The sequence below is a fragment of the Crotalus tigris genome, unplaced genomic scaffold, assembly GCF_016545835.1.
Source record: "Crotalus tigris isolate CLP2741 ecotype Arizona unplaced genomic scaffold, ASM1654583v1 scf7180000017940.1788314, whole genome shotgun sequence".
Lineage (NCBI taxonomy): Eukaryota > Metazoa > Chordata > Lepidosauria > Squamata > Viperidae > Crotalus > Crotalus tigris.
In genome coordinates, this window is record NW_024096732.1 from 1622630 (window position 1) to 1733613 (window position 110984).

At 45.6% G+C, this 110984-nt stretch overlaps 6 protein-coding genes across 7 annotated transcripts; 5 read left to right on the plus strand and 1 right to left on the minus strand.

Moving 5' to 3' along the window:
- Positions 1–2490: 2490 nt before the first annotated feature.
- On the plus strand, positions 2491–29630 carry LAMC3 (laminin subunit gamma 3). 2 transcript variants are annotated; one of them, XM_039345168.1, is made up of 28 exons: positions 2491–2963; positions 7772–8076; positions 8794–8924; positions 11724–11890; positions 12872–13060; positions 13569–13686; positions 13779–13877; positions 15289–15425; positions 16196–16312; positions 16626–16827; positions 17314–17426; positions 17620–17838; positions 18413–18601; positions 18797–19042; positions 19727–19880; positions 20363–20505; positions 21074–21252; positions 21639–21783; positions 21866–22071; positions 23490–23566; positions 24088–24222; positions 24509–24626; positions 24957–25124; positions 25541–25643; positions 25854–26053; positions 26763–26909; positions 27244–27343; positions 28061–29630. In XM_039345168.1, the coding sequence occupies exons 1-28, from the start codon at positions 2591–2593 to the stop codon at positions 28288–28290; spliced, it is 4710 nt and encodes a 1569-aa protein (XP_039201102.1). In that variant the 5' UTR covers positions 2491–2590; the 3' UTR covers positions 28291–29630. The 2 variants fall into 2 exon arrangements, with proteins under 2 accessions (XP_039201102.1, XP_039201103.1); XM_039345169.1 differs by having other exon boundaries at positions 24972–25124; positions 28061–29628.
- A 1962-nt stretch (positions 29631–31592) lies between these two features.
- On the plus strand, positions 31593–40422 carry AIF1L (allograft inflammatory factor 1 like). Its single transcript, XM_039345170.1, has 6 exons — positions 31593–31872; positions 32333–32394; positions 35297–35363; positions 38149–38190; positions 38385–38547; positions 39800–40422. Exons 1-6 carry the CDS (start codon positions 31842–31844, stop codon positions 39885–39887), a joined length of 453 nt encoding a protein of 150 aa, XP_039201104.1. The 5' UTR covers positions 31593–31841; the 3' UTR covers positions 39888–40422.
- Positions 40423–43072: 2650 nt separating this feature from the next.
- NUP214 (nucleoporin 214) lies at positions 43073–73514 on the plus strand. Its single transcript, XM_039345171.1, has 36 exons — positions 43073–43365; positions 44469–44664; positions 45056–45207; positions 45428–45617; positions 46262–46332; positions 46458–46521; positions 46922–47025; positions 47124–47230; positions 47654–47720; positions 48016–48142; positions 48846–49007; positions 49203–49614; positions 50360–50520; positions 50968–51059; positions 51766–51855; positions 52091–52240; positions 53080–53238; positions 53677–53780; positions 54612–54794; positions 55361–55446; positions 55680–55763; positions 56119–56367; positions 57799–57954; positions 58068–58176; positions 59361–59436; positions 59910–60009; positions 62388–62487; positions 62905–62969; positions 63079–64800; positions 66639–66709; positions 67777–67930; positions 68587–68736; positions 71344–71515; positions 71919–72058; positions 72903–72927; positions 73341–73514. The coding sequence occupies exons 1-36, from the start codon at positions 43324–43326 to the stop codon at positions 73372–73374; spliced, it is 6126 nt and encodes a 2041-aa protein (XP_039201105.1). The 5' UTR covers positions 43073–43323; the 3' UTR covers positions 73375–73514.
- Positions 73515–81085: 7571 nt separating this feature from the next.
- Positions 81086–89865, minus strand: FAM78A (family with sequence similarity 78 member A). The gene is made up of 3 exons (XM_039345172.1): positions 89426–89865; positions 87266–88068; positions 81086–81992 (listed from the first exon to the last, which is right to left on the minus strand). The coding sequence occupies exons 2-3, from the start codon at positions 87601–87603 to the stop codon at positions 81464–81466; spliced, it is 867 nt and encodes a 288-aa protein (XP_039201106.1). The 5' UTR covers positions 87604–88068; positions 89426–89865; the 3' UTR covers positions 81086–81463.
- LOC120308593 (basic proline-rich protein-like) lies at positions 89738–91037 on the plus strand (the record flags this gene model as incomplete). Its single annotated transcript, XM_039344848.1, has 2 exons — positions 89738–90535; positions 90873–91037. Coding segments are annotated over 2 exons (963 nt in total), but the record flags the coding sequence as incomplete, so codon positions are not given.
- Positions 91038–94198: 3161 nt separating this feature from the next.
- PLPP7 (phospholipid phosphatase 7 (inactive)) lies at positions 94199–100470 on the plus strand. Its single transcript, XM_039345173.1, has 2 exons — positions 94199–94911; positions 99312–100470. Exons 1-2 carry the CDS (start codon positions 94461–94463, stop codon positions 99674–99676), a joined length of 816 nt encoding a protein of 271 aa, XP_039201107.1. The 5' UTR covers positions 94199–94460; the 3' UTR covers positions 99677–100470.
- The last annotated feature ends 10514 nt before the right edge of the window (positions 100471–110984 follow it).

Below are 110984 nucleotides of genomic sequence, written 5' to 3' on the forward strand. Positions count from 1 at the left end.
GGAGAAACAATAGACAATATTTACTGAATGAAGACTACAACTTGTTCACAAAGATTCTAGCTGATCGACTGAAAATGATTTTGTAGGAATTTGTTCATGAGGATCGATGTAGTTTTCCCCCTAAAAGATGGTTAAAGGGTAATGTTAGACATATGTTAGATTATTTGAACCGACGTCATTGATTTTCTTAGAAGTGGAGAAGACCGTTGACAATTTAAATTGGGATTTCACGTCCACGGCTTTGGAAGATATGAATTTTGGAGAGAGAGAGACCTTTATAAAATGGATAAGATCAATTTAGACTTGACAGAAAGCGCACACAAAAAAAGCCCACATCATTAATGGAGATTTAACCACCAACCCTTGTAAGATTCAGAAAGAAACAAGACAGGGATGTTCTCATTTCTTGTTTATTTTAGTTCTTGAAATACTAAATGGACATATGAGACAAGATGAGAAGATTGTGCAAGTAAAGATTTTTTTAAAAAGAACCCTATGTTTTGCAGATGATTTGTTGATTCTGGAAGATCCTTTAAAGGGAATTGAAACATTAATGGGAAAACTCAAACAATTTGGTCTGCTAGCAGGTTTTAAAATTAACAAACAGAAGAGGAAGATGTTAACAGAAAAACATGAAATTAGATGCTCGAACAGAACTGATGGATAAAATGGGTCTTGAAGTTCAGAAGGAAATAAAATATTTAGGTATCACTAGGAATTGGGATTAGTGTGTTAATATTTCAGTCCTTCGGATCAATTCATCCAACATCTTGAAGCAAGGTGCAAAATGCTGTTAATTATATTTGTTAGCTTGCTGATTAGCCTTCTATCCTGCCTTTCTTTTGGGAGATGAAGGTGCGATTGATAATATTCAATCCTCTTGTTGTTGTTTTTCCATAACAACAACCTGGTAGAGTAGATTGAAACAGCTAATCATTCCTGTTAGATGTGCTGTTTGGCAAAAATAGTTTGTTTCTGACTGAACGACACCCCCCTCAAAAAAACAAGACTTGTGAGAGGTGAGTCGGAAGACTACCTGTAAATTCAGATGGCCAATTTTAATTTGGCTGCCAAAATACAGGTGGCCATTTGGTGGCAGTAGTGAGACAAAGAATACTACAAAGCTTTGGTGCCACCTAAAGGTTCCCTAGATTTTCACCATCTGGTTCTGGCACAGTGCGAAAGAAAGACAGGAACAGCAACAAAAAAAGAGTTCAACAAATAAACTCACAAATGTTATTTTTCCACTTTGTGTAAACTCTCCTGGGAATTTATTCTAGTCCCTCAGCTTTTCCTTGTAGGAAACAAACTCAGTTTACAAAGGGGGAAAAAAAGACTTTGCTCGGAGCTACAGACATATTCTCTTCCTGCTATCTACAATAGGGAGTGATTCTTGCAAGTTTTTAAAGACAGCCCTTGCACCACCCAAACAAGAGTTGGAAATGTCAAGGATTATTTTGATTCTGACATCAGAAAAGTGCCTCCCTGGGACTAACTACTGTGCATTACTCTGGAGTATTTTATTATTGTTGTTGTTATAAAAGTATGTGTGTACCTCTGCAGATTTGCCCAATATTAATGGGTAAGAAACCAGTTTAGTCTAATGGTTAAGGCACTGGGCTAGAAAACATGAGACGGTGAGTTCAAGTCCTACCTTAGGCAGCATGAAATCTGGCTGGGTGACTTTGGGAGACTCACCAGAAGATGGTAAGTTCTAATCCTGCTTTAGGCATGAAAGGTGTCTGGACTTTGAGCTGGTCTGTCTCAGCCCACCTTACAGGATTGTTATTGTGAAAAATTAGGAGAAGGAAGGTGGGGTGGATATGTTTGTCACCTTGGGTTATTTGTAAAAATAAAGGCAGGAATAGGAATAGGAATAGGAATAGGAATAGGAATAGAATAGAATAGAATAGAATAGAATAGAATAGAATAGAATAGAATAGAATAGAATAGAATAGAATAGAATAGAATAGAATAGAATAGAATGTTAGATGCAAGATTAGACCACATGGAAAAATTCTGGAGCATTCCTTCCCCTTCACAAGAATCCTGTGAAGAAGTTTGGGCTGGGAGAACCCCCTCAACTTGACAATTTGCAGCTGTGCAATTCCAGGAAACACTAAACTTGATATTTGCACCCAGAATCAATCCTCAGCCACCCCAATCCCACAAATGCACATTTGGTCTTTTTCTCTTGCTGTTGCATATAAAACTATCCCTCGGGCGCCAACTTTCCCAAGTCTTCTGGCGGGCTTAATTTGTGCATCCCTCTTGCCTGTGTTCCCCCATTCCCCCTCCCCCCATCTGTGCAAAGAAGGTGGAAAAAGTGTGTGTCTTTCTGCTTTTCCACCCAGCTAGAACAAATCCTTCTTTTTGAAGGAGCTTATTTGTTCCCAAGAAAGAGAGATTCTGATCAAACAAGGCCATTCCCGATTCCATCCACAAGATGGAGGTGAATGGGAGAGAGAGAGAAGGATCCCGCCACTGGGAAATTGTTTTTCCCCATCCTCTGTGAAGGAGGAGGAGGAGAGAGCTTCAGAGGCTGGGACTGTGCAAACAAGACATCACAAAGATTCTTCCCAGACCCATCATGACACAGCGGCTGCTTTGTTCTCTGGCTTTTGTCGTCTTCTTTCGCCCGACCACAGGAGCCATGGACGCCTGCTACAACGCCCAAGGCCGTGCCCAGCGTTGCATGCCCATTTTTGAGAATGCAGCGTTTGGGCGGCAGGCGCCAGCCTCCAACACGTGTGGCTGGCCCCCCGAAACCTACTGCTTGCAGATGGGCACGCGTGAATCCAGCACTCTGTGCCACCGCTGTGACGCGGCGGATCCTTTGCTCCACCACAATGCCTCCTACCTGACCGACTTCCACAGCCAGGAAGAGCCCACTTGGTGGCAAAGTCAGTCCATGGCATTTGGGGTTCAGCACCCCACCTCTGTCAACATCACTCTGCACTTGGGTGAGTCGGGGAAGGGGGGGGTTCATCTTCTCCGAGCGCACAGCTGCGCACAGCTGCAAAAGGGTTTGTTTCTTTTTGATCTGTGACTTCCTTTGCAAGGAAGATCAGAAGGAACCAGATGGCAGGTTTCAAATGATTGTGTTTTATTAAAAGCATTGGGTTTCTCCGATTGGCAGGGGATGAAGGGAGCCGGTGCTTTTTAATAAAATGGTGAAAAGGTGCTTTCAGATTCCTTCTGCTTTCTGGCTCCTCCAAAGCACTGTTTTTTCAACTTGGCAACTTTAAGATGGGTGGGCTTTAAGTCCCAGGATTCCCCAGCCAGCATCTTTAAGATGGGTGGATTTCAACTCCCAGAATTCCTGTGCTAGCACACATTAAGGTGGGTGAACTTCAACTCTCAGAATTCCCCAGCCAGCATGCTTTCAATGAATGGACAGTGGTGATGTTTCTTAACTGGGTAAAAAACGGCCTGAAAGATGAATGGATGATAATGAATGAGTGATGAACACTGATGATGTTATCTAGTTGGGTCGTGAAACGTCTCCAAGCCAACAACCATGCTCAGAGCGGTAAATAACAAGCCACACGCAGCAGCCCTCTGGTGCTTCGGAAAATAGATGGACCCCCTCTTTTCTGGAACACTTCCTTAAATATTAGAAGTCTGCTATCATGTCACCCCTAGTCCTTCCTTTTGTTAGACTAGACATACCTAGTTCCCACAACCGTTCACCATACTGTTTATCCTCCAGATTCCTAATTATCTTTGTTACTCTTCTCTGCACTCTTTCTAGGAGATCAGCAGCAACTCTCTCTCTCTCTCTCCCTCTCACTCCCTCTCTCTCTCTCTCTCTCTCTCTCTGAAAAGAAAGTCTCTCTGTTGTTTTCTCAGCCTCCTGTGATTTTGCCAACATCTGTTCCAAATTGAGAGAACTTCCTGCTTGGGATGAAAAACCAGAGGGAGGTTGCTGAGTTTGGGGTCCAGACTCTTACACTTCTACGCTCTTGGCCTTTTCTTGGATCTCCTGGGAGGACGCTAAGTCTCTTAGCGGTGACCTGGTGGGACCTTGAAGATTTTCTGGAACAGCCAAAATGAAAACCGTCAGGCTGAAGCAACGTGGGAGTCGCGAAGGCTGCTGCTTGTTCTCTGGCAGCTTGACCAAGGCGAGGAGAGAGGGGTGGCTTCCTACAAGCTGAGCCAAAAGGTCCTTAAAGGTTTCTTCACGTGTTTTAGTGGCTCCTATTGCTGGCTCCATCGCCGAGTCCCTTCCTGAAGGGGAACTAAGTTTTAGAAAGATGCTTCTGTAGATCTGTGGTTCATTAAGGAGTAAAAATAGTTGGAGATTCCTCAGATCCTCATTTCAGAAGCTCACTGCAGGAGATCAGTCTGGGGATTCAGACAAGATCCATTTGCTCACCTTGACAACCCACTGCTTAGGTCTGTACCAGAATAGGTGGAGGGAGGGAAGGGAGGAAGGAAGGAAGGAAGGAAGGAAGGAAGGAAGGAAGGAAGGAAGGAAGGAAGGAAGGAAGGAAGGAAGGAAGGAAGGAAGGAGGGGGAGTATAAGGGAATTAATGCAACCCCCAGCTACTTTTTTTTCCTGGATTTGGGCTTCTAACTTCTCTTCTTCTCCTTCTCCTTCATTTTCATATTCTTCTCCTTCTCCTCCTCCTTTTCTCCTTCTCCTTTCTTCTCTTCTCCTCCTTCTCCTTTTCATATTCTTCTCCTCCTCTCCTCTTCCTTCTCCTCCTCCTTTTCTCCTTCTCCTCCTCTTCTCCTTTCTCTTCCTTTTCATCTCTTCCTCCTCCTCTCCAAAAATATTTGCAAACCACTGTCTTTTCTCTTCATCCCCTCTTCCCTGCATCCCACTATAATGGTTGAAAAAATAGCTGTTGGGTGTCTTCTTGGTGGAAACAAGAAACATCTTCCTTCTCTTCTCCTGATCCATGGCAGATGTTGACATTTCTCCTTGACGGAGTTGTTGAATAACTCCATACACTTAACCCTGCAGCCCTTTTGCGTCAGCCCAGCTCCTCCTCCACAGACAATATTCATATGGGTGTAATTAAAGTTTGTTTTAATTTTGCTTGAGTGGGTGTCCCAGAATAACTGCCATTTTTCCATAATAGTTTAGACTCCTTAGCGCCTTGCCTATTCGTTAATTGTTCTGCTTTGGACATCATGTGTGATGTTGTGCCTTGAACCATCAGCTCTTCATGGAAAAAGTCTTTCCTAAAAAATAATAAATTGCTTTGAGACTAGTTTTTTAAAAAAGCAAACCAAACCCCAGATTAAATGCTCTCTTTCCAGAAAAAGAACTGATCTGCTTCTGATTAATGTTATTGAAGCAAACATGGCTGGGCATAACACTGCAGCAAATAATGGTTTCTTTTAACCATGGTTTGTTGAATTAGCCTCCATGGCTTTCATGTAGTCCATTAAGCCATGAACAGTGGCTTGCTAATCACAATAGCTGCATTTGCAGAACACGCTAAAATTAACTTAAAAGCACTAGGAACATGAGATGACCTAAAGTAACTTGTGAACATAATTCTAAAGAAAGCAGATTAGAAAAATCTTGTTGTGTCTTGTGTTCGGCTGTCCAATATTGTTAACACTGGTTTACTTCATATGAACCCAGTTAACCTGTTTGTTGGTTTAATTTGTTTTCCTGTTGATAGAATATATTAAATCCTAAATCAACCAGACATTAAATTTACAAAACACACTTAGTCATGAAATTGCTTAACACTAGCACTAGATATTTTTCAGTTCAATACCTCTAGTTTTGCAGACATGAAAATAAAATTTAGCTGATCTGATTTGTTTATAGAACTTACAACATAGAATAATTGAGTTGGAAGGGGCCTTGGAGGTCTTCTAGTCCAACCCCCTCTCAATTAGGAGACCCTATGCCATTCTGGACAAATGGCTGTCCAGTCTCTTCTTGAAAACTTCCAGTGATGGAGGACCCACAAATTTTGGAAGCAAGTCGTTCCACTGATTAATTGTTCTCATTGTCGGGAAATTCCTCCTTAGTTCTAGGTTGCTTCTCTCCTTGATTAGTTTCCCTCCATTGCTTCTTGTTCTGCCTTCAGGTGCTTTGAACCCCCCTCTTTTCTGTGACAACCCCTCAAATACTAGAAGACTGCTATCATGTCCACCCTAGTCCTTCTCTTCACTGGACATGCCCAATTCCTGCAACCATTCATTTGATGCTTTAGCCTCCAGCCCCCTAATCATCTTTGTTGCTCTGCTCTGCACTCTTTCTAGAGCCTTGACATTCTCAACTTCTTCTTCTCCCCCCCCCCCTTTGCAGGCTGCCCAAACACACACATACACACTTTGCCCTTTGACAACCAAGTCAGCTCCTGGATCCATCAAAATCACACATATATGGGCAGGATCCAAATGAGAATTCTAACTCTCTCTCTCCAATTGTCTCTCTCTTTCTCTTTTTCATATTCTCTCTCTCTCTCTCTCTCTCTCTCTCACACACACACACACACACACACACACACACCAGTACCAACAGCCACTTTTCGTGCAAAATGGCCTTAGGAAGCTTTAATCTGTTCTGGGTTTCCTTTTCTTGCCACTCTTCTCTAGCAAGCCATGGCTGCGACTGGTTGCAACAACAGATCCTTTCTTTGGACAGGATTCCTTTGTTTGTTGATCCGGAGAAGAAGAAGCCAGGGCAAAGAAATAAACATTACAGTTCAGATGGAAAAGATAGCGGTGGGAAAACTAGATCTGCAGCTTGTTTTTATAGCAAGGTCTTGAGCCCAGCTCACTGAGAAACGGTCCAAGCAAGGCATGGAGGAGCTGCCTGTAAAAATGGAAGGAGGAAGTTGCAGTAAAATTTGCCGGAGGCTTTGCTGATCACATCTCCCAGTTCTCTGACATCTGAACTCCTGATTTCCCAGAATTCTTTGGCAAAGCCTTGCTAGGCATTCTGGGACCTGACATTCCAGCACCTCATAAAGGTGTCAAATTGAAAACAAAGCTGTTTGTTGCTTCTGCTGCTGCTGTAAACATTGCTGAGTGCTGTTTCTCTAACGGAAGGAAGTGATGGTTTGCAACAGTTCCCAAATTAAAAATCCATCAGCAAAACATTTATACAGAATTGCCACCACTTTGAGAAAACATCTCAGAGGACAGAATCAAACATTAGCATAACAAATCCCCCGCGCATCTGCAATACTATCAATATTTATGAGTCTCCCCTCCTGGGGACGGTGCTTACTTCTGAGTAGACATCTGTGGAGTGCACTCAACAGAGGAAAACACTGAATAAAGAAAGCAAAGGCGGAGTAATTTAATAGGGGTGGAAAACTCAGAGGAGAGGAACTCTTCCTAATACAGGTATCCTGTGTAACAAAGAGAAGGACCAGGGGTGACATGATAGCAGTCTTCCAATATCTGAGGGGCTGCCACAAAGAAGAGGGGGGTCAACCTATCCTACAAAGCACCTGGAGGCAGGACAAGAAATAACGGATGGAAACTTATCAAAGAGAGATCCAACCTAGAATTAAATAGAAATATCAATCGGTGGAACGGCTTGCCACCTGAAGTTGTGGGCACTCCTCCATCACTGGAGGTTTTTAAGAAGAGATTGGACAGCCATTTGGTATAGGGTCTCCTGCTTGAGCAGAGGGTTGGACAAGAAGACCTCCAAGGTCCCTTCCAACTCCTATTATTCAATGTCCTATAACAACCTTGAAGGGAGGAAGTTGAAAAGACATTCATCCTATCCTGAATAGTTTCCTTCCTGGAATTTAATTTAATTTTTTTTCCCTCTCCTCTTTAGGGAAGTCTTATGAAATCACCTACGTGAGGTTGAAATTCCACACCAGCCGTCCAGAGAGCTTTGCCATTTACAAAAGGAGTCAGGCTGATGGACCCTGGATCCCATATCAGTTCTACAGTGCCTCTTGCAAGAAGACCTATGGAAAGCCAGAACGGCAGTTTTTGAGATCTGGAGAACATGAGCAAGTGGCCTTGTGCACGGATGAATTCAGTGACATCTCCCCTCTGAGTGGTGGGAACGTGGCTTTCTCCACATTAGAAGGCCGGCCCAGTGCCTACAGTTTTGACCAAAGTCCTCTCCTCCAGGTATTAAAAAATCAGACAGGTAGAAGAATCCTAATGCAATTCTCCCTGCCTTTTGCTTACATAAATAAATGTAACCTCCCCAGATTAAAACAGTTGGTTGAAGCAGTCAACCAAATACTCCCTCGAAAGGTTGAACAGTTTCCAAAGCTAAACAGCAATAAAATTAGCAATTGAGTAGTGGCAGGATCAAAGCAGTGTTCAAATTGAAGACGATCCAACACGAATGCATTGACATGTTTTTGTCATATTAGAAAATCTGGAAAAATTAAAATGGTCTTGCCCGGGGTCCTAAAGGCAATATAGATAGTGGAACCTGCGTGAAACTTCTCATTCCAAATTCAGAGGGCTAAAAGAACCTGGTGAGGTTCTTGGTGTATAGGAAGGAACAGGATGAGGAGTAAGTCTCCTTTTTTAACTTTAGAGCCAGTTCTCCAGATCTTCACAGCTCCCGTAGTTCCCCAACCTCCATTAAGCCCCAAAGGAAGAAGTAAGATGTAAGGCGGCTGTCTCTAGAGGCCTCCAAAACTCTTCTTCCCAAGTTGGTTTGGGAAAGACCCCAAAAGACACGAAGAATTCATAATTCAAACATGGCTATCTCCAGTTTAAAGGATCTTGGATAGCAGACTTGGAAAAGGTTCTTCTTGATGTTCCTCAACTCTTTTGCAAATGTCCATGCCAGACCAGTGTGTTGCCTCCAATATTTTTATTATTCTGCAGGAATGGGTGACCTGTACTGATTTGTTGATTTCTTTGGATCGCCTTAACACCTTCGGGGATGACATCTTCAAAGACCCTAAAGTGCTTCAATCTTACTACTACGCCATTTCAGACTTCTCGGTCGGGGGGAGGTAAGGTGAAACTTTATAAGAGGAAGTCTCTGAGTAATTTTGGGGGTGGCATGAGACAACGTTTATCAATAGAAGGAAATATTTATAACTCGGGGTGGGTTGAACTGTGGGGTCCTTGGTGCTCTCTGAACTTGGTGGTTTTCTTGCAGGTGTTTCATGACCCAACAAGGCAACGTCATCAATGTTAGAAGGGAGTGGGGACTTTGTCTCTGCTTACGGTCAGAAGCTCTGAGCTTAGTGGAAAAAAGCCACTGAAAAAGTGACCGTTTTTCACACTTATGATGGCTCAGCATCCCTATGGTCACAATCTAGAATTACTATCTTTTTCTTTTAATGTTAGGTGGATCGTCTTTTGATAAACTGGTTTTCTTGGAAAGGCTTCTGTGGTGAGGTCACATGGCAGGGAGGGAATTCTCTACCTTATCTTTTTCTCATTTACATTGAGGAAGTTTCTTTCTTGTTGTTAGCCTCCCGTCTCCTGTATTAAATCTGCCGTGGCGTTTTTGTCTTCCACTTCAAACCTGAAATTCAGTAGATTCTACGCTGGTTTTAAGAAAAAATAAATAACGCCCCTCTGCCCACAGATTACATCTCTCTCATTTGAGATATTGAAATTTCATGCGGCACGCCTGTCGAAGTAATCCACCAGGGCCTGGTTAAATCATATTTAAGCAGAAACGTTCAGTAAAACATGTCTGCAAAGATGCCCATAAGCTGACAGTGAGGCAGACATTCTATCCCTAGGCTTGATTCGGGAGTAAAGCATTAAAATGTGATTAAAGTGTTATAACGCACAATTAAATCTACCTGAAATAACGTTAAAAAAATCAGCCAGACGAAGAAAGATTAGTCAGAAGAGACATCCAGCCATTTAAAATGTAGATATTCCTCAAGTTACAACTATTTGTTTGGTGACTGAAGTTACAAAAAGAGACTTATGGCCATTTTTCACACCTAACGACCGGGTGCAGGTGATCAGGTGATCAAAATCCAGAGCAACTGGCATGTCTTTGTGACAGTTGCAGCGTCCTGGCTTTGTGTGAACTTTCCCAGCTGGCCTCCGACAAGTCAAGTAAATGGGGAAGCATGCTTTCCTTAACGGCTCCAGCGATTCTCTTAACAACTGTGGCAAGAAAAGGTCGTAAAGCAGAGCAAAGCTGGCTGAACAACTGTCTTGCTTAGCAAGGGCTCAATTGTAGATGAAAGTCACGGAATCTCTGGAGCAGAAATTGCAATTATTTCTTTTTTTCCCCCAAGTTCATTATTTTCCCACTAAACCGCGGTCACAGCCCATCCCTCATCCAAGTTGAACGAATTGCGGCATCTATGAGCCCCGTCACTTTTCCCATTCATAAAATTGATTAAACGGTGGCCATTTTTCATTAAAAAGGCTCCTTTCCTTTCCCTGCCAGAGCCTCGTTGAATATATTTCGTGTTTGCTCCGCTTGGGAAGAGAGGACATATATTTTCTTTGGGCTCTTAGGTGGCCTTGATGCTTCGGCACGCTGTGGGGTTTTTAAATGAGGTGTGTTACCCCTTGCAAATTAAATATGATGGACACTTTCCCTTGGGTTAGAGAGAAGAAAAGGTGATATCCCCCAGCAGTCTGCTCAGAATGTCTTTCTTTCTTTCTTTCTTTCTTTCTTTCTTTCTTTCTTTCTTTCTTTCTTTCTTTCTTTCTTTCTCTTTCTTTCCTTCCTTCTTTCTTTCTTTCTTTCTTTCTGTCAGAGCAAGAACATCCAATGTTAGCTTTCCGATGTTAGTTTCATCTGTTGGAACCATGACACTTTCTTTCTTTCTTTCTCTCTCTCTCTCTCTCTCTCTTTCTTTCTTTCTTCTTTCTTTCTTTCTTTCTCCTTTCTTTTTTTCTTTCTCTCTCTCTCTCTCTCTCTCTCTCTCTCTCTCTCTCTCTCTCTCTCTCTTTCTTTCTTTCTTTTTTAAGTTTCTTCCTTGCTAATTTTCACTGCCCGGAGTCCTGAATAGTGTCCTGCAGGAAATAGATGTCTCATAAAATCCTAACCAGGACCACCCTGCTTTTATTACTCAATCATCTCAGAAAGCTGGAATTTTTTAATCAGCTAAAAAAGGCTATTGACCCCTAGCCCAAAGTACGGGTCAGAGTGATGCTCTGCAAGGATACCACACAACTTGATTTGCCTCCAACTTTGCTGAGTGTGTGTTCCTCCTGACCAAGGGAGGACATTTGGAAAGAGGAAGCAAATGGGGGCATGGTAGACACTGGGTGTGTGACCATTTCACCCACAATTTCTGAAGGTAATTAAACCCAGGGCCGTATTAAATTACACCCAGTGATATAAGAAGGAAATTACAAACCAGCTGGAGGAGAACAATAATTAAAGTATTAGAGTAAATTGGTGGAGTAGGCTAAGTTGGGTTAGTGCTGGAGCAGAATGCTAGAATAGATCAGAGTAGGCTGGAATAGGGATAGCTTGGTGTGCGTTGGAACAAGAGTAGGTTGTCATAGAAAGAAATGTTGGGAATAGAGTTGGAGTAGAACTGTTGGAGTAGGGGCTGAAATAGGTTGGAGTAGGAATTGGAGTTGGAAAAGGTTAGAGTAATGATGGAGTAGCACTGCTAGAGTAAGTTGGAGTAATGCTAGAGAAGAAATAGGATGGAGTAGTGTTTCAGTAAGTAGGAGCATTCAAGAAGAGTAACCCATTGGACGAGGATGGCAAGACCTAATCCATGGGTGGGGTCCAGCCATTGTGACTGTAGCTTCCTTCTCTATGAAGAAGTGGGGCCACCCTTCTCCAACAGCTGCCTCTTGTGCCTTTGCAGATGCAAGTGTAATGGGCATGCCAGCGAATGCATCCCTAATGAAGAGGACCGGCTGGTTTGTCTCTGTCAACACAATACCACCGGGGTGGACTGCGAGATGTGCCAGCCGTTCTATCAAGACCGCCCCTGGGCAAGGGGAACAGCGGAGTCACCCAACGAATGCCTTCGTAAGTTCCCTCTGGCTGGTTTTCTTTTGGGGGGGGGGGTGTTATCCGTTCAACTCTTACGAGCAGCTCATTCCCACCAGCTTGTATCAGCTGACACACAAAACATAGCAAAATTGTGTATCGCTATTGAGTCACAACGGGGCTTGAGTGGCAAAGATTCTGCAGGCAGAAAATACATCAAGGCAGCCTAATTTCGTTTCTTAACATTTGCATAGCTTTTAAAAACTCTTTAAAGCTTTCCCGGTATCTATACACTACTGAGGCTCTTCTGTCTGTAATCTTCAGTTAGCTGAAACAGTACACCAGACAACAATTTTTGTACCCAGGTACCTCAAATCACCAACTTAAAGAGAGAGAAAAACCTTTAAAAAATCCAAGACCCATTGCTCCTGTGGGAATTGAACTTTCCAGGATGTTCAGATCAGTCTTATTCACAACATTGTACCCATGGCAGCATCCTCACAGTTATGTGATTGTGATTTCCAACATTTCCTGCTAGCTTCCTACATGAAATGTCAATGGGGAAGCCAGCAGGAAATCAAAAGTCATTCCCTCATCTATTGCTTTTTTGCTGACCTGTGGTGATCATCTCTTTAGGCAGAGAAATATTGACACAGGATGACCCCAATGCTCATAGATTCTCTAATAATATCTGCAAATACAGTGGTACCTTGGTACTCATCATTAATTCATTCTGGGAGACACAACGAGTACCAAAAATAATGAGCACCAAACAAATTTCTCCCATAGTGTAGTGAGTCACAAGGCAGCCAACACTGACAAGTTCTAGCTTGTGCATTGAGTAACAAATGAACAATGAGTATCAGGACAAAATTTTCATATCAAAATGCATTGAGACCCAAATTCAATGAGTTTCAAAACAGCTGAATACCAAGAGGATTCAATCTAAAGTTAGGCAACAAGGCTTAGCTTCAGGAGAGTGAAAACTATCCATGATGCTTTTCTCCTGTCTTTATCCAGCATGCAACTGTAGCGGTAGATCAGAGGAATGCTATTATGACTGGGAACTGTACCGGCGCACCGGGCATGGTGGTCATTGCGTGAACTGCCGGGACAACACGGGTGGACCTCACTGTGAATACTGTCGGCCCAATTTTTATCGTTGGGATGATCAGATGGCATGCCAACCCTGCAACTGCAACCAAGCAGGTAGGGTGGTGGGAAGATGGGACAATAATTTGTATTACTGGGAAGGGTGAAGCAGGCAAGGGAAATATAACATCATTAATCTTCCACAAGAATTCCATTCCATAGGAATGGAAAACAAATTATTTTTATTTGCATGTCATAGAATCCTAAGCTTGGAAGGGATCATGAGGGTCTTCCAATTCTGAGCAGAACACAGAGTAATGCTATCCAGACATTGCTTGAAATCCTCTAGTGATGGAGCCTCCATACTTCAAGAGGCAGGCAAATCCCTTTGACTTTTTTTCTCCTTGTCCTCCTTTTCTTTATTTAATGGGTTTCCAGATTTAATCAAGGCCGGATGAACATGGAAGCCTAAGATTGGATAATCTTGTTATTGCTACTGTCTTCTGATTATTGCTTCTGTCTTCTTATTCCCTCTGTCTTCTTCTTATTCCTTCTGTCTTCTCCTTATTGCTTCTGTCTTCTTCTTATTCCTTCCATTATCTTCTTATTCCTTCTGTCTTCCTAGGTTCTTTGAATCCTCAGTGCGATGCTGCAGGGAAGTGTGAGTGCAAAGCGACAGTGACAGGCTGGAAGTGCGAGCGATGCCAAGAAGGATTTCATTCCCTGAGTGAAGGAGGGTGCAGGTAAGAACCAAGGAAGTCAGAATGGAAAAGTCATCTGCTCTGTTGTGTAATGTGTAGATGCTGATATGAAATGTCCACCTTTGTTTTTGCAGACTTTGTGCTTGTAACTTTGCTGGAAGTTTGGGGATGTGTGACCCCAATTCAGGGCACTGTAAGTGCAAGACTAAAGTGGAAGGCTATCTGTGCAACAAGTAAGTGAAATGTTTGTAAGCTGAAACCTCTTCTCTTCTTCTTTTTCATCTGCCTCTCTTTTCCTTTTCATAAGTAACTTGACAGAATCTGCTGCTTTCTTTGTGTGGTTTCCACTGATGCTATTGAGGACAACAATTTTTAAATTTGTAAGTAAATAGATGAAGAGGCAGCCGTAACTGAAACAGCCCTCATTGCATTGCCAAATTTTGATGGAAAAGGGTGAAATGTGGGGAGCGCAATTTAGAGTTTAAAAAACTTGACACTTGGAAGGGACCAAACCAATTGGCCTCAAACTATTATCCATCCATCCCTGGTTAGAACAACATGTTCTAACTGTGTGGAGCTGTCCAAGGTCCTGAAACACAGCACCATTTCTCCAGCTTAAACCATTCTCTGATCCTTCTTGAGGTTCTTCTTTAATCTGTAGAGGTTCTTGTTAAAATTTGGGGGCCAGGATTTTCCCCCATCAAAAGCTCCCCACGCACACACTGTAGAATGAAGGAGGGTTAGAGAGTGAGCATAGCCCCTCTCTACTGTCAGTAAAAGTTGTATGTCGGGAGAATGATTGCACAGATTTGTGAGACCCTTCACAAGTCGTGATAAGGACTCAGTGCAGGGAAGGGAAGAGAGAAGACGAGATGTGGATCACCATCATGGACTCCCATCAGAGAGGCCATCAATAGAGGGGGTCAAAGTAGAAGAAATAGAAAATTGGGTTGAATAGCTAAGAAAATTGTTGGACAGTATTCACCATTTAATAGTTGAACTAACTGTTGACATCCAGATTACTTCTGGAACATCATGAACTATTTAATGTTCCACATAGTTCCTCTTAGAAAATTTACGTCACTCTCTCTCACACACAAATAGTTGGAATATCTGGTCATGGAAAAACAAAAACCTCTGGATTTCTTTAACATTTCATCCTTAGAACAGAACAGAATATTGTTTTCCATTTTGTTTTTATGGGCAAGTCGGTTCTCTTCTCAACAAGCAAAGTTTCATCTATTTACCTCATTTATTTGGGGGGGGGGGAATTGTCTTTTGCACCAGCAGGAGGTATTTTGATTCTAGAGACTGAAGCTTTACTTAGCAAATAGTTCCCTGTTTATTTATTTTTTATTTAAAGGAATCTAATTAAAATGCAATTGGAAGAGAAACCCAAGGAACTAAATCATAATAAATAAAATAAAACCAGGTGGGTGGTAGAGCATCTGGCAGGCCTCAGAAGAGGAACACCAAGCAAAATTGAACATCCGGTGTTTAAAGATTGTTGTTATTGTTAAAAAGTCTTCTTCTTTTAACTAGCTTGGGGCAGGCGACTTTTCATTTTACAAAGGGATGGGGCTGTTTTCCATAAATGTGATCCTCTTCCCTAAAGAAGCCTCATTCATGGTTTTGTTCACACAGATGTCAGCCTGGCAGTTTTAACCTACAACCTCACAACCCAGAGGGATGTACAAGTTGTTTCTGCTATGGACATTCAACCGTCTGCACAACAGCTCCAGGATACGAACCCCGTGACATTGTCTCTGACTTCAGACAAGGTGGGCTGCAAGGTTTTGGATTTCATTTTCTGGTCTGTCTTGAAGGACTGACATTTATCTACTCTGTCTGTCTGTCATCTATCAAGGAACAGGAGGAAAAACTGGTATCAGATCAGCAATTAGATAAAAGAAATCTGAGTTTGAGACACAACTGTCGCAGATGTTCTCTGTGGAGAATTTTGGGGCACACCACACCATCCCTGGGAATTGGGACACCCTTTCATTCAGCTGAAGGTCCCCAAAAGATCTCAACTATTAAATCCGTACGCTGCTGTGAAAAACATTTGGGCCAATTACTCTTTGCAGAATTCTTAAAACGTCTGGATCATTCATGTCCTAGCTTAGTATAAGTGGGGCCATGTAGCTTTGCCTTTAAAAACAAACAGACAACCCCTGTGTGTGTGGGGGGGGGGGTGTACAGATGGAGTGTGAAACACCATCCTATTAAAATCCATCCTGATTATATTTAAAATGGAATGTGAATTGCCACATTAATTTTAATGCGTTCTTGGGTTTGTAGCAGAATTAACCTTTGTCTCTGCTTAGCATGGGAAATTCAACTTATTTTTGCTTGGCCACTTAAGGGCAACGTTTTTAAAGCGCGGGATAATTGTATTTTTTTTTAAAATAAAAGTGTTGCAGTCTTTCAATGACATGTAATTAAAGATGCAATCTTTTCTGCTCTCCATGAGTAAGGATGCTAAGGATCGGTTTAGACCAGATGAATGTGGTCATGCTGGCTGCTGTTTTTTTCCCATTTTTTAATCCAGGACTTGATAGCTGGAAAGCAGAACACTCAGATGGGCAAGATGTTTTTCTACGCTGGGATGGAGACGTTATCTTCGTAGACCAAAATGAACAGGAGGTTACTGGATTTAAGGCACCAGGTAGGACAGCTCCTTGCTAAACTAGGCACGGTTGGATCTGATTAATAGTTGGATAGGGCACCACTAGGAGATGCAGAATGCAGAATAACAGAGTGGGAAGGGCCCTTCCAGATCTTCTAGTTGAACCCCTTGCTCAAGCAGAAGTTCCTATAATATTCCGGAGAAATGGCTGTCCAATCTCTTCTCGACAAACTCATTCACAAGATGGATCAAAGCTCACTTAACAATTTAGCAACTGAAATTTTGAGGACTACCCGTAATTCCTTGCATTATATAATTCTTTCCTCTCTGTTCTTGCCTCTCCACTGCTTAGAGAAATTTCTAGGCGATCAGCGTTTTAGCTATGGCCGACTGCTCTCAGTGGTCCTTCACTTCGAAGACAACACAACGGATGCTTCTTCTCCTTCTGTCCAGTTAATTTTGGAAGGGAATGGCGTCTCTTTGTCAGCAAGACACAAGAACCTGGAAGAAAGAAGGAATGACATCCCGTGCGAAGAACGGATTGTGTCCTTCAGGTATCAGTCTGCTTTTCTCTCAGCTTGATCGGGGTCCTTGATCAGGATAAATCGGGGTCTTGCTTATGAGCACCCTGGAGGCATCTAGTCAACCCCTCTGAGCACCAAAACGCTGGACTGTGAAGGACCTCACCTTAACAGGCCTGTAAATGTGTAACACACCACAGACATCTTCATAAAAGCATCCCACTTGATTTTTTTTAACAAAGCAATAATCATGCTGAGCACTGCAATACCCTTTGATGCTGTTCAATTAACTCTAAACCGCTGTTGGCAAACAGCAGGATGAGCTGATCAATGCTACATTCCTTTCTTTGTGGAAAGTTATAAATATCCAGAGAACAGCAAGGGTCAGGATTTCTGCAGAAGGAAATTAAAGGTTTTTATTTAAAAAAAGAAACCTTGATTGAGTAAGGACCTGTTAATCCCTCAGGTGACTTTTCTGCAAGTTTTGTCTGATTACAATCCAGGGTTGCTTGGTTGCAGGTTGCATGAGGCGGAAGAGGCCATGAGTTTGGGTCTGTCGCCTTTCCAGTTTCAACGTATGCTTTCCAATCTGACGATGCTTCGGATCCAAGTTAAAAGTAAACCCAGATCAGGTGAGCTGAACAACAGAAGAAAGTAAACCACGATGTGGTCACCTTGATCACGAGCTACCAGAAATTCAAATCCAGGTTGTAAATATCTTTTAGGATCCATTGCAACTTTGAACAGTTGCTAAGAGACTACCTTTGGACTGAAGGCAGCTGAATTTTTATTCTCACTGTATAACTTGGGTTTCTTCTTCTACAGGCAGAATTGCGCTAAAGGAGGTTCGACTCGCCTCTGCTCATCAGGGTTTCTCCAAGTGGGCTCCGTGGGTTGAAGAATGCCTCTGTCCCCAGGGGTACCAAGGCCGATTTTGCGAGTTTTGTGCTCCAGGTTACCAACGGGAGATTGCTTGGGGTGGGCCCTTCGCAAGTTGCGTGCCTTGTAGCTGCAACCAACACGGGAGCTGTGATGCTAATTCAGGTGAGAGTAAAGTTTTGCTTAAGATTCCTTTCTGGGTTTCTTTCTCTGCCTATTATGCAGCTCTGGGCTATGTTGTCTCTTATCTGACAGTTCTCTAAAGCTGCCTTAACAGACTCTTGCCGATCTGAAGGTACAAATCTCCCACCGTCTCTTTTACATCCTGAGAAACTAGGGAGGGTCCCTTCTGAGATGTTTCCTACGTCCCTTTCCTTCTCTCAGCTCATCTCTCTCTTGTCTGACCCTCGCCTAGTCTGCAGCAATTCCTCCTACCTCCCAGGGTCAATAAATCCGTAAGTGAGGCAGATTTATCAAGACTACAGGTGTATCGCTCCCTACAAGGATCTGAACTACTGACGATCAAAGCAAATTGGCAGCAAATAAGAGTCAACAGAGTTCAAGGAGGGCTGGATTCACGTCTCTTGTGGGCACGAAGGGACTCAAGATTGATGACACGTTTGACCCCTCCCTCAGGTCATCTCCTACAATTATACTTCCTAAGAGCTTTTCTTTCTGAGAAATCTTTCTAAGATGTCTGTGTCTCTGCCCTTCCCTCCTCTCCTTCCTCCTTCCATAGGTATCTGCCAATGTCTGCACAACACCGAAGGGCCAGGTTGTGAGCGATGCGCTGTGGGCTTCTACGGCAACCCTTTTCTTGGGCAACCGGATGACTGCCAAGCCTGCCCGTGTCCGGGGCAAGGGCCTTGCACAACCATGGTAGACAACGGAGAAGTGGTCTGCACACACTGTCCCCTGGGACAGAGAGGTGGGTGACCCCACAGCAGGGGGGGTCTATTCTGATTATTATTATTATTATTATTACTCTGTTGCTTTGCATGTGCACTGAGAATTTCTGCACCGGAGGCCAATTCCTTGTGGGTCTAATCACCCTTGGCCAAATAAAGTATTCTAATTCATCATCATTATCATCATCATCATCAATTCTCTTTGCCTTTTTCAGGGCGCCTCTGTGAATTATGCGATGATGGTTTCTTTGGGGATCCCCTGGGACGAAATGGATCGGAGCGCCCTTGCAGCAGCTGCGATTGCAGTGGCAACATGGACCCCAATGCAGTGGGCAACTGTGACACTCTCACTGGCCGTTGTCTACGTTGCTTGTACAACACTTCAGGGGAGCATTGCGAGAGGTGCCAAGAGGGCTTCTACGGAAACCCTCTGGATGCCAGCCCAGCCACCAAGTGTGCCCGTGAGTCTTCCAGCAGAACCAAAGAACCGCCCCAAAGGTTACTAAGATATGACAGGAGGTGCACAGTGTGAGCGATCCAATCAAGACCACCTTTGATCTCTTGAATGTAGCAGAATGACAGAGTTGGAAGAGCCCTGGGGGTCTTCTAGTCCAGCCCCCTACTCAAGCAGGAGACTCCATACAATTCCAGACAAACCCAATCTTTTTTTTTTTTTTAAATCTCCAGTGTTGGAACACCCACAACTTCTGGAGGGAAGCCGTTCCACTGATTAAAACTCACTTAACAACTGCCTGGCTTAGCAATGTGAATTTTGGGCTCAGTTGTGGACGTAAGTCGAGGACTGCCTGTATAACAAGACAAGAAGCAACGGATGGAAACTCATCAAGGAGAGAAGCAACCTAGAAGTAAGGAGAAACTTCCTGACAGTGAGGACAATTAATCAGAGGAATGACTTGCCTCCAGAGGTTTTGGCTGCTCCAACACTGGAAGTTTTCAAGAAGAGATTGGACAAATATTTGGGTCTCCTGCCTGAGCAGGGGGTTGGACTAGAAGACCTCCAGGGTCCCTTCCAGCTCTATTCTGACTGAACTCTGCAGGGTTTTTTTAGCCATTTGATTGCATTTCAGCCTCAGGCTGCTTCTCCTTCTCTTTCACACTCCTTCTCTCTCTCTTTTTCTTCCTAGCCTGCAACTGTCACCCTGATGGCTCTGCCCATGGACCAGAAGCTTGTGACCCAGTTTCGGGTCAGTGTCACTGCCTCCCCAATGTAGCCGGACGAGAGTGCACCCAGTGCCTGGAAGGCTATTTTGACCTACAGCCAGGGGTGGGGTGCAGAAGGTAATGGACGTGGCATTGAGGGAAGGGGAGAAGGGGGGTTACATAACCCAGCTTCCTTCAAATGGGTGGTTTTTTGATGTATTGGGATTACGGATTACCACGTGCTGTTTGAGCCTCTGGAGTGTTCAACCTTGGCAACTTTAAGATGGATGGACTTCAACTTCTGGGAGTTGAAGTTCAAACATGTTGGACTTCAGAGTTGGTCCAAGCATGTTGGCTGTAGAATTCTGGGTGTGGAAGTCCACCCATGCTGAATGGAGAATTCTGGGAGTTGAAGTCCTTGCATGCTAGATGGGGAATTCTGAGTGTCGAATACAAACATGCTGGCTGGGGAAATCTGGTGTTGAAGTCCACACCTCTTAAACTTGGCCAGGTTAAAGAACACTGCTCCAGATGACACTCGGCTGCTGGTGACCTTCCCATCCAAGGAGAATCACGTTGCATTAAAAAGAACATGTCCTCTTCTCTCTCTTCCCCCCAAGCTGTCAGTGCCACCTGATGGGAGCCCAGAGCAACATCTGTCATCCCATCACAGGGCAATGTGTCTGCCATCCCGGCGTGGCGGGGCTATCATGCAATCGGTGCCAGGCTGGATTCTTTGGATTCTCTTCCCAAGGCTGCCAAGGTAGGCACCTCTACCCTTCACAAAGGGCTTCATTGACCCATCGTGGGAGAGGTGGAGGGGAGGGTTAGGGAGCTCTGAACCCCAAATAAACTTCAAAAAATGAGGCTCTTCTTTCCAAGATCATTTGAACTAGGGGTGACATGATAGCAGTGTTCCAATATTTGAGGGGCTGCCAGAAAGAATAAGGGGGGGGGTCAATCTATTCTCCAAAGCACTCGAAGCAGGACAAAAAGTAACAGATGGAAACTAATCGAGGAGAGAAGCAACCTGGAACTAAGGAGGAATTTCTTGACGGTGAGAACAATTAATCAGTGGAATGACTTGCCTCCAGAAGTTGTGGGTGTTCCATCACTGGGGGTTTTTAAGAAGTTATTGGACAATTATTTGTCTGAAATGATATAGGGTTTCCTGTTTGAATAGGGGTTGAGCTAGAAGACCTCCAAGGTTCCTGCTAATTCTTTTATTTCTGCTTTATTTTGTACCCACTGAAGGTAACCATTTGGGCAAGTTGCTGGCATCGTGATGGCCCCACCTCCAAATACACTTACTATTTTTCATTCTCTTCCAGCCTGCAACTGTTCCCAGATTGGCTCGGTCTCCCTCCAGTGCCACGACAACAGCACTTGTGTGTGTAAAAAGGGCTTTGTGGGTAGCAAGTGCGACCACTGTGATGTGAACTACTTCTTTGACCTGGAAAGTAAACAGTGCCAAGAATGTCCTCTCTGCTACAGCCTTGTGAAAGAGGAGGTAAGATCCATTGGCCAAAGTTTTTCTGCTTTGATCTGCCTTTCAGGCAGATTAATTGAACGTTCTCACTCAATCTGCCTTTTGTTTCATTGCAAGATTAACTTTCCTAATCAGCCTTCCAGTCCCCTCAACAGAAAGTCTATCAGCCTTAAATATACACCCGTTTGCATGGCTTCTTCTCCATTCTTCTTCTTCTTGTGCTCCATCACTGGAGTTTTTTAAGAAGAGACTGGACAGCCATTTGTCTGGAATGGCATAGGGTCTCCTGCTTGAGCAGGGGGCTGGACTAGAAGACCTCCAAGGCCCCTTCCTATTCTGTTGTTATGTTTAGAGAGACGTGAGATCTTTCTCCAAGACAGACTCATGTGGACTTCTTTCCTGTGCAGACAGACAGACTGAAGGACAAGCTGACTGAAATGGAAGCCTGGTTCCAGAAGCCCAGCTGTGACCAATCAAAAGCCAAATATTATCATGCGGTGCTTGACGAGAGCCCACGTGGAGACAACCTTGAGCATCCCTACCTGTGGGAAGGTAAAAATAACGGGAGGAGGATCATCTGAGGACAAACGTGGATCAGGAGAGTCCACCCAAATGATGGTGTCTTGGTTTACAGGTGCTCAAGCCGTTTTCTTGGAGAAGATGACGGATCTGAAGGACTTGGTGGAAGACGCCCTCCATCGGCTGAGCAACACCAGCAGAACCATCGCTTGTGATGGTCATCGGGCTACCAAAATGTGTGGGCTCCTTTCTGATGTATCTTCCACCCTGTGGTCCACCCATGAGGAGATCCAGATGGCCACTGAAATCCTTGAGAGCATGGTACCCAATATCTGTCCATCTCTCCTTCTTTCATAAGTCTTTCTATTTCTCTATTTATCTATCTATCCATCCATCTATCCATCTGGCATATCTCTATCTCTCTATTTCTCTGTCTCTATTTATCCATCCCTCCTCTGCAAGGGGCTTTCCAATGCCAATTGCAAAATGTTTGTTTGTTATTTGTAATTGACTTGCAGAGCCAATTGTCAATCATTTGCATGTGTTTACTCCTGTGAAATTGGCTCCTGCTGCTTGCTGTAAATTACGGGTCCACACTTGTTTATTTATGCGCCGTTGCCACCCAGTGCCAAATGAAGGCGATTAACATGTAAGTTGCTCATTTGTCTTCTGATGGCGGTTGCAAACGAGCAAAACCGACTTATTTTTCTGTAGTTGGCTTACCACGCCAATTACACGTTATTTTTAATTTTTTTTTTATGGACAATCCCTTGAATCAACGGCTGTTCACGTCCTTATTTTTGGCCAGAATAAAGAAGCGGTTTATTAAGTTTTATTTCGGGGGAGCTTCATGTATCTTCAAGTCCTAATTTATAATCAACAAGCCCTGGTTAGTTTTTCTACGGGATCAAAGTTTGCCAACTGGCGCCACCTCGTGGGGAAAAATTGCTGGCCAATACAGGTAGCCCTTGACTTACAACCTTTCGTTTAGTGACTGAAGTTACAACAGCACTGAAAAAAGAGACTTACAACTGATCCTCAGAGTTATGACCATTGTAGCATGCTCACAGTTATGTGATCAAAATCTGGGCAGTTGGCAACCAACGGACATTTAGGATGGGTGCAAGATCTTTGGGTCATTTGCAAGCTTCCCAGTCAACTTCCAAGACAATGAAGGAATTCAGTTAACAACCACTTATTTCACTTAACAGTGGCAGAAAACCTAAAAGGGTCTCTTATCCACCCCATCAAATGTATGACAAATAAAATCTTATAATAGCAAAAAAAAAAAAAGAGAGAGAGAGAGAGAGAGAGGTTTTTTGGCAGAGAAAGGGGCTCACAAAATCCCTCAAATAACCATTATATTAAACAGAACTTAGCATACTTTTAAAAACAAGTAGATTTAAAAAAAAATACTTAGCCTCTTACTGCTGCAGCTTAGAGTTTCGAAGCTTACTTATTTGATAATAAATAAGCAATGAATAAACCATCATAGATCAGAGAGTTTGTAGGATAAGTATGCTTTAGGCTTTCCTGGCTGAAATTTGAACTAAAATCCCGTAGAAAATGCACAAATGTTGACCCATTGCTCCCTCCCTGGTCTCTGTTTGAGGATTTTCCTAACCTTTTCAGAGGGCGAAAGGTTTATTTCCACTATCCTCAATTTTCCCAAGCTTCAGTCGGAAACAATAGAACACTTTTTTCTTCTTCTTCTTCTTCTTTTTTTCTCCCCCTGCTAGGAACTTTCTTCTGAGATTCTTTATCTGTCTACAAACTGGAGCCACCACGCGATCAGATCTGGCAAATTGGCCCGCAGGTAAGTTTAGAGGCTAAACCCATCCTTGTTCAGGCTGTTTAGTGACCGTTCACACTTGCCCTTTCAAGACGGGGGGGGGGCAGCCAGGGAGGCTGCAAAGAGATGGGGATGGACAATCCTCTCTCCAGCTTTTTCCAGACTCCTCACCTTCTCACCTTCCCATTCAATCCTGGGGGCTGTTCTTCCTGTGGGGGGTGGCTTTTCCAAATGGGAAAGGGGGGGCAGCCACGCTGGCCATAGAAGAGAGAAAGAGAGGAGAGAAGACCCTCCTCTCTCCAGACCTTCAGCCTAGGACAGAGGTCCCCAACCTTTTGGGCACCAGGGATCACCGGTTCCGTGGAGAGAGGTTTCCCCGCAGACCGGAGGGTGCGTGGTTTTGTGTGCTGCCTGCAACCCACAGATGGGGCTTTGCTTGTTTGTGTGGACCAGTTGCTGGCATGCAACTGGACTGAGGGTTGGGGACCCCTGGCCTAGGAGATGTGCATCACCAAAGTCACCAGGTGGGTGTTTCCTCTCTGCAGCCATGTCGAAATGGCATCCTTGGTGGAAGACCTGGCCCAACGAGCCATCATGGCATCCAATTCGAGTTACCGGCTTCTGAAAAACGTTGCGAACGCTAGCAGGTTGCAGGACTTCAGGCGAGAGATGGAAGAGAGGTGAGCTGGCACAGGCCAGGATGGCAACATGCTTGAGGCTGTGCCCCATGGGTCTTCTGTGTTGGTAGTCCAAGAGTCTAGAACGACCCCAACTTTTGGCTTCAGCTGGCCGATGTCTCCAGAGAAATTCCTTGGAGGTTTTTTTTTGGGAAAGTCCTAAACAGGATAACGAACATTAGATGAGGGTGACGTTGCCGCCCCTGAAACAAACCATCATATATTTCTCAAGCCCACTGTTTGAATGAATTGGCAGATTGCCAATAATTTGAGAATGTTTGCCTTGCAGTGGTGAGAAAATTGAAAGGACCCAGAAAGACCTTGTTTTGCAAATGCAAGATGCTGAGATCCTGGTTTCGGGGCATCAGAGCAACGCAACCCTGGTGCAGACGGATACTTTGCCATTGGTAAGCATGAATAACAGGATGGTTTTCTACATTTGTTCATGAAATCAATTTTCTCTCATGTTTTGTATATTTCTTATCCAGTTGATGCTTTTTCTAGTTTGATTCCGGGTCTTCTAAATCCGTGTTTCTCATCTTCAGCAACTTTAAGATGTCTGGATTTCAGTTCCCAGAATTTCCCAGAATGTTGGTGGTAGAAGCTATTCTGGGGGGCTCAGATGGTGTTCCCCCCCCCTCAAAAATACCCTAGCAACCTACAAATGTCATAATTCTAGTAATAAAGTAATATTTCCGATTCTGAGTAGTTTTTATTTTGATTGGGTAAATCCCCAGCTTCTGATCTTGCAGCGTCCTCTGGTGGAGAAAGCTGGAAATCTGGTTCAAAAAGCAGAGGGAATTCAACAACTGGTGGAAACGAAACATGGGTTGGCAATCAACAAATCCTTAGCTATACAAACTGGGTTAAAGGAAGAGCTACAAAGGACTCGGCCCTTGGAAGAGGTGAGTGCTTTGCGACTTGATCTGCCCTTATTTGGTAGCAAAATTTGGCACAACAAACTCGGATGCAAAGAAACAATCAACTGAAGGAGTATCTGACACCAAAAAGCAGGCATTCCTGATTTGATCTTGGCTATATTTTCATGTCCCATCTCAAATATTTCAAGAAGCGTGGTAAGTGCCACAAACTGCTTTCTTTCTAATTTGCGTAGTCCTGACAGTTGGGGAAGTGGAATGTCTATTTTTCATACTGAGGACTAGCTACTTGATTCTTGTATTAGCTGAGGCATTTGGAGAATGCCTAGAGATGGTTTTGTGCTTTCAGGCATTGACAGAGCAGCTCTGAGCTGGTCATCTGTAGGAAATGTTTGCAGTTACGACTTTTTTTAAGCCCAATTTTGCTTTTCTCTTTTTCACAGCTATGGCAGAGAACAAACAATGCACGAACAGCGGCCGAGTCCTCCCTGGACAACGGAGAGGCAGTGATTTCCGAAGCGAAGGCTTTGGTGACCACACTGGACGGTAAACCGAGACTAATCTGTATGATTCACTTTACAACTGCGGTAAATTTGTTTAACAACCATGGCGAAACAGGTCGTAGAAGGGGTGTGAAACAAATGCCTTGCTCAGCCACGGAAATTCCAGTCCCAACTGTGGTCTCAATCTTTCCTTGTGTGGGACTTATTTTATCCAGTTTGAAACAGGATGACCAGTTTCTCCTTTCGCCAACAGGAATAAAGACCCTGGTTGTGGATCCTAAAGGCCGGGCCGCGGTCAAGAGGAAGAGGGTTGCAGTGCAGGGCAGGGGGATTGCAGAGACCCACAGGAAGATCAAACAGGCCCAGAGAGTTCTGGGTAATTCTGGACCCGTTTCTGCCAAGGCCTCTGAAGTTGCCAGGGATGGGGAATCAGTCTCCAAGAAGAACGCTAAGGTGGGAGCGTGTTGTGCTTTCTAGACTCCCAATCTTAGCAACCTTAAGAGATGTGGACTTCAACTCCCAGAATTCCTCAATCAGCATCCTTTAAAATATCCAGACTTCAACACACAGAATTCCGCAGCCAGCATGCTTTAAGATGTCTGGACTTCTGACAGTTGAATTCCCCAACCAGCATCTTTGAAAATATCTGAATTTTGTCTCCCAGAATTCCTTGACCAGCAGGCATTAAAATATCTGGACTTCAATTTCCAAAATTCCTCAATCAGCATCCTTTAAAAATATTTGGACTTCAACTCCCAGAATTGAAGTATGTTGCATTCTGGCTCAGGAATTCTTCTAATCCAACACCACACATCTTAAAATTCCTGAGGTTTGAGGATGATTTAGACCTTGAATTATCCTAAGAAACAGCATACACACAAACAAATGTTGTATCGGTTGGGGTTTTTTTTCTCCGGTGGTCCATCTTTTATTTCTTTGTTTCATAAAAATCTTTTCATTTAAGGAAAAAAGCTAAGCAGAATTAGACTTTGTAAGTTCTTGGATGGGAGACCACTAAGAAATCCCGGCTAGAAAGGGGGAATGGAAAAACAGCTAAGAAAAGGGCTATTCTGGGATCAAGGAAAATAACGTGGCTGTCTCTCTGAAACCCCCCCAAAGTGGCACTCATTTTCCTCTCGTTTTTAACTTTTCTGCTCTGTAGGCAGCCGAAGACGTGCTGAGACAGGCCAAGCAAGAGAGGAAACAGGCTGGGAAAATTTCTGCCAAAGTTGCTCTTACTACGGCAGAGATCTCCAGACAGGAAGACAAGGCCAAAGAACTTGGGGTCCACCTTGGAACACCTGAGGAGGTCAGTCCCTTTTTCTAAGACGCATCAGGACAGGGATGTCCCCAAAATGTTTTTTCAAAAGGCCCCTGGACTTTGTTTTCCCTTGAAGAGGTTTCTCTTCTCATCCAGCAAGCTTCTTCAGTTCTGACTGAAGTTCAGTTCAAACTCAAGTTCAATCAGAACTGAAGAAGCTTCTTGGATGAGAAGAGAAACGTCTTCAAGGAAAAACAAAGTCCAGGGGCCTTTTGAAAAAGCACTTTTGGGACAAACCTGACCTGGATGGCTGAGAATCTCCCTAGACATCAGCAGAGAGACCACAGGGGGAAGGCTAACGCGAGACTTGTCTTGTTGGAAGGTCGTAGTGGAGATGACCGGGCTCGGCCAGGATCTCCGACAGGCCCAACGCTCCTTGGAAGTGGACATTAAAGCCCTCAAGCATCTGCTCTCCAAGCTAGGTGAGTCCTCAATCCAAGGCCACGTTGAACTAACCACAATTGGCCCAGACCAAGCTTGCTTGTTGTGGAATTAGTTTTTACCTGGCAAGGAACACACCTGTTCCCTGGTTGAGCTTTCAGGATTTCCAGTCATCTCCACTAGGGGGCAGACGCTTCTTTCCGTGAAGATTTTTAAAATAAATAAATCGCTTTTGGGTTGAGCTTCCTTGGAACAATCCGCGATGCTTCCTTAACAGTGGTTTCCCAGTGCCAAGAGTTTGTAACCCAGCCTGCTTTAATTAATAAATTGAAAAAGATTACCTCATGTGCCCATTTTTCTTCTTTCTATCTGCAGTTGGTCCTTTGCAATAGCCTCTCTGCAGGCAGAAATCAAACAGGTCACCCTGATTTTTTCTGGCAAGGCTTGAGACAAGTGTTCAGTCCCAAAAGGGGCAACTGAGCCCCCCCAAATACATAATCTTTGTGTACAATGCATGAAAGGAAAAATAATAAGAGTAACAAGATAACATCCGTAATATTCCTAATTCACAGGGGCATAAGGGGTGGGTGGGACGAGTCCAGCACAATCTGAATTGTTATGCTAGCCAAACTCAATCAGAATAGTTCCAGTGTTCCTGTGGAGTTGATTTCCCAGTCTGGTCTACCTAGCAGGGCTGATGTTGGAGCTGTGATGGAGCTAATGGAGGTTAGTGTCAATGCCCTGTTCTGCTTCCCCAGGAAACCTGGATCACTCTGTGGCTGTGCTCCATGCCAGCCAGGTCCAGCTGGCAAACTTGAGGCTGCGCCTGGCAGGACCCGGTACCCTGAATCAGACGCTGGGCATCTTGGAGCAGGAGGCGGAGCAGCAGCGGGCATCACTGGAAGCCTTCGAACGAGACCTGGAGGAGATCCAGAGCGACAAGCAGAACCTAGAAGCCATTCTTCAGAGCCTGCCCAGTGGCTGTTAGAGCTGAAAGGAGGCTGGTGATGCCTGAAAAATTGTGTAGATTGAAGACTGGCTCCGAGGGGATCAATACAGACCCTTTTTTTTTTTTTTTAATGTTCACAGAATGCAACTGGCAAAGGAGGCAGACTGAGCCATCTTTGTCAGGGGCAGAGAATAGCTTGGGGCACCCTCTGTCGTTCTGGGCTGCCGAATCCACCGTGAGAATCAAACCCTGAAATGGAGATCTCCCAAATTTGCTGCCATCATGAGGACCAGAAACCTGAAACAGCCATTTACTGAGCATTCCAGCTTTTCAATCCAAGGGGTTTTGGACTCTGGTGGTAAAAAAAAAAAAAAAAAGATTCTGAGATATTGGCAGAGATTTGAACCCTAATGCAGAAAAATGAAAATCGGGAGTAAATCGGGTGCAGAGATATAGCATTTGCTTGTGATGGATTCCAGTTCTTCTGGCTCAGAAGTCTGAGAAATATTTAAAGAGAAATTCTCATTTTCTTGTTTAAGGCAAGCTTAAAAAACAAACACACCAACAACAAACGCAAGCAATGTCTCTTAGACCAGAGCCGCAGTGATGAAATTGACCAGACTCAAAACTCTGAAATTGACCGTATGAAATTGACTAGACCCACATTGATGAAACTGACAAGAACACAGCTTGTGAAATATCAGATCCAGACTCTGATAATTACCCATCCCGTGTCCTGAAAATACGCCATGGGCAACGAAGACCCAAACCTGCCATGCTTTATGATGCAAACTGCAGCGCTTCTCTCCCGGTTGAACATTGGCCCGGCAAATCTTTCTCGCATTCAGCAATCTGGAATTCATTAGCTTGCTGGCACGGAAAGTTCGGCTTAAGAGAGAAACTCTGCAGTTAACGTTCATCCATATAATCGGGAAAGCTTTATCTGAGTTTCTAAGAATACAGGATTTGTACTGTACGGATATGTCTTTTAATCTATCTCTTTTCTTAACCCCAGCTCCTCAATTCTGCTTTAAAATTGCAATGAGATCTTATAGCTGCGGGTGTGACTGTTTACAAACACCTTATTTATTTTTTCCCAGCCTGGGCGGGACTCTGGAATTTTATTTGTAAGGATCAGCAAATGGAAGGCTAACTCCATATTATGCCCATCTACCCCCTAGAGGGATTATTATCCTCTTTACATCCTAATTCCCCGCATGCATAAATCGATCGATTTACATTTTAAATATTTAAATGACGCCTTTGATGCTGCTCCCGAAAGAACTAGACAAAAATTGCTCAGGAAGAATACCAAGTGGTTCAAATTAACAGCCACACGGTTTCCTTAAGATTAATTTTAGGCTGGGTTAATAACACTATATTTAGCTGTGAGCCATAGGGGTTGGTAATCCCTAAACTATGATTTATAAGTTCCGATGGGTGTGCTAACATGACCAAACAGGAAAATTTATTTCTTCAGTTGTTAAATGAATCACTTCAGTTGTTAAGTTAGTAAGCCGGTTGTTAAGTGAATCTGGCTTCCCTCATTGACTTCGCTTGTCAGAATGTTGCAGAAGGGGATCACGTGACCCCCAAAGGGACACTGCAACCGTCCTAAGTACATGCCAGTTGCCAAGCCTCTAAATTTGAATCACATGACCCCGGGAATGCTGCAACGGTCGTAAGTGTGAAAAATGGCCATCAGTCCCTTTTTTCAGTGCCCTTGTAAATTCAAGCAGTCACTAAATGAACTGTAGTAACTTGAGGACTGCCTGTACCCAGCTTCTTGATTTCTTTGAAAAGCAGCCATCAACTCTTTGGACAGCTGCAACAAAGCAAAGCTTTAATAGGCTGACCCTCTGAAAGGGGTGAAAGGAGAGGAAAGGGGACTTGGGAGAGGAAAAACCCGATTCGGCTCCTGGATCTGCAGGGGACCTACGTGATGGGCAGGGTGGAGGAGACACGGGTGTCTGCTCTCTCCGTCCTTGACAAAGCTGACAAAGGTCTCCAGGAATGCAGCTGATAATAAGTGCTGCGTTGGGCCGTTGAGATGGTGATTCAGAATCTTGGCTTAACCAAGTTGGGTGGGGGTCAGGAAGGGCCTTGGCCAACGCCTCCATCTTGGGTTGCATTTCTGAACAAACAAAAAATTATTCCCAGGAAATTCGAAAGCAGAATAGAGCAGGGATGAACTTCTCCTTCTCTTTCTTTCTTTCTTTCTTTCTTTCTTTCTTTCTTTCTTTCTTTCTTTCTTTCTTTCTCCCTTCTTTTCTCTCTCTCTCTTTCCTTCCTTTCTTCTTTCTTGCTTCCTTTTTATCTTTCTTTTGTCTATCTTTCCTTCTGTCCTTTCTTTTCTCTTTTCCTCTCTCATTTTTCTTTATCTATTTCTCTCATTTTCTCATTTTTCTTCTTCCTTTCTTCCATCTCTCATATCTTTTTTCCTCCCTCCCTTCTCTCAGGTCTTTCCTTCCCTCCCTTTCCCCCATCATCTTCCTTTCTTCCCATACATCCCTCCCTCCCCTTCCTTTCTATATTCCTTCCCTTTCTTTTTTCCTTCCTCCCTTCCTTCTTTCTCTCAACACTCCTTCCTTCCTTTTCCCCTCCCTCCCTCCCTCCCTACCTCTTTCCATCCATCCATTCTTCCTTTCTTGTGTCTGCCTTCAGACCTCAGTCTACACCTAATCAACACAGCAGGGCACTTTCTCATCAAGTGTTGTGTGACCTAACTCCTCTCTTAGGAAGTTGTGTGAACCAGTCATCACACAAGACCTGAAAAAAAAAAGGGGGGGGGCTTCCTCAACTGCTTAGGCTTAGCCTGAGCCTATTGTGTGAACACACAACCAACACACCTCCCCCCCCCAAAACCCAGCCTGTACATTGTAGAACTTCCAAAAAGCATGTTTTTATTTCAGCCGAGTTAGGAAACAGGCAGCCCGGGGCAAGGGAAGTTAACAGCATAACAGAGTTGGAAGGGATCTTGGAGGTCATCTAGTCCAACTCCCTGCTCAAGCAGGACACCCTCTCGCATTCCAGACAACTGGTTGTCCGATCTCTGCTTACAAACCTCCAGTGATGGAGCACGCACAACTTTTGCAGGCAAGCCCTTCCACTGATTAATTGTTCTCACTGTCATGAAATTTCTCCTTAGTTCCAGGTTTCAGCTTAGTTCTGAGTTTCTTTGGGGGAACCCAGGTCTTGCGTTGTGTGAAAGCAAGTTCCTGGGGACTGTAACTCTTGAAGCGCCTCCGTCAGTGCCCGCAGCAAGGCATTCCTGGCATAACCCAGGAAAGGGTTAACTTGCCAGCCTGCTTTCCAACGGCAGAGGGGGAGGGAGGCCCCAGCGTGGGGTGCTGAGCGCTTGCAAAGCCTTCCTCCCCCAATCCCAGCAAGGAACCGCCACTCACTCAACCCGACTTGTGAATGGCTTCATTGAAGAGAAATGGGCTGGGTTTAAGTGCACAAAAGTCCGAATCCCTCTTGGCTTGGCAGTGGCGAGACGGGAGACACAACGTGCGGGCTAGGAGAGAGAGAGAGAGCTTCCAGCCAATCCCCCACCCCCACCCTCCACGACCGGCCACCAGTATCCCACCATGTCTGTGATGCTCAACGATGCCCCCCAAGGTATGTGGGGTGAGGGGAAGGGTCCCTGCATGGGTCTGTGTGTGTGCAAGTGTGCAAGCGGTGGTGTTGGAGAACTTCAAAAGTGCACCAGTTGCTTTGCGGACACACACAGTTGCTTGTGGTGAATGCAGAGGGGGTCTTTTTAGGGGGCACACTTTCAATCTCCCCCCCCCCCACACACACACTCCTTTAAAGAATGACCAGGTTTGCTACTTCCTTCTCCTTCTGTTTTTCCTTTGAGGCTGTGACTTTGAGATGGGAAATCCTCTCAAGAAAAATATTTTTTTTTCTTGATGGGATGTCATATTGGGTTGAAAGAGAGCAAAAAAGGCACTCAGTGGATAAGGGAAAATATCTGATCCGCTGCACTCGTCAATGAATGCTATCCAATTTAGTCGACAGGCAAAATATTTCCATTTTTTTCTCCTTCCCTCCGTGATTTCTCTCGACTTTTCTGCAGGAAGAAAAGCACTCCGTCTACTGAAAGCTGAACAAGAAGGCAGGTTAGAAGAAATCAACAAAGTAAGTTCCACAGTTGCTTCTCTCTGACTTTTTCCTCTCTTTCTCTTTTGTCACCTCGAGCCCACATTCACACAACCTGAATTAACCGGGTCAGCAACAAACCTTGCAAATCTAAGTGCACAATGTATGGCACTTTCTTGATTTGGGTTCACCTCGGTCTGCGTCCCTACAGCTGGCAAAACTGAGGCTTAACCCAGTAAAGGGAACCAAACAGTTAGTGTCCAGGATAGGAAAAGAACTGGGTTAGTTGGATCACCTGTACATTGATGCAGTTGAATTTAATCAGATTTTTGCTTAATTGAGAGGCCAACCTTTGGTGATCAGACGGACGAAGGGTCCGTTTTGATTTCTCCCTGCTGATAATTCACAGAAAATAAGGATACAACTCATTTTCCTAAGCAGAAACAATGGATGGAAACTAATCAAGGAGAGAAGCAACCTAGAACTAAGGAGAAACTTCATAACAGTGAGAATAATTAACCAGTGGAATGGCTTGCTTCCAGAAGTTGTGGGTGTTTCATCACTGGAAGTTTTTAAAAAGAAACTGGACCAACATTTGTCTGAAATGATGTAGGATCTCCTGCTTGAGCAGGGGGTTGGACTAGAAGATCTCCAAGATCCCCTCCAGCTCTATTTTATTCCAGATCTTTCAAGGACTTCCAGAGATCTTGTTGCCTATTCACCCTATCCTTATCTTCCCCTTTTCCAGCACTCATCTTTGCCAACAATCGTATTTTCTAGTTAATTTATCATCCACTCACTTTCCGGTGCCCAAAGTCTGCTCAGGGATCCAGGAAACACACAGTTTTCTGTTCAATCTTTCTTTTCTTCTTCTTCTTCTTCTTTTTTTAACCCTGTGCTTTCCTGGCCTTCTCCAAAGGATTAACTAAATCAGGGCATTTGGTGAGTTGCCAAGAAGAGAAGGGGGGGCAACCTCAAACTGACAGGAGGGAGGTTCAAAAGTTAAGTTGGAAAGTAGGATTTCCCAGAAGGAACAGTGAAAGCTTGGAACCAACTTGCAGCTGAGTAAATGAGTTTAAACATGCTTGGGATAAACACACATCCATCATCCAATAAATTTTTTTAAAATTGAATTGAAAACAAGTAAAATACTGTATAAATGTAATAACTAAAAAGTAATAAATAAACAGATGAAAAAAGCACATAACCTCCAAGGGCAGATCTGATGGACCACTAGGTCTTTTTCTGTCACCTATTTTTGTAACGTGGCATCAAGACAGTGCTGAATAAATGATATTTTAATAGCTGGTTCAGGTGCAAAAAAACAACCTCTCTCTCTCTCTCTCTCTCTCTCTCTCTCTCTCTCTCTCTCTCTCTCTCTCACTCACTCACTCTTTTGCCCCAACTGTTGAAGCTTTATTTTGCACTTGCAGTATATAAAGCTCTCCGTTGTCTCGTGAAAACTTTTGGATGTGGGTTTGGGAGCAAAGGCCTGAAGAAACGTGGAGGCTGGCAATCAGACTTTGCAGCATGCAAGAAACCAGCCAGATCTGCACTTTCTGATCCCTTCCTACATTTCAAAATGGATCACCCAGAGTAAAAAGCTCTGATTGTCCCCTGGCAGCTTCGGTTTTTCGGGAGAGAATGTGCTGGCTCTTAAAAAGAAACGTGCGTGGCTCTTGTTGATGCAATCTAAGTGGATTTCAAAACAGCCCTCTGGCTTGAACAGCTGGATTATGCAAGCCACGCCTTTTCCTGTTTGGCATCAGCCTGCAAAAGAAGAAAAACCTGCTTGAAAAGTTTCAGGTAGTAACTTCCAGGAGTTCCTAGCCTTCCTGCTCAAAGGGTGCATTTTTTAATCTTAAAAAAAAATCCCTTTGGGGTAGGAGTTATGAAAATATGTCTCTCTCTAGATTCTCAAAAGGAAAAAAGCGCCCAAATTTTATTCATGTGACTGTGGCCGTAAGGGAGAAAACTGGTCGTAAATCTCTTTTTTCAATGCTGCTGTAACGTGTCTTCTTAGAAACCTCCAGGGATGGAGCACCACAACTTCTGGAGGCAAGCTGTTCCACTGGTTAATGGTTCCCACTGTCAGGAAGTTTCTCATTAATTCTAGGTTGCTTCTCTCTTTCATTAGTTTCTACCCATTGGTTCTTGTCCTGCCCTCAGGCGTTTTAGAGAATAAGTGGGGGAAGAGGATTGTGAGGACCTTGGTTGTTGTTGTTGTTTTTTGCAGACGTCATCACTGTACTGATGATGTTACCTCGTTTGGTAATGAAACCTCTGCAAGAAAACAACCAAGCTCAGAGAGCACCAAGGACGCCTGGTATGAGGTCTCCTGTTTGGGGCTGAGGGTTGGGCTAGAAGACCTCCAAGGTCCCTTCCAGCACCATACTTCTATAAATAGAGGACTATCTGCTTTCCATTTGTCTGAATTGACTTTTCTTCGTATGCCTCCCACAGAGTCTAGTTCAGCTTTGCTCAAAGGATTGTTCTTTATCTCTGCTCAAGGCTCAGCCTTAGCCTCTCTAATCTCCACTTCAAGATAACTTTGTGGAAAATTGAGCCTCGACCTTAATTCAGGGACTGTTTTCTCTGCTTTTAGTGCTGTGTTTTCTTTTTGGCAGTTTCTTTCCTTTTTAACAGAAGGTCCAGTTTTTGCAATTTTTTTTTTTTTCCTGCAACACCCAACAAAGCTATTTTCATTGTTCGGTGTGAAGTGATTAAATTTGGCTTCCCCACTAAAATTGCAAAGGGATTCTGATAGCCTGCTGTACTATATACGGGTAATCCTCAGCTTAAAATCACAAGTGAGCCCAAAATTATTGTAAACATGATGTTTCTACCTAGTCTACTTGAAAAGCAAGCCACTGGGATATTTGACTGTTGCTTAAATCTCGTGATAGCCTCTTTTTTAAATCCTTTTTTCTCTCTGTTTCAGGAATTTCTCTGCGACCCAAAGTTTAGCAATGAAGAGGACCTGGAAGAAAAGCTTGTGGTTTTTAAAGGTACTAGTCCACACTGAGTGAACCAGCTGCAGAAAAGCATTTTCTTTTGGGTTAAGGCCAGAAGCTCTGCAATAGTCCAGAGAAAGAAACAATGCAATGTGATAATCCCCAATGTTATTACTTTGGATAGATCCATGCCTCTTAAAGCATGCTGGCTGGAGAATTCTGGGAGTTGAAATCCATGCATTTTAAAGCATTCAGACTGAGGAATTCTGGGAATTGAAGTCCATGCATCTTAAAGTATGCTGGCCGGGAACTCTGGCAGTTGAATTGCCATATCTGTGAAATACACTGGACCAGACTTCAGTTATCTGGAGAATAAGAGTCCATCTAAACCAAGGAGATAGGAAATCTTTTTGTGGTCTTCTGGTGTGGATAGAGACCGGTTTTTCATCTCCCTTTTTAGGGAGATTGGTGAGAATCGATTCTCAGTCAAAATTATGTCTGAAAATTACTTCCGTTCACCCTCCTCTTTTTCTTCCCCTCTTCTTTTTAAGTGAAACTGAGGACGTCTTAAAAGTCCTATTGTGCTCTCCTCCAGCTTGAAGTTCCCCAGATGTTTGAGGCCACCACCTCCTCCTCCCTGGCTCCAAACCCAGCACATCTGGAAGGGATTTTGCATCCCACCAGTGGCCAGGCCTCGTGGCCAAATCCGGTCTGAGGAACTGGCAATGGTGGCTAGTCTTTTTCAGCTGGGAAGCAAGATTATCTGTCAAGAATGTTTCTTTGGCTACAAGATCAGGGCGTGGATGAGGGATGGGAATATTATTGTTGCCAGTGCAACAGATGTGATAGAAACCTCTGATTTTTAAACATGTTTGGGCTCCTTCAAGATCTCATAGACTACGCCCGTATATTAGATGGTTTTCACCCCCCCCCCAAAAAAAGATGTTTAGCAACTTTTCGAAGTTATGACGGTGCTGAAAAATGTGACTTACAGTCTTCACACACTTCATCTGTCCTCGTGCAAAGGAAAACCACTTTTATCCAATTTGGGGTATCTTAGTGGTTAGGGAAACCCTAATTTAGGGCGTTGTGGAACCGATCTGCTGAGACTGCAGGAAGTCCAAGACTGCAAAGGGTTTTCCCAAATCTTCTGGGCACAAAATGGATTGGAGAAGCCAGGGTAGTTTTCTCCTCTTAAAGTATTTTGTCTTTTGTTTTTCCAAGAGTTGGCTGGGAGCAAATTCTGGGAAGTGTTGAGCAGCAACACCACCCAAGAATTTGAACCTTCAACTCATTTGTGTTAAGCCAGGAAGAGCAACAAGGCAAGGATTAACATAACCAAGCATTCAGCAGGTTGTTGGGAAATGCTTAAATGATCCAGTTTAAGCCTGTTTTATGGATGGATCAGGCACATTTTTATGATATGCCCACAGGTCAAAGGAAGGCATGTTATTGTACAGCGTAAAAGTGTGATAAACAATAAGGGAATGGGGTTTTAGATTTTGTAATTTGCCTTCCTTCCTTCCTTCCTTCCTTCCTTCCTTCCTTCCTTCCTTCTCTCCATCCAATTTTTCCTTCTTCCTCTTTCTTTGTTCCCTCCTTCCCTCACTCTTCATTTATTTATTTCATTTCTCCCTCCTCCTTCCTCTTTTTTCTCCATCCTTTTTATTTCTCCTTTCTCCTTTCTCTATCCTTTTTTCCTTCTCCTTCCTTCCTCCTTCCTCTTTTTTTCCGTTCTCTTCTTTCTCTCTCTCCCTGCCCTTCCTTCTTCTTCCATTATTCTTGTAAGATCAAGCACCCAGCCTGATCTCCCAGGAAGAAACAGCTGCATTTGAAGCCTACGTTTCTCTGAAAACAGAACTTGGAAACCAGCAGAAAACAAGCATCAAAGTAAAGCTGCATGGAATAAAATAAAATAGCCGGCAGGAACAGGAAGCAAGTCCAGGGCATTTTCCAGCCTCTTGGCATGGGGCTAGTCCTTCAGATCTTTCAAAACAGGGAAGTACGTGTTGCAAAACAAAAAGGAGCCTGAAAAAAAAAAAACAAAATGAAAACTGGAATATTTTCCCTGCTGACTAAATTGGATAGCGTTTATTCACAAGCGAACTTCAGATATTTTTCCTAATCTAATGGAGGCCTTTTTTTTTTTTTTGCTCTGTTTCAACTCCAAAGATTACGAGAAAAAGAAAAAAAGAGAGACAAAACTCTTTCTTGCAGAGGATTATCTCAACGTCACAGTCGCAAAGGAAAAACGGAGGAGGAGGGCGAAGAAAAGAACAAGTCCAGCCATCCTTTTCAACAAGCCAATTATAATAACAGCTCTCAGGAAGAAGCAATTGGGTGCAATTGCACAGATGACAGCAAACTGGATGAAGGGGGCCAACTTAATTTGCCCCCAGCCATAGCAAAGGTTTTGTAGGGGAGAAAAACAAGGGATCCACATTATTTCTGACCGCCAGTCCAAGAGCAGAGGTGGGCAAGAGGGACGATAGGACTGTGGGGAAAAGAATCTTATAATCCATAATGTACCTTCTGTGGGCTCTTGAGCAGCTTCCTCAGTTCCTCAAGCGATCGCATCAAAGGCAGCAGAAGCAACCTGCTTGCAGAGTCCTTGCAATGTTTTGTGCTTGCTGCAAAGATCGCATGGGGGGGGGGAATGCAGCATCCAGCCCCTCCTTTCACTTTCATATGTGCACTCTCTGAACTCAACATTTCTATCATTAAGTAAGAGGGGCGGGAGGAAAGGTTGGACTAGAAGACCTTGAAGGTCCCTTCTAACTCTGTTATTCTACCTTGGTGTGTTCCAGAGGATGAGCTAACCTCCGCTTCTCTTTTCTAGAAAAATACATGGAGTTCGACCTGAATAATCAAGGCGAGATCGGTAGGATGTTCCTGTGGTCAAATGACCCCTTGAAAAGAGGAAAAGGGGGGGAGGAGAATGAAGGGGGAGCTACTTAGGGTGTGTGAAAGGACCTGTACACAGGTGGGAGGTACACCTGCCTGGTCTCTGGTTTTTAGTGGGCTTCCCCCTCTGCAGGCGTTAAGTCTCCGGTCTCCGGCTGTTGTTCCCTGCAGATCTCATGTCGGTGAAAAGGATGATGGAAAAACTGGGGACGCCCAAGACCCACTTGGAGCTGAAGAAGATGATCTCCGAAGTCACCGGGGGGATCAGCGAAACCATCTCGTATCACAATTTCATCACCATGATGCTCGGCAAGCGGTCGGCCGTCTTCAAGCTGTGAGTATCCGAAAGAGGAGCAAAGGTGCCTTGGAAACATGGCTGCAGGAACCCTCGGCAAAACTCTTAAGCCGTTGTCCAAATTCATCAGTTCTCACCCCAGCCTTTTGGTCAGCCAATTCAAACATTGACCCACAACCTTTATCAATTATCCAAAATGGGTAACAAATGGATTAAATCTTAAAAATATTGTATAACAATGCTGGTGGCTACCTTGCCCTCAAATCCTTCCATGTCTTCCTTCCTTCCTTTCCTTCCTTCCTTCCTTCCTTCCTTCCTTCCTTCCTTCCTTCCTTCCTTCCACTTCAATCGTGTCACTAACTTAACAACTGCAGTGATTCAAATTAAGAACCATGACAAAAAGATTCATAAAATGGGGCATATTTCAGTTAGCCATTGCCTTGCTAACCTTCTCAAGTCCTTGTTTATCTATTTAAATTTGTTAGCCACAAAACGTCAGAGAGCTGAAGTTGACACCCCATCAATGGAGAAAGGAGCTCCTTTTCCCCCACCCCAGCTAAGACTAAAAGCTATTTTGCTAAAGATGCGTTGCTTTAAAAAGCTAAAATGCAAGATGAACAAGAATCGCAGGAACAAACTACGCATTGTCTTTCGGCCCCTGTCTCGGTTTTCATTTCTGTTCCAAATGTTGAATTCTGGACAGGGAACAATAACTCCGAACTCTGTGCGGGCACAAGAGAGTTGGCTCCTATTACCAACGCTTTCCCCTCCTGTCCCCTCCTCTTTGCCCTCCGGCTTGTATCCTTCCTCCACGGCTGACCAGGCCATTCGCTCCAAGATTCGCAGGAGGGAAACCATCGGTTGTGATGTTAGAAGAACCTTTAACTGGTATAGGTTAGAGTCAGCCAACTAGGGAAGTGAGGTGGAGCAGTCTAGCCATTCTCAGCAGAGAAAGTTGGAGAGGTTGGGAATCTACAAGACATCGCAGGTGAGTAACTCTTTTACTTTGTTATTCAAGCCCCAGAATTCCCCAGCCAGACATACTTTAAGAGGGGTGGATTTCAACTCCCAGAATTCCCCACCAGCCATACTTTAAGAGGGGTGGATTTCAACTCCCAGAATTCCCCAGCCAGCGTGCTTCTTTAAGCTGGTGGACTTCAATATTCCCCAACATGCCGGCTGGGTGATTCTGGGAGTTGAAGTCCATTCATCTTGAGGTTGAGAATCACTGCTCTAGGAACAAAGCAAGGTCCCATTAATTCCCCTCTCCTTTTCTGTTCTTTTCTTTCAGAGTCATGATGTTTGAAGGCAAAAGTCAGGAAACCGCCCCCAAATTTTCGGGTCCCCCTCCAGAGAGAGATCTCTCAAGTCTTCCTTAAAGGGATAAGAAAATACGGAACATTTTCACCTCTGACCATGACCACAAGATCTCTGCTCCATTGCTTTTAAACCGGCCCGTTTTAAAGACTCCATCCAAAAGAACTGCAAGCAAAAATCCACAGGATGTCAAAATGTCACAGAATAATTTTTATTCTCAATTCTAGCAAGCCCCGTCATTCTCCAGAATGGGAGCAAAATCCAGGTTTCAAGGGGCGTTTTTCAACAGATCGGTGCTCTCCAAAGCCCTCCGTTTTCTCTCAAACCTGAAACAATTCAGAAGTTCTTCGCCATCACTTCAAAGCAAAAAGGGAAAATCAGAGACGTTTTAGCCTGGATTCAGAATCAGTCCTAAGCCGGATGGGGCGGACTTGAGTGACATCGTGGCTAGTTTTGGAGTTGGGGGTCTACAAATGAAAAAAAAAATCGGTTTTGCAGAACAACCACAAAAGTTCTAAATGTCTTCTCGAAGTAGCTTTCCTGATTTCTGAAGATCTTTTCCTTCTGTCATTCTTTAAAATGCAAACGTTTTCACAATGCCTGGTTCTCTAATCTTGGTTTCTTGTTCAAGCCAATTCGACACCTTTCCTTGATCAGATCAGTGTGACTTCCCCTTCTCAATACAGGCAGTTCTTGACTTACAATCATTAATTTAGTGACCTTCAAAGTTACAATGGCACTGAAACAAACCAGTCTTCGCACTTAGGACTGTCGTAGCAACCCTCCGGTTGTGTGATCAAAATCCACGTGCTTGGCACGTATTTATGATGGTTGCAGTGTCCCATGATCTCTTTGTGACCTTCCCAACTAGCCCCCAACAAGCCAAGTCAATGGGGGAAGCTGGATTCATTTAATGACCGTGCAACTCAACCACTGCAGTGATTCACTGAAGAACCATGGCGAAAAAGTCATAAAACTGGGTATGACTTACTTAACAACGGTCTTGCTTAGCAATGAAAATTCTAGTCTTAATATTGTGGTCATAAGTCAAGGACTACCCTATGTGAGTTTTGGAATAAGAAACATTGGGCTGTGGAGTTGGATTTAGTCATCTTAAGGTGCTCTCCTTCTTTTAGCGATTGAGTTGACCCATTGAGGTCAAGTCTCTGTTGAGTGACTGGATTCTCATCAAGTTTCTTTCGTTTTCTTGGTATCAATACAAAGCAATTTGCCATTTACTTCTATTGTCTTTTTTTCAACTTCCCAGTCCAACCATTTAGTCTTGGGGGGGGGGGGTCCTCCTCGTCATCCATTCAAACACTAACCAGCTTCAACCCTGCTTAGTTTTCCAAGGTCCACCAGAGATGGCTAGAGGCGCCCCCTGCTGACTTTCAACCCAAATGAATCAATACAATTAGACTCACAGCGTCCACTAAATAAATGAGATTCTGGCTTCTGAGGTGTATATCATGGACACCAGTGAAAAATATCTTGTTTGTAAGAGGATTCATGCAACATGCTAAACTTAGGATCATGGCTGTATTCACACATGATTACAGGCATGGCGCCCTCTCCCAATGCACCATAGACCAGTAAGTGCATTTCAGCTTAATGTGTTGTGTAAACTCTGGGGAGGTGCATTATTTCGGCTATGGAAATCCAGCTTTGTTGTGCACAGACCTTCCTGATTATGTTGTCAGGGGTTCTATCTTACCGTCTTTGCTTTGATGTCCTTCATTTAATACTATCTGGGTTCACATGTTGCACAAAGCCACAAAACTATTATTTGGGTTTAGCTTCCTGTTTAGTGTTAACCCACAAGGTTGCAAACCCAAGGCTTAGAAGTCAGTGTGCCAGGTCAATCTACCCAATGGTGGTTTATTCAACCAACTTTAATTAATCAAGTCTTCGCTTAGCAACATGGGCAAAACCAAGCTACATGGACTGTGGGGAACACTTGTCGTCTGGGATGTCTTCAATGCTGGCTGTTGAGGGGTGTCCAGAAGGTGTGAATGAAAAAAAAAATAACTGAACCTCAAGCTACCACATCTAGTAACATAAATCCTACAATGTAAATGGATTTGGAACTCAAGAGTTTCCATTGACCTGCTCATACAAGGAGAAACTGCATCCAGTTCTGATCACAACAGTGGAAAAAAAGATGTTGAGACTCCAGAAAGAATGCAGAGAAAAGTGGAGGTTTTCAAGAAAAGACTGGGCAGCCATTTGTCTGAAATGGTATAAGGTTTCCTGCCTGAGTTGGAGGTTAGACTAGAAGACCTCCACGGTCCCTTCCAAATCTATTATTCTATGTTCTATGAAACTCCAGGGACATCTGAATCTGGACCAAGGATTCTAGAACTTGGGAGAAGGGCTAGGAACTATCAACTGATCGTCTTATTTTATAGGAACATCTATATTGTCTGAATTGGTATAAGGTTTCCTGCTTGAGCAGGGAGTTGGATTAGATGACCTCCAAAGGTCCCTTCCAGCCCTGTTATTCCACGTTCTGGGGAATAATAGGCTTGGAAGGTCTTCTATGTTCTAAGTGCCATGTTCATCCAAGCTAATGTTGCCCTGGTTTTCAGAGGTATGATAGCTCATTAACCTCAAGCAGCAGGAGAGTTCTCTGAAGCCTTTGATATTTATTGAACATTCATAGTGGTCCTTTCCTGAATCCCTAGCCCTGCTTTTTTTCTATTTCATCTTCATATGAAGGGTTGGTGACTTGGTTTGGGACCCTATTTCCTAAGCTTGTAAATCCATGATTTTCCGTAATAAAACAGTAGCAGTGCAATCATGCAGTTGGTTTCTCTTATTTCTTGACCTGGCATCAAGCGAAGGCATTGCAAATCCTGCAATTATCCCTCTTGAGATCAACAATCAGTAATGGGATGGTTGTGTGCCAATATTCTAACCCTGTTAATTAAATCCAGCAGTTAACCTAGTAGTTCTTCCCGGTCATCTGTCGTGCCCAGGTGGATTACAGCTAGTCCTCGACTTATCTTTCAAAGTTTGTGCTAGTTTATCAGAATATAAAATAATGGAAAACGAAAGGAGGGGAAAATCTTTATAGATGATATCTAAAAGGATTCACAATCTCGGAAGTCGGAGGACTTGTATGACTCTATTCTTCCTACATCTATGTCCTCGTACTTTTGTTTTCACCTCCTTAGCACTAGCCATAGAGTTGACCAAGCGGAAGAGCGCCGATACCGGAAAGACGTCACTTTTTTCTTTTCGTTCCTTCACGGAGGAACGGAGCGTCCGGGAGTCCCAGCCGGCGGCATCTCCTATTTTCCACCCCTCGGCCTTCCCTCCCTCCTCTCACCACTCCCCTTGCCTTAGGCGTCAACCCGCAAGCCGCGCCTAGAGCGTCGCCGGAAGCGGAAGCGCCGCGCGTCCGTTATTTTCTCCTTCCCCTCCGTTGGAAAAGCGGGGATGTAAAGAGGTGGCGGCGCGTGTCCAGGCTGCCAGCGGCCGGGCGGCGGCGGCGAGATGGGCGACGACATGGACGTCATCCCCGAGCGGGAGATGAAGGTGAGGCCGGGCTTGGTCGGGGCTGAGGGGAGCAGAAAGAGCCGGGGATTTATTAGGGTTTTTAGTGCCCCCCCCCAATTTCCCTCCCTCGGGTTCATTATGACGTTTGGCGGCTCCTTTAATAAGTCTGACTCTCCTCCCGCCATTATTCCTTTACAACCTTCTTTCCTCCTGCACAACAGCCCTGCCAGGTAGGCCAGACAGTAAAGCTCCCAAGATGTTATTGTATTGAATTGAATTGAATTACACTATGCTACACTATACTATTGTATTTATTGTATTATATTATTTTACGCTATACTATACTTTTTCTAGTTTTATTTTACTTTACTTCACTGTATTTAATTTCCATTTTCATTTATTATTCGGTAAATTTCTATGCTACCCCTCTCGCTACCCAAAGCGACTTTAGTTGCTTTCCAAGTTGGATCCACTGTGGGGGCTTTGGACAGCTCCTCCCCCCCACCATTAAAAATAAAACAAAAAGAATTATCCCAATTTGGGTAACCTAAAAGTTTTCCAAGCCTACAAGTTGGATTACTGCCCCCCCCCATCCCACCCTCAAAAGAATTATCCTGTCTTTGGTTATCTAAAGCAGTTACTTTTTTAACAGTTGGGAAATAGAATATAGAACCATCAGGCTGGTAGGGATTCTATTCTCATTCAACTCAGCTACTGCAGTTGGAAGGGACCTTGGAGGTCTTTTAGTCCAACCCCCTGCTCAAGCAGGAGATCCTATACCGTTCCAGACAAATGGTCGTCCAATCTCGTCTTAAAAATCTCCAGTGTTGGAGCACCCACAAGTTTTGGAGGCAAGTTGTTCCCCTGGTTAATTGTTCTCACTGTTAGGAAGCTTCTCAGTTCTAAGTTGCTTCTCTCCTTGGTTGGTTTCCATCCATTGTTTCTTATCTTGCCTTCAGGTGCTTTGGAGAAGGGGTTGTGCAACCCCTCAAATATTGGAAGACTACTATCATGTCACTCCTAGTCCTTCTCTTTGTTAGACTAGACATAATGCGTTAAAAGTTTTGGGTTTTTTTTTCTTAAGGGCTCTCATGAATATTTGTCTTTCTAGTAAGGCTTCTAATACCGTGCTTTTCCGGCAGGATTTTCAATTCCGGGCCCTGAAGAAAATCCGGATCTTTGAAGCCCCCGAGGATCTGCCCAAGGAGCGTGGCAACCTGCTGGTTGTGTCCAACAAATATGGGCTGACGTTCACCGGTTGTGCAGCTGGACTGCAGGTCTTTCACACGAAAAGCCTGCTTATGCAGATTCAGGCTGGGGATTCTCCTAATAAAATAGGTGAGATTTATATATGATTTTCCCTCGTGTTAACGCTTTAGCTGGTTGGCTGTTTGTTTGATGGAATAGGTGCCATTAAATCAGTGTCAGCTCTTAGTGACCGTAGAGATTGATTATCTCCATGAAGATCTGTCCCCAGCCTGATCCTTCAGGTCTTCAAAAGATGCCTCCATCAGCATATAACTGAATCACTCCACCTTGCTGCTGGACAGAGTGCCTGCAAAATGTCCAGCCCCTGGGCTGATGGCGCCTCCAGAAGTTGTAGGTGCTCCAACACTGGAGATTTTAAAGAAGAAATTGGATAGTCATTTGTCTGGGCTGATAGAGGGTGGAAATTTATCAAAGAGCAGTAGCTGTTTTTTCAACTTTTCCTTTCCTTTTATTTCCACAGTGGAGAATATCCACGGCCTTTTTGTTCCTACAAAGTTTTGGGTGCATCACTTGGCACTCAGCTGTGATAACCTCACGCTGTCAGTCTGCATGGCCTCCAGCGAAGTTGGCTCTTTCGTTGGCTTTTTCGACGTCCGTACCTTTGTGAATCAGGTGAGCTGCCGTCTTTAAACCCAGTTATCATTTGGTGCGTTATCCCAAAGGTGCTTTTATTCTGAAACCAGCTGGATTCTCTGATTCCTGTGTGTAGGTTTGAGCAGTAAAATTTCCGAACTGCCACTTAAATGTATGCTTTGATCTTTTGTGCCTGACGTTAATCTAGCCAACTTCTCATCTCTTCATCCTTCTCTTTACCCTGTAATTTTGCCAACAGGCTAAACAGCAAAAACGGCCATTTGCTTATCAAAAGATGCCAGGCGCGCTGGTCAACGACCTCAAGTGGAATCCAGTAAATGCTTCCATGTTAGCTGTCTGTCTGTCAGATGGGAGTGTCTCCGTCCTGCAAGTGACGGAGACCGTAAAGGTGTACGCCACACTTCCTGCTTCAGTGGCTGTTACATCCGGTGGGTCGCATGGTCTCATCCCCTCACCCAAGCTCATTTTAGTTATCTGGTTTTTTATTCATATATTTGTACTTATTTATTTATATCTCACCCTGTTATTTTTTATAAATAACTCCAGGCAGTGCACGTACCTAATCGTCCTCCTCCCCCCTCCTATTATCCCTACAACTACTCGGTGGGGTGGGGTGGGCTGAGAGAGGGACTGGCCCAAAGTCAGCCAGCCAGCTTTCATGGCTAAGGTGGGACTAGAACTCACCATCTCCTAGTGATTGTCCCAAAGTCATCCAGTCGGCTTTCATGCCTAAAAGGTAGGATTTCCCCCCATTTTTTTAGCCTGGTACCTTAACCACTAGATCAAACTGGGGAGGCCTCAGCGAAGAACCAACTCATGACCCTGGTTTACAATACCAGTATTCTGACGACTAAGCTAGATGGGACTACAGCTTCTATCTTCTCAGCCTGATTACCTGGCTTCATGAACCATATCTGAAGTGTCCTTGATTGGCACAAGGCTGGGACAAAAATTGCCCTGATTCCTCTCAACAATGGGTTGTTCTGTTAAGATTTGAGAGGCTGGTGGGTGGAGTAATTAATGTGTCAGTTTTTTAAAGCTTTTTTTTTAAAGAAAGTTGTTTTTTCCCCAGTGTGTTGGAGTCCTAAAGGGAAACAGCTGGCAGTAGGCAAGCAGAATGGCACAGTGGTCCAGTATCTGCCAGTAAGTCTTAATTTTGGATTAATTCACAGAATGATTAGCTCTGGATAAGTTGGAACTTAACTTCTTAAGTGCTGCATCAACAGACAAAAATATGGTCGAACTGTGTTGTTTCTTCTGTTTTTCAGAACCTGCAGGAAAAGAAAACAATTCCTTGCCCTCCGTTCTATGTGGCAGATAATCCTGTCAAGGGTACGAATTTAGTAATATTTCAGTAGGAGTCTGGTGGGCCTTTTTTTCTAATTTTAACGCAAGTTTCTAATAGCTAAATTAGGCCAGGTAAACCTGACATGGAATAGAAAGTACAGTGCTTGGTTTGGAGAAATAATAATTTTTAGAGGAGGTTTAAAAACACAAAGGTAAAATCTAGGAACGATTTCCCCCTCCATCCAGACAAATCCAAACAATTTCACTAATTTTTTACAAGCCGCCATCCTACTGGTCATCTATCTTTTCCTGAAAAGCATCTTCCCCAAAAGGGACAATGTAGAATTAGATGGATCAATAAAAAGTCCACCTTGTGGCCAGGCATCTCACTGAAAAGGAGACAAATGACTCTTGTATAATAATCTTTTTTATTGTTCTTTTCCAGTCCTGGATGTGTTGTGGATCGGCACTTATGTCTTCACCATCATTTACGCCGCTGCCGACGGGAGCTTAGAAACCGCCCCTGAAGTGGTTATGGCTCTACTGCCAGTAGGTATCCACCAGGGATACAGTTGTGCCGGATCTTGCTTTAAAAAAAGAAGAAGAAGAAGATGAGAAACTAAGTTGTTGTCCTTCTCCCTCTTCAGAAAAAAGAAGAGAAGAGACCTGAAATATTTGTAAACTTTATGGAGCCTTGTTACGGGAGTTGCGCTGAAAGATTACATCACTACTTCCTTAACTATGTTGAAGACTGGTAAGCATCAATAGGAGGGAATATATGTAGCCCAGGGTTGAACTGTGGGGTCCTTGGCATTCTCTGAGCTGAGTTTTGTTAGCCAACTAGACAACATCAGTGCTACTGTGACTTGCTCCCTGCTTATGTACAGTAGCTTGATTGTTTTTTTGCAGACATTTCGTGACCCAACTAGGTAACGTTATCAATGCTGGAAGGAAGTGGGGTTTGCTTTCTGTTTTTTTCCTAAAGACATTCACTTGTATCCACCATTCCAAATGAATCTTCCACCACAGTGTCAGGTGTTTCTTTCCTGTTTGTGGGCTGATCAGATCTCTGGCTTGCTCAAGGATATGCATAAGTTGTTCTTTTTACAGGAAAACCTGAGCGGGAACTTAATTTCCTTGAATTTTCACATTTATGTGGGTTTTTTTTTATCCCCAGGGATCTGGTTTTATTAGCTTCTGCCGCTTCCACAGAAGTCAGCATCCTTGCAAGACAAGGGGATCAGGTAATTCTCTTCCCACGTTATTCTAGAAGCTCAGACAGAGCAGAGCTTTTTATAAGAAGAGAGAGAAAAAATCACATTCTGGATTCTTACGATAGAAAAAAGCAGGAGAAAAATACAGCTATATCTGTCCAGCCTGTCCTAAGTTCACTTTTTTTTTCAGTGCCGCTGTAACTCAGAATGTCACTAAGTGAACTATTGTAGGTCAAGGGGTGCCTGTAGTCACGGGTTTGTGTGCTTGAGGGCTTGGCGTCTGTTGCAAGGCACATTTTGAAAACCGGATCAACTTCCATTGCAGACCAACTGGGAACTATGGGTGTTGGAAGACTCCAGCCGCGCAGAGCTTCCCGTGACGGAGAAAAGCGATGACTCCTTACCAGTCGGGGTAGCCATTGACTATAGCAACAACATGCCCATCACTATCAGTAAGTATGAGGACGATTGGTTTGATCTGAGAAAGGCCAAAGGGCTCGTAAAGACACCATCTACTCTACTGACGCCGTTTGTTTTATTTTATTAAATTTGTGGGCCTTCCACTGCTTTACTAAGCAGCTCTGAGTGGCTTGCGAGACTATAAATAACAGAATAAAACAATAGTGGTAGCACTTAGACTTATATACCACTTCACAGTGCTTTCGATCTAGCCCTCTTATATAGCAAACCCGGGCTGATTTCCTTGTTTAAGCCCTCACCCCGCCCAGGACGATTGCTCTCCAACAATCTAAATTAAAAACAAGGAAGAAGATTGTTCCCAAAAAGAGGGGAAAGTCCAGAATAGTAGTCACTGACCAGAATTCTGTGAATTGAGGCAGTCTGATTTTGTGCGACAAAGCCAGCGTTAGTCTCTTAGCAGTCAGATGGATTTCCTCCGTGACTGTTAAGTTAATGAAATGATTCAAATAGCTCATATTTCTTTTCTCCTGTGTAGAGGGACAGTTTAACAAGGTTAGAGTTAGAGTGAGGAAACAAGATGGTGTCCAGTTTTGCGGACACAGAAAGCAAAATTTAGCTGAACTGATTAGTTTAGGAACGGCTAGCACATCTCTGTGTTACTTACAGCTCCTGGATTCTTAAGGGAGCGTTTTTGTTTGGTGTGAACCTGTGGTATTTCGGTATGATTATTCCCAGGCGAAGATAAAACCTTGGATCCGGCTCCGGTGCTGATGTTGTTATCCACAGACGGGGTATTATGCCCCTTTTACATGGTCAATCAAAACCCGGGCGCCCAATCTCTTCTAGTGAGTCCAGAATCTCTCTCTACAGAAGGGGAGAGAGCAACAAAAACAGCAGGTAGGCATTGACACCTGGCCAGGAGGTTTCCTTGTGTTTGTGAGTTTGGGACTACCTAAGAGGTAACCGAGGTGGAGGCCCAAAACGTTGTAAAGTCAGGGATGGTCACTTGAATCATTTAGCGCCAGATAATGGTCATAAGCTGAGAACTACCTGTATTATTCTTCTTTTTAATGGTCAACCTCTCCCTTCCAGGCACCACCGCTCCTTCAGCTGCTGCTAAGAGCGACGTTCCCCCAGGCCCTCCAGCCCCGGGCCCATTCTTAGCCCCAAGCAGTGGGGCCACCCCCTTCTCTTTTACACCCCCTCCTCTCAAAGCCCCGGGGCCAGCTTCGGACTCTTCCCTGCCTTATCCGCTCCCATCCGAGGCATCGACAATGGCTCCTGGGTCAAGCACAAGCAAGATGGCAGAATTCTCTTCTCCCACCACCCCAAAAGCACCACAGCCCCCCATCTCCTCGTCTGGCATCCTCCCGGTCTCCACTCCACCTTTCGCCTTCGGGTCAATGAGCTTCAAGAACCGCTTCGACGGGCCGGTTCCTTCCATCACGACAAAGCCCAGCTTTGCTCCAGCGGGGTCCTCCGTCAAGGTCAACCTCAACGAAAAGTACGTTATCTCTCTTTTTTTTTTTTTGTTAGTCTGTATAAATTAAATTCCCTTTTATTATTTTTACAAGCAGCTCTTACCCTTAAATACAAAATCCTGGGCTATTAGTCAACTCCAGAGTTTCTTCATTCTGGACCATAGTTGGTGGACATAAAGCTGGTGCTTAAAGCTGGACCTTTGCTCTAAAATGTATTAAGCTTCTGGTGAATCCGTCTCGAATGAAAGTTTTGATGTGTTCTGGAGCCTGGCTGATGTCACAGGGCTGTCATCGACTCTTTGGTGCCATGTTGCACAACCAGTGTCAGGCACGAAGAATCAGGGCCATGTGTTAAGTTCCAGCTAAGCTAATTTAAGGGGCGGAATTGCCTTATAGGGGAGATGAGAAGCATAAAAACGTAATAAATAAATTTATTAGTCATGCCTATACACGAGAATCTAGTCAACTCACAGTACTAAATGGACACTTGAGAGGAGTTAACAGAGTTAGCAGTTAACAGAACCAGAGGGGGTGGACTTGGATCAATTGTGGAAACGTAACGATTCTAGGCTGCGTCCTGTCTTGACTCCACCACCTTTTCTCCTCCTACACCCAGGCCCTAATCTGAAGTTGTTAAGGCTCGGTTCCTGGCCCCTCCTCACCTTATAAGTCAGCCAGGTTGCTCAGCGCTGAGGGACAGGTGTCCGTCTAGTCCAAAAGTGCTAGGCCCGGCTTTGCCTATTTGACTTTCAACTTTTTCCTCTTCAGGTTCGCTGCTGCCGAGACTGCTGCTCCTCCTGCCAGCACCAGCCAAGGCTCTTCGGCCTTCCTCTTTCCCCCTGCTGCAAAATCGACGCCCGTGGGAGCCCTAGGCCTGGCCACGCCTCCTTCTGCCCCGATAAAGGCTTCCACCCCTGTGACTTCCGCAAGTACGGTTCGGCCTCTGCTTTCGCTTCCTTTCCTGGGGTTCTCTCTGCCCTTAGGGCGCTCGAGTGTAATAAGCCGTTGGGGCAGGCAAGTGTTCCCACCTGCTCTGTTGTGCTCAGGTGACCTATTAGCCCAGGTAGTGGTCAGCCCTCCCAATACACTAGCCAGCAAAAGAATTTCCTTTATTGTAAGGCTGTATTAAGAAGAAATCTCCTGCTGTCTTTTTTACAGCCTTTAGACAGCCCTCTCTTTATCTAATCACTCCACTAGGCCTTTAGGTTAGATGAGCGAATCTAATATGTAAATAAAACGAAGCCAATAAATCAACACCTGCCTGTAATCTCTGCTGTAAGAGACACACTCAGGCTTACCAGAGGGCCTAAGTCGTAACTGACCACCAGCACCAGTTGTGCCAGCGTGTCACCCTTTTTTGTGTCTCTTGTCTCCAGTGGTGCGTCCACCTCAAAGCGTTCCTGCAGCCAGCGGCCTTCAGAAGACTGCCAAGATATCCCCAGCTGTGACAAAATCAAGCCCTGCACAGGTAAGAAGGAATTAGATTGCTTTTCTCTGGATTACAAATTAAGAATCCGGATTTCTACTTGATGCTGGTGAAAGGCAATGTCTGTGGCGCTGCTGAACTGGCAGCGGTCATTTGTTTTGGGTTGCTGAAGGATATAAAATTCATTTACGGATTTAACCGCCTTTCCCAGACAGACAGCTCTGCTGCAACAGACAGTGTGCCTACAATTCTTTCAACCCCTTGTGGGTTTTCTTAGAGTTGCAAAACAGCCTCGGGCAGCTGCTTTCCCAGAGTGGCCGATGGATTGAAGCCATGCCCTTTGGGGGACCCTATTCCAAGCCATGCACTTGCCTTGTCAGCCCTGTGAGGTAGTCCAGGCAGGGGGAGTCTGGCAAGATGAGCTACACTAACAGAATCTTGCAAGTCTGAAGGCACAAATCTCTTTGGCAGCCTGAGAAAGAAACGGGAGAGTCTTCATGAGCTTCTTCTCCACCCATTATGCAGCTCTGGGCTACACCTTCTCTTATCCAACCGTTCCCAGGCGGCATCTCTTCCTCCCATTCCTCAAGGTCTTTCCCACATACCATTGCTGGAACAAGTGCTGGTTGTTATCTCTAAGTATATCTACACCTGTTCTGAAAGTGGGGTGTGTGTCTTAGCTCTCTTCACTTCAATCATTCGTCCCCCCGATTCTTTGTCACGGATGCTTTTCCGTTGCACCTTGTAGAGTCGGCAGCATCCAGCCGGTGTGGGCACAGAGAAGCAGCCCTGTCAGTGGAAAGAGATGGATCCTGTCATCATTGGAATAAGAGAAGAGGTAAACCTCCGTCATCTTTGCCCCTGGGGTGTCTTTCCTGCGGCTTTTGTCTCTGAGTGAGTGGTTGTAAATCGAGAACTCCCCGTAAAGGGATGTTTGCACAGTGGAGTAGGAAAGTACATTTTTAATTGGTTACACCAGAAAAAGTCCTACTGAGTGTCTACCTCCACTTCTCCTCCTCTTGAACTGAGGACATTTGTTCTCAAATGTCCATCGGCCCCGCTTGGCTCCGCAGATCGCCCATGTCCAGAAAGAGATGGAGGAACTCAAGGCTCGAACGGCGAAGGCCTCGTTTCAGGTGGGCAGCGAAGAGGAGAAGAAGATGCTACGTGTGGAAGCCAACGAGCTGCACACTTTCCTGCTGGAAATCAAAGAGACCACAGAGGTAACGAGGGGCCGGTGAAATTGCCGGTAACCAAAGGCAGCAGATTTGGAGGAAACAGATCTGTCGTTTGAATTCGATCAGTCAATCAGAATAGAGCTGGAAGGGACCTTGAAGGCCTTCTAGTCCAGCCCTCTGCTCAAGCAGGAGACTCTATGCCATTTTCAGACAGACAGCTGTCCAGTCTCTTCTTAAAAACGTCCAGTGTTGGAACATTCACGGCTTCTGGAGGCAGGTGGTTCCACTAATTAATTGTTCTCCCTGTCAGGAAGTTTCTCCTTAGTTCCAGGTTGCTTCTCTCCTGGATGAGTTTCCCTCCACTGCTTCTTGTCCACGATGCTCTGGAGAACAGGGTGACCCCCTCTTCTCTGGGGCAGTTGGTCCAATATTGGAAGCCAACTATCATGTCACCCCCTAGCCCTTCTTTTCTCTAGAATAGCCAAACCCAAATCCTGAAATAAATAAATAAATTAAATGAATAATTAACAATGAAATAAGTAATAAAATTAGGAGCAGGTTATTTGTTAGATTCAGGCATTTATTTATTTTTCTTTCCTCTTATTGTCCTTTATTATTTTTATTTTCTCTATTTTGCCGTGGGTCTCCTGCCTTTGCTACCTGTACAAAATAATTCGAGGCAGAGAACGTATTCAATGCACCTTCCTCCCCCACCTCTGTGAGGTGGGTTGGGCTGAGAGAGAAGAGCTGGCCGAAAACCTCCCAGCTGGCTTTCATGGCTAAGGCGGGACTAGACCTCCCCACCGCCTGGTCGCTAAATGCACGGTCATAAGTCAGGGGCAAGCCGTAATGAGTTGCCTCCCTGTCTCGCCTGTCTCTTGCAGTCCCTTCATGGAGACATCAGCCTTCTGAAGACCAATTTGCTGGAAGGCTTTGCAGGGGTGGAGGAAGCCCGGGAGAAGGACGAGCGAGCTCACAACTCCGAGTACCTGCACCTGCTGTACAAGAAGCCTTTGGACCCCAAGAGCGAAGCCCAGCTTCAGGTAGGAGCAAGTAAAGGAAGCTTCCAGAACGTCTGAGCAGGTGCCTTCAAGAATCTCCCCAAGAGGGTCAAGAGACCAACGGGTCCTCTTCTGCTGTAGTTGTCATCTACCGGCTGGTCTGTTGAGGGAAGCTGCCTGAGATTCAGTATCGAAAACTAGTTGCCAGCAATAGCCCCGTCTCCAGGAGCCATCGTCATTTTGTGGTGTGGGAGACACCGAGGAATGAACTGGGCAGGGGAGGAGGAGAGGAAAGGAGAGGAAAAAGAAGACGAGAGAGGAGAAGGGACAGGAGAGGAAGAAGGAGGAAAGGAAGGGAGGGGAGAGAGGAGGGAAGGGGAGAGGAGAGAGGGAAGGAAGGAAGGGAGAGAGGGAAAAAAGGAAAGGAAGGAGAGAGAGAAAGAAGAGAAGAGGCTGAATGTTAAATATTCTCTCGGGCAGGAAATTCGTCGCTTGCATCAATACGTGAAGTTTGCTGTCCAAGATGTGAACGACGTTCTGGATTTAGAGTGGGATCGGCACCTGGAACAGCAAAAGAAGCAGAAGTGAGTGATTTGGGATGGGGAATCAAAAAGAAACAACGCCCCCCCTTTTTTCCCCTGATATTTTTTACAGGTTTTTTAAGCACGTACAACTCTCTGCTTTGTCAGTTTAGCTGCTAGGTGGTTCAGATCTCAAACGCTTTGGGAGGCTGATGGTCATCTAAGTTCACTTTACAAAGGTTTTTTTTTTTAATTCAGATAATATAACATATTAACTAATATATTGTCACAACAGCCTTGTGACTCCTTCGGAATGAGTGGTCCTTGACGTATGGCCACCCTTGAGCTCGTAATTTCTGTTGCTAAGTGAGACGGTTTTGCCCCGTTTTACAATCTCCCTTGCCACAGTTCGGTGAATGACTGCAGTTGTTCAGTTAGTAACAACGGTTGTTAAGTGAATCTGGCCTTGCTTGTCAGAAGGTGGCACCAGGTGGTCACGTGACCCCTGGAGTGCTGCAATAGTCGTAAGTGTGAAAAAGGGTCTTAAGTCAGTTTTTTTCCAGTGCCATTGTAACTTCAAATGGTCACTAAACAAATGGTTGTAAATCAAGAACTACCTCAGAGGAAGCGGTCCTTTTTCTCCTGGACATTGATGAGAGATTTCCTGATGGCTTTGGGTTTAGATACGTGAGTTTGGGTGACCCAAACTCGGCAAAGAAAATGATCTCGTTTGATTGAATTCATGAAAGCAGCCAGGTCTCTTCCCTGGGTCTCCCAGCCACAGAGACAGTCCCAGAAAGCGAGGCGGCTACTTTAATGAGCTGCAAGCACAGCCACCTTTTCCTCTTTTCCCTCGGTGCCTTAGCTCGTTCTCTCTCCGTGCTTTTCACGCAGGCGTTTAGCTGTCCCCGAACGAGAGACACTCTTCAACGCCCTCACTAACAACCGGGAGATCATCAACCAGCAGAGGAAGAGGCTGAAGAAGCTGGTAGACGGCTTGTACGAACTCCGTCTTTACAACCAAGTGACGCAGTGGAGCCTGCCCGCTCCCCTTTCTTCTCACAGCGGCATCCAGAGGTGAGGGCTGCTTAAGGATCTGCCAGAAAAGCTTTCCTTTCCAGTGTCCTGTCTTCATCCCTTTGGAAGGAAGGCATTTTCCTGGATTTGTGTGGAACATCGCTTTGGTTACTTGAAAGAAATCCAACCCTATTGGTAGCTAGGGTTCCAATATCTCAGGGGCTGCCCTAAAGAAGAGGCAGTCAAGCTATTCCCCAAAGCACCAGAAAGCAGGAGAAGAAACAACAGATGGAAGCTCATCAAGGAGAGAAGCAGCCCAGAAATTAACATGAAAGTGAGAACAATTAACCAGAGGAACAGCTTAAGAAGAGACTGGACAACCACTTGTCTGCAATGGTGTAGGGTCTCCTGCTTGAGCAGGGGGTTGGACTAGAGGACCTTTTAAGGTCCCTTGCAACTCTGTTATTCTGCAGTCCAAGTAGTCCTCGACTAACGTCCACAACTGAGCCAAAATTTCTGTTGTTAAGTGAGAACTCTATGTTTTAAGTCCTTTAATTGGACTCGGATTTGAGAGCAGTGTAACCCTAACTTTAATTTAATTTTATTTTTTTGTTCTTTGGTGACAGCCTGGAGAGCGAGCTGGAGCATCTGAGCAACGCCTTGACGAAAGCCACCCTGGAATCTTGCACCAAAACCTCGTCCCCCTCAGCTGGTAACTAGTCCCTGTTGTTTTCCTTGATCAGGTTCTTCGGAAGTAGTGCGCCCTTGCCTCCTTCCTAGGGCTGAGAGGAAGTGGCTGGCTCAGTGTAGCCGCACCCGAGGACAGTGTGTCTGTGATAAATGCATGACAAACTCCATGACAAAAAGTTACCCGAATTGAAAGAGCGTCCGTGCAAAGCGAATTACAAGCCAGGAGCTATAAAATGACCTTCTTTGTTCTTCCAGCTAAGCTGTCCCTCGTGAAGCAGACTCGGCTAAGGAATTTCCTGTCCAAAAGACAGATGCCCCCCGTCCACTCCATGGCACCAGGTAAACCATTGAAAAATGTTTTCCATTTCAGGACAAAAAGTGAGCTCCTTTTCCTTTGCTTAGCCCTCTTTGGCAACTGAATTCTTATCCATGATCACTGTAGTCCTCAAATCCATGTAATTGTTTATTCTGACTCATGAGATTAGCACGGAGAGTCTTTGATTTACAGTAGTTCATTTAGCCAGATTCACATCCACCATGTTACTAACTTAACAAAAATTTATTGCAAGAAAGGTTGTAAAAATAGGGCAAAACTCGCTTAAGAAACGTTTCAGAAATTTGGGATTCAGTTGTGGCCGTAAGTTGAGGACTACCTGCATTAATAATTCCCTCCCTCCGGGGTTTTTTTTTTCAGCAACTCTGACCCAGTCTGCTTTCCTGTCTCTGAGATACGACGAAGACCTGGATGAGATTAGTTCTGCCTCTTCGGTTGCCCACTCCTTGGACAACGAGGACCCCGAAGCAGTGGATCAGGAGGAAGTGGAGGTGGTCCCGGTCCCAGCGCCTCGTCACGCCCCGGTCGTCCGGACGCCTTCGGTCCAGCCTCCCCTGTTGCCGCAGCCCCCGCCTCTTGGCAAACCCCACATCACAATGGGCACCCTGAGTGAGTCGGCTGAAGAATTGAATAAATTGTACGACATCCAGAGACCCTCCCAGAGGGAGATGGGTGGTTAAGACCTGTGAGAAATGAATGAATGAGGGGGGTCCTTGGTGCTCTCTGAGCTAGCTTGTTTTCTTGCAGACATTTCATGACCCAGCTAGGTAACGTCATCAGTGCTAGTAGGGGGTGGGGTTTCCTATCAGTTTATATTCTGGTGGCTTGCCCTGCTCAGTATTAGTGGGGTTGGTCTTAGAGACTCTTTGGTTGGGCTATTTGCTGTTGGCCTCTTCGGCAGTAAGTGTGAAAACCAGATTTAAATTCCTTTTTTCGATGCCATCATAACCTTGGTCCCTAAATGAAGTCAAGATCTCCTCACATTATCTGAAACCATCTATTCTAGCTTGCAAACGAGATCCCTGGTTTGTTTCCCCCAGTGGTCTTTCTCAGCCTTGGCCAGTTTTAAGAACTAAAATAGTCCTTTTTAGAAAAAGGTAAAAATGGATCTTTCCTAACGCCGGCAGTCTAAGGGGTTGAGGTGCGTGACTGAACGATTAGGGAGAAATTTATTTTGTCCCATAAAGATCTTCCACGAGGCGGCGTCAATTGCTTTCTGGAATGGCAGAGAAGATTCTGCTAAGCCATGGCAGCACTTCCTCCGGTTCATATATTTGGATAATTAGCGTAATTGGCCTCTGAGGAACGCTTACCTTCCATCTGGGAGTCTAGAATTGCAGTCATAAAACAGACTCAGCCTCTGAATCATGGCCTGGATCCAGCTGAAGAGAGGCTGTGTGGTCCTGGCCTCTTAAAGGACTTCTGAAGAGAGCAGAAATTCCTTCAAGGAGATTTGTCTTTGAAATTGAAAGGGCCTCGGGAGAAGAGGTTCATAACAGTGGAAAGGAAATGAATCCCCCCACATGGTTCAGAATAGACCTTACGGATAATTAAGGGAGATGGTGAGGGCTACAGATAGTCCTCGACTTAGCAACATTTTCATTTAGTGACCACTCAGTTACAACGGCACGGAAAAAGGGGACATGTGACTGTTTTCCAGAGTTACATCCTTTGCAGCATCCCCATGTTGACGTGACCAACACGGGACTAATCCGTAGTTCATTTGGCTTAGCCAGATGTTGTAAAATCAGAGTTTAAAGGATTCCCCCAATCTGAGCACAGGTCAACTCCCAGAATCCTTAGCAACAAACAAATACCAGCTGGGGAATTCTGGGAGCTGAAAAACAGAACTTGGAGAGCCTTTCAGCTCCCAACTTCTCAGCAAAGATGGAGGGCCAGTGGGAGGATTCTGGGAGTTGAAGTCCCCATAGAGCAAGTTTCTTCAACCTAGTTTAATAGTCTTGTGGCTGTTTCTTTCGCATGGTTTGGACTTTTGGGATTATCGTAAGTGAAGATCTTTTCTCTCTCTTCCTCTTCCAGTGTCTACCCCTAAACCCGTCCTCCCTGGGGCAGAGAACACCGTGTTGGCAACGAAGACCGTGAAACACAGAGCCCCCGTCCCTTCCATCACTCTCCCAGCCCCCCAAGCTGCTGCCGAAGCTGCCTTGAGGAGACAGATGGCAAACCAGAATCCAGGTGAGCTCCAGGCATAAACTTGGCCCTCAGCCTATAGGTAGTCCTACCTATTGGAGTTGGAGACTTAGCCTTGCACTAGTAACATCTCCTGCTCCGTTATTCTTATTCCACAGTGGGGAACACTTCCCTGACCGAATCGACTCTGAAGAATGTCCCTCAGGTGGTCAATGTCCAAGAGCTGAAAAGCAGTGGGTCTCCACCAACAATTTCTGCAGCCATGGGGTAGGTGACTTCTGCTTTCCTCCTGTCTCCTTTTCTAGTAATCTTCCCCCCCCCCCCTTGGATCAAGCTGTAGAAAAACTCTCTTTGTGTTGCTTGCGGGAAAAAACTCTGCTGATAGCTGGACATTTTGCCTTGGAGAAGCCGGACAATTAGAGAACAATCAGAGTAATAAGACTTTTTAACTCTTTCCCACGAGGTGGGCTGCAGTTCAGCCCCCATAATCCCCACCCAGCAGATGTGGGCTAGAAAGATGATGTGGGGTTCATCCTGCACAGCTGGATTGACCCAACCGAGCAACTTCCAGAGGAAAAAAGGGTGCACACTTCCCCAAATTAATGAGTTAGAATAATAGGACTGAAAGGGACCTTAGAGGTCTTCTAGTCCAGCCCCCTGTTCAAGGTAGAAGACTTATACCATCCCACTCAAATGGCTGTCCAGTCTCTTCTTGACAACCTCTAGGTTCTTGACAACTTCTGGAGGGAAGCCATTCCACTGATTAATTGTTCTCACTGTCAGGAAATTTCTCCTTAGTTCTAGATTGGATCTCCCTCTAACAAGCTTCCATTCAGTGCTGGAAGCAGAAAAAAAATCGTCAAATGCTGCTTCTTTGCTTTCGGAGTTGGGGAAAGAGCTGGAAGGAAGATGCTCAGCTCTCTCCAGAATTATCCCTGTCCTTTTGTAGCTAGTAAATCAGCGCCTGCAGCAAGTTTGTACAACGTGTATCTGCTAAGCTGCTGCCTGTGACAGACTATAAATCTTCCTCTTTGTACTCCCACTGCAGAGTGAATCCATTAGTCTTTTGTTTTATGCTGACCCTGAAAATTTTGGCAGGAGTTGCAAATAATGAGCCAGTGAAATTTTATATATTTTTCCCCCCAATTTCTCTGCAGAGAGTCTGGCCTGGAGCCACTTCACTGTTCTTAGCTGTACGGTAGCTGCATCAGTCGATTCTTGGCCAAAAGGCTGCAATTCTCATTGTAAATATCAGATTTTCAGTGGGGAAACCTACATTCTAGTCCCTGCTTCGTCATGGTCTTCCTCCCATGACTTTGTGCCAGCTGCTTAGTCTCAGCCCGGCCTACCTCACTGGACTGTTGTTACGGAAATATAAACTGGGCAACTCTGCCTTGGATTTTCTTTAATTTTGGTTGAGTTCTGTCATCTTTTCTCCCTTCCTCTTGCAGCTCGTCAGTTCCTCCACCTGCTGCTCCAGGTGTCCATCAGGTTTTGGCAACCGTGGCAGCCAATCAAGTCCACCAGGTAGGGCTGGTCTCTTGGCAGCTCCGTTCCTTCTCTTCAAGGAAGAACGAACGGGTCGAAAGGAAGGGAAAGCCGGAGGAGCTCAGGTTGAACGGTGCTGATAGCAACAGCACTTAGACTTAAGACCGCTTCGCAGTGCTTTGCAGCCCTCTCTAAGCGGTTTACAAAGTCAGCCTATGCCCCCCCCTCAACCATCTGGGTCCTCCTTTTGCCGACCTCGGAAGGATGGGAGGCTGAGTCAACCTTGAGCTGGTCAGGATCGAACTCCTGGCAGTCGGCAGAATTAGCCTGCAATACTGCAATCTAACCACTGCGCCGCCCCTGATAAGGGAAGGAAGGAGGGGAAAGACAAAAGGAAAGATAGACAGACATTTTCCCGAGGCTTCCCTCAAAGGAAGTTTCTCATCTCCTGCTTTCTGGAGAGATGGCGCCCTGCCTGTTTTCTAACCAACCCCTTTTGCTTAACATTTTAGGGACCCCCGTCAAGCACCCTGAAGGCGTTGACACCACCCAGCTCAGCAGGGGCGACCGTAGCCTCCACCAGCCAGACCCCAGTTGGGAAAAAGAATTCAGGTCAGTTCAAATCAACTGGAAGAGGCTCAAAGCACTAAAAGTGGAAGCAAAACCTCTGCCTTCAGCCTCTCTCCTGGTGACTTACAGGATACAGAAAAACAGAGCTTGGAAGGGACCCTGAAGGTCTTCTAGTCTAACCCCCGCTGAGGTCGTTTTCTTGCCAAAAGTGATTTTTTTTTATTTTTAAATAAAAAAAGACCTCCGCTGGGCTTTTCTGCTTAGCCACGGAAACATTGGGCTCAAAGAGTTGCAAGTTGTAAATTGAGGACTACCTGTAAGAAGATTCATTCTTTGCAGTGCCTTGCCAAGCCCTCTCCTTCCACTTTCCACCTTTGACCCCCCCCCCCAAGGGGCTTCCTTCCTGATTTCCCCACCCTCGGCAGGAAAAGAATCGCGGCAAACAGGCGAATGTTTTCTCCCGAGGCTCCAGCACAGGATCCGTCTTTGAGACTCAGAGGAGACAGAGGGAAAAGCAAATCTGACAGCAGCTTTGACCTTGCTGAGTGCAGCAACATCGGGGCGGGGGGGGGGGGGCAAGAGATGGAAAGAACAAAAGTCCCAGTGATTAAAATCCGGATTTTAAGTGATATGAAGCCAGTCTGGCTTTCCCCCATTGCCTTGTCAGAAGGTCGCCAAAAGGGATCAAGTGATCCTGGGGACACCGCGGCCGTCATAAAGACCAGCCAGTTGCTAAGCATCCCCATTTGGACCACGTAACCCTGGGGATGCTACAACAGTCGTTAAGTCTCAAAAACGGTCCTAAGTCACGATTTTCTGGGCTGTTGTTACTTCGAACGGACGCTAAATGAGTAGATTTAAGTCGAGAAGCTTCCTGTGTTTGTTTATTTCCAAGATCTGCCTGGTTTTTCGTCTTGAAACCCAGCCCTGGCCGGCTGGCAACCGCAATAAAATTCCAGAAGCTGAAATTCAAGACTTAGCACCTCCATCTTCCACCTAAGAATACCCCAACAGCCCTCCACAGGGTCTCTCCTCAATTAACCCCACTGTCTGGGTAAAGAACAAACCTTTACAGCCTGCCAGAAAGCTAAAAAGGTGGGGGCCGCCCAGATGTGGGGCATTATCCCACATTTTCAATTACACACCATTTGGATAGATTAAGCCTAATCCCTTCTGACAAATGCTGAAGCCAGGAGCTGAGTTTCCGCCAGTGCTAAAGGCACGTATACAGCCACTGGAAGCATAACTCAATTTTTGGTAGAGAGTTCGAACTCCGTAGAATAAGATCTGAAGAGGAAAGACACGGCAAGCAATGAACCCACTTAGGATAGTTATCTTCTTTTTTCAAACCCGATTAACTTTCTGTCCTTCTCTCTTTGTAAGACCTTGGGTGGCCAACGGAGCGTTGAAATGCCGCCGCTCAGAACAGGCCCAGAGACAGAGGTCTGCAAACTGGCAGAAATAATCACGCGCGTAAGCTGCCTTGAGCAGATCAGTCAACTTCCCTGTCGTGGGTCAGCTGAGCCGCCCGCTCTGAGCTTTGCAGCACACTCAGCAAAAGTGTGCAGGTGTGCCAAAGAGAGCCACACCAAGGAAGTCGAAGCTTGGGGCTCGGTGAGCTGAGCGACGCAGGAAGGTCGGAGAAGAAGAAAAATGGGACCGTGCAACGTTCATGAGTTTCGAGAACTGAAATGCTTCTGCTTTTCAGCTCTCTGTTCCCAATGTTTAGCGAGTCTCAGCTCACTGTAGAAAGTGGGGAAAATCTGTTTTTAAGGTTGATATTCCTGAACGCCTCTTGGATGCCCTGGAATCTACCGAAAATCCTTGGTACTCTGAGCTGGTTATGTTCTTGCAGACGTTTCATTATCCAGCTAGGTAACATCATCAGTGATAGGGGGTGGACTGTGGAGGTCCTTGGTGCTCACTGAACTTAATGCTTTTCATGCATTCATTATCCAGCTAGGTAACATCATCAGTGCTAGGAAGGTTTCTGGACAGAAGGAGGAAAAGAGGGGGGGGGAGAGGAAGCGGAATAGTCATCCTTCTCTACCTCATCAACTCCATCCCCTTCCAGCACTGATGATGTTACCCAGTTGGGTGATGAAACATCTGCAAAGAAACAGCCCAGCTCAGAGAGCATCAAGGACCCCACAGTTCAACCCTGAGCTACAAATACCATTTTCTATTGAAATGTTTCTCTTATATGAAATGTGCAGCTTTGGTGCCACCAAGATTTTCTCTCTGGGGAGGGGAGAATCACACCTTGCAAAGCCATCAAAATTTGTTCCTCGGAAGGAAGGTGGGACACTAAGCAGAAACAGCGCAGAGGTCCCTGGAAATGTTGCGCGAAGATGCAGGATTTTTCGATTTTGGGTGATTCTCTAACTTGGGCAACTCTTTCTCACTCTCTTACCATCCAGGCTCCACAAAGACTGTTGCGGCTGTCACCACACCGGCAGTGATGTCCATCTCGGCCGCAGCTTCCCAATTCAGCAAAGACTTCACGTTCGCCCCATCGGGGTCAGTACTGACCATCTTTTCATCCTTTCCTCTCTTTTCAAAGCTTCGTGTGGCGTTTTAAAGGTGTGGCTTCTTATGGCGGATGTAGCACCAAGCAGTGATCTAGAGACTCAGGTTTCAGCTTTGCCAGGCAGTTGGCCCTCAAAAGGAGAGTCTAGCTGTACTTGGGGGACGTTGCGAGCAGGATAAGAGCTAAGACACAACTTTTGTCCACACTTCTAGAAATTGCCACCGTTGGAAAACCTGGCATTACAAGTAGTAGTCCTTGAGTTACAATCATTGATTTAGTGACCCATTCAAAGTTACAGTTATCCGGGGTCCTGACTGGATAGAAGGTGCAGATAAACCTTGCGCCGTCCACCGAGGCCATTCTTACAAACGGGGTGCCATGTTTGTTTGTTTTGTTTTCAAACTTAGGCCTGGGTTTAACTTTGCTGCGGTCCCTGTTTCGGCTGCGACGTCGGCCTCTTCTGTTTTGGCAGGTAAGGTTTTGGTATGCGGTCTTCTCCTTGGGCAGGGGGTCAGACTAGTAGACCTCCAAGGTCCCTTCCAACTCTATAATTTTTATTCATTCTGTTCCTCTTTTGGCAGCTGCAGCCCCCCCAGCAAAAGAGCTGAACCAGCCTGAAGCCTTTTCCCTTGGAGGAGGAATAAAATTTGCCCCCGCACCGGAGGCCTCGTTTTCTTTTGGGGGGCCCAAACCCCCCACCCTTTCAGGGGCCTGTGCCCCTGGGAGCACCAGCTCTGGGGATCCAGGCCAGAGCAACGGACAAGCGGCGGAGACTTCCCTTCCCTTTGCAAACAGCCCCAAACTGGAGGGGCCCCCCCTCAAGCAGGGCGACCTGTCCATCCAGGCCTCCACGGCCGGAGAGACTCTGGGCAGCTTCTCCGGACTGAGAGTTGGCCAAGCCGAGGAGAACCCCAAGGCCGCTCCGGCCAAGGGACCCTCCCCCAGCGCCCCAGGGACGCAGCCGCCTGGACTTCCGGTTGGAAGCACCCTGTCGGCGAGCAAGCCTGCAGAGCCCAGCCCCTTGACCACAGCGGCCAGTTCGACGACCGGTGGCATCTTTGGCAACGTCCACGGGGTCCATCCTGGCCCTCCCAGCCTCTTCGGTCTCGCAGCACCGGCGGGCGGTGGGAAGACTCCGTTTGCCTTTGGGGCTCCTCAGGCCAACGCCCCCCAAGCGTCGTCTTCCTCGTCTCTGGCCCTCCCGCCGTCCACCACAGCTCTCTCCTTTGGGAGTCTGCTGAGCTCTGCGGCCACGCCGAGTAAAGGAGAGGAAGAGGTCAAAACGAGCCCTCCCGAGAAGCCGCCTCTGGCCGAGGGGGCCGCCTTGCCCACAGCACAGGATGACCCCCAGCCGTCTGTCCCGGCCCCTGAGCAGCGTCCAGCAGAAGCGGCCCCTTTAGCAGCTGCAGACAGCAAAGGAGGGCAGCCGACTGCTCCTTCGGAAGCCGCACCTGGCAAAGAGGTGACTCCCACTTCGGCGCCTAGCGAGCCCAAGACCGAGGGGCTTCTTCCTCCAGAGGGCCCTGCAGAGGAGCAGCCCCCGGCCTCCTCGCCTCCAGTGGCCGTCACTTCCCAAGTCACGGAACCCACGGCCCCCTCTGCAAACACAGCGGCGTGCATGCAAGCGCCGGCCAGCAGCCCCTCTGCCTTTACACCAGCAGTCTCCACTTCTTCTGGCTTCGCACAGCCCTCTGGACTCCCTCCTCCCCCTCCTCCTCCTCCTCCTCCTTCCTCCTCCTCCTCCTCCTCCGTCTCGGCCTTCAGCCAGCCCACCACTGCGGGCTTGACCAACCCTTCTGCTCCACCCGTCTTTGGTCAGGTCTCTGCGGAAGCCCTCCCGGTCTCCTCTCCCTTCGGCCAACCTCCGGCCACCTGTCCGTCTTCCTCAGCCGTCGCTACTGGGTTCAGTACCTCGGTCTTTGGGACCGCAGCCACCCCGGGCTTTGGCCAGTTGGCGTTCGGACAAGCCCCTGTTTTTGGCCAGTCCGGCAACACATCGAGCGGCTTTGCATTCAACCAGACGGGCTTTGGAGCTCCTCTGACTTTTGGACAGGCGGCGGCTTCCGCCACCCCGGCGTCCAGCAGCGGGAACGTCTTTGGGGCAGCGTCCAGCACCAGCACGGCCAGCTCCTTCTCCTTTGGACAGCCTTTAACCACTTCTGGACTTTACGATCCAAGCAGCGCCCCTGTGTTCGGACAGAGTTCCGGCTTTGGACAGAGCGGGGCCATCTTTGCGAGTCCAGCGTCCATGACCACCACCACCCCGACCTCTTCGGCTGGGTTCAGCTTTTGTCAAGCTTCCGGTAAGACCAACAAGGTCAGCGATGTCTGTGGGGACACTTGGCCATCCAGGTCATCGTTCTCCCAAAGACACTTTCCCACGACGCAACTGGACGTCCTTGCTTTTCTTTGAGGATCTTTCGCTTCTCATCCAAGAAGTTTCTTCAGTTCTCCCTGGATGATCTTCAAAGAAAAACAAGACAGTCCAGTTGCCTTGTGGAAAAGCATCTTTGGGATCAGGTCAGGACCCGGGGTCGCATGATCACCATCTGCAATCTTCCCATCACAAATACGAGTCAGTTGCCAGGCATCCCAGTGTTGGATCACACGACCAGGGTCGCACGTGTGAAAAATGGCCACAATCCCTTTTTTTCAGCGCCGTTGTAGCTTTGAACGGTCACTAAATGAACAGCTGTAAGTCAAGGACTTACCTGTATCATGCCTAAAATTTTCAGAGCCACCCAGAAATGAAAACGGGCCAAATTCAAATGTCCACGAATTGTAGCCAGGGAATAAATTTGCTTCTCCCCACGGAGAGATTAACAGTTAGAGAAGATGGCTTTTACGAATTTAGTTTTTATCCTGACCTCGTCCGACCCGTTTCCTGACTGGAATCCCAGCTTAGGCAGCTTTAAATGTTGAGCAAAAATTGTGTCGTTTGAATTACATTTGAAATTGGGGGTCTGTTTTGCTTAAGAGGAAAAGGCAGCCCGGAGCACATTCTTCTTTTGCAAGGACACGGGAATTACACTTTCTCTGACTCCTTGCACCCAAGGCTAGAGGATTAATCAGGTTAACCACACAAGAGGCCCGTTTTCGGAACGAGACTCTGCTTAATTACTGGGACAAAAGAATATTTTAAGAAAAGAATCCTGCTCTGTAATTATAAACTTGCGCAGAAGTGGGTTGGGAAGAGCTGGAAGATTCTTTTTAATCGGAATACTTCATTATCGGTCATGGGAAAGACGTGGGATTAACAGAGACGAGTTTCTCTCGGCTGAAAAGACCTGGGATTTTTTTAGGATTTGCTTTAAAAAAAAAAAATAACAACGGGGGGGGGGGAAGGAGCAGTAAGGGCATGCTTTGATCCTCAGCCTTGCAAGGGCCGTGTTTTCTCCCATTAACATGTAGTTCTCCGCTTACGGTCACACTTGGAAGCAAAAATGTCCATTGCTAAGTGAGCCAGGCCTTATTTTACGATCTTTATTCCCAGGGTTGAAAAGTGAATTGTTAAGGGAATCAAGGGGTCATTGAGTGAAGTGGGCTTCCTCCCCCCCCACTTTGCTGGTTGGGAAGGTCACCGATGACCATCACAGGACCGCAGGAGGCTGCGGCCACCATAACTGCCATATAAAGGGGAGGCACAGAAAATCAGGAAGAAACCAAGTTGTGTCTTCTCTTCTTCTTCCCTTCCTCTTCCTCCTTCCCTTCCCTTTCCTCCTCCTTTTCCCCTTCCTTCATCCTTCCCTTCTCTTTCTCTTTCTCCTCCCCTTCCCCCTTCCCCTTCCCTTCTATGTTGAGCTCAGACCTCATAATTCATAAGGTATTCATCAATCAATTAACCATAGTCTCTTCACTGTCCACATTACGTAGAACGTGGGTTAATGTACCAGTAGCCACATATCATATCTTCGAATGTGATGTTGCCAAAAAAAACCCCAAAATTTACGATCAGACATCTAATGACCTTTGCAACGTCTCTGTGGTCACGTGATCAACATTAGCGTCTCCGAATGGTCACTAAACAAATGGTTGTAAGTCAAGGATTATTTGTATGGGTAAAAACGCCAGTGTTTGGTTTTTGCAAGCTGTTTAACCTCCTGCCTTTGCTGGTTTTTGTTTCCTCTCTGATCCTTTTCAGCATTTGGTTCCAGCAGCCCAAGTACCGTATTTGGCCAAGCCACCAACACCAGCGGGACCCTCTTCGGCCAGGTAATTCTTCCAAACCCGCTGTCTTCCTTTCTGGGGCAAAAAAACTGCACTGGGTCAGATCAAAAGAAAATACTGTAAAGTTTGCTTATAATTGAAATCAACAACCACTTCAGTATGAGCCAGCAGTGTGCTGCTGCAGCCAAAAAGGCCAACGCAGTCCTAGAAATTTCACGACAACGAGAACAATTAGCCAGTGGAACGGTCTGCCTCCTGGAATTGTGGATGGAGATCTTTAGGAAGAGACAGGACAGACATTTGTCCAGAATGGTATAGGATCTCCTGCTTGAGCAGGGGGTTGGACTGGAAGACCTCCAGGGTCCCTTCCAAACTCTGTTATTCCGTATTCTGTATCCAAGATCAAAATCAACCCATCAGTCTGGACTGGCAGAGAAGTGCAGCTCTTTATCATCAGGTTCTTGGGGTGCAGGGGAGGTGATGGTCCTGCTCAATGTTGGCCCCATTCTTTGGGACACTTTCTCCCCCCATGTCTTACCTGCTGTCTGGCAGATCAGAAAAAAGGATGCAGTTGCTTTTCTGAAAATTTGGACCTCCCATGGCCTGTGGCAAGGGCAGATGACCGGGGTCATCTCCAGCTGAAAAATATAAAAGAGATAAAATCAATAGTCTCTGTTGTTATGCTGCAAATCTGAACAATTTGGAATCGTTAGAGGAAAACCAGCTCTGGAGACAGTCAACAAGTTTTATATCTATGTTTGAACTATCAAGATTTCCTCCCAGGCACCCCCAGAGTTGCACAAATGCTGTTTCTCTATTGCTGATTTCCTCTTGTTGTCGTTTCGATGGGCTTTCAAACGTATAAATCTGCCTCCCCTTTCATTTTGTTTGAACGTCTGAATAGCCTACATTCGACAGCAGGAGTTGGACAGCCACTCGTCTGAAATGCTATCGGCTTTCCTGCTTGAGCAAGGGGTTGGACTAGAAGACCTCCAAGGTCCCTTCCGGTTCTATTATTCTGTGACTTTTCATGCCAGAGTATCTAGCAAGGCTTTTTTTTTTTTTTTAATCGGACACAGTTGGTCTAAAATTCTTTGTTTGGTCTTTCACAGCCATCCTCTTCCGGCGGGGGTCCGTTTGGATCCGGCAGTGGTGGGAGAACGGGGGGCTTTTTCAGCGGCCTGGGAGGGAAACCGAGTCACGAGGCGGCCAACAAGAATCCCTTCAGTTTCACCAGCAGCAGTTTTGGCTCACCAGCCAATCAAAGTAAGTAGAACTGAGCGCTCAGCCAGCCCAGCCTCCCAGTTTGAATAGCAATCTCTCTGCAAGCTGCAGATCTGCAGGGCAAACCTGCACGGCCAGTCCTCATTTAGTGACTGTTCAGAGTTACAGCGGCACTGAAACAAGTGACTTATGACTGCTTCTCACACCATAGCAGCATTCCCACGGTCACCTGGTCAGAATTTGAACCCTTGGCAACAGATGGTCGTTTACGACGGTCACAGCGTCCCCGGGTCAAGTGAATCCCTGCAGTTGTTAAGCTAGCCACACGGCTATTAAGTGAGTGTTACTTATGACCGCAACTGAGCCTACAATTTATGTGTAAGTGAGACATTTGTTGAGTGGGTTTTGCCCCACTTTACGACCTTTCTTGTCACCGTCACTAAGCGAACCCCTGCCGTTGTTAAGCGCGTCTGTCTTCCTTAACTTGGCTTGTTAGAAGGTCGCCAAAGGGGATCCCATCACTCCGGGGCGCTGCTAATCGTCATAAACATGAACCGGTTGGATTTTGATCACGTGACCCTGGAGACGCTGCAAACAGTCACTAAATGAACGGTTGTAAGCCGAGAATTATCCGTAGTTTTACTCTGGCCAGAAAGGAAGAGAAACCTCTTGTTTCCCCCTTTCTTTCCCCATCGCAGATACATCGACTCTTTTTGGAAACAGCGGCGCCAAAAGTTTTGGATTTGGCTCTGCTTCCTTTGGCGAGCAAAAGCAGATGGGCACCTTCAGCTCCAGTGGGGGAAGCGTCGCCTCCCAGGGCTTTGGGTTCTCCAGCCCCACCAAAACAGGTATTGAATTTCTGCAGGATCCAACTTGGGCCGGTCAGAATTAAATTACTTAGGGTATGACCTATGCTTAATTACGAAGCCTCTGTTATTAGATCAGCACCACCTTCAAAATAGCCCCTGTCTAATTGGGGGGTGGGCAGAGTTAGAGATAGCCCTCCCCTTATAACCACAGTTGGGCCCCAAATTTTCTGTGGTCAAGTTGTCAGGTGTGTTTTTTCCCTCTCTTAAGGACCATTCTTGAACCACTGCCCTTGTTAAGGTAGTTACACGGTCCTTAATTGAATCCAACTGCCGCTGTTGACCTTGCTTGTCAGAAGCCCCCAAGAGGATGACGTGACCCCAGGACACTGCGACCATCCTAAATATGAGTGTCCCAGTGTCCCAGATTGGATCCCCTGACCGTGGGGATGCTGCCATCATCCTAATGTGAAAAAGGCTCCTAAGTCGCTTTCTTCAGCCTGGGTAACTTCGAAGAGTGTCACTAAACGAACGGTTGAAAGTCAAGGACTACGTATAATTTACAATATCCAGGACAAAGCTAGGGCTGCTTCAGAAAAGCCCACCAGATTCCCTTCCATCATCCGAGCGGCCTGCTTTTTATTTTGGCCTCTCTTTCCTCCTACCTTTATTTTTTCCCCAGATAGTTGTGCTTGCAGCCAGGGGGTATCTGTTACATTGGCCTAGACTGAAATTTCACCCGGGGGTATTAAAAGCCTCCGTAGTCCAAGAAGAGCTGTGCCTCGCTGGCACTCGGACCAGCCTGTGGCTTGGGCAAGGAAAATGAAACTCTGAAATGCTCAGAGGAGATTTTGGGAGAGGACGCGGAGGGCAAACCTGCTGCGGCTCCTTATTTTCTGTCAGGAAAGCTTTCCCTGATGGGAAAAGGAGAATCGGCAGAGGTTACAAGAAAAGCGGAGGCAATTCTTGGTCCCGGACTCCTCAACTTGCAACAGTTCATTTAGCGACCAGTCGAAGTTACAACGGCACTGGAAAAAGTCACTAATGAACGTTTTTTCACACTTCTTACCCCATCCCACTCGATCTAGCAGAAGATGGTGCTGAGGAAGGGAGGGAAGGAGATGGGAAGGGGAAAAGAAAGGAAGGGAGGAGAAGGGAGGGAGCTATAGAAAAGGGAGGGAGGGAGGGAAGGAAGGAGATGGGAAGGAAAAAAGGAAGGAAGGAAGGAAGGAGATGGGAAGGAGAAAAGGAAGGAAGGGAGGAGAAGGGAAGGAAGGGGAGGGAGGGAGGGAAGGAAGAAGATAATATGCTATAGGAAGAGAAGGAGAGGAAAGGGTGGAAGGGAGAAAGAAGGTGGAGAGAAGCAAGAGAAAGAGGAAGGAAAAGAAAAAGGAGAAATGAAGGAAGGAAGGAAGGAAGGAAGGAAGGAAGGAAGGAAGGAAGGAAGGAAGGAAGGAAAGGCAAATAAGAGAGAGGAAACGAAGGGAAGGATCAAGGTAGAAATTTGCACAGCCAATCCCCCCTCTTCTGGGCCCTGGAGAAACACAAAGCCAGGCTCAGCAAGACTCCCCCCACAATCCCCCCCCCCCAGCCGCTCTCCGCTCCTTTCAAAGGAAGAGACTGAGCGGTCTCTGAGCAGAAGCCGCTGGCCTCAAGGGACCGGCCCATCTGCACGGCAGGCTGAAAGGAAAAATAAGGTTTTCCCGGGCAGGGCTGATGCTCCAGACTCACAAAAAGAGGCCGGTGCCATTCCAGATGGTGGCATTCTTTTTGTTGGCCCGGCCGGCCCCAGAGGAAACCCCTCTTGGCTACCAGTTGTTTCCCCCCTCAATTACCAGGTCAGGCGGAGATCTCTGAGAGGCTTCCTCCTCCAGCCTCCCTCGCTGACATGGTTGCATTTTCCCAGCGCGATCAGAATTGCTACCTTAGCAACTGCTCTCGCAGGCGAGGGTGGCGGTGTTTTTTTTTTTTTTCCCCTTCCCTTCGCTCCTTCGGGCTGCAGGCCGCAGCGCCCTGCCTTTCTCCTCGCATGCGGGCTCCCCCCTTCCTGCCCTCTTCCTCCAGTCCACGTCCAAAGGCTTTCTGCTTCAGACCATGCCTGTTGAATGCCGGCCTTCCTTCGGCAGTAAGTGCGTGGCGGCGCAGGGTGTTTTGCCTGGGGCTCGGATGCCGGAGGCTTCCAGCCGGGGTTGGGCTTTGTGCTGATGTGGGAAGAGGGGGGGAACGCTTGCTTCTCGAGCCTCTGGAATGGAGGGTGGGTACCGCAGGACCCTTCCCCTGGCCTGTCCCCCAGACCCAGCTCAGGCCTGTCTCCCTTGCCCCCGGGGTGCTAAGATTTCCCACGCTCCGGCCGAGAATTAAAAATATATGTTGAGAGGAAGGCAGGCCCTTTGCTGCAGAGCCAGCCTCTGCTGGTCCTCGGGCTGAAATCCTGCGGGCAGCCCAGGTTTAGGGAATCGCCCATCAATTTGGGGGTCAAAATGATTTACTGGGAAGGTGGGGGCTGCTCGTGGTAGGAGCATGCTCCGGGCTGAGCTTCAGTGGAGCTGTAACCTTGTTTGGGGTTGACGTTGATGGGTGGTGGTGTTGATCGATGTGTATCTATATGACGTCTGTCCCTCTCTCTTTTTTTGCCTCTGTTTTGCTCAGGTGGCTTCGGAGCTGCTCCAGTGTTCGGCAGCCCTCCCACTTTTGGGGGTTCCCCTGGGTTCGGAGGGGTGCCGGCATTCGGTTCAGCCCCAGCCTTTTCAAGTCCTCTGGGCTCGGCGGGAGGCAAAGTGTTCGGTGAAGGGACCGCGGCGGCCAACACGGGCGGATTCGGGTAAGCTGGCAAAAAGGCACTCCTATGTTTCTAGACCTCATGATTTCTCTTCCATCCTTGTATGCATGTACCACTTCCGTCATCCAGCTCCCTACCTTATTTTTCAAGAGGGAGGGAAGGAAGGAAGGAAGGAAGGAAGGAAGGAAAGAAGTAGAGAGGGGAGGGGAAAGAAGGAAAAATGGAAAGAAAAGAGGGAAGGAAATACGGAGGGGAAGGGATGAATATCTCTAATCCTGATCTCTGTGGCATTCCTCTCTTCTTTTGGTCTACCGTGTTGGGCTGCCAAGAAGGGGCTTTGCACCAGCCAGCCATGTCCTCTTTGCAGCCTCCTAGCCCCTCCTAACCCCACTCTTCTCTCTCTCTCTCTCTCTCTCTCTCTCTCTCTCCCTCCCTCCCCACTCAGCTTCGGCAGCACGGCCAGCACCGTCTCCTTCGGCACATTGGCGGGTCAGAACACCCCCACCTTCGGCTCCCTCTCTCAGCAGCCTACGGGTTTTGGCACACAGGGCAGCGGCTTCACTGGCTTTGGGTCCAGCGGAGGAGGTAGGAGGGGGAGGACGGGAAGGGGAGCAATCAACGTGGTCCATGGTCTTCTCTGGGAGAGTTAGTTGGCCAGGGAGGGGGGAAAGGGGGAGGGAGGGAAGGAAGGAAGGAAGGAAGGAAGGAAGGAAGGAAGGAAGGAAGGAAGGAGAAAAAGGGATGAAAGAGGAAGGGAGGGAAGGAAGGAAAGAAAGGACGGAGGAAGGAAAATGTGAAAGGGAAAAGGAAGAAAAGAAGTAAAGAATTTGAAAGAGGGGACATTAAATTAATGTGGCCAGGAAAGGGAGGGAGGGAGGGAGGGAAGGAAGGAAGGAAGGAGAAAAAGGGATGAAAGAAGATGAGAAAGGGAGAGGAAAGGGAGGAAAGGAAGGAAGGAAGGAAAGAAAATGCGAAAGGGAAAAGGAAGAAAAGAAGTAAAGAATTTGAAAGAGCAGACATTAAATTAATGTTAAGGTGCTGATCAAGAAACCAGAAATTGGTGAATTCTAGTGCCCCTTAGACGTGAAAACCGTCTGGGTGACTTTGGGCCAATCACTGGGAGACGGTGAGTTCTAGTTCAGCCTTAGGGATGAGCTGCTTCTCTTTCAGCCCAACCCACCTCACAGGTTGTGGGGGGAAAAAGGAGGGGGAAGGAGCATTGGGTAGGTTCACCGCCTCGAGTTTCTTCTAAGATATTAAAGGTGGGATCAAATCAAATAAATTTTAGGGTTTCTTATGTGGAAAGAAAAGCGTTTTGAATCCTGCTTTGAAACCCTTGTCTTTTTTTCTTTTGGTCAATTTTTTGCAATTCCTTCTTTGCGGCTTCCCTAGTAATCCTTTTTTTCTTTTTTCTTTTTTCCTCCCGTAGGATTTGTCTTCGGGTCATCGAATGCGTAAGTCCAGATCTCTGCCTTACGTGCTTTCTAGTGGCTGCTTTCCATCCGCGAAAGCTTTCTTCTGGGGCTAAAAGATATTAAAAACGCTAATCCCGGTTGAATTTTTTTAATCAGCTGGAGGAGAGGCCGGCTTGTTGGGCCTCTTATGTCTCCTTGTAAGAGCATTAATGGAAAAGCCGAGGATCTGGCGGGTGATTCTCCGCCTGGAGTGGATCCAGCCGTGGAAATCCGCTGTTCTCCCCCCATCCCCGGCTGCTCGTCTATAAATCGAGACGGTCGTTTAGCGACCGAAACTTTCAGCTCCACTCTGGTTGTAAGTCGAGGTCCCAAACAGAGCCGGTTCAGTCTCAATCAACCAACTTAGATTCAATTTCTCGTAATTATTATTATTATTATTTTCCCCTTTTTAGATCCCCCTCGGGATTCAGCGGCTGGAGAAGCTGAACAGACAACGGCTCTTTCGCTGTTCTGGGACTCTTCTTTTTTTAAATGTCGCTTCCGCCAACTTTTTATACCAAACCACAAAAGGGGGGGGGGAGAAAGCCTCATGAAATTGCCTATTTTTTTTTTCCTGTTGTTGTTGTTAACGGAAACATTGCTTGGCCTCTCTAAATAAAGCTATTTTATCTGCTGGTCTTTGAATTCCGCCTTGGCAAAACTCAAAGCCCAGAGAGGTGTTTTGTGGGTTGTGGGTGGTTTTGTTTCATTTTCCACAGGGATCCACTGGGTTCCTTTTGACAAGGGAGCAGGGTCAGTTAGAGACCTGCCTTCCCTTTGGGGATTTGTTTACTGCAGGTTGCCCTCAGGTTATGACCTTGTCTAACTTGGGACAGCGTGTAAGGCAAGTTGTTCAGCGGACCGATACGTTTTTATTGCCTTTTTTGGTCGTTAAGCGAATGCCACGGACATTAAGTAAACCGTGGTTCGGCACAGACAAAAGTTTTCTCAGAAACTGGAAGTAAATGCTTGGGTTGTTTTTTTGCGAACCCGTCATAAAACACCGTCAAATGACTGCAAAACACTGTAAATGTGACTCAGTTACCGAATGTATGACCATGGGGACTTCATATCCATCACATAGGTACCCCCCAGGCATCTCCGTTGGAGCTTTGGACGGCCACTAAGCCACCAGACATAAGGCCAGGGCTTGTCTGTACAGTGTTCCTCAATCTTGGTCACTTTAAAGACAACTCCCAGAATTCCCCAGCCAGCCTGGGTCGAAGCAGCCAAGGTTGAGAAACACCACTGGTTTACTATAACAGCCAATCGTAGTTGTAAAGTGGCATCTTCAGCAAAGCTGGATTCCTGGTGACTTTAGGGATCATCGAAATGGTTCTCTTTGCATCGTCCCAAAATGTTCACCCCCTTCCTTCTTGTCAGCTTCCCAGTCTGGCTGCAATGCTGAGATCTCCTTGTGGTTCCCCATCCACCTCCAAACCAGCTTAGCTTAATAATAATAATAATAAATCAGCCAAGGTTGCCCAGATGTAACAATCTGTTGTCTCTTCCTGGGCCTGAATCACAGCCACAATTGGTCAAAAAGAAAAAAAAAATAGTTGGAAATCCTAATCCGTACTTTGAACGATTTTACAACACACCAGAAACTTCCTTTGAGGAAGGCTGGTACAGTGGTGGGATTCAGCCAGTTCGCACCCCTTGGGCAGAACCGGTAGCTAATTTTTTGTTGCCCAGGCCCAGAATGGCATCCACACAGAGGACCGGTTGTTCACCTATATTTGAATCCCACCACTGGGCTGGTATATTATCAGAGAATTGGGAATGAAGGAAAGTGAGAAGGAAGGATTCTGATAATATGCTTTGGAAAGGAAGGAAGGAAAAGCCTATCCAGAAGATAGATTTCTCCGATCTTCAAAACCATGAGGACTAGAAGCCTTTTTTTAAATAAGACGCTCACAGGTTTCCTTTTGTGGCGTGGAAAAGATGCTGGATTCCTTTTCCTACAAATAGCAACCTGGAGAAAAGATACCTCGCAGGCGTCTGACGTTTCCTGCCTTGGTCTTGCCTATATTTAAGGCAGCTATTCTCTTAACGGGGATTTCCCCCCCCCCTTTTCATTTTAGTTCATCGCGGAAGACAGCTGTGGCAGCTGGCCTTTTATCTTGCTAATGGCATCTATAAAGAATCTTCTGCACGTGGGCTATTTCAGTCATACTTAACCTTCAGGATCTTAAGCCCCCTAATCGGTTTTCGAGGACCCACTGAGATGGAAGCAAAAAACCCACTTTTTCTAGGAGGGATTGCATCGTGTGGCGTGGAAGAGAAAGGGGGGGGGAGGAGGAGGAGGAGGATAATAGTGGGGTCCTTGGTGCTCTTTGAGCTTGATTATTTTCTTGCAGACGTTTCATGACCCAACTAGGGAACATCATCAGTGTTGGAAGGCAGTAGGGTTAGTCTCTCCCTTCTAGCACTGATGATGAAGCATCTGCAAAAAAACCACCAAGCCTAGAGAGCACTGAGGACCTCCACAGTTCAACCATGAGCTACAGATGACTCTCCTTTCTTGTGAATATTGGCTGTGAGGTCTTAATTTCGGGCAGAGTTCCTCCTAACCATCTCCCTACATTTTTCCATCTTCCTCTCCAACAAGATCTTAGAATCACCCCTTTCCCACCTGAACATCAACACACTGAAGGCGTGGGATCTGAAGTTGCCTATTTTAATACACAACCGCATTGGCGGCTTTGTGGCTGAGCCTGGCGTCCGTTTTGTCAGTCGCTCCCAATACAGAAGCTGAAAGAGGCATTCCAGTTTGGCAGCTGGTCCCTTGTTGAGCTGGCCGGGATCCAGTTATCGGCAGAAAGTTAATCTGAGCTATAGATCCTTTGCCCCTCCTGCTGGTATCTCTGTTATGCGAGATCAAATGGGCTTTGTCCAATGGAAGAGAATAAGTTCATTTCTTTTAATTTGCGAGCCTTCTCTGGCCAGCTGTCTCCTGCAACAATTCTAGGCAGCTCACAACCATCCATACAACAGAGTTATGAATACAGATGGTCCTTGAGTTACGACTGCATTTGGGATCAGCAAAAACGTCTTCAAGGAAAAACAAAATCCAGTTGCCTCCTGAAAAAGCATCTTTGGGACAACCATGACCTGGATGACTGAGAACCTCCATAGACATCTTCCATCTGTGGGTTGATTAAACAACATCAGTCCTGTTCCATTTCTTGATCTCAATTTGTGTTGGTCAGAAGCTGCCCTCAAACGCCAGATGGAGAAGAACTCGGCTGAGGTCCACTAGTATGGCATCTGTCCCCAGGAACGAGACTCAAGCAGAAGATGGCAGCCCTGTTCTCCAAAGTTGGTCTGCCAAGCTTGAGATGTTATTGCTGTAGACCTTGAAAAACATTGACAGGTTGAATCATTGTGCTTCAACCAAAACATGATTTGACTTCTGCTGATTTTTAGGGCAGCCAGCCACCATGGAAACCATAGCTTGTTAGTGGTTTGCTGGTTGAAGTGTACCTAAAGGAAATCAACCCTGATTGTTCTTTGGAAGGACAGATCCTGAAGCCAAAGCTGAAATATTTTGGCCACCAAAGGAGAAGAGAGGACTCACTGGAGAAGACGCTCATATTGGGAAAGGGAAGGCAAGAGGGGAAGTAGACAGCAGAGGAGGAGATGGTTAGATAGGGTCATTAACGCAACAAGCGTGGATTTGGACAAACCAGGAGACAGTGGAGGACGGAGGCCTGGCATGCTGTGGTCCATGGGGTCACAAAGAGTTGGACACAACTGAGTGACTGGACAACACCCTCAAGCATTCGCTTTATTTGAAGGTCTTAATTCCTGAAGCATGGATTGAAGTCGGTTCTTCCTAAGATTAAGAACCAAGCAAAAAGATTCACAAGGAACCAGACCCAACTTAACAACTAAACAACAAAGCTGCAAGTGTGTCTAGAACCTGATGCCCGAACAAAATGGCATCTTGACTTTCAGACCCTTTGAGTGCTTCTCACTGACCCACAAAGATGGAAGGAGGACCAGAGGATAAAGCAGAAGAAACAATGCAAGCATTTGTCAACTACCTTCTCTTGGTCTATTTGGATCCTTTGTCCTAGTTTTCGATCCTTTCATCCGGGCTTCTCTGAACTCTTAACATCCCAGAGGAGCCGGTGTTATCTGGCAGTTGTCAACAGCAGCTGAGACGGGGGGGGGGGGCGGTTGTGTGATGAAACCCTGGCACCAACGTCTTGTGTGGGCCTTCGTCATGGTGTCATAAATAGACCTGTGCTCTAGCCCAGATGGTTGACTTTCCAGATGCCATGCATTGTTGGCTGAGCCTTGCAACAGGTTTCAGCTGCAGAGAAGATCCCGGTCCTCCGTGCAAATATCTCCAAGCTGAGCTCCTACAGGTGCAACATAGATAGATGTTGGCCTAAAGCCTTAATCAAGCCACATACTATCCAGACATCTTTTTCCGGGATGTCCCCTTGAACATCAAATGATGTTGACTTGAGTTGAATGTGAAAGGGGCCAGTCTTTGTTTAATAACCATGTGAAGTTACAACGGGGACTTACGACCATTTTTCACACCTACAGCCCTTGGTCACGTGATCAAATTTCAGCATTTACTTACGCTGATTGCAGTTCCTGGGCTCCTGTGATCCCCTTTTGCGATAAGCAAAGTCAACGGGGAAGCAGATTTACCGTACAAAAGTGTTGCTAACTTTACAACTGCAGGGATTCGCTTAGCAACTGTGGTGAAAATGGTCATAAAATGAGGCAAAACTCACTTAACAAATGTCTCAGCCGCAGAAGTTGGGCTCAATTGTCATAAGTTGAGAACTAGTGTTATTTGATATATTTTTTTCCACTTCCATGTCTCCCTCCCTCCTTATTTTTCGGCTTTTCATAAGAACCAAGAGCCCAAATAAATTCACGTCAGTCCATTTCTCTGTTGGAAAAAAAACCTGCTGCTTTATTTTTCTTTTCTTTTTTTTTCATTTTAAACATTCCTCTTTTTTTTTTAAATTTCCCTAAAAGCAGAAGTGTTCCTTTTTCACCTTGATCTCTTTATTAATAATAATTATTATTATTTCGACATCTCTTTTTAAGTGCCCATTCCTGGTACTTAAAAAACACACACACACACACATACAGAGTAAATTCACAGTATTTTTGCAAAAAAAAAAAAAATTCTTATTGCTGAATCAAAATCCAGGCAGAAGGTTGATTGTAGAAGTGGTTAGGGCCGGTCCCGTCCTTCCTCAAGAGATTTAATTTCTTCTTGAGGAAATAGCTCCCCCTTTTCCATAACCTCCACCTAAATTCTTTGGCCCTTGTCTCCCCTTTTTGCGTGTGTGTGTGTGAACTGGTACCTAGGGGATGCTCAACCCCAAATTGGAAACTATTCACAGTGATACAGTGAGAAAGCAAAGCATTTTGGATCACTCTTGCCCAGGAGAACAAACAAGGTTGAACCTTATCTACCAGAGTTCCTCAAAGGTGTGGACTTGACGATGTGTGGACTTCCACTCCCAGAATTCTCCAGCCATCCTGTTTTAAGAGGCGGGGGGAGGCCCATCAGACCAAGCCAACCATTTGTAATTTTCAGAGGAGAAGATCAGCCTCTGCTTCCTGAACTTTGCACTCCCCTATAGAAGTTGGAGAAGGCAACTGTTTGGATTCTGTCATGTTCTGAAGAACCAACTTTTTTTAGGAAGGAAACCATGGTGAGAAACATCTCCATCGTTTCCCTGCAGCTCCCATCAGGCTAACCGGCTGTGGCTGATGTCAGCTGGCGTCTCCCAGGAGGAACACCTCAGATGTCCTACTGCTGGTCTTCAGTGGTGGCCATCACCAACACTGTACATCAGACCCTTACAAGAAGATTTGGCTGGGTGTTGAAACTCCTTACATGAAACCAGTTATGAGCAAGACAGACCGAGCTTGGAAGAATAAACTTAGTATTCAGTGCACCTAAAGTAGACAGAAGTTTCTAAACAAGCACAGAAGTGGTCTTCAAGTATCTAAACTAGGATCCAAGGATGGAGAAGACAACGATTCGGAATTGTTTCAGAAGACAGAACAAGAAGTTGTGAGAGTTTAAGTCACAAGGGAGATGTTTGGGGCTGGACATCAGCAGGTAAGTCCTACCAGGAGATGTTCACTAATGGAACTGAGGTCTCAAGAACTGGAAAAGCAGATCCTCCAAGATCCCTCCCAAGCTTGATCTTCAAATTTAGAGTTGGAAATGGGGAGAAAATGGAAGAGCAGAGCTGCACTGGATTTTTTTAAAGTGAGTTGTGGCAACCTGGCACAGCCTTTCGTGCAATGATCTTTCAACTGTGGGATCCTTGGTGTTCTCTAAACTGGATTGTTTTTTTACAGACATTTCATTACCCAACTAGGTAACATCCTCAGGGCTAGTGAGCGTGGCTTGCTCCCTGTTTATATACAGTAACTCTGAGCTGGGTTGTTTTCTTGCAGACGTTTCATTACCAAATTAAGTAATATTATCAGTGCGAGCTGGTCTTTAAACTTCCCTGGTGTCTTTACCAAAAAAAGGGTCACTTCTGGCTGCTACAATATTGTCTCTCCTCTCTCAGGCAGGTTTTGTGCAGAAACAGCAAGGCAAAGAGCCAGCTAAATTCCTTTTTTTTTTCTTTAAAGAAGGCACCTACCCTATCTTACTCTTTTTTAAAAAAATAAATAGAAAACCCGCAAGATGGAGAACACGTTCCCTCCTTCTCTTTGAAAGCTAAAACAGAATTCAATTGCTGTTGCTAGGCTGTTCTTTCAGAATCAACTTTCTAGAACAGGAAAGGTGGATTTGGGGGGAGGGATGGGCTAAAAGTCATGCCCAGCCCAGCTCTCTTATCTAGCTAGAGATATTTACTTGCCCCCAAAGTGGACCTTCTCAAACTCCCAAGGCAAAGGAACAAGAACCCAAGCTTAAACTGATGTTTCTGCTTTATACTAATTTTTTTGTACGCTAGCTTCTGTCCCTGTGCTCTTTTCCTCGGCAAAGGAAAATATTCTGTATATTTCTGTGTTTGCAGGTTTGCATTGATCATTACCCTACTTTCTACTTGGGCACCGTGAGCGGTAAACTATCTTTTAATCTTTCTGAGTCCTGGATCTTCGTTCTCCTAACCAACATATCGTGGAGAGGCTTTCAACATTGATTCCCTCCCCTTATTTTTCTTTCTTTTTCCCTTTTTCTAATAAAAAAATAGGGCTCTTTTGCTCTGTGCATATCCAAAGAGAAGATCTTGGCTGTGCTTGACATGAAGCTGTAAAATGGGGGAATTTCTAAACAGAAATCTTTTAATTAAAGAGGAAGAAGTTCCCCTTAATCAAAATGGAAGTGTCAATGTGAAGCTGTAAAATGGGGAATTCTAAACAGGAATCTTTTAATTAAAGAGGAAGAAGTCCTCCTTAAAGAAAATGAAAGTGTCAATGTGGTTTTTAGAAAAACATCAGAGAAAAAATAAATAGGAAAAGATCACCAAAACTACTGGAATCGAACCAGCATTCGAATTGTCAGCATTCATAGGACACACTAAATCAACAATGAGATGAGCGAGTGTAGAAAGGACCTGGTTTTCTGCAGCAGGCAGAAATTCAAAAGATGCAGTTTAGGATGAAATGAGCTCAACCAGAGTTGTTTCAGCCTTTTTTCAATTCCAGAACAGAAAGAGAAATTGGGGGTGGAGGTGTCCTCTCGGACAATTCCTGTCACCCTTACAGTAAAGCTTCCGCCACACACATTAAAAACAAAAAGAGAACACAATTACTTGCTATTTCCCCCCACACACACCAGGCTCATAGGGACCTGAGTGCAGATTAAGGCAAATGTTTGGCAACGCAAAGCAAACGTCTACCTAAGGCCGCACAACTTGGCTTTTAGAAAAAAAAAAACCAAAAATGGAACAGGCACCACTCTCAACCCATCATCCATGCCCACATCCACGGAAATGCATACTCCACGTTCTTTGCAACACTAACTCAGGTGCATTCATTTACCCTTCCTTTCTTCCTTCCTTCCCTCCTTCCTTCCTTCCTTCCTTCCTCCCTCCCTCCCTCCCTCCCTCCTTTTTTTCTTTCTTCCTTCTCTCTCTTCCTCTCTTCCTTCCCCTCCTTTTTTCTTTCCTTCCTTCCTTCCAACTAATGCCCCCCACCCCTCTTTTCTCCCCCTCCTCCAAATAAAATTCCCTTTTCTTTTTCTGTAAGCGGTCCGAGTTAAGTCCACCAGACAGAACATCAGATCACCACCAAAGGGAGGAAAAAGCGAATTTTTAAAAGTAGAGCGGGCATTGGGAATTAGACAGCCCGTGCCCCTCCTCCCCCCCCCACACACACCAGGCTTGAAGGGAGTCCTTAAGTTGAGTTTGGCAAGCACAGTGAGATCCGTTCTGATGGGACAAGGCAGAATGGCTGCATTTTGTTTTTTTGATAAATGAGTTTAAAAGTGCACCTCTGTTTTTGCTGATTTTTTCTCTCTCTCTCTCTTAAATACGAAGTGTTTCTCTCTTTGTTTTCGTTCCTCTGTCCCACCCCGTTTTGCCCATTACCGATGCTTTGGGGGTATCACCACTAGGGGGCGCCCGTCTACGGGCCTCCACATGAGGACTTGGGCATCGTTGGCGTTGGGTTTTACCAGGGCACTAGGTGGTATTGGCTCGTTCTTGCTCAGGATCTGGGGCTGTTCCTGAGCAGAGGGTTCCCTCAGCCTGGCCCGGCGCCCGAGAGGTTTGCTGGGCTCCACATCAATGGCCAGTTTCATCCGCCACTTGATAGTCTGCAGGATGACCATCTCGTTGGTGGTGATGTTGGTGGCCACCAGCCACGTGGTGAAGCTCTGGTCCCGGTGGATGCACGTCAGCTTGGGCACATTGCTGTCACTCACGGGGACAGCCCAGGTGACGCTGGGGTAGAAGTTGTCATTCATGCTGATGGTGAACTTGGCTTCTTTCTTGGTAGGACCTACGATGGTGCACGTCTCCGTGGTGTTCCCGTACCAGGGGTAGTTGACGCCATCGGAGTCACTGATGGCTTGAATCTTGCCCTCCAGGAGATCCGGAAGTTCCCAGCTTGACCTGGGTGGAAATATGAGAAAGAAGGACCAGCATGAAGAAGGCAGAAGAAGACAACTAAATTGGGTTAAAGAAGACAGCATGAAGAAGACAGCTAAACTGGGTTAAAGAAGACAGCATGAAGAAGACAGAAGAAGACAACTAAACTAGGTTAAAGAAGACAGCATGAAGAAGACAGAAGAAGACAGCTAAACTGGGTTAAAGAAGACAGCATGAAGAAGACAGAAGACAACTAAACTGGATCCAACAGACCTTCATTTCTGGGAACGAAAAACAAGGTGCACATTTTTTAATCATTCTCCACAGATAGTCCTCCACTTGCCATCATTTTTAACAGCACTGCAAAAAGGACTTTTTTTTCACACTTATGCCATTGCAGCGTCCCTGTGGTCATGGGTTCAAGATTCTGACGCTTGGAAACTGACTCATATTTATGGCGGTCGCAGTGTCCCTGGGTCACGGGATCCTCTTTTATGACCTTCTGACAAGCAAAGTCAACGGGGGAAGCCAGGTTCACTTAACAACCGTATTGCTAGCTTAACAACTGCAGTGATTGCTTTAACCACTGTGGCAGGAGAGGCCACCAAATGGGGGAAAATTCATTTAAGTGACTCGCTTAGCGGCAGAAATGTTGGGCTCAATTGTGGCCATATGTGGAGAGCTACCCCTGCTACAATTTGCTTCAAAGGACAAAGTCTTTGAAACTGAAGATGAATGAGGGCTACCTTAATCAGTGTTTCTCAACCGTGGCAACTGTAAGACACATGAACTTCAACGCCCAGAATCCTCAGCCAGCAGTGGAGAATTCTGGGAGTTGAAGTCTACCTGTCTTAGATGAGAAACACTGATCTTGACCAACACTCATTGGCTAATGTCAGACGCTGTCCTAAGCGTATAGTTTATGTAGCTTTGCCTTGAGTGGACGGAGCAAAACCAGCAATTGTGGTTTATTCAGCAAACTACAGTCAAATAAACCATAGCCTGCGGTGACTGAGAGACTAATCTTCTCAGCCTCCCTAATCTTCTTTAACAGCCATCCAAATGGGTGGCGGAAAGCCAAGGGATGCGTCTTGCAAAGGAGCCATTCTTTGTTCATCATCACAACCTCAGAAATAGCTTCCTAGATGACTAAACACCAGACTTCCATTTATTTTAAAGGATAATGGTTTACAAAAGCTTTACCACATACATGCCCCTGGTTGCAAGTGACATTTGAGACTGGACTGAAAAAGTAATGTATTGGGAGCCCCCCCCCCAGTCTGGACCCCCATTTTACATTTTCAACTCACAACACAATTGGGACCAGGAAGTTTGCAATTGCCCTCATAGTTTGCTGGCAAGGTGGGGTGGGGAAAAACCTCAAGAAAAGGCTTTGCAAATTCGGAAACTCCCCTAGTGCTGCACCTCTTGAACCAAACTAAGTTTGAAATTGAGGTTCTCTTCCTGTTTCGCTTCCTGCCTGCAATCTGTGGAGATCTCTTTTTAGATTCGTAGCAGGGCTGCCCAGTTTCCTGCAAAGCGCCAACCGATCCCACGGCTCACCGTCTTTCAGTTCAGCATTTATCTATTTATTTGTCTAACCTTCTTTGCAAAGCCAACCCCACCCCATGTTTGGAAAATCATGGTTTACTGCAGCTTCGCTGACTTGTCAATCCAACCAATCAACTGAGCTTTATTGAATAAGCATTGTTTAATCAAAGCATGAAATTATAAAAAAAAAACAGGTTAGAGATAGATTGTAGAAAAATCTATCAATGCAGTTGCTAGGAATCAAAAAATGAATCTGATGGCATATAATCAATCAGCCAAACTGGGATATGATGCAGTAGGAACACCGGACCACTGTTGAATCATTATTTTTTAGAAGAGTTAAATAAAAAACAAATGTACACATTATATACACACACACTATGTTTTATAAAACTTATAAACTATACACACACAATAGACAACCCGTGAGTTGTTGAGTCATTATTTCAGAATTATTCCCTTATCTAAACAGAGAAACAGAATAATTATGACTGGGCATTAAAAAAAAAACGGACATGGGAGCAATTTCTGACTTCCCACTGTCTTCCCCATTGACTTCCCTTATAGGATGCTGGCAGGGAGCAACCTGTACATTGCTTTGAAAATCGCTCTGCTGTGATTCAGCGTTTTGCCCAACTGAAGGTTACAAACAATTAAACACACTTCAAGAAGGATAGATGAAGAACACTCTTCAAGAGGATAGATGGCACAGAGAGAGAGAGAGAGAGAGAGAGAGGTGAATGGATGGATGGATGGATGGATGGAGATAGATACTGTTCATGTTTGTGTCTGTGTGTATGTATGTGTGTGTCAAAAAGAGAGGGTTTATTTCCAAGGCAGAAGTTTTCGTGACCTACCGCAAGCAACCTGCTAAATAAATAAAAGAAATGCCGAATGAATAAGTAACTACTCTGTGCATCTAAGGTGCGGCTCACGAAGGCTGATGCCTTTCGGTCCAGCGTCTTAGTTCAGGGAAGGTGCGATGATCAACCTAACCAGCCTTCTTCCTCCTAGCATGTTCCCAATGCAAATTCTCCCCTGCAAGATGACTTTCTTGGCCTGCAATAATGCTCAATTGTTTGCCGCCAGGAAATCAAGCCAACATTAGCTGCCTCCAACCAGGAGTATCCTGGGTTTATTTCACCCCAGGCTGCAACGAAAACAGCTGGGCCTGTCCCACCAACTTTTATAAGCCCTGGCAGATCCTCCCAGCCATTTGCAAGTCCACTTCCTTTGTGCCTGCACGAACATCTGCGGAAATAAAACCCCCTTGGCTGGTCTGCTATCTTCCAAACTCATCTGTTTCTGCAAATTTAGGAAGCCTCTTTGACTCAGGAAATGGGGGTCTTCCAGGCTGAAGGCTCAGCTCCCAACCGAGCCGGTTAGGGATGTGAATGACCCTTTGGAGACCTTTGATCGAGGGGCCAGGAAGAAGATGGTGTGGACCTCCTGGATAATTATTCTGGTATTTCCCCCAGGATGTGTGCAACTCCAAACAAGAATCCATAGGCAACACACGGCCACTTCCATAGCTCCCGACGGATGGGCAGCCACAACTCCAAGGTTATTTCAAGTTATATCCTGTCTTTTTCTCCCTCGTTCACACAGGCAGTCCTCGGCTTACGACCACAACCGAGCCCAACGTTTATCTTGCAAGACATTTGTCAAATGAGCTTTGCCCCAATTCTTACGGCCTTTCCCACCACACTTGCTGAGGGAATCGCTGCTGCCGTTAATTTAGCAAGATGGTCGTTAAGCAGATTTTGGCTTCCCCCACTGACTTTGCACAAGGGACACACTCCCCCAGGACGCTGCAATGGTCATAAATACGAGTCAGCTGCCAAGTCTCTGAATTTTGATCACGTGACCCTTGGGGATGCTGCCACGGTCGTAACTGTGAAAATCGGTGACAAATCACTTTTTTCAGATGTTGTAACTTTGAACTGTCACTAAATGGTAGGTATAGGTAGTCCTCGACTTATATCCATTTTTTCTGTGGCTCCTCTCTTCGATCAGTTTCCATCCGTTGCTTCTTGTCCTGCCTTCAGGGGCTTTGGAGAATAGGTTGACCCCCTCCTCTTCATTGTAGCAGCCCCTCAAACATTGGAAGGCTGCTATCACATCCCCCCTGGTCCTTCTCTTCTTTATATGTTTTAGCCTCCCCTCATCATCTTGTTTGCTCTTCTCTGCGCTCTTTTTTTAAAGTTTCAGTCTCTCTCTTTTTTTTTTTAACAAGGCCAGAATGAAATAGAAAAAAAAGCCCTAATCTTCTTCCGCAGATGGCTGTTTCTTTCTAACGCCTGCTGTTTTTAACTTCCCTTTCTGCTCTTGCGCTGGTTCAGACTGGGCTACTCAGAGCAAGCTTCCCGTTTTACTTCCTCTGTTAACAGACAGGCAGGTGTCGGGGGTTCGAGCAGCCCTGCGCATTCCATAGTAGCTAACTATGGTTGAGCTTCAGACACTCTTGAGTTGAAAGCCTAGATAAGGCTGGAAAAGTGCCCCCCCGGGGCTCTGAGGTCAATGATAAGGCATTTCCTACATCCCAGGGCGATTTAATACCAGAGCTGGCTTTGAGTGCCATACGTTCAACCTCAGCCAAGTCCAATTCTGGTCACCATGCATACAAAAAAGATGCTGAGACCTTAGAAAGAGTGCAGAGAAGAGCAACAAAATTGATAAAGGGTCTGAGGGCTAAACCCTGTATTGAATGAAAGAGGCAGCTGATTATGGCTAGTCTAACGAAGGGAGGGGTTAGATGTGATATGATACCCAGGAGGATGACATGAGCAGGGGGTTGGACTAGAAGACCTCCAAGGTCCCTTCCAGCTCTATTCTATTCTAGCCTTTTCAAGGACTTCCAGAGACCTTGCTGCCTTTTTATTGTTGTTGTTGTTGTTGTTGTTACCCCTTTTCAGTACTTGAGGAACTGTCACAAAGAAGAGGGTGGGGTCAACCTATTCTCCAAAGGATAAGATGGCAGGACAAGAAGTAATGGATGGAAACTTATCAAAGAGGAGTAAGGAGAATTCTATTAATTCCGCAATTAACCAGTGGAACTCCTTGCCTCCAGAAGTTGTGGGTGCTCCATCACTGGAGGTTTTCAAGAAGAAATTGGATAGCTATTTGTTCAGAATGGTACAGGGTCTCCTGCTTGAGCAGGGGGTTGGACTAGAAGACCTCCAAGGTCCCTAACAGCCTTACGATTCTCTACAGAATTTATATTTATGACCAGAGGTTTCGTGTGTTAAACTGAGAGGAAGTTAACAGGACGAAATGCTGATGGGCGCAAAACTCTGTCCCCGCCCCCACTCTCTTTTCCACACACTAAGACTACGTAGTCTGGGGTTGCACAATACACCAACCCAATGTTTCTCAACAATTGGGCAACTGGAAGAGGGGTGGGCTCTTACAATTCCCCAACTAGCATGCTTTAGGATGCATAAACTTTAAGGGCCTGAATTCCTAGCATGCTAGGTGCAGATTTAAGGGAGTTGAGAGTCCATGCATCTTAAAGCATGCTAGCTCGGAAATCCTGGGAGTTGAAGTCCCCCCATCTTAAAACATGTTGGCTGGGGAATTCTGGGAGTTGAAATCCACTCATCTTAAAATTGCCCAGGTGGAGAAACACTGCACTACCCCTTAAATAAACCACAAATTATATCCTGCGAAACGCATAGAGAAGCAGCCTGGCTTGCAACGACGCTAGTCCACCCAACCGTGGACGCCCCCCCAAAATGGTCACTTACATGCCATGATCGCCATAGTAGTTATAAAACTCCATGTGACTGCAAGCCTGTATCCAGCCTACAATCCAGGTCTCCTTTTTGGGCACTGGAGGCAACAGGACTTGAGCCGAAGCGCGGAAATGTGGGGTGCGGTATCTCAACACCACGTTGGATGACTCGTCGATGTTGGTGGGGATGGGGTCAATGGACGTCTTGACCTCCAGGACGGTGATGCTTTCCCGAAATCCTTTCGCCTTGCAGCTGATGCTCTGGATGCAGCCCATGGCCCAAAGTACCAGCACAATTGCCAGGAGGCACCAACAATCTTCTTCATCGGTCAATTCAAAACTGATATCCATAGGATAGAAGACACATTCTCAGTAGTTAACCAGTTTATGGCAGGCTGAATAAATCAATTTTTTTTTTTTTTTTTTTTTGCCCTAGAGGCCTTCTAGGGCTAAAGTTCTCTGTGCCACTGAGTCAGGATCGGTTAAATCCACTGCTTTCGCTCCAAAGCAAGACGATGCAAGTCCAATCATCCACTTTTGCTTGGTTGTTTTTTTGGTTTTTTGGAAAGACCGTTTCCAGCTGACTTGGATTCCCTGATCGGTGAGTTACAATCAAAAGTCAACTGGCCTTATATTTGCTTTGATATATTTCTTTGGGTTTTCCCCCCCCCCCCTCTTCTGTTTTTAATCTTTTAAAACAAGATGAAGGCGAAGTCTATGCGAAGAATAAATGCATCTCTTTCATATGTGGGCTCTAGCTTCTTGGTGACAGCGTCAAGTTTTCACTTCCTGATGGAAATTCATTCATAACTTCCCCTTCGCGAGAGCGAGAGAGAGAGAGAAAAAAAAAACAGTTTTGTATTTGAAACAGCCAAAGGAATTTTTCAAACATTGTCCGAACAAAAGCCCAGTCTGATATATTTAACCCATAATCTCTTATTTTATCCCCTTTTTTAGCTATTTAAAAAAATAATTGCCCAGGTTTAATAGAAAAAAGCACCATTCAAAAATCGCTTAGTAAACAGTCCCAGTTTTCTGGTCTTGCAGATTTATTTATTACAAAATTTATATGCTGCCCATCTCACCAAGCGGCAACTCTAGGCAGCTTACCACACGTAAAAGGAACAGAATAGAAGCTGAAAGCATTATATGGATAAAAATTAGCATTCAAGCGAATTAAATAAAAATGAAATTGAATAAAGTTTGCTCTGTTTTGTAGCTGTAATGGAAAATCAGAGATGAGCTCCAAGTGGAAATATTAGGAAATATATATCAGCATGCAGTACCTACTTCCTGGCTTCAGAGTTGCCTGAACCATGAAATAGATGAAATAGATAGATAGATAGATAGATAGATAGATAGATAGATAGATAGATAGATAGATAGATAGATAGATAGATAGATAGATAGATAAGTAGGTAGGTAGGTAGGTAGGTAGGTAGGTAGGTAGGTCGGTAAGTAGATAGGGTGGATGGATGGATGGATGGATGGATGGATGGATGGATGGATGGATGGATGGATGGATGGATGGATGGAGAGAGAGAGAAAAGAAAGGACAAATGATGGATGATGAGAGACAGAGATTTGGGCCACAATAAAGGCTGCTAAAACTTACAAGAGTTTTAATGATCCAAAGTCCAGTTTTGTCTTTCAAAATCTGTCAGTACAATCTGCACTAGTTTTCAAGGTGGGTTACAATTTGTGGTTTTGCTGTAACAGTCCAGCTTGCAGTTACTGTTTTAGAAATAAGCCGTCTTACTGAGGCCAATCAAGAATTCCTCTTGATGCCTCCTAAGAGTTCTTAAGTTAATAGACACATCTGTCCTTCCTTCCTTCCTTCCGCTTGTAGATTTCTTTAGTCACATCCGCCAAAGGGAACGAAGGACAAAAACAAGAGAATGGAAGCAAGACGTGTCCCTGTCAGAGCTATTAATTTGGAACTGAGCTTACTTCTGACCCAGGATAGTATCTTGGCAGAGTCTGAATTCTTGGGCAGGAATATTGTTAATAATCGTATTAACCATCTCCTTCTTTCACCTTTTTCAGAGATTCTAATACATCCAGCTTTTCACTAAGTCCTAATCACGGGGGACAATTCCACCCCCACCCCCACCCCAAAAAGCATTGAAATCGCCTGTCATATAATTTTTTTCCCCAATCAGGAGCTACACACCTAATCTCCCACGCTGTTGTCCTCCAAACGCGAAGCCGGGGTGTGCTGGAAGGCCAGGCAGAAAAAGTTCGGTTTCAACTTTTCTCTCGTGGGTTTTCTTTTCTTTTCTCTCGCCCCCTTCTCTCTTCCTCTCCGGCGGGTTCTTAATTTTTTTCTCGCCCCCCCTACTGTCTCTCTCTCTTTTTCTCCCCCCGCCCAAAAACCGGGTCTGAGGCTCCTGCGCTGGGTCCCCACTGTCGGCTGCAGGGCGCCCTAGTGTGTGCCCACCGCCGGCCGCGGCTTGCGCATCAATCGCGCCTTTGGTGACCGCGCGGCGCACCTCACAATCGCCGCCCGCGAGGTTCTCCCCCCGCGGAGGGGCCCCCACCTGAAAGAGGCGCGGGGGGAGAGGGGGGGAGGCGGCCCCGGCGGCCAACAGCCGTGCAGGGGCTCCTCTTCGGCGCCCCCTCCCCGGCGGCGCTTCCTTCTCGCCCTCCGTCTCCCGGCGCGTCTCCGCGTCCTTCCCACCCGGCCGACGCCGCAGCAGGGAAGCTGCAGCCGCCGCGCTCTTCCTCGCCTCCTCTTCCTCGCCGGCTCCAGCCTCTGCCTCGCCTGCCTGGTGCTGCTGCTGCTGCCTTGCAGCGTCTGGCCAGCCCCGCCGGCGGGGGGGCCAGGTGCAAGGAAGCGAGGCGCTGGCGAGGACCCGCGCGCCGGTGCGTCTCCTGCTCCTGCTCGCCTTGCGACCGCCTCTGCCGGCCGCGGAGAGGGTCCTTGGCGGCGCGGGGCGGGCAGCTCCTTGGCTCGGCTGGCTCGTCCCTCCGCTGCCCTTCATCCAGCCGCGAAGAGCCTCCTCCTCCTCCAGCTCCGGGGATCTCCCGACAGTCTCGCTCTGGCAAGCTTGCGCATCGCCCGCGCCGCTCTCCGCTGGGTTTCAAGGCTGCTGGAGAGGAGGAAGGCGCCCGGACAGGCAGGTCCTCTGCAGGGCGGCTGCCACCTTCCGGCCACCCCCCGCGGGGGGAGGAAGCAATGCCCCCTTCCTTCCCCAAGGAGCAACCCGCGCGTCTGGCTCCGGCTGGCTTGGATCCGCGCAAAGGCGGCGGCGCTCCGTCTTCTCAGCCGCGCGCTAGGCAGGTGCGCACCACAATCCTGGCGCCCGGTTGGCCTTGCCCTCGCCTTCTGCTGCTTCGGGAACAGGGAAACGGGCCAGCACCTTGGAGTCTGGCTCTTTTGCGCCCTGCTTGCGCGCCTCGCCCGCTTCTCTGCCTTCCTCCCCTAGGCAGACAGCGGGGCAAGGGGCGAGTAGCAGAGAAAGGCAAGGAGTCCGGGGCCCCCGGCTTCATGGGCTGCGCCGGAGACCAAACTTTTGCAAAAGAAAAAATTATCTATCTATCTATCTATCTATCTATCTATCTATCTATCTATCTATCTATCTATCTATCTATCTATCTATTTCCATCCATCCATCCAGACTACTTCGGCGCCTCGCAATGAGCAGGTTGTTTTATCCTTCTCGGCAACTCGATATGTACAGTCCGTCCTGAACGCCAACCCGGCGCCCCCCTCTGGGCTGTGCGTCCTAACGTGGAATCCCGAACAGACGGACGACCACCACCACCCCTTCCCCCTCTTCCTCCCTTCCCTCTCTCTCTCTCTCTCCCTCCCCCCCCCCTCTCCAAACTGCAGCACTTTTGAAAGCGCCAGGCAGTGTCTTTCAAGTTTAAGGAACGCTGGGTATTGTAGTTTTAATTACGCCTTCGGATTTCTCCCCCCCCCGTCCCCACCGCCCTTGTAGAATAAACCTTGTTATCTTCTTCTTCTTCTTCTTGTGACTGCGGATATGTGCAATCCGAGGTGCCTCTCCGAGTGGTGCTGGTGTGGGATTAAGAGAAGGCTGGGTCCTAGTGCCCCACAGTTGGCTGCATGACCTTGGCCCAATTCCACCTCTTGATGTACTGTTGGCAGAAAGCAAAGCAAGCTAAAAGGATTTTTTTTTCTCATGATTCAGAGTGACCTGCAATGATAGCTTAAGGTCTTCTGGATCTTGGCAATAAGCTGGTGTGGAGCACAGAAGCCAGGCTGGAATGTGGTGAATGAGATAAGACTCGTTCGGGAGACCTCTGCCTCTATCAGTGCAGATGCTACAGAGCACTTGCAAAACCCTCTGCCCACTCAAATGCAGGATGTGCAGGTATCTATCTTACCCCAGTTGGGCTCAGGCCAGGGGGCTTTGCTTCCCAGTCAGAATTACAGAATAGCAGAGCTGGAAGGGACCTTGGAGGTCTTTTAGTCCAGCCCCCTGCTGGATTATCCATCCAGTTATCCATCTACCCACCCAGTTATCTATCTATTTGTCTATCTATCTGTCTGTCTGTCTATCTATCTATCTATCTATCTATCTATCTATCTATCTATCTATCTATCTATCTATCTATCATCTATCTATCATCTATCTATCTATCTATCTATCTATCTATCTATCTATCTATCTATTTATCTATCTCCATCCAGTCATCCATCCACCCACCCACCCAGTTATCCATCCGTCCGTCCGTCCATCTATCTATCTATCTCAACATATAGACTGCTTTAGCTGGAAAGAACTTGAAACAACATACGCTCTAATCCCATGTAAAGATTATTTTATTTTATTTTATTTTATTTTATTTATTTTTATTTATTTTTATTTTATTTGTAATACAGCCGCCTGGAGATTACAGCTCTAACCCAAAATATGGAATTAGAACCTGTTTTTTTACAATCCTCTCTCTTCACACACACCCCCCCCCCTCCTTATCTTCCAACTCTACCAAGTAACTTGGTTTCAGGGGGCTGAAAGAAACCAGTTGGGGACTGTCAACCGCCTGGAATTTTGTATACTGGGAATTGTCCAAGGTGCTAAAATAGACTTGAGCCAGAGATCAGATTGCAGGACCAAAATAGCCCCCGAGCTGCAGTGTTGACAGCCTATCTCCGCCACCTTGGAAATCTGAACTGACAAGTGCAACAGCCAGACAAACCCAGTTTGCGTCTGCCTGTGTGTAGAACCAAGAACAAGCAAACAATGCTAAAAGAGGAACGCAACACCTTTGTTGCCGGCAGCTTCCAGATGCAGCCCAGAGTTTCCAAACTTGCGGTATTATTATGGATAGGATTACAGAATGACTTTCGGCCTCCAAGCAAAACAGGATGGTAAAATCTCACTCTTGAATTTTCCCCGTCAGGGTAATGTCTCAGCTGGACTACTGCAGTGAGATTTCTGTGGGGCAGCCCTTGGAGGTGGTTTGGAAATGTCAACCAGAAAGCCACAGCTGGGCCTTCGACTAAATGTTCGGCATTCATTTAGTAACCATTCAGAGTTACAGCGCCACTGAAAAAAAGGGGCTTAGGACCATTTTCCACACTTACAACTGTTGCAGTATCCCAAATGGTCACGTGATCAGAATTCAGACGCTCGGCAACTGACTTGTACTTATGACGGTTGCCGTGTCCCAGGGTCACGTGATCCCCTTGTGTGACCTTCTGACAAACCAAGTCAATGGGAAAGCCGGATTCATTTAACAACCTTGTTACTAACTTAACAACTGCAGTGATTCATGTAGCCACAGTAGCAAGAAAGGTCGTAAAACGAGGCATTGTTCATTCTGGAACTATGTTTCTCTCTCAGCCCAGATTATCTCTGAGCGTCGGGATGAAATCTGGGGTGGGAACAAATGGCCTGCAGGATGGAAAGTCAACAGGCAAGTCAATAAAAGAAATACATTCTCAGCTGCATCCATCCAAGCGGTTCACCTGCGTACGGAAACAGCCCTTTTCCTGGGTCCATGCAAAGCCCCAGACCACAAAGCCAATCCAGCAGACTGGGCTTCCACAATGCAGTCTCAAAATAGAACAAAAGAAAAACAAGACACCTTTGCAATATCTGAATAAATTGTGCAGATGCAGTTTCTCGGCATTGACCTGAGCTGGTGAATTAATTGTGTGAACATAGTCCAAATGGGTCATCAGTTAATATCTGCACCTTGAAATCACAATGCTGCGTGGCAGATTCCTTCCTTCCTTCTTTTCCTTCTTTCCTTCATCCCTCCCTCCTCTTCTTCCTTTTTCCTTCCTTCCTTCCTTCCTTCCTTCCTTCCTTCCTTCCTTCCTTCCTTCCTTCCTTCCTTCCTTCCTTCCTGTCTCTCTCTCTCTCTTTCTCTCCTTTTCTTCACTGACAAAACTGCTTCTTGACAGCAAAAACCAGCAGATGAGATTTTTCCCATCAACCCTCCCCCTTTCCATTCATATTTAATTTAAAAGCTGCAATGGAAAGAACTCCCAAAAAAACCCCCCCAAAAAAACTCAAAGAGGGTAAAAAAAACCAACAACCAGCGGCTGCAAAAAACAACAACAACAAAAAAAAACAACCCTCTCTTCCCTTCTCCAGACCTTCATTCAGCTTGCTGTCAGCATAGGAAAGAATTCCCCGCCTGCCTACCCCAGCCAGCTTCTCTCCAACCCCCCTGGACTCCAGAACCCATCATCCCAGCCCTGCCAGCCTGGGAGGATGGGATCGGCAGCCCCTTGCGCCAAAAGGCACCAGGAGATGTAGGAAGTTGTGGGGGTGGGGTGGGGGGTGTTTGCATCCTTTATATCATCCCTTCCCCCCCCCAGAGAAGAAACAGCCAAAAAGTGGGAAGGGAGAGTCTAAAAGCAACCAAACCTTTGGGTTGACTGACTGCCCTCCTTCTACTCCTACCCATTGGATGCTCATGCCTTTCTCAGGTGCCAGACTGGCTAATTTGCCTGTCAATGATTCCCTACTCCTCTTATTCCCCTCCTCCTCTCTTTCCAAGCTTGGTGGGCTTGGAAAGTCAATGTTTATGGCCATCGGCGGGTTCCCCCTCCAGAGGCGTCTATATTTAGAGTTTGGGGCAGCTTCCCAGGCTTATGACTTTTGAGGAGGGGGGCGCCAAGGCTATCCCGGCCTTAAGCAGGAGAGAAGCAAGGGAGGGAGGGGGGGCTTGCTTTGCCGTCCACCTCCCCTCCACGGCTGAATTTTCAGAGACAACGTGCCACCATGCCAGCTGTTTCCAACCGAGCCAGGGCCCGGGAGAGGAACAATGTCTTGAACCGAACCGAGTTCCTCTCCCTCAACCAGCCCCTGAAAAGCGGCCAGGAGTCTCGGAGTCTCCCCCGCAGGCTGAACAGCCAAGGAGGCCCTGCCCCGGCCCAGAGCGAGGGGTCCAAGGAGCAGCGCCCGTCTCAGCCGCTGCCGGAAGAAGACTGCATGCAGCTGAACCCCACTTTCAAAGGCATCGCCTACAATTCCTTGCTGGCCATTGACATCTCCTTCTCCAAATGGCTGGGGGTCTGTGCCAGCAACGCTGCGGCCTGGGGCAATGCCCGCTCCATGGTCAACCTCATTGGCATCACTGGCCATGGCATCCCCTGGATCGGGGGCACCCTCATCTGCTTGGTCAAAAGCAACACTTTGGCTGGCCAGGAAGTTCTCCTGAACCTGCTCTTAGGTGAGTCATTTGTGCTTCTCTTCTCCTGGACCTTCCCCCCTTTTCTGCTCTGAACACCCCCCCGATTCCATAATTCTCCCTGTTTTCCTGCTACTCAATTAATCCTATAGAATGAAATTCCATAATTCTCCCTCTTTTCCCATTCTATCCCATTAATTCCACAATTCTCATTGTTTTCCCATTTATCCTACTCAATCCTATAGGTTGAAATTCCATAATCTTGTTTTCCTATCTATCCTACTCAGTTAAACAATGAGAGTCTGTGTTTTTCTCTGTTTTCCTATTTATTTTACCCAATTAGTCCTATACTATGAGATTCCATAATCTCGTTGTTTTCCTATTTATCCTATACAATTAATCTGATACAGTGAGGGTCCTTGAGTCTCACTGTCCATAGTCCTCCTTGTTTTCCTATTTTCTTACTCCCTTATTTTCTTCTTCTTAACCCCGGCTGCATTGTTATTTTCTAACTCAGTCCTCCATCTGTGAAATGGGTATACTAATCAAACCCAATCCTCGGAAGCAGAGATCCCTAGCAAAGCCAGAAGAAAGCAAAGATTCATTCTGTAGTTCAATTCTGCTAGAGATCAAGAATTTCCCAGGGAATACGATGTTTGGGGAACAAACTCGCGTTTGTCTCCCACAATCCTGTACCTTCCAAATAAATCCATTCATAGGTCTCATCCGCAAGTAGGCCTGGCTGTGGAGGATCAAGGCAAGCTCCCAAAGCAGGTGGGAAAACATTGGTTTAAATACAGTTCAGGGCCACAGAAGCCCAAAATTCATTTTGTTGAAGGGAAAGTTGGTTTTTCGACATGTATTGATAGGGATAAGTCTATAGAACCTCCATTTTCAGGGACAGCATTCCAGATTCCATCACCTGCTTATTGTGCTAAGAAAGCCCATTGGATGTTCAGGCAGGCCTTGACTTAACGACTGTAATTAAGCCCAGAATTTCCATTGCTAAGCAAGGCAGTTCTTAAATGAATCATTGAGGTCATTATGGCTTCCCAGGATGGCGTCCTCCATTGACATGGCTTGTTAGAAGCCAGCTGAGAGGGTTACAAATAGTGATCACATGATCCTGGGACAGCACAACCATCATAAATACGAGCTAGTTAGCAAGCTAGTTTAATGTCTAGTTTAGTGAAGAGAAGGACGAGGGGGGACAGGATAGCAGCGTTCCAATATCTCAGGGGCTGCCCCGAAGAAGAGGCAGTCAAGCTATTCTCCAAAGCGCCTGAAGGCAGGACAAGAAGCAATGGGTGGAAACTAACCAAAGAGAGAAGCAACCTAGAACTAAGGAGAAACTTCCTGACAGTTAGAACAATTAACCAGTGGAACAACCTGCTTCCAGAAGCGGTGAATGCTCCAACATGGGAAGTTTTTAAGAAGAGACTGGACAGCCATTTGTCTGAAATGGTATAGGGTTTCCTGCCTGAGCAGGGGGCTGGACTAGATGACTTCTAAGGTCCCTTCCAACATTATTATTATTATTATTATTATTATTATTATTATTATTTGTCCAAAATTTTATTCATGTGACTGCGAGGATGCTCTGACGGTCCGGATGAAAACCGGTCATGAATGACTTTTTTCAGTGCCGTTGTAACTTTGAATGGTCACTAAATGAATGATTGTAAGCTGAGGACTTACCTCTGTTGTATCCACTCAGCTTCTACCTTTGAGTTCCATCTAAAGTTGACTTTACATTGAGTTCACTCAAATTATATGTCATGTTTCTTAATCACCCATCTCTCTCGGGAAGGACCAATAAAATCAAACTAGAACTCACCGTCTCCTGGTGCTTAGCCTGGTGCCTTAGCCCCCAGACCAAACTGCCTCTCTTATTATCTTCCAATTCTCCGTATTTTCTCCTTTATGACCCTGGAAAGGAAAATCCTCGGGGAGGGGGGGGGAAGGAATGGATAGTATCTTGGTGGGGAAAGGGTTTTGGAAATACCAAGGGGAGAGCATTCTGTTCTTGTGACTTGCCTCCCTAATCTAAACTGACACCGACGTGGTCAGAAAGATGGAGGGGGGGGGGGGGAAACAGTTGAATATTCAAGATGTTTCTTGAAAACAACTCAAGGCCTCAAAGGATGGGGAGAGAGTTTTTTGTTGCGAGATTTGAGGCCAGGTTGCTCAAAAAATAAATATCCTTCCATAGCTGGGCGACCTCGTCTATGAATATTTCAGAACATAGCTTGTTTATGTGTGTATGTCTCTGTTGTGTGTCTTTGAGCAATGTGTAAGAAGGCCTTTGACTCACCCTTCCTATCTTTAAAAAAAAAAAAGATAAGCCAGAGATCCTTGAAGGCTAGAGGTTGCAACCATTTTTTTGCCTGGGGTGACTAATGCTTTTCTAGCCAAGCACAATGTAAGTTGAAAATTTTCCCAGTAAGAAGTGCTATGTGGTTCACATCTCACTTTAAATGAACAAAGTGTTTCCTGTTTTGCAAAGAATTCTGTTTTGGTTCCGTTTGTATTTATAACAGCCTTCTGAGAAAACACACACACACAATCAAGGCTGTTTTTATATATGATAACTGCAGCAAAATTATCTGTGCAGAACTGTTTGGCAATACCTACAACGGAGGACTGACCGCAAAGATGACAAAATTTGCTGAAATGGCTAAACTGATTTGTCTGATCAGAAACAACACACCCACATTTATCAATGACTGGGAAGCCCTTTAGAACTTTTGGGTGAAAAAGAAAAGAAATAATAACGCAATTTATGATTTGGATGACTACACAGGATAGATTATAGAAAGAAGAGAGTCAGATGTAACACCCCCCCCCCGAGAGGGAGAAGTTAAAATATCAGTCTACTTATAATTGCTCCGAAGAAAATCGGAAGCCACTTCTTTCTATCTTTTCTTATGCCTTCTCTTTTCTAGTTTTCTTGTCCTTTTAGGCAGTTTTAGCTTTTTCTTTGACTTCTTCCTTTCTCTTTCTTCTTTTTCATTGGACTTTGCTTCGTACTAGTTCTCACCATTGTTCCTAAAAGCTTCAAAATGATAGAGAGATATGTCGATACAAATTAGATCGATAGATAAACAGACAAAAAGAAGTAGGCAGGTAAGTAGGTAGATGATAGATAGATAGATAGATAGATAGATAGATAGATAGATAGATAGATAGATAGATAGATAGATAGATAGATAGATAATACATTGGAGAAAGTGGATGGATGGATGGATGGATAGATGGATGGATGGATGGATGGATGGATGGATGGATGGATGGATGGATGGATGGAGATTAGAGAATGAGAGATTAGAGACGGATGGATGGATGGAATGATAGAGAGAGAGAGATTAGAGAAAGTGATAGATGAATGGAGAGTAGATAGATGGAGATTAGAGAGAAATGGATGGATGGATGATAGAGAGATTGATAGAGATTATAGATAGTTTGACAGATAAAAAAATCATATGAAGACACACATAACCCCTTCTGAAGGTTACCAGATAATAAACAAATAAAAAAGCAAACAAACAACTCTGTGAATGTCCCAAGAATTCTGTTTGGTCTCCCTCCCTCTCCGAGGGTTGTGATGCAAAGGGAACCATATCCTGAATCTGAGGAGGCTATTCTGGGTTCCCAGTAATTTCCAAATTGGAGTTGAACTGAGATTGCTCTGCAGGAAAGCAACTTATTTGCAACGTGATCTTTTCTTGGCACAAGTTTGCCTGGGCGAATGTTCCTGAAATCTGGGCAGAAGCCACACTAAAGTAGCTGGTTCAGATATACAAACTGTGTTTTTTTGCCTCAAGGACATGGCACTCAGGAGGAAGGGACAATCCTTGGCCAGATTGTGGCGTAACGCACAACTCTCGTTTTGGGCCAAGAGAGGTTGATGCCTTCTCCTTGATTTACCCAGAAGAATATTTTCTGCAGTGTGTTCATAAATCAGCTTTCTTTTTCTCGCATTTTGCCCTCCCGACTCCCAAGTTTTTAGTCAATTTTCTTTAGCAGTATGGTCTAGTGGTTGAGGCAACAGGCTAGAAACCAGGAGATGGTGAGTTCTAGTCCCGCCTTAGGAATGAAAGCCAGCTGGGTGACTTTACCAGGAGGCGCCAAATTGTATCTTAGACATGAATAGTGGCTGAGTGACTTGGAGCCAATCCCCTCATTGCATTAGGACGAACACATATTTTATTTAATTATGAAATTTATATTCATTAAATTGTATGTAATTATTAACTTTGTGCTCATGCCCCTTTTTCTCTTTCTTGCTCTCTTTCCTTCCTTCCTTCCTTCCTTCCTTCCTTCCTTCCTTCCTTCCTTCTTCCTTCCTTCCTTCCTTTCCTTTCTCTCTCTCTCTCTCTCTCTCTCCCCTTTCTTTTTCTTTCTTTGTCTTTCTCTTTCTCTCTTTCTCTCCCATCCTCTAGCTCTGCTCCTGGACATCATCGTTGTAGCCGGGTTACAGAAAATGGCCAAGCGGAAAGGTCCTTATGATGTCAGTCCGGGCATTTTGGACTATCTGACGATGGATGTCTATGCCTTCCCTTCTGGTCACGCCAGCCGAGCTGTGATGGTGTCCAAGTTCTTCCTCAACCATCTGGTTCTAGCTGTCCCTCTCCGTATCCTTCTTGTCCTTTGGGCCTTCTTAGTGGGACTCTCTCGGGTCATGGTGGGACGCCACCATGTCACCGATGTCCTGTCCGGGTTTGCCTTTGGTTACATCCAATTCCGATTGGTGGAGATTCTCTGGATGTCTTCCAACACGTGCCAGATGCTGATTTCTATGTGGTGAAGAGGAGTGATGACCTCAGCTTTCTTTCATTTTCTATTTGAAGACACAGACGAGGCCAGAGATATCTCCGAAAGGGTTTTACAAAGGAGCCACGAAGCTTGCTCTTTTGAGAGTTCTTCAAACTTCTTCTTAGAAGTTTGTTCTTCTGAGAGGTGGAGCTGAACCTCCTCATGAAGCTTAAGAGACCGTCCTGTCTCATGTAGCAACCTCATCTGGGAATCACTGAGACCGATTTTTGATTGATTGATTGATCTTTGGCTGCTTTTTCCGTGATTCCAACCAGAAAGCAAATCCAAGGGTCAAGGACAACATTGCTTTCTCTTGCTCTCTGGCTGTTGAGATATCTCCTAGCTCTCGCTTTTTAATCTGGGGACAATCGTAGAATTTAATGGCAGCTGAGAAATACAGGATGAGCTTCTTTGCCCAAGTTGAGGTGTCCACCATTTGTGCTGAGACTCTTGTTCTTGGACATCCCAGCTTCTCTGTCTTCTTTCCCAACTTGGACATCATCCAGATGGGTGAACTTCAGTTCCCAGAATTCTTTAGTCAGTACGATCACTTGCTAAGAATTGTGGGAGGTGAACAGCATTCTTCATAGTGTGGACTTCATCTCCCGGAATTCTCCACCAGCACCTGGTCAACACTGAGAATTCTGGGAACTCAAGGGCCCCCTCCAGAAAGGTGGGTTTCAGCTTCCAAGTTGTGAATTCTAGAAGATGAAATTAATGCATTTGGACAACCTACTACTATGGAGAAAAACTTACACCATGCCTTATAAATTATTGCTAATGACACAAGAGTGTTGTGTATCTCTTAGACATTTTTCCTTGTTTTGTTGCCTGTTTCCTAGCAGAGCAAAGTTCAGGAACCGTTAAGAGAGCCAAGATAGGGTGGTGGACTAAGGTGGCAATCATAATCCAGTTCAAAGCATCATTTGCCAAGTTTACAAGTCAGCAGCCAAGTTCACACCTACCATGGACCCCCCAGTGTAAACATTGATTTGCAAAATAACATGGCTGGATTCACCTATTGTGCAGAAGAGAAATCAAATCCACTAACCTATGATTTACAGTAATGTTCCCCAATCTTGGCAACTTCAAGGTGGACTACAACTCCCAGAATTCTCAGCAATGGCTAGGCTGATGGTGAAACTCTGGGAGATGAAGTCCATATCCCTGGACATTGCCAAGGTTGAGGAACCTTGACTTAGAGAGACGACTGAACTCAGGGGAAAGTGGATCTCCCACATAATGCTTAAATGTGGTTTGTTGCCTCATTGGTGATCAAGTTCATGGTAAGCCATAAAGCAGAACAACAATGGCTGAGGTGATATAATTGAAACTAAGCTAAGCCTTAAATGGGGCGAAGGAACATTGTAAACCCTACTTTACAACCAAGAGATGTGTCAAATGAATAAGCTGTGGTTTATGTGGTAATATTGTTTGAAGGACCTCGCCTTTCGGGTTGATGAAAATGCTAAAACGGGGAAGAAAAAGACGTTCCGTGCACCACTTTTGTTTGGCCACGAGATGGCAGCTCCGCCCACTCGCTTTAGGCCCTCCCCTTCGGCTTGCATTCAACAGGGAATTCCTTCCCTAGTTGAATTTCTGCCTGCAAGTTTACTAGCCCGCTTCCTGGTCATGGTTTGGAGGGGGGGTAATGTCCCAGGGCATATTTTAAAAAGTCATTTTATCATGCAAAAGCTTAACACATAAAGCGTTTATTTTATCAGCTGATCCTGCCGAAGACGTGAGCAGGATTCGAACTCAGAGCCACGTAAAATAAGCGCCCTGGTGAGAAGAAATAACAAAATATCTATTAATAAGAGAATAATAAAATTCCTTTGCTGCACCATCCAGTATCCAGTTCAGTGCACCGTGCAAACCCCCCAAAAACGTGTGAATCAGTCACAAAGTGAGTAGGCTCGTGTGAATCCGACCTCGCCTTTCGGGTTCATGAAAATGCTAAAAAAGCGGGACGAAAAAGACGTTCCGTGCAGCACTTTCCTTTGGCCACGAGATGGCAGCATTGCTCCATGGCTGGGAAAGGAAGGCGGAAAACGCGCGTTCCCCTTTCAAAAGAGAATAAAATAAAACTTTTAACCGATTAAAAGAATATGACACACTTGTGCAAAATGATCTTTTATTTATTGCAACACAGAAACGCCCTGATGTGATTACATTGAATTCAGGGGGCGAGATGGACTTCGTGCGAATCAAGGGAGACATGCGCAGATAGGAAAAAACAAAGGGGAGGAGCCAGACCCGGAAACGGGCGGGTGTAACATACACACATACAAAAAGATTTTTTTTTAAAGTCGTGGAGCTCCGCCCATTCGCTCAGACCCTCCCTTCAGCTTGCATTCAACAGGGAATTCCAACCCTAGTTGAATGTCTGCCTGCGAGTTCACTAGCCCTCTCCATAGTCAAGGTTTTGGGGAGTTTCAAGGGGCTACATTAAAAAAAAATATTTTATTATTCATAAGTTTAACACATAGAACGTTTATTTTATGAGCTGATCCTGCCAAAAACGTGAGCAGGATTCGAACTCAGAGCCACGTAAAGCAGGAGCCCCCTTGGGAGACGATATAATCAAATATCGATTAATAAAAGAAGAATACAATTCCTTTGATGGACCGTAGCCTTCCACACAGGATAGTAGCCAGTTCAGTGCACCGTGCAAACTCCCAAACACGTGTGAATCAGTCACTAGGCAGGGAGGCTCGTGTGAATCGGACCTCTGGCCTTTCGAGTTCATGAAAAAGCTAATAAAAAGGGACGAAAAAGAAGTGACGTGCACCACTTTTGTTTGGCCACGAGATGGCAGCATTGCTCCATGGCTGGGAAAGGAAGGCGGAAAACCCGCGTTCCCCTTTCAAAAGAGAATAAAATAAAACTTTTAACTGATTAAAAGAATATGACATACTTGTGCAAAATGTTCTTTTATTTGTTGCAACCCAGGCAGGTAAACGGCATTAGAATCAAAACAAGCATGCGCAGATAGGAGAGGACCAAGGGGAGGAGCCAGACCCCCGAAATGGGCGGGTGTAATACTCGAGAGCTCCATCGGTTGTCTTTCTGGCTCCGCCCACTCGCTTAGGCCCTTCCCTTCGGCTTACATTCAACAGGGAATTCTCTCACTAATTGAATTTCTGTCTGCAAGTTCACGAGCCCACTCCCTAGTCGTTTTATTATTCATAACATCAACACGTAAAACGTGTATTTAAGACAGGAGTCTTCCAACTTGGCCCTTTTATGACTTGTGGAGTTCAACTCCCAGAATTCCTCACGTTGGCTGAGGAATTCTGGGAGTTGAAGTCCACAAGTCATAAAAGGGCCAAGTTGGAAGACCCCTGAATTAAATAAAAGTTTGAACTGATTAAAAGAATATTACACACTTGTGCAATGTAATCTTTTATTTTTTGCAACACACAAATGTCCTGATGCGTTTGCATTGAATTCAGCGGGAGATAAGAATCCATTGAGAATCAAAACAGGCATGCGCAGATAGGAGAGGACAAAGGGGAGGAGTCAGACCCCGAAATGGGCGGGTATAACACAGAGAAAAAAATATTTTTAAAAAAACTCGAGGAGTTCCATCCGCGATCGTTCTGGCTCCGCCCACTCGCTTTAGGCCCTCCCCTTCGGCTTGTATTCAACAGGGAATTCCTTCCCCAGTTGAATTTCTGCCTGCAAGTTCACTAGCCAGCTTCCTGGTCATGGTTTGGAGGGGGGGCAATGTCCCAGGGCATATTTTACAAAGTCATTTTATCATGCAAAAGCTTAACACATAAAGCGTTTATTTTATCAGCTGATCCTGCCGAAGAGGTGAGCAGGATTCGAACTCAGAGCCACATAAAACAAGCGCCCTGGTGAGAAGAAATAACAAAATATCTATTAATAAGAGAATAATAAAATTCCTTTGCTACACCCTAGCCCTCCACACGGGATAGCAGCCAGTTCAGTGCACCGTGCAAACCCGCCAAAAACGTGTGAATCAGTCACAAAGTGAGTAGGCTCGTGTGAATCCGACCTCGCCTTTCGGGTTCATGAAAATGCTAAAAAAGCGGGGCGAAAAAGACGTTCCGTGCACCACCTTCCTTTGGCCACGAGATGGCAGCATTGCTCCATGGCTGGGAAAGGAAGGCGGAAAACGCGCGTTCCCCTTTCAAAAGAGAATAAAATAAAACTTTTAACCGATTAAAAGAATATGACACACTTGTGCAAAATGATCTTTTATTTATTGCAACACAGAAACGCCCTGATGTGATTACATTGAATTCAGGGGGCGAGATGGACTTCGTGCGAATCAAGGGAGACATGCGCAGATAGGAAAAAACAAAGGGGAGGAGCCAGACCCGGAAACGGGCGGGTGTAACATACACACATACAAAAAGATTTTTTTTTAAAGTCGTGGAGCTCCGCCCATTCGCTCAGACCCTCCCTTCAGCTTGCATTCAACAGGGAATTCCAACCCTAGTTGAATGTCTGCCTGCGAGTTCACTAGCCCTCTCCATAGTCAAGGTTTTGGGGAGTTTCAAGGGGCTACATTAAAAAAAAATATTTTATTATTCATAAGTTTAACACATAGAACGTTTATTTTATGAGCTGATCCTGCCAAAAACGTGAGCAGGATTCGAACTCAGAGCCACGTAAAGCAGGAGCCCCCTTGGGAGACGATATAATCAAATATCGATTAATAAAAGAATAATATAATTCCTCTGATGGACCGTAGCCTTCCACACAGGATAGTAGCCAGTTCAGTGCACCGTGCAAACTCCCAAACACGTGTGAATCAGTCGCTAGGCAGGGAGGCTCGTGTGAATCGGACCTCTGGCCTTTCGAGTTCATGAAAAAGCTAATAAAAAGGGACGAAAAAGAAGTGACGTGCACCACTTTTGTTTGGCCACGAGATGGCAGCATTGCTCCATGGCTGGGAAAGGAAGGCGGAAAACCCGCGTTCCCCTTTCAAAAGAGAATAAAATAAAACTTTTAACTGATTAAAAGAATATGACATACTTGTGCAAAATGTTCTTTTATTTGTTGCAACCCAGGCAGGTAAACGGCATTAGAATCAAAACAAGCATGCGCAGATAGGAGAGGACCAAGGGGAGGAGCCAGACCCCCGAAATGGGCGGGTGTAATACTCGAGAGCTCCATCGGTTGTCTTTCTGGCTCCGCCCACTCGCTTAGGCCCTTCCCTTCGGCTTACATTCAACAGGGAATTCTCTCACTAATTGAATTTCTGTCTGCAAGTTCACGAGCCCACTCCCTAGTCGTTTTATTATTCATAACATCAACACGTAAAACGTGTATTTAAGACAGGAGTCTTCCAACTTGGCCCTTTTATGACTTGTGGAGTTCAACTCCCAGAATTCCTCACGTTGGCTGAGGAATTCTGGGAGTTGAAGTCCACAAGTCATAAAAGGGCCAAGTTGGAAGACCCCTGAATTAAATAAAAGTTTGAACTGATTAAAAGAATATTACACACTTGTGCAATGTAATCTTTTATTTTTTGCAACACACAAATGTCCTGATGCGTTTGCATTGAATTCAGCGGGAGATAAGAATCCATTGAGAATCAAAACAGGCATGCGCAGATAGGAGAGGACAAAGGGGAGGAGTCAGACCCCGAAATGGGCGGGTATAACACAGAGAAAAAAATATTTTTAAAAAAACTCGAGGAGTTCCATCCGCGATCGTTCTGGCTCCGCCCACTCGCTTTAGGCCCTCCCCTTCGGCTTGTATTCAACAGGGAATTCCTTCCCCAGTTGAATTTCTGCCTGCAAGTTCACTAGCCAGCTTCCTGGTCATGGTTTGGAGGGGGGGCAATGTCCCAGGGCATATTTTACAAAGTCATTTTATCATGCAAAAGCTTAACACATAAAGCGTTTATTTTATCAGCTGATCCTGCCGAAGAGGTGAGCAGGATTCGAACTCAGAGCCACATAAAACAAGCGCCCTGGTGAGAAGAAATAACAAAATATCTATTAATAAGAGAATAATAAAATTCCTTTGCTACACCCTAGCCCTCCACACGGGATAGCAGCCAGTTCAGTGCACCGTGCAAACCCGCCAAAAACGTGTGAATCAGTCACAAAGTGAGTAGGCTCGTGTGAATCCGACCTCGCCTTTCGGGTTCATGAAAATGCTAAAAAAGCGGGGCGAAAAAGACGTTCCGTGCACCACCTTCCTTTGGCCACGAGATGGCAGCATTGCTCCATGGCTGGGAAAGGAAGGCGGAAAACGCGCGTTCCCCTTTCAAAAGAGAATAAAATAAAACTTTTAACCGATTAAAAGAATATGACACACTTGTGCAAAATGATCTTTTATTTATTGCAACACAGAAACGCCCTGATGTGATTACATTGACTTCAGGGGGCGAGATGGACTTCGTGCGAATCAAGGGAGACATGCGCAGATAGGAAAAAACAAAGGGGAGGAGCCAGACCCGGAAACGGGCGGGTGTAACATACACACATACAAAAAGATTTTTTTTTAAAGTCGTGGAGCTCCGCCCATTCGCTCAGACCCTCCCTTCAGCTTGCATTCAACAGGGAATTCCAACCCTAGTTGAATGTCTGCCTGCGAGTTCACTAGCCCTCTCCATAGTCAAGGTTTTGGGGAGTTTCAAGGGGCTACATTAAAAAAAAATATTTTATTATTCATAAGTTTAACACATAGAACGTTTATTTTATGAGCTGATCCTGCCAAAAACGTGAGCAGGATTCGAACTCAGAGCCACGTAAAGCAGGAGCCCCCTTGGGAGACGATATAATCAAATATCGATTAATAAAAGAATAATATAATTCCTCTGATGGACCGTAGCCTTCCACACAGGATAGTAGCCAGTTCAGTGCACCGTGCAAACTCCCAAACACGTGTGAATCAGTCGCTAGGCAGGGAGGCTCGTGTGAATCGGACCTCTGGCCTTTCGAGTTCATGAAAAAGCTAATAAAAAGGGACGAAAAAGAAGTGACGTGCACCACTTTTGTTTGGCCACGAGATGGCAGCATTGCTCCATGGCTGGGAAAGGAAGGCGGAAAACCCGCGTTCCCCTTTCAAAAGAGAATAAAATAAAACTTTTAACTGATTAAAAGAATATGACATACTTGTGCAAAATGTTCTTTTATTTGTTGCAACCCAGGCAGGTAAACGGCATTAGAATCAAAACAAGCATGCGCAGATAGGAGAGGACCAAGGGGAGGAGCCAGACCCCCGAAATGGGCGGGTGTAATACTCGAGAGCTCCATCGGTTGTCTTTCTGGCTCCGCCCACTCGCTTAGGCCCTTCCCTTCGGCTTACATTCAACAGGGAATTCTCTCACTAATTGAATTTCTGTCTGCAAGTTCACGAGCCCACTCCCTAGTCGTTTTATTATTCATAACATCAACACGTAAAACGTGTATTTAAGACAGGAGTCTTCCAACTTGGCCCTTTTATGACTTGTGGAGTTCAACTCCCAGAATTCCTCACGTTGGCTGAGGAATTCTGGGAGTTGAAGTCCACAAGTCATAAAAGGGCCAAGTTGGAAGACCCCTGAATTAAATAAAAGTTTGAACTGATTAAAAGAATATTACACACTTGTGCAATGTAATCTTTTATTTTTTGCAACACACAAATGTCCTGATGCGTTTGCATTGAATTCAGCGGGAGATAAGAATCCATTGAGAATCAAAACAGGCATGCGCAGATAGGAGAGGACAAAGGGGAGGAGTCAGACCCCGAAATGGGCGGGTATAACACAGAGAAAAAAATATTTTTAAAAAAACTCGAGGAGTTCCATCCGCGATCGTTCTGGCTCCGCCCACTCGCTTTAGGCCCTCCCCTTCGGCTTGTATTCAACAGGGAATTCCGTCCCCAGTTGAATTTCTGCCTGCAAGTTCACTAGCCAGCTTCCTGGTCATGGTTTGGAGGGGGGGCAATGTCCCAGGGCATATTTTACAAAGTCATTTTATCATGCAAAAGCTTAACACATAAAGCGTTTATTTTATCAGCTGATCCTGCCGAAGAGGTGAGCAGGATTCGAACTCAGAGCCACATAAAACAAGCGCCCTGCTGAGAAGAAATAATAAAATATCTATTAATAAGAGAATAATACAATTCCTTTGCTGCACCCTAGCCCTCCACACGAGATAGCAGCCAGTTCAGTGCACCGTGCAAACCCGCCAAAAACGTGTGAATCAGTCACAAAGCAAGGAGGCTCGTGTGAATCCGACCTCTGGTCTTTCGGGTTGATGAAAATGCTAAAAAAGCGGGACGAAAAAGACGTTCCGTGCACCACCTTCCTTTGGCCACGAGATGGCAGCATTGCTCCATGGCTGGGAAAGGAAGGCGGAAAACCCGCGTTCCCCTTTCAAAAGAGAATAAAATAAAACTTTTAACCGATTAAAAGAATATGACACACTTGTGCAAAGTGATCTTTTATTTATTGCAACGCAGAAACGCCCTGATGTGATTACATTGAATTCAGGGGGCGAGATGGACTTCGTGCGAATCAGGGGAGACATGCGCAGATAGGGAAAAACAAAGGGGAGGAGCCAGACCCGGAAACTGGCGGGTGTAACGTATACACAAACACACACAAAAAGATTTTTTTAAAAAGTCGTGGAGCTCCGCCTACTCGCTCAGACCCGCCCCTTCAGCTTGCAGGAACCTTGACTTTCTTAGAGGGACGTCTGAACTCGGGGGAAAGTGGATCTCCCACATAATGCTTAAATGTGGTTTGTTGCCTCATTGGTGATCAAGTTCATGGTAAGCCATAAAGCAGAACAACAATGGCTGAGGTGATATAATTGAAACTAAGCTAAGCCTTGAATGGGGTGAAGGAACATTGTAAACCCTACTTTATAACCAAGAGATGTGTCAAATGAATAAGCTGTGGTTTATGTGGTAATATTGTTTGAAGGAACCTTGACTTAGGATTCCTTTAAGCAAATGAATGCTTTTTGATCAGGTTCAAGCAGTGTATAATTTGTGCAAATGAGGCCTCTATGGCTTGCTTATTCAAACCATAGTTTGAATAATCAATAAATAATAAACCATAGTTTGAATAATCATCCACTACACTGGATGATCTAGAAGAGATTATGGGGATCTAATGATCTTTGGAATCCTTATCACTGGATAAAACTGGAATTTAATTTGTAATAAAGGGTCTGACAAGTTTGGTCTTGTTTTTTCCTTCTTATACTCAGGAAAAGAGCTTAGTTGTAGAACGATGAATGTTTTGGGGTGGTGGCCATTAGCAACTGATCTGACCTGGTGGTGCTTTTCACAAGTTTGAAGCCTCAGGGAGATGCAGTGGGTCCACACAACTTTGCCTCCAAAAGGGAAGAATTTTGCTTCTGTCTCCATAGCAACCATTGCAGATGGAAGGATAATTCTTTTACCATCAGTGCTGATGAGTTTGAAAGCTCTGTCTAAGACAGTGGTTCTCAACCTTTTTAATGTCGTGACCCCCCAACCGGTTGTAAGTCGAGGACTACTCAACTGGTGCAGCACCGTTTGCAGAATGGGACTTTTGGCGGGCTCAGCAGGGCAGAGACAGCCTGGACAATTTCTATTGGCTTTTGAAAGCCTATAGAATTAGATTCTATTCAAGAGAGTCTATTCTATTGGCTTTCAAAAGCCAATAGAATAAAAGGGAGTAGCACAGCTAAGGAAAAGGGAAAAAAATGGCAGACTGCGTTGTTTGGCGACCCCCGTGAAATGGTCCTTCGACCCCAAATGGGGTCCCGACCCACAGGTTGAGAACCGCTGGTCTAAGAGCATCTGAATTTTCTGTGGACCCTGGGTTTGGGAGGGGGGAATATCCTTGGCAAATGGAATAAAAGTAATGGAATTAAATCAAATTGAATTGTATTGCATAGCCCTCCAGCCAATTAACTGGGAGGGCCGTAAACTCTTCACACGACTGTCTCTCGACAGGTTGTGCTGGTTTATGATCTTAAATAAAGATTTGAGTTGAATTGACTTTTGATTTGAGATTTAATTTGTGCTTCGATTTGACTTTTGATAACGACCCCAAATTCTGGGAGTTTTAGTTCATCGGCATTCAGGAAGTTTCCCACCCATGACCTAAACAAGAATTTAATCCTAGCTTTGGAAAGTAAGGCAAGATCCACTTAATGTCCAGTGCAGTAGCACCTTGGACAGCGCTGACCTGTTCAAGCTGGGAATTCTGACTTGGATCCAATATTGCTTTGCCTGACAAGTTTCAGGCTGAAATCAAAATCTAATAGACGCTGTTCCTTACTTCTTACTAATATGTTCTTATTTAATGAGCTTTTGGACGTTTGCATTTTAATACAATTAGCACCCCTGAAGGCAGGACAAGAAGCAACGGATGGATGCTTATCAAAGAGAGATCCAATTTAGAAATTTCCTGATTGTGGGAACAATTCATCAGTGGAACAGCTTGCCTCCAGAAGTTGTGGGTGCTCCATGACTAGAGGTTTTCCAGAAGAGATTAGAAAGCCATGGTGTCTCTCACTCAAACACGGAGTTGGAGTAGTAGAAGACCTCCAAGGACCCTTTCAACTCTCTTATTCCATTATTCTTTTATATAAACTTTGCATTCTAAATCCTTGGACAATTATTTCCTTGGTTTCCTTAATATAGGCTCGCTGGCTTTCCAAGGACTTCATCTTGTGGACATACTTGATTATCCTACTATTTTTCTTCTGCTGCTTGGAAGGACCCAGCTTTAAATGAACACTCGTATTAATGTAAATAGACGGTGAAATTATGATGTACACACTCTTTAATAGTATATATGGATTGTTAAAAGTATGTTGTACATAGGTATTCTTTATATATTTAAATTGTATAGTGTTAAAGAGTGCATTAAGACTTATCATCTAAACTGTGTATTGTTAAGATATGTATTATATGCACACTATTGAAATTCTGTATTGTTAAAGTACGTAATACAAATATTATTTAAATATTACTCAAATTGCATATTGTTGAAGTATGCAATATACACACTATTTAAATATTCAAATTCTATATTGTTAAAGTGCATATTATATACACACCATCTGAATATTATTTCAATTGTACATTGCTAAAGTCTGAATTGTACACGCAATATTTAAATATTACTCAAACTCCATATCATTTAAGTATTTATTATTTATCAAAATTATATAGCTGTCCATCTCACAAAACAAACTCCTCTGGGCAATGTACTAATTATTATCTATATACACATACAGCCTATAAAAATGCACATTTAAAAAAAAATTGTTTTCCAGTGTGCACCTCCTCTTGTTCACTCTTCTACGTGTTTGCACAAAATATTA

Coding starts and splice junctions, on each gene's coding strand:
- LAMC3 (XM_039345168.1), top strand. CDS start 2,591: ATGACACAGCGGCTGCTTTGTTCTCTGGCTTTTGTCGTCTTCTTTCGC. Junction 13,061..13,568: donor CTGCAACTGCAACCAAGCAG/GTAGGGTGGTGG, acceptor CTGTCTTCCTAG/GTTCTTTGAATCCTCAGTGC. Junction 17,839..18,412: donor GAGCTGTGATGCTAATTCAG/GTGAGAGTAAAG, acceptor CTCCTTCCATAG/GTATCTGCCAATGTCTGCAC.
- AIF1L (XM_039345170.1), top strand. CDS start 31,842: ATGTCTGTGATGCTCAACGATGCCCCCCAAG. Junction 32,395..35,296: donor GGTTAGAAGAAATCAACAAA/GTAAGTTCCACA, acceptor TCTCTGTTTCAG/GAATTTCTCTGCGACCCAAA. Junction 38,548..39,799: donor CGGTCGGCCGTCTTCAAGCT/GTGAGTATCCGA, acceptor CTTTTCTTTCAG/AGTCATGATGTTTGAAGGCA.
- NUP214 (XM_039345171.1), top strand. CDS start 43,324: ATGGGCGACGACATGGACGTCATCCCCGAGCGGGAGATGAAG. Junction 49,615..50,359: donor AAGGTCAACCTCAACGAAAA/GTACGTTATCTC, acceptor TTTCCTCTTCAG/GTTCGCTGCTGCCGAGACTG. Junction 50,521..50,967: donor CACCCCTGTGACTTCCGCAA/GTACGGTTCGGC, acceptor TCTTGTCTCCAG/TGGTGCGTCCACCTCAAAGC.
- FAM78A (XM_039345172.1), bottom strand. CDS start 87,603: ATGGATATCAGTTTTGAATTGACCGATGAAGAAGATTGTTGGTGCCTC. Junction 81,993..87,265: donor TACTATGGCGATCATGGCAT/GTAAGTGACCAT, acceptor ATTTCCACCCAG/GTCAAGCTGGGAACTTCCGG.
- PLPP7 (XM_039345173.1), top strand. CDS start 94,461: ATGCCAGCTGTTTCCAACCGAGCCAGGGCCCGGGAGAGGAACAATGTC. Junction 94,912..99,311: donor TCTCCTGAACCTGCTCTTAG/GTGAGTCATTTG, acceptor CCCATCCTCTAG/CTCTGCTCCTGGACATCATC.